This window comes from Gorilla gorilla, chromosome 1 (assembly GCF_029281585.2).
Source record: "Gorilla gorilla gorilla isolate KB3781 chromosome 1, NHGRI_mGorGor1-v2.1_pri, whole genome shotgun sequence".
Taxonomy (NCBI): Eukaryota; Metazoa; Chordata; class Mammalia; order Primates; family Hominidae; genus Gorilla; species Gorilla gorilla.
In genome coordinates, this window is record NC_073224.2 from 115,196,428 (window position 1) to 115,340,606 (window position 144,179).

At 42.4% G+C, this 144,179-nt stretch overlaps 3 protein-coding genes and 1 pseudogene across 3 annotated transcripts; 1 reads left to right on the forward strand and 3 right to left on the reverse strand.

Annotated features, from left to right (window-relative positions):
- Positions 1–18,806: 18,806 nt before the first annotated feature.
- On the reverse strand, positions 18,807–104,415 carry LOC101126097 (myomegalin). The gene is given in 35 exon segments (XM_063695375.1): positions 18,807–19,607; positions 19,610–19,822; positions 21,883–22,021; positions 23,108–23,251; positions 24,194–24,420; positions 24,989–25,105; positions 27,139–27,378; positions 30,274–30,398; positions 31,092–31,281; positions 32,777–32,896; positions 33,559–33,690; positions 34,888–35,139; positions 41,449–41,478; positions 41,481–41,600; positions 42,247–42,470; positions 43,557–43,608; positions 44,604–44,839; positions 46,627–47,083; positions 47,086–47,148; positions 48,334–48,450; positions 49,027–49,219; positions 50,055–50,367; positions 50,369–50,488; positions 56,380–56,612; positions 62,624–62,709; positions 70,816–70,899; positions 70,902–70,939; positions 72,362–72,474; positions 73,800–73,938; positions 74,164–74,279; positions 77,623–77,717; positions 84,828–84,909; positions 85,933–86,127; positions 98,219–98,434; positions 99,230–104,415. Coding segments are annotated over 33 exon segments (5,070 nt in total). The 5' UTR covers positions 86,038–86,127; positions 98,219–98,434; positions 99,230–104,415; the 3' UTR covers positions 18,807–19,452.
- On the reverse strand, positions 36,497–37,032 carry LOC115932953 (small ribosomal subunit protein uS12-like). Its single transcript, XM_055357038.2, has one exon. It carries the CDS (start codon positions 36,985–36,987, stop codon positions 36,556–36,558), a length of 432 nt encoding a protein of 143 aa, XP_055213013.1. The 5' UTR covers positions 36,988–37,032; the 3' UTR covers positions 36,497–36,555.
- On the forward strand, positions 80,253–82,000 carry LOC115932952 (insulin-like growth factor 2 mRNA-binding protein 2; annotated as a pseudogene).
- A 25,459-nt stretch (positions 104,416–129,874) lies between the features above and the next one.
- Positions 129,875–141,575, reverse strand: GJA8 (gap junction protein alpha 8). Its single transcript, XM_004026509.4, has 2 exons — positions 141,509–141,575; positions 129,875–136,412 (listed from the first exon to the last, which is right to left on the reverse strand). Exon 2 carries the CDS (start codon positions 136,399–136,401, stop codon positions 135,100–135,102), a length of 1,302 nt encoding a protein of 433 aa, XP_004026558.2. The 5' UTR covers positions 136,402–136,412; positions 141,509–141,575; the 3' UTR covers positions 129,875–135,099.
- Between the last annotated feature and the right edge of the window lie 2,604 nt (positions 141,576–144,179).

Consider the following 144,179-nt stretch of genomic DNA (forward strand, 5'->3'; position numbering starts at 1 on the left):
TCTACTAAATACAAAAAAATTAGCCAGGCATGATGGTGCATGCCTGTAATCTGAGCTACTTGGGAGGCTGAGACAGGAGAATCGCTTGTGTACCTGGGAGGTGGAGGTTGCAGTGAGCTGAGATCACACCATTGCACTCCAGCCTGCGCAACGAGAGCAAAACTCTATCCCCCCGCAAAAAAATTAAATAAAAATAAAAGAATATCAAGCAGCCAAAGAAGCAGGAAAACATGACACAGAATGAAGAATCTAATAATCTAGTTGAAATTGACAGACATGTTGGAAATAGAAGAAAAGGACATTAGAGCAGTTAGTATAATTGTATTTTAATTAAATTGGGAGGTTGAAGATTTTTTAAATATCAAATTCTGTAGATAAGAACTCTGATTTACAGTCTGCAATGGAAGAAGGTAGTTGATTAAACATTGCAGAAGAGAAGATTATTGAACTAGAAGGAATAGAAGTTGAAACTAACATAAATGAAACACACAGTAACAAATGACTTGAAAACAGAAAAAGACCATCGGCATCGAAACTTTAAACCCCCCAGTATAGGGCTAAATGGAATCCCTGAAGGGCGTGTAGTGGAGAAGAGAGACAAAGATATTTAAAACATACTGGATGAAAGATTTAGAAGCTCCATGGAAACCATAAACTTCAAATATTACAGAAATATGATTATTCTAAGAACAAGAAACATGAAGAAAACTTCACCAAGGAACGCCTTAATCAAATCCATCAAAACCAGTGATAAAAAGGAAACCTAAAAGGAATAAAAAGGGAAAGAACATGTTACATACAGAGCACTAAATATAAGGATGGCATAAGATTTCTCATACAAACAAGAAGTTTGCAATAAAGAACTTAAAAAAAAGAAAAACTGTCACCTACAATTCTACACCTGGCCAAATTATCTTTTAAAAATAAACATGAGAAAAAGTATTTTTGAACAGAAAACAAAATGATCTCAATTTGCAGATGGTGTGATCCTATGCATAGAAAATCCCAAATAATACCTACAGAGGCAAACACACATACATGCACACAGAGGCCAGACACACACACACACACACTCACATACACACACTACTAGAGTTAATAAGCAAATTCAGCAATCTTTCAGCAAACAATCAGTTGTGTTAGCAATGAACAATCTGAGAAGAAAATTGACACAATGATTTCATTTATAATAGCACTTGTAAGAATAATATGCCTGGGAATAAATTTGTTCAGGAAGATGCAGTACTTGTACACAGACAACTACAGAACATTGCTCGAGGACATTCAGGAAGACCTAAATCAATGGACAGACATCTTGTGTCCACGGGTTGGAAGTTGTAACATGGTTAAGATAAAAATACAACTCAAAGCAACCCACAGATTCAATACAATCCTATCAAAAAGTGGCCTTTTTTACAGGAATGCCTAAGAACTTCATATTCCTAAAAAAGTAGTGTGTCCCCCCAAAACAAAAGCAATCTTGAAATGCAAGAAGAAACATTTTCTATTCCAAAGGTCTTTAACTGCTCTAAGCAGTACTTGGTAGTCTTCAATATATAGGCTTTCACATCTCTTTTTTTCTTCTTTTGTTTCTGCACAGGATCTCACTCACCCAGGCTGGAGTACAGTGGCACAATCACAGCTCACTGCAGCATGGAATTCTCAGGCCTATGACATCCTAGGGCCTCATCCACTGATTCCTGGGACTACAGGCTCACACCACCACACCCGGATAATTTTTCTGATTTTCAGTAGAGATGAGGGCTCACTATGTTGCCTAGGCTAGTTTCAAGCTTCTGAGATCAAGCAACCCTCCTGCCACAGCCTTCCAAATTGGTGGGATTTGAAGCCAAGCCTGGCTGGCTTTCACATCTTTTCTATGTAGTTTATATTTCTTGATGCCATTGAGAGTCTGGCTGGCTTTCACATCTTTTCTATGTAGTTTATATTTCTTGATGCCATTGAGAATCTGGCTGGCTTTCACATCTTTTCTATGTAGTTTATATTTCTTGATGCCATTGAGAGTCTGGCTGGCTTTCACATCTTTTCTATGTAGTTTATATTTCTTGATGCCATTGAGACTCTGACTGGCTTTCACATGTTTGCTATGTCGTTTATATTTCTTTTATTTTATTTTATTTTATTTTTATTTTTATTTTTTTATTGATCATTCTTGGGTGTTTCTTGCAGAGGGCGATTTAGCAGGGTCACAGGACAATAGTGGAGGGAAGGTCAGCAGATAAACAAGTGAACAAAGTTCTCTGGTTTTCCTAGGCAGAGGACCTTGCGGCCTTCCGTAGTGTTTGTGTCCCTGGGTACTTAAGATTAGGGAGTGGTGATGACTCTTAACGAGCATGCTGCCTTCAAACATCTGGTCAACAAAGCACATCTTGCACCGCCCTTAATCCATTCAACCCTGAGTGGATACAGCACATGTTTCAGAGAGCACAGGGTTGGGGGTAAGGTCACAGATCAACAGGATCCCAAGGCAGAAGAATTTTTCTTAGTACAGAACAAAATGAAGTCTCCCATGTCCACCTCTTTCTACACAGACACGGCAACCATCCGATTTCTCAATCTTTTCTCCACCTTTCTCCCCTTTCTATTCCACAAAACCTCCATTGTCCTCATGGCCCGCTCTCAATGAGCTGCTGGGTACACCTCCCAGACGGGGTGGTGGCCGGGCAGAGGGGCTCCTCACCTCCCAGCAGGGGTGGCCGGGCAGAGGCGCCCCTCACCTCCCGGACGGGGCGGCCGGCCGGGCGGGGGGCTGACCACCCCCACCTCCCTCCCGGACGGGGCGGCTGGCCGGGCAGGGGGCTGACCCCCCCACCTCCCTCCCGGACGGAACGGCTGGCCGGGCAGAGGGGCTCCTCACTTCCCAGTAGGGGCGGCCGGGCAGAGGCGCCCCTCACCTCCCGGACAGGGCGGCTGGCCGGGCGAGGGGCTGACCCCCCCACCTCCCTCCCAGATGGGGTGGTGGCCGGGCAGAGGGGCTCCTCACCTCCCAGCAGGGGTGGCCGGGCAGAGGCGCCCCTCACCTCCCGGACGGGGCGGCCGGCCGGGTGGGGGGCTGACCCCCACACCTCCCTCCCGGACGGGGCGGCTGGCCGGGCGGGGGGCTGACCCCCACCACCTCCCTCCCGGACGGGGCGGCTGGCCGGGCAGAGGGGCTCCTCACTTCCCAGTAGGGGCGGCTGGGTAGAGGTGCCCCTCACCTCCCGGACGGGGCGGCTGGCCGGGCAGAGGGGCTCCTCACTTCCCAGTAGGGGCGGCCGGGCAGAGGCGCCCCTCACCTCCCGGACGGGGGGCTGACCCCCCACCTCCCTCCCGGACGGGGCGGCTGGCCGGGCAGGGGGCTGACCCCCCCACCTCCCTCCCGGACGGAGTGGCTGGCCGGGCAGAGGGGCTCCTCACTTCCCAGTAGGGGCGGCCGGGCAGAGGCGCCCCTCACCTCCCGGACGGGGGGCTGACCCCCCACCTCCCTCCCGGACGGGGCGGCTGGCCGGGCAGGGGGCTGACCCCCCCCACCTCCCTCCCAGACGGAACGGCTGGCCGGGCAGAGGGGCTCCTCACTTCCCAGTAGGGGCGGCCGGGCAGAGGCGCCCCTCACCTCCCGGACGGGGGGCTGACCCCCCCACCTCCCTCCCGGACGGGGCGGCTGGCCGGGCAGGGGGCTGACCCCCCCCACCTCCCTCCCGGACGGAACGGCTGGCCGGGCAGAGGGGCTCCTCACTTCCCAGTAGTGGCGGCCGGGCAGAGGCGCCCCTCCCCTCCCGGATGAGGCGGCTGGCTGGGCGGGGGACTGACCCCCACACCTCCCTCCCGGACGAGGTGGCTGCCGGGCGGAGACGCTCCTCACTTCCCAGACGGGGTGGCTGCTGGGCGGAGGGGCTCCTCACTTCTCAGATGGGGCGGCTGCCGGGCGGAGGGGCTGCTCACTTCTCAGACGGGGCGGTTGCCAGGCAGAGGGTCTCCTCACTTCTCAGACGGGGCGGCCGGGCAGAGACGCTCCTCACATCCCGGACGGGGCGGCAGGGCAGAGGTGCTCCCCACATCTCAGACGATGGGCGGCCAGGCAGAGATGCTCCTCACTTCCCAGATGTGATGGCGGCCGGGAAGAGGCGCTCCTCACTTCCTAGATGGGATGGCTGCCGGGCAGAGACGCTCCTCACTTTCCAGACTGGGCAGCCAGGCAGAGGGGCTCCTCACATCCCAGACGATGGGCGGCCAGGCGGAGACGCTCCTCACTTCCCAGACGGGGTGGCGGCCGGGCAGAGGCTACAATCTCGGCACTTTGGGAGGCCAAGGCAGGCGGCTGGGAGGTGGTTGTAGCGAGCCGAGATCACGCCACTGCACTCCAGCCTGGGCGCCATTGAGCACTGAGTTAACGAGACTCCATCTGCAATCCCGGCACCTCGGGAGGCCGAGGCTGGCAGATCACTCATGGTTACGAGCTGGAGACCAGCCCGGCCGACACAGCAAAACCCCGTCTCCACCAAAAAAATACGAAAACCAGTCAGGCGTGGCGGCGCGCGCCTGCAATAGCAGGCACTCGGCAGGCTGAGGCAGGAGAATCAGGCAGGGAGGTTGCAGTGAGCTGAGATGGCAGCAGTACCGTCCAGCTTCGGCTCGGCATCAGAGGGAGACCGTGGAAAGGGGAGAGGGAGAGGGAGAGGGAGAGGGAGAGGGAGAGGGAGAGGGAGAGGGAGAGGGAGAGGGAGAGCTGTCGTTTATATTTCTTGATGTTATTGTAAATGTTTATTAAAGGAATCTTTTAAAAACTTTGTTTTGGCCAGGCGTGGTGGTCCACGCCTGTAATCCTAGCACTTTGGGAGGCCGAGGTGGGTGGATCATGAGGTCAGAAGATCGAGACCATCCTGGCTAACATGGTGAAACCCCATTTCTACTAAAAATACAAAAAAAAATTAGCCTGGCGTGGTGGCGGGCGCCTGTAGTCCTAGGTACTTGGGAGGCTGAGGCAGGAGAACGGTGTGAACCTGGGAGGTGGAGCTTGCAGTGAGCCAAGATGGTGCCACTGCACTCCAGTCTGGGAGACAGAGTGAGACTCTGTCTCAAAAAAAAAAATGTATTAAAATTATATATTTAAGGAATTACATATATATTTATATATATATAATACATATCCTTAAACTATATATATTTAAGGAATACAATCTGAGGACTACATATACATATACATAATGAACTAACGCCTACTAGGTGAGGGGCTGCCTTGTGAGCAAACCCAAGGTCCCTGGCTTATGATGCCTTTGTCTAGAAGGATGGAGGGATCAGCAAGGTGGGCACATGGCAGGTTCTGTCTTTGGTGCGGGCATCTGCCCACTCGGGTCTCTGGCAATAGTAACCAGGCTTCACAATGGGTGAGGTGAGCTAGGAATGGGAAAGTGGATGACCTCAGATCCAGAGACTTCAGTTGTCACCTGGGGACCTGGCGCAGGCATGGAGGAGTCTCCCACTGACTTGGCCCTGGGTCAATGCCCAGACATGCACAAGGATGGGACTCTCGGCCTCAATGTTTTAGGAGCCCCCAGTCTTCTAAAGAGGGTTTGTGGTGGGGAAGAATGTTCAACAAAACAGAAGAGTTATGGGTACTCGAGCTTGGCAACAGAGAATACTTCCTTGTGCTACTAAATGGCAATATTTGACAATTATGGATGACACAATTGAGCAACAGCTTTCACTGTTTAACAAGCAGTGTCTCTGGAACACTGGGTTAGTGCTGTCAGATGTTGACTGAAAAGTCAGTGGTTTGAGCCCATCCAGTCATATTAATGTTTCTAGCTGACGTGACCTTCCATCTGAAGAGTCTCTTCCTTGGACCAAATATCTCTTAAAGCTTCTCTTCCTCTTGTCTCTTGTCTATTTTCTAAGGTGCCTTTTTGTTGCTTGGGGCAAAAAAAGTCCATTTTTAATCCACACCCAACAAACATCTACCCTTATGTATCCTGGTTTTTAGGGTTTTGAGTTTGTTGTTTGTTTTCTCAGCTTCTCATATTTGGAATACTGGAAATTCCTAAAGTGGAGAATGACAGAACGTGAATCACATCTATGGTGAAGCCACAGGCTCTGGATGAAAAACCTAATCTGCCAGGGTTTGAAGTTAAACACATTAATCTTCTGTGCCTCCATTTCTATCTGTCCAATGGGCTAAATCAGAACACTTAGGTTGTCCAGTGTTTAAATGAGCAGTGCAGGAAAAGCCTGGAGCCAATGCCTGTCACGTAGTAATTGTTCAACACGCATGAGCTCCTATCAGCACCATGGTCTCCAGCATTTCCATCAGGTTTTGATCTTTGAAATGTCCTTCTTGATATGAATGGATCATTCCTCAAATATTCTCTAACCGATGGCCATGAAATTGCTCCAATGTGTATTATTACAAATACAACTGCAGGGACCAGACTGACACATGTATCTGTCGTGCATCTCTTGTCTATTTCTCCGTAGACACCTGGAGATGGAATTGTCAGACCAAAGTATTTATACATGTTTGATTTTGCTAATTTCTGTCTAAATTACTGTGAAAAGAAAATATAACATGTCATACTTTTAACATTTTTTGAGAATTCTTTTTTTCTCCATCTTCTGGCCAAAACTGGGAAGTACTTGCCTACCATTTCCTCTGAACTCACTTTTGCCAACACTTGTGTAGTCATACAGTGGGATCACATTGTATGCAAGACATCAAACTCAAATCCTTAAATGAAAAGAGTGATTAACATGACTGTATAAAAATTTATCTTCAAAATACAATGAATGCAAAATATATGTGTATATAATTATATATATACACACATACATATATGGGAAAGGAATTATTTTATTTGGATACTTTATCAAAGTTATATATACTTGAAAATTTGTTTAGTAAAATAGCAGTCCCCTTGTGTACTCCCAGAGTTTCATCACATAGAAGCAATTATTTCGTTATTTATCTCCTTATGTCAAAATAGATATTATTACTTTTTGATTTTCAAGTTTAGGCACTACCTCTCCTTCACATACTTGCTCATCACCACCACCCCCAAACACGCCTCTCACCACCTTACCCTCCAACACGTTTGTGTCCTCGTTTGCTGGGTCAATTGCTACATTGTTATAACTTGTATATTTTATTCAGAGTTCAGTCACATTGGATATACATAGCAGGAATGAGAGGCCAGTATCTTCAGGGACTCTCTCTCAAGTAGATAAGCTTCAGAGATTTTTGTAATCTTTGGTCACTCTCCACATCTTTTTCCTATTCCAGGTAAGTACTGGATCTGATGGGCCCAGCTCAGGTCAGGCACTCTCTCCTTGAGCAAGGGAGAGCGGGACATCTTCATGTGTAGTACCAGGAAGACACTGTCCAAAGAGGGACAGGTAGTTCTAAGACAGAAAAGTCTGTCTGGGGTACAGGTAGGCAAAACAAGGACACACACACAAAAATTAGTCTGTTCTGTGAGGGGAGCATGCAGTAGAGGGTGGATTCAGAGTGGGAGGGGAGAGTTTTGAGAGATATGGGCCATGGATATCACTCTGTGGGCTGGAGCCACACAAGACGGTTGGGGTCTCTCAGGGGCAGGGAGCTGAGGAGGATCTGCCCTCCCCAACCTGGGAGACTGGTGAGGGGACTGTCCTGGTCACCAGACAGAAATGGGGTCTGGGCCAGGGAAGTTCTGGTGGGAAAGAAAGAACAGGACATCTCCTTAAGGAAAGGTCCTGAGTCAGGTCTTGGTAGGGAGCGAGGTTACCTTGGGCATTGGCAGCTGAAGATGGTTGGCCATATGAGGGCACTGAAATCCATGTCCTATAAACTTGTAGTTCTAGTAAAAGAATGACAGCAGTAAAGGGTCTTTAGGAAGAGGAGGTGGAAGACCTGATTTGGGTTGGGGGCTCCAAGAAGAATGTCTGCCTTGCTGTGCAGAAGCCTGCTACACAACCTCCCTGGTCCCCTTGCTCAGTCTCCTGGACAGACCCCTGTGAGCCCTGGAAGTGCACAGTCAGCTCAGCAAAGGCATCTCCAGCCGGGACTCATCCCTGGGCATTTCTGTGGCCTTGGGTTCCCTGGCCTCCTCCAGGCCCTGTCTTGCAGGCAATCATCCTGCAAGGGAAGGGGGAAAGGAGGCTACCTGACAGTTAACTCTGAGTGGCTTCACAAGGTCCTGACTTAGCTCCTAGTCACTTGCAAACCTATATACCCCCATCTTATCCCCCAAACGATGACAAGAAACTTTGCAGGACTCATGCCAGACAAATAGAGTGGGACCGTTCTGTAGAGCCAAGTTCTCAGGACACCAATAAGAGATGGAAACCACCTGCTGGAAGGTGCCACAGTGGGAACCTTGGGGTCAGGGAGCAGTCACTGAACTGTCAGGGTGAATCCTGGCTCCTGGCCCTCACACACCCTTTCTCCCCCTCCCTCCTTCTCTCCTCCTGTCTGCTCTTTCCCCTCTCTCCCCTGCATCCCTCAGGTACCTTCCATGGGCCCTGACCCCTCCTTTTCAGAGGCTCCAAAGTGAGCCCTCAAAACACTTGGTAACCTTGGGCATTTCCAAAACTGGAGAGACTTGACCACAGCATTTTTATGAGCTAGGAAGGTCCTCCAGAGCTCTTGCCTAAATTTTTCTGCTGATGAGAAGAGAACAAGAGTTTCCATCTGATCTGGTCCTAAGGCAACTTCTCCTTGGAGCAGAGTCTGGGCAGGAAGAAGGGAGTTGCCCAGGGCCCTGGACTTGCCCCTCCCAGCTGCTCTGCTCCTCTCCCCTTCACTGCGGGAGGCTGGCCAGGGATCAGGAACCTCTGCTCTCCACAGATGCTGGGATTCCAGGCTCAAATCTAAATATTGGTTGATTTAAGAGGCTAAGGGAGGCAATTCCCTGGAGGGAGGTGTCAGGATTTGGGACAAGAGCAGCATCTAGTTACCATCCACAGAGACCCCAAGGACAGGAATCCACTGGTAGCTGGTTGGAGGGGATCCCATGAAAACAAGATGAAATGCACGCATTAGTACTGGACCCAAGATCAGGAGATGAAAAACTGCACTGTCCTAAGGGATGAATGAATTAGGGAATCCTGGAAGTAAAGTTTTTCATATAGGTCATTTCTTCCAAAGAGACACAGGGCAATGGCCCAATGATGTGAACAAAAGAAAACTCAGGGTCCAGGATTGAGGGGAGGCAGCCTTTTTAGTGGAGACCTGTGACCTGGAGGCCCAGGGTCACCCTGAGAGGGGAGTGATCTTGCTGGTCGCTGGGTCTGGGACTCCAATTGCACACAGCCAGTGGCATGAAGGGTCTGTGACCACGACTGGGGCAATTTCCCCCATTCTGCTTATGGAGCAATGGAGAGGAACCTCACTGGAATTATACAGAAAGGTCCCAGTGAGACTTGAACTCTGATCACTGTATTCAGAGTCCAAAGTGTTCACCATTACACCATGGAACCTCACACTAGCTTATAACTGGAGGTAACTGAGTTCATACTTAGCAGCCATAGTTCCCACACACCTATGTTAAGGCATTTCTTCTGATCCCTCAAGCAACACCAAGGAAGGTGGACCTGCAAGAGAGGAGTCATCTTCTTTCTCTCTGCCCTCTCCTTTAATCAACTTTTATCATTTCATTTGCACCTCAGAAAATGAGGCAAAATCCAGTTTGGGCTTAGGGCCAGAGAAGAGCCCTTGAGGCCTCCCTCATGGAAAACATACTCTCTCAGTTTACCAGAGTTTCCTGTACCAAGGGGAAATTTCTGCAAACAGTAGTGTTATATTCTTTTTGCCTTCCCTCTTTTCCCTTTGCCCAGGGAGGCCAGATGATTGTGAGAACAGGACTTGGGACTTCCTGGGTGCCTTGCCCCCTTCCTCCATGTAATAAATAATGGCTGACACCAAGCAAGTGGGATGGGGAGGCAGTGAATCTTTCATTTTCTTCTTCATATACTTCTATGCATTTGTTTGGTTGGTTTTGGCAAGATTTTCTCACCAGAAATGGAGATTTGTTGAATTTAAAATAAAAAGTAATCAGCCATGTTTTACATTTCTATAAAACACTCAAACCAGGCCATACTCCCCTGCTGTGCCTCAAAATCAACCATAAACTGTCGAGGTCAGGAGGCAGGGCCCTGACACTTAAGCACAGTGTGTTTTCTCAGAATTGGCCAAGTTGATGCCATTCCAAATTCTCAATATACCACAATCCATTAATTGCAGTTTTTAAAAGTGTACATGTATTTTTACCAAAACCCCAGGGCTTCAGTGTTCTCAGCACACAGAAAGCCAATCATTGAGACATTGAGTATTGCTGAGGAAGAAGGCTTTAATCGGGTGCTGCAGCTGAGTAGACGGGAGATGAGTCTCAAATCTGTCTCCCTGATTGACTAAAGTTAGGGGTTTATATAGCGCAGAAGAAACGTAACTGTGTGTGGGAAAAGAGGAACTAGGGAGGGGTGAGGAAGCACTCATGATGAGTGAGGGGACTGGCATCTCATTGTCTGGATGCTGTGATTAGCTGAGTTTCAGGTCTCTGATGCTTTTTGAGAGGCCTGAGAGTCCTTTCCTGAGGAAGGAACTCAGATAAAATAAATATAAGTTTGTTTCATAGAATGGCTTGACCTCAGGAGTTTGAAACCAGCCTGGGCAATATGGTGAAACCCTGTCTCTATCAAAATACAAAAAACAAAAGAGGGTTACTTCCAAGATGGCTGAATAGGAACAGCTCCGGTCTACAGCTTCCAGTGAGATAGAAACAGAAGACAGGTGATTTCTGCATTTCCAACTGAGGTATCTGGTTCATCTCACTGGGACTCGTTGGACAGTGGGTGCAGCCCATGGAGGATGAGCCAAAGCAGGGTGGGGTGTTGCCTCACCCGGGAAGTGCAGGGGTTGGGGGATTTCTTTTTCCTAGCCAAGGGAAGCTGTGAGTGACTGTACCTGGAGGAGCAGTACACTCCTGCCCAAATACTGTGCTTTTTTCCACTGTCTTTGCAACCGACAGACCAGGAGATTCCCTCTTGTGCCTAGCTTAGCAGGTTCCATGCCCATGGAGCCTTGCCTGCTGCTAGCACAGCAGTCTGAGATCAACCTGGGACACTGAAGCATGGCAGGGGGAGGAGGTTCTGCCACTGCCGAGGCTTGAGTAGGTGGTTCTGTCGTCACAGTGTAAACAAAGTGGTAGGGAAGCTCGAACTGGGCGGGGCCCACTGCAGCTCAGCAAGGCCTACTGCCTCTAGATTCCACCTCTAGGGGCAGGGCATATCTCAATAAAAGGTAGCAGACAGCTTCTGCAGACTTAAACTCCCTGCCTGACAGCCCTAAAGACAGAAGTAGTTCTCCCAGCATGGCATTTGAGCTCTGATAATGGACAGACAGCCTCCTCAAGTGGGTCTCTGACCACCATGTAGCCTAACTGGGAGACATCTCCCAGTAGGGGCTGACGGACCCCTCATACAGGTGGGTGCCCCTCTGGGACAAAGCTTCCAGAGGAAGGATCAGGCAGAAATATTTGCTATTCTGCAGCCTCTGCTGGTGATATCCAGGCAAACAGGGTCTGGAGTGGACCTCCAGCAAACTCCAACAGACCTGCAGCTGAGAAGCCTTCCTGGTTAGAAGGATTAACAAACAGAAAGGAATAGCATCAACATCAACAAAAAGGACATCCACACTAAAACCCCATCTGTAGGTCACCAACATCAAAGACCAAAGTAGTACATAAAACCACAAAGATGGGGAGAAACCAGAGCAGAAAGACTGAAAATTCCAAAAACCAGAAAGCCTCTTCTCCTCCAAAGGAACACAACTCCTCACCAGCAAGGGAACAAAACTGGATGGAGAATTAGTTTGATGAGGTGACAGAAGCAGGCTTCAGAAGGTCAGTAATAACAAACTTCTCCGGGCTAAAGGAGCATGTTCTAACCCATCACAAGGAAGCTGAAAACCTTGAAAAAAGGTTAGATGAATGGCTAACTAGAATAAACAGTGTAGAGAAGAGCTTAAGTGACCTGAAGGAGCTGAAAACCACAGTATGAGAACCTCGTGAAGCATAAACAAGATTCAATAGCCAATTCAATCAAGCAGAATAAAGGATATCAGTGATCAAAGATCAAATTAATGAAATAGTGAGAAGACAAGATTAGAGAAAAAAGCTTAAAAAGAAATGAACAAAGCCTCCAAGAGATGTGGGACTATGTGAAAAGACCAAATCTACATTTCATTGGTGTACCTGAAAGTGACGGGGAGAATAGAACCAAGTTAGAAAACACTCTCCAGGATATTATCCAGGAGAACTTCCCCAATCTAGCAAGGCAGGCCAACACTCAAATTCAGGAAAGACAGAGAACGCCACAAAGACACTCCTCGAGAAGAGCAACTCCAAGACACATAATTGTCAGATTCACCAAGGTTGAAATGAAGGAAAAAATGTTAAGGGCAGCCAGACAGAAAGGTCGGGTTACCCACAAAGGGAAGCCCATCAGACTAACAGCAGATCTCTCTGCAGAAACCCTACAAGCCAGAAGAGAGTGGGGACCAATATTCAACATTCTTAAAGAAAAGAATTTTCAACCCAGAATTTCATATCCAGCCAAACTAAGCTTCATAAGTGAAGGAGAAATAAAATACTTTACAGACAAGCAAATGCTGAGATTTTGTCACCACCAGGCCTGCCTTACAAGAGGTCCTGAAGGAAGCACTAAACATGGAAAGGAACAACTGGTACCAGCCACTGCAAAAACATGCCAAATTGTAAAGACCTTCTACGCTATGAAGAAACTGCATCAATTAACGTGTGAAATAACCAGCTAGTATCATAATGACAGGATCAAATTCACACATAACAATATTAACCTGAAATGTAAATGGGCTAAATGCCCCAATTAAAAGACACAGACTGGAAAATCGGATAAAGAGTCAAGACCCAACAGTATGCTGTATTCAGGAGACCCATTTCATGTGCAGAGACACACATAGGCTCAAAATAAAGGGATGGAGGAAGATCTACCAAGCAAATGGAAAGCAAAAAAAAGCAGGGATTGCAATCCCGGTCTCTGATAAAATAGACTTTAAACCAACAAAGATCAAAAGAGACAGAGAAGGCCATTACATAATGGTAAAGGGATGAATTCAACAAGAAGAGCTAACTATCCTAAATAAATATGCACCCAATACAGGAGCACCCTGATTCATAAAGCAAGTCCTGAGAGACCTAAAAAGAGACTTAGACTCCCACACAATCATAATGGGAGACTTTAACATCCCACTGTCAATATTAGACAGATCAATGAGACAGAAACTTAACAAGGATATTCGGACTTGAACTCAGCTCTGGACCAAGCGGACCTAAAAGACATCTACAGAACTCTCCACCCCAAATCAACAGAATATACATTCTTCTCAGCACCACATAACACTTATTCTAAATTTGACCACATATTTGGAAGTAAAACACTCCTCAGCAAATGTAAAAGAATGGAAATCACAACAAACTGTCTCTCAGACCACAGTGCAATCAAATTAGAACTCAGGATTAAGAAACTCACTCAAAACTGCACAGCTACATGGAAACTGAACAACCTGCTCCTAAATGACTACTGGGTAAATAATGAAATGAAAGCAGAAATAAAGATGTTCTTTTGAACCAACGAGAAGAAAGACACAACATACCAGAATCTCTGGGACACATTTAAAGCAGTGTGTAGAGGCAAATTTATAGCACTAAATGCCCAGAAGAGAAAGCAGGAAAGATCTAAAATTGATACCCTAACATCACAATTAAAGGAACTAAAGAAGCAAGAGCAAACAGATTCAAAAGCTAGCAGAAGACAAGAAATAACTAAGATCAGAGCAAAACTGAAGGAGATAGAGACACAAAAACCCCTTCAAAAAAATCAGTGAATCCAGGAGCTGGTTTTTTGAAAAAAATCAACAAAATAGATAGACTACTAGCAAGACTTATAAAGAAGAAAAGAGAGAAGAATCAAACAGATGCAATAAAAAATGAAAATGGGGATATCACTACCAATCCCACAGAAATACAAACTACCATCAGAGAATACTATAAACACCTCTACACAAATAAAACTAGAAAATCTAGAAGAAATGGATAAATTCCTGGATACATACAGCCTCCCAAGACTAAACCAGGAAGAACTCAAATCTCGGAATAGACTAATAACAGGTTCTGTAATTGAGGCAATAATAGCCTACCAAGCAAAAAACTTCCAGGACTAGACAGATTCACAGCCAAATTCTACCAGAGGTATGAAGAGGTGCTGGTACCATTCCTTCTGAAATTATTCCAATCAATAGAAAAAGAGGGAATCCTCCCTAGCTCATTTTATGAGGCCAGCATCATCCTGATACCAAAGCCTGGCAGAGACAAAACAAAAAAAGATAATTTTAGGCCAATATCCCTAATGAACATTGATGCGAAAATCCTCAGTAAAATACTGGCAAACCAAATCCAGCAGCACATCCAAAAGTTTATCCCCCATGATCAAGTCAGCTTCATCCCTAGGATCCAAGGCTGGTTCAACATACACAAATCAATAAATGTAATCCATCACATAAACAGAACCAACAACAAAAACCACAATTATCTCAACAGATGCAGAAAAGGCCTTTGACAAAATTCAACAGCCTTTCATGCTAAAAACTCTCAATAAATTAGGTATTGATTGAATGTATCTCAAAATAATAAGAGCTATTTATGACAAACCCAAGCCAATATCATACTGAATGGGCATTCCCTTTGAAAACTGGTACAAGACAATGATGCCCTCTCTCACCACCCCTATTCAACATAGTATTGGAAGTTCTAGCCAGGCCAATCAGGCAAGAGAAAGAAATAAAGGGTATTCAATTAGGAAAAGAGGAAGTCAAATTGTCCCTGTTTGCAGATGACATGATTGTATATTTAGAAAACCCCATTGTCTCAGCCCAAAATCTCCTTAAGCTGATAAGCAACTTCAGCAAAATCTCAGGATACAAAATCAATGTGCAAAAATTACGAGCATTCCTATACACCAAGAACAGACAAACAGAGAGCCAAATCATGAGTGAACTCCCATTCACAATTACTACAAAGAGAATAAAATATCTAGGAATCCAACTTACAGAGGATGTGAAGGACCTCTTCAAGGAGAACTACAAACCACTGCTCAATGAAATAAAAGAGGACACAAACAAATGGAAGAACATTCCATGCTCATGGATAGGAAGTATCTTGTGAAAATGGCCATACTACCCAAGGTAATTTATAGATTCAATGGTATCCCCATCAAGCTACCACTGACTTTCTTCACAAAATTGGAATAAACACTTTAAACTTCATATAGAACCAAAAAAGAGCCCACATAGCCAAGACAATCCTAAGCAAAAAGAACAAAGCTGGAGGCATCACGCTACCTGACTTCAAACTATACTACAAGGCTACAGTAACCAAAACAGCATGTTACCAGTACCAAAACAGAGATACAGACCAACAGAAGAGAACAGAGCCCTCAGAAAAAACACCACACATATAAAACCATCGGATCTTTGACAAACCTGACAAAAACAAGAAATGGGGAAAGGATTCCCTATTTAATAAATGGTGCTGGGAAAACTGGCTAGCCATATGTAGAAAGCTGAAACTGGATCCATTCCTTACACCTTACACAAAAATTAACTCAAGATGGATTAAAGACTTAAATGTAAGACGTAACACCATAAAAACCCTAGAAGAAAACCTAGGCAATACCATTCAGGACACAGGCATGGGCAAAGACTTCATGATTAAAACACCAAAAGCAATGGCAACAAAAGCCAAAATAGACAAATGGGATCTAATTAAACTAAAGAACTTCTGCACAGCAAAAGAAACTCTCATCAGAGTGAACAGGGAACCTAAGGAATGGGAGAAAATTTTTGCAATGTATCCACCTGACAAAGGGCAAATATCCAGAATCTACAAATAACTTAAACAAATTTTCAAGAAAAAACCAAACCCATCAAAAAGTGGGCAAAGGATATGAACAGACACTTCTCAAAAGAAGACATTTATGCTGCCAACAGACATGAAAAAAATGCTCATTATCATTGGTCATCAGAGAAATGCAAATCAAAACCACAATGAGATACCACTCACACCAGTTAGAACGGCAATCATTAAAAAGTCAGGAAACAACAGATGCTGGAGAGGATGTGGAGAAATAGGAATGGTTTTACACTGTTGGTGGGAGTATAAATTAGTTCAACCATTGTGGAAGACAGTGTGGCAATTTCTCAAGGATCTAGAACTAGAAATACCATGTGACCCAGCAATCTCATTACTGGGTATATACCCAAAGGATTATAAATCATTCTACTATAAAGACACATGCACAGCTATGTTTATTGTGGCACTATTCACAATAGCAAAGACTTGGAACCAATCCAAATGTCCATCAATAATAGACTAGATAAAGAAAATGTGGCACATATACACCAAGGAATACTATGCAGCCATAAAGAGGGATGAGTTCATGTCCTTTGCAGGGACATGGATGAAGGTGGAAACCATCATTCTCAGCAAAATATCACAAGGTCAGAAAACCAAACTCCGCATGTTCTCACTCTTAAGTGGGAGTTGACCAATGAGAACACATGGACACAGGGATGGGAACAACCCCCTCTTGTGGGGTTGGCGGCCGGGGGAGGGATAGCGTTAGGAGAAATACCTAATGTAAATGATGAGTTGATGGGTGCAGCAAACCAACATGGCACATGCATACCTATGTAACAAACCTGCACGTTGTGCACATATACCCTAGAACTTAAAGTATTAAAAAAAAAGATTATTTCTTTGAATAAGCGTTCTGTTCTTTGCTCCTTCTCAATCCCCTCTTTAAGGCCAATAAATCTTTGATTTTCTCTTTTGAGGCCCTCTTCTAGATCTCTTAAGCATTCTGTGTTCCTTCTCATTCTTCTTTTTCTCCTCTGACTGTATTTTCAAATAGCTTGTTTGCATGCTCACTAATTCTTTCTTCTGCTTGATCAAGTCTACTGAGACCAAGTCTACTGAGACCCACTAATGCATTTTCCAGCTCCAGGATTTGATTTTTTTCTCTTACTTCAGTAATCTTGTTAAATTTCGGATATATTTCTGAATTGTTTCTGTGTTTTCTTGAAGTTCATTCAGCTTTCTCAAAATAGCTATTCTGAATTCCCTGAGAGGTTACACATCTCCATCTCTCCAGGGTTGATCACTGGGTGCCTTACGTGGTCCATTTGTTGAGGTCATATTGACTTCAATGTTATTGATACTGTCGATGTTTGTCAGTATCTGGGCATTGAAGGATAAGGTATTTATTCCAGCGTTTGCAGTCAGGTCTTGTTTGTACCTGTCTTTCAGAGGACCTTCCAGGAATTCAAAGTGGGCTGATGAGTTCCCTAAGCCAGTGAATCACTGCAGCCAGTGATTTTGTACTACAGGGCACCCTAGGCCCAGGTACACTGCAATTCTTACAGATTCCTAGGTCCCCAGCCCTGTGGACTTGGGGAAGATCAGGGATTGTTCTCTGCATTCCCAGGTAAAGCCCCTAGCTTACTTCCTTTTCTTTCCCCCAAGCAAAAGGAATCTTTCTTCAGGCTGCACTGCCTGAAGTGTGGGGAGGGGTGATACAGGCATTCCCCATAGCTGCTGCAGCTGCTGCCGTCATACTGGCTCACACCTCAAGTCCAGGGTCTTCCAGACCTATGCAGCATCAGGGCTTGCCCAAGGACTGTGGTCACTACAGCCTGCCTGCCACTGAAATTTATTTGAAGCCCAAGAAATCTCCAGTGATAAAGCCGGCCAGAACTTTGGTGGGTTCTTCCTGCTGGGGCAGCTGATTCCCTTGTGGCCCAGGGTGGATCTAAATGCTTCTTCTGTGGGCACCAGCCTGGAATCAAGTGCTGTGGGGTTCTGTCCAGTGCCGTGTGTCACTATGGCAAGACAGGTACTAAGTTTCATAAAGTCCCACACTTTCCCCCTTGTCCCCAAGCCATTAGATTCTCTCTCGCAGATGCATTTCCTGTGGTTGGGGGAGAGGTGTCATAGGCAATGCAAGACTGTCCTTCCTCCCTTCAATGCATCTTTTCTTGTTAGCATGTTAAAAGCGGGTGCTATGATCTCTCACCTGGTTAGCCCTTGTGAAAGTGTTTTCTTACATAGATAGTTGTTCAATTTGATGTTCCTTCAGAGAGACCATTGCTGGAGAATTCTATTCTACCATCTTACTCCACCTCCTACCTGTTTTTATTTTTTAAATGTTTCTAGTACATAATTGTGAAGTGATAGCTTTATTTTAATCTTGGGGATCAAAAGCATGTAGCTAAGAACTTTTCCCAAGGAATATTTTAAAATTTTTATATCAATGTTTATGGAATGACATACTTTTTGATTCAAGGTTCTTAAATGTAGTTTTAGTTTTGATTCAATGTTATAGAACACTGTTTTTTTAAACTGTGATCTGCAGCCCACATGTAATGGAATCACCTGGGGTGCTTATATTAAAAAAATGCAGATTCTAGGGCTCACACCAACTAAATCTCCTGGGATTGGAGACCAGGAGGTAGCTCCTATAATCTCCACAGTTGCTTCTAAGGTACACTAAGTTTAAGAACCATTCTTTCATATTTTCAGATTGGGGATTCTTACAAAATGACAAAGAAGGAAAACCTTAATCTTTTAAAGTTAGAGTTCAAGCATTAGACTGTGCACTTCTTAAACACAGTTTGTCTTTCCCATTTTCTCTTTCCAGTTCTTTACACTGTCAAGGGATTGGTGCAGAAATGGGAAACAAAGCAGTGAAAGAAAAACTATTTATTTCTTTATACACATTTTGCTTTAATAATCACAAAAGACTTTCATTTTCTGTCACCCACCCTGTCCACCAGTTATGTTGGCCTTCAATATATGGCGATAGCAACATATATAAATCTATATCATACATTTATACACACAAACACATTCTACCACCATTGTGAAGACACAGACTAGGCTTTACCATGGCTGGGGGCCTCTCCCATGCCACTTAAAAATGAGCACAGGTTTGCTCTATGCAAGAATTTCAACAGAGTTGGTCTGGCCATCAGTCTCCAATTTCCCCAAGGTAAGATAGGATGACAAAATGGGAAAGCATCTCTGAAGTGAGGTCAGTTCAATTTGGATATCATAGAAGAAAAGAAATACGATGTGCTAGGTTAAGTCTGAGATGGTATCTGGGAAGTCACCACATTCATGATGTGAACTCAAAGAACGCAGGTGCTACAGTGCAGACCAAAGCCCAGCCTGACTCAACCCAACAGGGTCAGGTGTGGATCTGTGAGTAGTGCTCACTGAGCCCCCGCCAGCAGTGTCCGGCAGGGCACCGCTGCTCAGTAGTGTGCTTTTAGAACCTGTCAGAGGAGCTCCAGCATTGGGACCACGTGCCCCATTCATCAGAATCAGGGTCCTATATCCACTGAGTTTTCCATCTCAGGACAGCTGATGAGGCAAGAAATGTGCTCTTGCTAGTTCCCAAGCTGCTGGGGCTGTTGAGAGGCAGTATCACAAAACCTTCTATGCAAACTACGCATCTTTTGCTTAGTGCTGGGCCAAGTGGACCTTGGCTAACGGTATTCCATAGCTGTCAGAAAGGCTTTCTGCCTTTCTCCCAGCTCCACCAGGATACATCTCTGACTCCCTTTTCTGGACCCTCCAGTGGACTTGGAGGAATGAGGCCCATATGCTCCTCAGCAGATAGGTAGCTGCACAAAAGGGGGACAGGCCAGCCTTTCCTGCTGTTTTAAGGACTTCTGGTGGCTGCGCTTCTTGCATGGTTCCTGGAAGGCAAGGGTCACAAGGCTGGAGTACACGGCAGAGCCCTTAGGGATTTCACCTGCAGACAAACATAAAACAAACCAAATCAGTGTATATTGCCAGGCCCTACTGATGGCTACCTGAAGCAGGAGTGAGAGCTACATGGTGACCAAAGCCAGGAGCACGGTGAGAGCCAGTTAAGAGGATGAGCTAAGAGCATGCGCTGCAGTCTGGAGGAGCAACAGGTGCCCGAGGTTAGGGGGAGCCTCCCACCTCCCTGTGTGCTGAGATCCCTGCTCCAATTCACTGCACACTGGGTGGCTGGATCCTACCACTCCCTCTTCAGGGGCCAGGTGACTATCCATATCACTTTGTCTCAGCAGAAAGAGGCCTTTGCCATCTCCACCCAAGAAAGAAGTGCTTAGCATGAAACATGCACATATAGAAATAGCCTGTTGTAGGAAGAAGAGGACATTCTGCAGGGAAGTCCTCTGTTAAGTTTATGTCCAGTCACCATAATGAGGGTGTGGAGGGGCCAAGTCCACAGGGACCTCAGAGCTCAACTAAGTCCAGTTCCATCTTTGACAGATGAGGGTGCAGCAGTCTCACAGAGACTAAGAGACAAGCCAAAGCCACACAGCAGTTAGTGATAAGCCAGGGATTAGAACCGAGGCCTCAGGTCCTTCCCAGTGATCTACGGGAGGTGGAGGGGAAAGCTTCCACACTGGAGAAAGCCAGTGGATACTAGAGACTTTTGGGTTACCTTTTAGTGGATACTAGAGACTTTTTGGGTTACCTTTTCTGGGACAGGAATAAGGCTTTACAGAGGCAATCCTGTAAGTGCTGCTCTAAAGAGGCTCAGGAAAGAGAAGAATTATCAGAGAAAAATAAAAGGGAATTAGTGAAAAAATTAAAAAAAAAGAGCAAGTTAAACTGGCCCAAGTCATTTTCACACTATGGAGATCAACATTCTCTCAGGTTATGGATTAGAAACATTTCTAGGAATATGCTCAATTGCTTATGGCAAAGCTTTGAAGTTCACGTTAAAAGGTTTAGTTTCTGATTTTTAACCATTTCATATACCTCAAGTTTTTCTTCAAAGCACTTCCTAGGGAATGATTAACACTTAGTGTTTTAAGTAAATGTAGATAATGTCTGGTACATATGTAATATTTTTCCCGTGAAGGTTCAGTTGTTATTTAACAAATTCGCTTTTAGACCAATGAGACCCAACAGATCTCTTTTGTCATGTTACTTAAAGATACAGCAAAATCAAATTGCTGTTCTTAACCCAGGAGTGTGCAGTGAAATCAGTTTATTAGGTTGCAAATTGCTTTTACTTTTTCATGAAGAGAAGAACACATAACTGGCCTCAAGATCCCTCTACCAAAAGCTCATTCAGAGGCAGACTCCTGAATATCTAATGACTTCAAGAGTGAGCTGAATTGCATTTCTCCAGTCTCCTGACCTGGCATCAAAGAAGAAAAATTGGAGTAAAAAGGAGAGATGAGGACAATGTGAGAGTGAACCAAGATACAGGGGCAGGAGCTGACGGGGTGGGAGGGTGATGGGAACAGAAACTATCAGGAAGCTCACTGAGGACTTGTGATCTTGCAAGTGGACTGAAAATCTTCTCCTGGGAGGCCAAAGCAGGCCAAGTGTCGCCTACAAGATCTGCTAACGGATGGTGATGGGTGGGGGACAGGCTTGGTGCCTCTGACTGGTGCAGTAGTTTCCTTACCTCTAAGTTAGTCCTTGCCTTCTTTAAAACATCTTGTGTTCTGGCTACCGAAACAACAAAAGAGCACCACAGAGTAGAAATCACCAGCAGAAATTAACCCTATTTGCTTAGCGTGAGAATTCTAAAGCATTTATTCCTTTCTAGCTATTCAGTTTGGAGTCTCCTTCTATCCACCCCGTCCTCCCCTCCCTCTGCATCCACAATTGCTCGTGGCACAGGAGGTTTGGGGACATCAAATCAGTCTCCACTCCCAACACCTCCAAGCCACTGCTCATCAGCAGCACAAGTGCGGCATTGGGAAGACTGCCTGTTTCTTCCCCCATTCCCTCTCAGGGAACCTACGCTGGCTGACGATGAACTGCTCCATGCTCTCCTTCTGTTGGTTGGCGGTCTTCAGACGCTCAGCTGTGCTCTGAAGGAGCCGCTCCTGTTTGGATACTTTGGTTCTCAGTTCCAGAAGTTCCCTTTCTGTTGATTCTCCCTGGATAAGAGGAACAGACTCTTACTGACCAGGCAGAAGGCCTAAAGCACCCTGTGCTCTGTGGCTCTTTCCAGTTCAAATAAGGATTCTACAATCTTCTCAACCCTCCTGAACTGGATTTCCTCCTTCACAGCCTCGGATACCTCCAGCTGAGGACAGTTTAGGATGAGGCCATTAGGCAGGAATAATGAGACTCTGGAATTCCCCATGCAGACTAGCACAGGCCTACACACTTGCAGCTTAAGAGAACCTCGCCTCAGGCTGGTATCAAACTCCCAACTCTGAAGAGGACCTTGCTTTAGTCCTGATATCAGTTCTGTCACTCTCCCTTCACAGGTAAGATTGAGAGTTCAGAAGTGTTATGCTGGGGAGAGAGATCTGGACTCAGGAAAGTTTGCAAGTTTGTAAATATTTGTGCCAACATGAAGATGGCACAACACCCTCTCCCTGGAATTAGCATAGTTGGATCCAAAAGGTATTGGTGACATTGACCTGGAGCTAGAATCCCTGGGGAGGAGATCCTGAAACCTGCCTACACAAGGGTCTGCCAATCAGAGTTAGCCTGAGCTCTGAGCAGATCCTGAGGGGAGGCTGACTTTCCCCAGGCCTGGTCCAGCGATGCCAGCTTAAGTTGTATGTTGGGATTCCAGGCAGTGGCTAAAAAGGCTCAGTCTCATGGGGCATTCTGTGATCATTTGACCACGGGACCTGTGGGGTGGGAGATGGGTGCTGAAGCTTTAACTGAATTTCAGCTCATCCAAACTTCAGAAAGGTAAAGAAACTGAATATTTATGGATTGCCAGGGTTATGATGTCTCCGCCTTCTCCACACTCCTTCCTCTTCTTCTTTGATTTCTTATCCAGGGGTCAGGGGGCTGGTGGGGAATGGGATGTATTTAGAGCTGCAATGAAAGCAGCCACCAAGGGTCAGAGATGTCCCTCCAGGGACACTTCTCTAAATTCCTGTCTATCCCATTTCACAATGTGGCTCCTGATTTTCTGGAAAAGCTGTGACATTGAGGAGACAGAACAGTATTGGAGGGCAGGAGAACTGGGTTTGAACCAAGAAAGGACACTGGCATCTTACCACTTTGCCAGGCAGCACAGGGATGTGGGTGCTTGGCAGGGCCACTCTCCAGAACATGGTGAGGAGGGAAGCCGACTCCTCTAGGGCATGGTGCAGGGCACTGGTGCTGCTCCGAAGCTCATGAATACCTTTGCTGCCTAGCACCTGGGGAAAGGTAACACCACAGGAGCGGAGAGATTACTTTCCTCCCCCTGCATGGGCTCAAGCTTCCTTTGTGAGTGAGGCACAGAACATGGGCCTGCTTGAATCTGTGAAGCCCTTGCACAACCATTTGCAGCTCTCAGAACTAAGGTGCTGCTCCCTTTACCAGGAATGCCTTCCTCCACCTGCAGAACCCATAAGGCTTTCAAAACTCACCCCCCTTGCTATGTCCTCTATGAACCTGTTACCTTCCTTGCCTGAGATAAATGACCACATTTGCATTGGCGCTCTCACAGCACAAAGGATGACTTCTCATACTGTGCCTGTAGCCCCGTACTGTGCTTATCTACTTGGGTGTGTGTCTTGCCCTCTAGTGTGGGGGCTCCGTGGAGGCAGGGCTGTCCCTATGCATCCATGGGTCTCCAACAGCTCAGACAGCACAGCCACTGGTGCCTGGTCTCTCTCACTGGAAAGGTGCTCTGAGAAGCTTTGCTGACTACCTTCCCTCCCCGTATGCAGTCTGCACAAGGAAATGCCGTGGCTGTCAGGCTTCTCACCCCTTCCACATGTGGGGGCCATACACCTGCAAATCCTTCAGTTTCTGTCCATCCCATTGAGTCGACTCTGCCCACAGATGGTCATGTGCCTGCATGACTGTGGTAGATAATAAGCTACCAAAGGCTGCTAGGCAATGCCACGTGTTTCTGTGGGGCTGAGGGGAAATATCCAGTCAGCTATATATGGAACAGAGCAGAACTCACAGTGAAAATAGGAGATAGAGAAGAAAGGGCCTGGCTGCTACGCATGGAAGAGGAAGCCTCAGCTGTTGAGAGATGCAAAGCATGGAAAAAAAACAAAAAAACAAAAATGGTGGGAGAAGGAGTTAACATCAAAGGAAGAAAGGGCACAAGGAAAGAGTGCACCTAAAGCTTCAGGTGTGATTACCCCTGTGCCTTGGGCTTCAAGGCCAGGGAAGCTGCATGCTGATCTCACAAGAGACACTATCTTTTTGACCAGCAGCTTGCCCTCTGCAATCTGCTGTCTTAGGGCACTGTAGTCATCAATGTGGCCAATGACATGGCGGCCATGCTTATTGGCAAAGGAGCCATCAGTAGCATCACCCTCCAGCTTGCGAGGGGTCTTCAATACTGGAGAAGTATCCAAACCCAAGCCTAAAAAAGAAAATGACAACACAACAGAATCTTCTGTTATTCATAATGATATCCTCAGTTTACTCCAACTCAAAAGAGGTAGGGAACAAGAAAAGGACGAGGCTGGGAACAAGAAAGGAAGCCTTGGAATTTACAAGAGTGGGGCAAAGTCCATAGAGATCTTCTGGCTTCTATATTTTTATAATCTTTCTTACATTATCTCTTAATGATAAATTTGCCAGGAGACAATTTTTTCCTTATTGGCAAATGAAATAGGATGAATCATAATAAATAATAAGCTTCTGGGTAGAGAAGACACAGACAAGGAAATCAAGCTGGATACAGAGAACATTTTCAAGAATGGAGAGATTATGGTGCAATGAAGCAAGAACAGCAGTAGGAAAACTACAGGAGGATGAACAATGGCAAGAAAGGCAGCCACAGAAGGTGCAGGGAGTAGGGCTAAAGGCCTTGGGGCATGCAGAGAAAACTCTCTAAATACAGATAATATGTTTACAGACAAGAAAAGGTTGTTTGCATTAATCTCTTTCCATCATCAATCCCTGGGCCCTTTAGTTGCCATATTTACCATTTGCTCTGTTGATTATGGCCGTTTCTGAGCCAGGAGTAGAGGAAGCAGAGTTGGGGAGGACCAGAGCTGGGGAATTCATACCAACATCCCGGACTGGAGGGGACACAGCTGAATCTAGGGGGTAAAGGCAACCACAGTTTTCAGGAGCCCTGGAACACACTGCACGTGAAGCACATGCACACCTAGCCGTCCCCACTGAGACCTAAGGTGGCAGGACTCTCCTCTTACAGAATTATCCATACCCCACAAGCCAAAGCAAAAGCCCATGAGTCACTGAGTTCAGAATGTGTCCATTCTTCAGAACAAAAAGGTATTCCTTTAACTGAGGGGTGTTCCATGAGAAAGAACCTCTAGTTTGAAAAATTATTAGGTATATTTTTATAAACCGAGTCTTGAGTATAATTTGTGTGTGGTATCTAATAAGATGCCCTGTAACTAAATGTAATATGTATAAATATACATAGTACATATTAAAATCTAGAATCAAGGAATGAAGGAATGAATGGATTCATGGGGTACTAAACTCAACATTCTAGTCATCATTCTGATGAGGCAATACTGAAAAAAATTGACTTGTATGAGAAGAATGGAGAGAGAGGGCTTGGTGGGTTAACATTGTCTTGCTGGAGACTAAAAAGCAACCCTATGGTGGAGGAATTGGAAAATATCACAAAGAAGGTAGAAAAGGTCCTGCTCAGGCAAGTGTGGCCCAGTGCCTGCTTTCCAGCTCAGGCCTCGGGGGTGCTAGAGAAAGAGGGGCAGGGACTGCACCAGTGGGGCTGAGTCTTGGCTGCTGTGTGGGAAGCCAGTGAGAGGGGAAGGCCTGGTTAGAAGGAAGAGTTGGAGACATAACTGAACACCACAACCATCAGGGCAGTCCAGAGGAGGGCAAGGTGTCCAACTAATGTAAGCTGAGCAGTTCCTGGTGGTCAGGTGGTTTGCTTGGTGGCCCACGTGTGTTTTTTTATTGAATTGCTAAAACAGCATAATCATGTTATTGTCACCTTCATTTGACAAATAAGGTTACTGTCAGATAAATAAGCATCTACAAGAACCAGAGAAAAATAAAGATTAACATGACCCAGAAATAGCTGGTAGGAGAGTTTGAAAGCTCAGCTTTAGAGAAACTGAACAGAAGTGGTTCCTGATTTGAATAAAATTGAAGGTATGGCCATGGAGGTGAGTGGAGATGGTGTACTAAATGGTGTATCAAAAGGAGAAAAGGACAGAGGAAGTAGAAATTGAATGATTTAAGAGACTAGGGGGACACCACTGACACTTCAATGAAAACGGGGAGAAGTGAGATTGATGGGGGATATTGAGAAGAGAAGGGGGACCTGGTCAAACACACCTATCTGAAAAGGCAGGCAAGGGGTGGGGTAGAGAAAGCGAATGATGACCGCCCGAAATAAATCACCCACCATCCAGGACTTCCCCAGAGCCCTGTTTCCTTAGGGGCAGGAACATTTTGCCACACAGTTGAGTTCCCCACCTGTGAGGGAAAGGGGGACTAGAGAATCTGGGAAGGTCGGCAATACTGAGACAGGGCACAGTGAGCTGGAAGGAACACAGACTGAAAATCACAACATCTGGTTCTGATCCTGGCTTTGTCTATAACTTCTCTAAACCCTCGCTTGTCTGTTAATGTCTCAAGACCTAAGTTTTCTTATGTGAAATACAGAGACAGCAAAACCTGCTTTACTTCAGACAAAATTATATATGTGAAAACACTTGGCTAAAACTAAAGCACCAAGCAAATCCAAGAAAAAGATATGAACATATACAGCTGCTAATTATTGAGCAATTCTTAGTGTGCCAAGCACTTGTAAATGATCTCATTTAATGCTCAAAATCATATAAGGTATATATTGTTATTATTCTCATCTTAAATATGAGGAAACTAAGGCTTAAACCACTGAGACTTAAGATACCTTGCCCAAATCAAACGACCTATAAGCGGTAAACTCAGAATCTGGAGCCCGGTCTGACCTAAATCCCATGCTTTCACTCAGGCTGCTAGACTAGAGCATCTCTGATTTCAACCTGACCCTAAGGAGCATGGACCAGGCCGATTGCACCTTCTGCCGCAGACATCCTGGTGATCTCCCCGCTGGCGGAGGGTTTTCTAAGTCCCTTTTCCTTCCTACCTTGGAGGAGCAGCTGCTTGTTTCCAGAGTCAGCGCTGGCTGGGAAGTTCTGGTTAATGGAGGAGGGGCTGAGGCTGGCTTTGCCAGCACCGCTATCCAGCTGCTGTTGCAGCTGCAGTCGCAGACAATTGTTCCCCTGAATGCTCTGCTCCAGCTGCCCTCTCAGAGCTCGTACCTCTGCCACCAGGTGGCTCAGGTCACTGCTCAAAAGGATTTGGTGACAGGCATCCAGGCTGTAAGCTAAGAGAGAAGAGGAGTCTGGTAACATTGACCCAAGTATTTCCATGCACTTGTCAGAAGCCTCCTCTGTGACATTCTTTTCTGCCAAGGACCCCACTATCATGTGAGTCTCATGTAACCCATCTATGATGGAGATGTCATCATTTCTGTGTGTGGCCTGGGGATGGCACTGAGCTAGCACACATCCAGTCTGAAACTTCCCTGCGGCTTAAGTTACACACATGCACCTATAGAGCATTTGATTGGCAGATGAGGATAAGTCCATAGTAATCTTAGTCCTGCAGGCTAAAGTATAGGATCCTCCAAGGTAGAAGGTCAGCACTGAGCTAGAGAAGGGTAGGGGATGAGGGAGAAAGAGATTTCGCGGTCTCCACTCTCAAAAATGAAAGAGGAGAAGGAGGCCTTTTGGTAGCATGTGAGAATGTGAGTTGGGCACCTTAGATGAGGGATTATAGATAAATGAGTTTTTCAACGTCTTTCTCTTTCTCTCTTTCTATATATATATGTGTGTGTGTGTGTGTACATATATATACAACTATATATAGTGTGTGTATATATATGTCGCGTGTGTATATACATGTGTATATATACACACACACATATATAAATATATATATGTACATATATTTACCTCCATTCACCACATGTAGTCTATTTCTTTGTACTGGGGATGAAGAGATCTAAGAAATATTCTATAACGCCACAATCCCTTATCTGAAAACCTTAAGGCCAAACAAATGTATTTCGAAAGGTAAAATTTATTTTAGTTTTTAGCAAGGCAACAGGGTGCATATATCATATATAACATGTACCCAGTTGCATGTGAGCCACAATCCTTAATCAAACATGTAACTATTTCTGCAATGAGCTATGTGAATATTCTAAGTAGATAAATAAAGACTTATGAATATCCTCTTGTCAGATCATCTAGATTTTGTCACTAAATGAGTATTTGAAAAATTTAATTTGGAGATCTTACTGAATTTTGAAATTACAGGTAACAGATTATGGAGCTTTAGTGGTTAGCTTTGAAATGAGTCCTAAAAGGCAGGGAGAAAAGCATGAAAGGAAAGGGAGCTCAGGATGAAGTAGTTTTAGAGATGTTTTAAAATCTATCTATATGCTTTCATCTTCCCAATAGCACCTTATATTGGACTGTCATCTCTTAATGTACCAGAATATCACTAGACCCCTCCAATAGTTTCCCAGATTCTAATGTCTCCCAACTCCAGGACATCCCCTGAAACTTAGCATCCTAAAGTTCTGTTTTCATCATATGCTTATCTTCTTTGAAAAAGAACAGACTTAGTTTCATTATCTACTATACAGAATGTCAACTTTCACCCTGACCTGTGAGCTTTCACGGTTTGGTGGCTCTACTCCACCATCCTGACTTCTCACTCCCCCAACCCCAAGCTTCTCCTGTGGGCAGGCTGGTCCCACTGACCCAACACTCACCATGACTGTGTACTTAAGCTATTCTCCCAGCCTGGTGAGCCCCCTGTATTTCTTCAAGTTCCAGTTCACCTTCTCTTTAGAAAATCAGGAAACTAAATCAGGATTTATGATAATTCCAATCTAAATTCCACTGCCCTTCACTCTTTGTTTAGCCCTCTGGAGGGACATAAAATAGAGTTCTTTTTCACCTGACTGTTCTTCAAATATCCGAAGCCAGTTCTCACGTCCTCAAGATCTTTTGAAAGCCTACATTTCTTTAGTTTCTTTGACGAGTTGGAGATTTCTGGTCCACACCATTGTGCGCCCTGTCTTCATTATGTTCCCTAGTGTGTCAATGCCCTTTTCAAAGATAGTGCCCCTTAATCTAACAATATTTTAGACATGGTCTCCACAGGCGAACATCACACTTACACTACTGTAGTGTCAGTTTCAGCTGGCATTTCTAGCAATCTTTGGCCTATGCCTTACTTGTGTGAACATGTTTCTACCAAACCCCAAACCCTCAAGTCCATGAATGGCTGCCTGTCCTATATTTCTACCCTCATCCGTTATTTCTACCACTGATATTTTTAATTGAGCTCAGGATTTTGCTTTTTAACTTTGCTAAATTTCATGACATTGATGTCAGTCCTCTGTCCCAGCCTGCTGTGACTGATTCACATTACGTTTTGAGTACCCTTCTCCATTTAAAGAATGAAGAAATGTATCAAAATTCTCAAATATTAGATTATTATTTCAGCAGGCAGCAAAGTCTTCAATAAATGTCCTTAATATTTAAATCCAGGATTGAAATTTAGGTCCTTTTAGTGGTATTTCTATAAGGGTTTTTTGTTTTTGTGTCTTTTAATTTTCTCCTGTGGGCAGGCTGGTCCCCACTGACTCAACACTCACCATGACTTTGTACTTAAGCTATTCGCCCAGCCTGGTAAGCCCCTGTATTTCTTCAAATTCCAGTTCACCTTCTCTTTAGAAAATCGGGAAACTAAATCAGAATTTATGAAAATTAAATGAAAGGGCAATAAGCTGAGAGACAGATGTGACTAGGGAAAGGGTCACGGCGGGAGCAGACTGCCTGCTGCATTGGGCTGAATGGGTTGTCAGTATGTATTACCGACAATATTAAAGGCCTTTTCAAATGATGATATCATTAGGACAGTTCTTTTGCTTTAAAAAATGTTACAATCTAGACATTGTTAGGAATGTCTAGATTTTCTTAAAGTAATTAGGAATGATCAGGCTGGATCTTGCTCGTGCCACAACCTGTCCCCTTGGGCTTTGTGTATGAGAGTTCCTACTGGGAGCCCCAGGCTCGGGTGGCGGTTTCTGAGACAGAACTCTGTAGCTCCTCATGATCTCCACAACTCCCAAAGGAATGACCTCACTAGCATCCTATGCAAGGGCAAAAAGCTCATGGGGTGAGGGGAGAAGAACACATACCTTTCAGCCCCTTCTTGGAATTGCCATAAAGTGCCTCGTAGATTTGTAGCTCTGACTGGAGGGACTCAAAGAGCTGCTGTTTCTCTTCACACTGTTGCTGCAGGAGAACCAGCTTGTGCTGCAGTCTGACCAGGGAGAGGCAAGGCCCACTGAGATGGCAGAGCTACTCAGCCACACCAGAGCAATAAGCTGAGAGCCAGATGTCAACTCAGGGGGTCATAAAGGGTTTTGGTTAGGGTTACATCTGAGCCCCAGATGTCAACTCAGGGGGTCATGAAGACCATTACTTATTTTGCAGATGTGGAAATGGTGGCTGAGGGAGGTCAAGTAACTTTGCTTGAAAACACACCATTACCTACATTAGTTCAGAGCAGAACAGACACACCAGCACAGTCTCCTTACTGCTCCTACAGTGCTCTTTGCATCCTGACAAGCAGTTACAGGGCTTATGCTGGGACCAGGCATCACAGCCAGTATAGAAGCTTCCTAGGTGATGGTGAGACTAATGTCCTATATGTAATTGGAAGCATAGGAACCCTTCTTTTTCATGTCTCTGATATACTGAAGACTTCTATAACAGAGTTTTACTCTCTCAACTTGAGAGGGACAAGGCATTCCCAGAGAAGTCCTTTCTTCTGCTCAAAGTGCCCCACCCCCGTCCACGCCCCGACTGACACACAAAACTCAGGAATAGCAGAGGGAACATTGAGGTTTCCAAAAGAGGACACCAATTGTCTTGCCAATATCCCTTCTTATAATGTAAGAACGAATGTAAGAATGAAGAATGCTGCCTTCTCTGTCAATGGGTCCCCTCTTACCTGGAGTCGTTTTCCTGGAGGGAAAGACGTTCCTCCCTGAAATGCAAGACCTCTTGCTGCTTCTCCCTCAAGTCTTCCAAAAGCTGCTGGCTTTCTACCCTCTGGTGCTCCAGCTCCTTTTCCAGCTCTTGAAGATGGGATCGAGAGGACAGCAGAGCCTCCCTCAGGCTTTCCGTTTCTTGGGAGTGCTCTGGTGAGAACAACACAGGAAGACTGATTTATTATGATGGGGCCAGAGCTCAGCAGGAAGATGACCCCAAGCACATCCGCCCTGACAAACAGAGCTAAGGAGCAGGGAAGGAAGGCCCTATGTTGGTGGGAAGAGCATGCTGGCTCAACAACCCCCGCAGTCTGGAGAATGGTGCCTCTCTCTCCTTGCAAAACCCTTCATTCCACTTATTTAATCTGTCCTACCTTGCTCTTAGAGAAATTCTGCTTTCTAATGCTCACCACTTTCCAAGTGCTCACATACCATCTGTTCAATAATCCATTCTTGAATTTTGACAAAGATCAACGTCAAGATTTTTTTGGAATGTATCACTTTCATTATTTTGAAAACTGGGATATTTGCTCTTTTTTGAACTTGCAGCACTTCTCTGATCTTCACCAGTTGTCAAAGATTATTGAAGGGACTCTAAAAATACAGCTGCAGGCTCAGTAAGTCCTCTGGGGAAAGAGTCACCTGAGCCTGGCAAATTGTACTCGTTTAAATCTTTTACTGTCTTCTCACCTGTGAGGTCTGTTCTATTCTCTCCCAGCATGCAACGGTAGCTCAGTAGTTCTGCCCTCTTTCTTATCTGTTAACTTTTGTTATCGTCCCCCAGCAGTGACCTTTCCTCTCAAATCTTCTTGCTAATACAGAAATCAATTAATTAAATTAATTAATTAATTTAGGTGCTAATTTAGAAGTATCTCTTGGTGGCTTTTTCCTTTTCCACAAGCATTCCTTCATTCTGAGCTTAATCCTTTTGGATACTACTCTCAGTCTTTTTATGGCTGTTCAATAAATATTTGTGAATAAAAATACTTTGTTATTGATAATATATTGATCTGATCAAGTAGACCAACACCAAAGTCAGCTGCCTCCCAGCCACACGAGAAATGATGCCCACCTGTGAGCGCCCCCTGGCTAGGGCTGGGAAAGTGCTGGGGGGCATTTGCTAGTACCACTCGGCATGGAGTCATAGGAGTACTGACCAGAGAGGGGCCCTGAGTCTATGAGTGAGGGATGTGGTGAGGAGGCAGAGGTATAGCAGAGCAGGGCCAGGAGCGACACATGCTGCTGCAGTAAAGTCTGTAGAAACTTGAGAGGGAAGATAGGCATTCGCACTCCCTCCTTTATTGGTTCCAAGTCAGTTGTGAGTGAAGGGAGGTAGAACAGATACCAGACTGGTATCCAGGTTGATAGCTCGTGACTCTGGATATATGCAGGTGGGCTTGTACAGAAATGATGGATTTCTTAGAGCTCTTCGCTCCCGGGGACGAGGAGTCTGAGGGGCCCATAGTTGGCACATCTTAGAAAGCAGCCTTCTCTAGACTGAGAATAGCTGTGAGTTTGGGTTGGTGGATCTGAGTAGCTCTGTTACCTCTACCTTCTTTTGTTTGCTTCTCCAGTTGGTGGTTAGTGTGGCCAGGGAAGAAAGAAACTTAAGAGTGACCACAATTTGTGGGTTTTGACCACGTACCTCTGGAAACATGACTCAGTTGAGCCTGAAGTCTTCGATTTTCTTCCCTGAAGACTCTGTTCTCATTGCAGAGCTGAGGTATGGACTCCAGACCCTGACTGTAGAACTTAGAGGTGGATCCTGTCCCAGAAAGTATACATTTGGGTAACAGAAGCTTCCAAAAGTTTCCCATTCTTTATCTCTGAAAGATACTGCCCCAACCCAGCAGAAAACCCCAAGGACTGAAGGCCTGGCCCTGAATGAAGCATGGGGGGCTGGGTACATGTTTTCTGTGTGCCTCTTCTCAGTGGATTCTTTGGGTGCATCATCACATGCCGTAACTGCAATGGTGCAGGAGGCTCGATCTCCCTAAACAGCTGCTGCTGTGGTATAGGCAGGACAACAACATATGGAAAGACTGGCCTCCACGTGACAGCAGCTTGGAAGGAGAGTGTAAGGAGAAAGGCCACCTTGGTAAAGAGGCAAGGGTAGAGGTGGGAGGACCCTTACAGACCTGGTTCCACCACTTATCAATCACACAACAAAGGCACAGACATCAGCAGTATATAAGCAGATTAAGTATGGGGTGAGAAGTCAGGTGACTCTGGGCATCAGACGTAGTTCTGCCTTAAAGAAAGTTACTCTCTAAACTCAGATATATTCAGAAAGTAGGGATGACAGTACTTGCCCACCTCCCTTGCTGGACTGTTCATAAGGAGCAAGTGAAGTAAAGAATATCTGTGAAGCTCTGCCTAAAGGTCCCTAAATAGAGCCAGAAACAGGAAGGTCTGGGCCTCTCCTACCGCTTCCACATGCAGTAGAGGTCAGCCGGTGTTCCACTTGCTCCCATAGGCGGTCATTGATGCAGATGGACTCCTCCAGGCGCTGGTGCAGGTTCGGGATTTCACCAAGATGCTCTTCCAGCAGGTCAGCCCCTGCAGCCAAACCACCAGGACATGAAGAAAGGTGGGAGATGGAGAATCCTGGTTACTGATGGGGGTGGGGCTCAGCCAGGGGCCTTGCAGCAAGACCTGTAAATATCACTAGCCTTCTGCCAACTGTGTCCTCTCACACAGACACCCAAAAGAATGGTAGTTTTGTTTAAATAGTAAATGTGCTTTCAAACACATAACAGTCACTGCTAAAAAATCTCCATGGGCCTCCTCCCACACAGGGGTCTTGTGAGAGTTCCACATGTTTTAGAAAAATAACTGAGGGCTCTGGACAAGGCCTGCCTAGCATCTGGCAAGGTATGGCCACCTCCTGGGTGTGACTATGAGGATGATAGGTGAGATCTCACTCTACCTTTCTTCTTACTGACACGTGAGCGAGCATTCTTTAGCAAGGGACAAAGCCCTTCCTCCCACCCTTAGAAAGAAGGCCTAAAGTAAAAGTATGTGATCTTACACTCACCCTATGCAGTTAATGACTGACACTGAATGCTTCCCTGAAATCACTTTTAATATGGAAGATGAAAGAATAGCCTGGAAGGATCTAGAGATCTGAAGGCAGATTAGAGAGAGGACAACACCCCCCCCACCCTGCCAAACAAAGGAAAAAGATGCAGAAAAGTCAGAGGGATGCTTACACCGGACATTAACTGCACCATTTTGCTTTGGGCTCAGTCTTTTCCTGAAAATTACGATTGTCTTACTGTTGGAACTGAGCGGCATCCCAGCATTTATGAGCTTAGCTATACCTCTCCACTTGCTGTGACTGAGTTTTGTGCACAGGATATATGTGCAGGGTTGGGGAGCTGCACCCTTGCACCCTTTCCTGTGACAACTCCTGACTGATGGAAGAAAGTCCCGTCTATGCCTGGCATTCTGGAGGGGTCTAAGAGAGTGGGCTGCAAAGAGGCCAGGCTGCAGAGAGACGGAACGATATGAGTGTGAGAACACAAGAGATGGGTCCCTGACTTTCCCATATCCCTACAGAGCACTGAGGCCCTGGGCAGGAGAATGAAGAAATGAACTCGGAAAGGACTGAGCCCTGACACAGCTCTTCCATTTTCTACCCCTCACTCTGTGAGCCAGGGATGGAGGAATGAAACAGTCCAGCCTGGGTAGGAAAAGAGTAGACTCCGAATGAGACTTCTTTTCAAAGGCTGCCGTCTCTAGTTTGTGCTTTACCTGTGGGTTTGGAGTTAAGCTGGTACACAGAGGAGCCTGAGGATAGGTCCCCAGATACACTCCCTTTCTGAGGCCTCATCATGTCCCACTGGCCACTGCTGCCCAGGTACCCAGGCTCCAGGATTCTTCCTAGTTCTATGGTGTCCCTAGGAGGAGAGTGAGGCTGGGCAGAGTTGAGGTAGTGGGAAGAGTCGGCTTCCAAGTCGTTGCTCGGCAATGTAGCTGTGGAAGCAGAAGGAAGAGTGCTGGCACCTGGGCAGAAAGAAACATGAGTAAGAAGCAAATGGGGTGTCAGAAGGGAAGGATTTGCAAGGAAGTGTGTGATTGCTAAGAATAGAGACTAAAAGGAGACCTGTGGAATGTCAGAGATCCCAGTTCACTGTGGTATACCAATTAGACTAAGGCTCGTAACCTAGAGGTTGTAACTCTCACCCTTTGCATTTCCTAGCAGGAGACACAAGAGGTAGAGAATAAAGTATCTTAAAGTCATCAGTATACACAATGGAAAAGTCCAGTGGCCCTGCTCCTGGCTCCTACTAGAATCCTTCATGACAGACTCCAAGGAAAGTTCTAAAAGTAGGATTCACTCCCACAGTTAGAAGTTGTGAGTGCAACGGAATACAGGATTGAGCTTACCTGTGAACACGAACATCTGTTTTTCTACATGTACTTGCCTTTCCCTGAAACTAACCGGTCAATATGTCCGTTCCACCTTGGAGTTTTTCAGAAGAGAAAGGGGACATGAAATCAAGTTGGATATGGTGGCCCTAGTTCCTCCAGACGGAAGAACTCTTTGCTGAGGCTGGGGAAGGGTCTATGTAAGGCAAGTATTTATTTGGATCCCATCCAACATGACTCAATGAGCTGCAAAATGTCATCACTCCTGTCTAAAGAATCATTGAATACTATTCCACAGAGGCAGGTAGGACCTTTCATTTCATAGGCTGACACTTTCATAGACCCTTTGAAATCACAGGCCTTTCCCTTGAGCCCCATCATCTCCACTTCTTTGTAAAAAGAAGCCCAGCATGGGGAAGATGGGGAAAGAGGTGGGCAGAGACACAGTTTAGAAGAAAATTCAGAAGCCTGCTTTCTTTCAGGGATTATGAACATGGGCAGCAGAATAGACAGGTAGCTTCTCCTAAGCGACAGGAGTGAGGTCATTGTTTCTTCCAACCAAGCCAAACTCCTCAGAGGGGTTAGTGTAATTGCCACTTGCCAGTTTTTAGCCCCACTTGTAGCTGGTTCTCAAATTTGGGTACATATTGGAATCAGCTGAGAAAGTATGGAAACATATACTGATTCCTGGATTCCAGAGATTTTGACTTAATCAATATGGGATACATCTTGAACAATGGATGTTTTAAATTCATTCTAGGTGATTCTAATAGGCAGAAGTTTGGGAAGTCTTGTCATGAGTCTCTCCTCCAATTTGCAAAATACTAGATGTTCATTAGGATCACTTAGCTAAGGAAGAAGATTAAAAATTTAAGCACCTACATTTTAGAAGGGAGGCAACAAATACATGATTTCCTACCTCTTTCAAACTGCCTTCAACCCCATCCGAACACAAGGCAAAGGGGGAAATCAGTGGTTGTAGATAGCTTACTTTTTTTTTTTTTTTTGGCATATGAAAATTTATTACTACAATGTTTTCACCATTAATATTTATGATCTTGGTCTTTCCTTCTTGCCTTTGTGTAGGGCCAAAAGAGAAACATTGGCTACTTTGACAACCTTAAAGCGGACTCCAGGAATATCACCAACAGCATGACCTTTGCGACCAAATCCAGCAACCAGAACTTCATCATTTTGCTCAATAAAGTTCAAGCAACCGTCGTTGGGTACAAAGGCTGTGATTTTCTTGCCATTCTTGATCAGCTGGACCCTTACACACTTCCTAATGGCAGAATTTGGCTGTTTGGCTTCAACTCCTACTTTTTCCAACACGATTCCTTTTGCATGAGAAGCACCTCCAAAAGGGTTGGCCTTTAGGGCTGTGCCCAAATGAGCTTTCTTATACTGTTTATCATGCCACTTCTGGTCTCGTCGGTGACTACGGAGCTTCCTAGCAGTACGAAGTCCACGACACTTGCCCATCCTGTCGGCGCCATGGGCCTGAGCGAAAGAGTCAGCTTACTTTTTAATCAAGGCCATGTGAGGTTTTAAGTCTATCAGTAACAATGATCAGTATTCTCATGCTCCAGTTCCTTGGCCACACAATACACAGCACATACTCTAAACCATGCAAAGACACCATACAGACTCTTGCACAAGACTTTAACCCAGGGACCTGAGAGGCCACCATGCACCACTGTCCACATGGAAAATTGGCTCAAAGCAAACAATGAGCTTGGATAAGCAATGGTCCCTTGGAGAGGACCTTAACTTCAGGTGGAGAAAGAAAGGGCTACAATCTTCCTCATCTAGGCTGGGACCATTCGAATTCCAGTCAATGGCTTCAGACTTGATGTAATTCCAATTTAACGCAAAACGACAGACCCTTTTTCAGGGACAGTGTTCTCCTTCCATCCTTCCCTTTGGGCAAAGACAAATGTGGAAAGATAAAAGGAGGCAAGGGGAAGAAATGGAAGCTAGAAAATACTCCTGCCATCTGTCATGGGGCACATTTGTTGCCCATCCATTGTTGGTGCCAGAACTGCTAAAGTAACAAGTTTTAGGTCAGAAACACCAGCAGCTCCTACTGGTCTCTAAAGAGACAGAAAAAATTGTTGCAAGGAGTCCCCAGAGTTTGATCAGCTGAGCTCGGCCCCATACTCTAAGCAGGATGGTGACAAAGCCTAAAATTAAGCTGGATATGGTGGCCCTAGTTCCTCCAGACTGAAGAACTCTTTGCTGAGGCTGGGGAAAGGTCTAAGTAAGACAAGTATAAGTAGAAAAGGTATAACAGAAATGTGAAACCTGGAGCAGAAGACCAGATTCGAGCCCATCTCTCCCACTTATTAGTGACCTTGAACAAGTAACTTCACTTCTTTGAGTTTTTTTTTTTTTTTTCTCTCTCAGCTTTAGAGTTCCCTGCACTAGACAAAGTATCCATTTCCTGGGTTGACAAAATAAATAGCCTAGGCCAGGTGCAGTGGCTCATGCCTGTAATCCCAGCACTTTCGGAAACCGAGGTGGGCTGATCACTTGAGCTTAGGAGCTCTAGACCAGTCTTGGCAACATGGCGAAACCCCGTCTCTACAAAAAATACAAAAATTAGCCAGGTGTAGTGACACACACCTGTAATCCCAGCTACTTGGGGGGCTGAGGTGGGAGAGTCGCTTGAGCCCAGGAGGTCGAGGCTGCAGTGAGCCGAGATTGTGCCACTGCACTTCAGTCTGGGTGACAAAGTGAGACCCTATTGAAAAAAAAAAGAGGAAGAAGGAAAGAAACAGGCTGGTCCACATGACATTTGGGGCTACAGGGAGGGGGATGCAAATTCTTGGCTATTGTCTTGCATCACTGGAAACTGTTGGCATGGTGATCCTATCAGTCTCTGGCTCACCTAAGCTTATTTACAGGCACAGAAAGTGCCTGACAAATAAGTTAAAGTTCATTCAAACTGCTTTCTAACTGTTGTGCTTAAGGTGCTATGAGAGAGCAAATTCATGTGAAGGTTTGTCATTTTTTTCTAAGCTATCAGTGACCACCAGCACACTAAATTTATGATGAGCATCCAGCCTACAAATACATCAAAGCACTTTCTAAAAGGTGACTGTCCACGGTCTACATAACTACACGAGATCAATTATCTTTGGGAATCAGAGGATGGGATTCACAGTCAGATGCCATAGCTGGTGCTGTGGTTCTAAGCTGCCTACGTGTCACCTGTCCCAGGGCAGGGATGAACCCTGTGCAGTAGGAAAAGGGGCTCATCATTTCCTCTTCTGAATCCCTCTACTATTACCCTTTTTGCTCCAACCTAATGATGTCACGAACTGAACTTGATTAACAGCATGTCACAGCAGAAAAATATAATAGCCACACAAAGGAGTCCACTGAATGTGGCCAACTTTTTCTTGGCCACTTCATCCTGCATAGGCAAAGCATAACATCTCTCTCCCACCCCTACCAATGAGCAGTCCACCAGTCTGTCAGGGATTCAGCATACTTGGTGGTATCCAACACTGTCTACAGTGTGAGAGCACCAGGTCTAGAGCCTCGTGAACATATCTACCTGTTAACTGATGAGACACACACACCACAGAAATAACAATAAATACATTTCCAAAAAATAAGCAAGCAGAGCTTTCCCTCACTCTTCCATTTGTAATGTGTACCCGTGTTGTTTTTTTAAACTCTGCCATCCAGCCCGAGCCATGCACAACAACACAGTGTGGGGCTGCCATTCACAAGCACACAAATGCAGAAGTGCTCAGTTTCTCCCAACTGCTTCTGCAGCATCTGCAGCTCCTGCTGAGCCTCAGCCAAGGAGACCACTGGTGTCTCACAGCAGCCAAGGAGGGGAGGGCCAGTGGGGCTGAAAGGCAGGAAGCTGGATGGAGCTGAGGGCAATGGTGCCTGAGGAAGGCTAGCCAGCTTGGATATGGAGTGAAAATGAAAGCCTAGGAACAGAAAGTTAGGGGGAAAAGAGACATATCATCAAGAGAAAATGAGAGAAAAGAATGGGTAAAAGATTGAGAAGGTAAAACCATTCCCTGACCAGATATCACCCTGTGGAGTGGCTATCACCTAGTGTGGTACAGGATGAGACAGCCAAGGGTGACCATTGCTACCAGAGGCTGGCCTGGCTGACCTTCCCTCTTTTCCCCTGCCAGGGCTATCCTGCATATATCCTCTGTTCATCTTGAAAGCAATTGGCTAAAGAAGGTAAGGTGGCATTATTGAGCCCCACCCCAGCAATCCTGGACATGGACAAGTCAGAGAGCCTGAATGCTCTCAGGGGCCCCTGGGGCTCTGCTCCCAGCATGTATCAGTCCTTGGCCCTGGGACAAGACTCTTTCTCCACCTAGAACTCCTGACAGCATCAGGTCCCATCCTGAGTAGGAGAGATGTGAACAAAGGCTGTGGGGAAATTTTCATTACTAGTGCATGCAGTTCAGGACTCTGATGGAAACAAACTTCAGAATTCTAAATCAACGTGTTCATTCACCAAATTAAAAATAGATGCTTTGGTAGAGTGGCTTAGACAAAATGGCTTGCAAATCCTTCTGGGCATTTAAATCACATAGCAAAAACTCTTAATATATGTAGATTCTTTAGGCCTTCTTGATTCTGTCTAGGCCTTAATGTAGACTTACAGAATTATAAATTCTTGGAACAGGAAATTTGCATAAAAAAAGTCTTCCCTGGTGATCTTTAGGCAGCCCATCTACAGATAGGTTTTTAGAAACCCTGGCAAGGTTCAATGTTTAAAATTGTTTCCTCTTCCCTAAAAGAATTTAAAGGGCAGGTAGCCAATGGAGAGGGAGCAGAAACCAAGGCTGACCCATAGAGAATGTCTAATGTAGAAGACAATGATTACATCCTAAAACACATCCCAATGGTGCTGGCACCATTTCAGATCAATACTGCAAATATACTCAAATTGCCAGGAAACACAGCCCAGGCATTCTTTGAGGAGGCATTCGGATTTTTTAAATCCTCTGTTCTTCATCTTCTGCTCTGTTTGAACCCAAAACATTTAAGCAGATGTCTACAAGTCTGGAAGCACAGCTTTTCCTCATGATTCTGGTCCAGCTGCTGCCCACTCTGGTCTAGAAACTTTGAAACCAGGCTCAGGAAGCATTGGAACACTTCCTCTTCCTTAAGATTTTCGTTGAACTGCCTTCAGGGAAATGAGGGCAGCAGAATAAAGCACTGTGCTTTCTGGGAGCACCTCTACTCAAGTCAAACCTTACAACAAACCACACTGAAGGCAGCCAGCCAGCTATGTTGGGAGGTAGGAGGGGAAGACAAGGTTTGCCTTTTCCTTGCCATTCCTGGTACAGGGCTGTGAATGAGCAGTGTACCCTCCGGCAACTAAGCTGGACTTGTAAATGAAATGCACTCCTTTAACTGCCCCCAAGATATGCATTATGTACATATCAAGGACTGCCAATCCATTCATACATCCATTAATGGTAACGTACTATGAACAGAACCTTGTCTGAGGCTGTTCTCACCATCCTTGGCTATGAAATAAGTAGCACCACCTCTTGCAGAGGATATCCATGCAGATTTAATGGGTAACACACAGTGGATCGGCAGATGTGAATTTCTTTTCATCCTATGGCTGTTGGAATCCTGGGAGAAACATTTTGCCTTTTTGCTCCCAGGATAAAATGAGAGAAAAACCAATAAAGATATTTATTTTTAAATGATTAGCCAACTACTGGTCAAAGCTGATATGCAGATCAAAACCTGATGTGGATTACTTATTTTCTAAAATATTTTCTTAAATCAGACACAATTGGCAAATGAGGGTAGTTTCTCGATTCTGTCTAGGTTTTGATGCATTTAGGCCCCTAGCAGTCCAAACCTCTGTTGTTGAAGAAAAGTCAAACAGGCAGCAGAGAAAGAGGAGATTAAGCGTTTGCCCCATTGGCTGCTGCATACCTGAATGGGCCTGGTTGGCCTCCTTTGGGGATTCTGGGGAGTTGGCAAGCTGATGGGGTTGCTGTTGGATTCGGCCTTAACCCCCTGAGATGCACTGGTTGATGATGGTTTAGAAGACAACACAGCAGAATGACTCGAATGATGGATGGAATCTATAAAATCCATGAATGAAAGAAAACGTATGATGTTCTACAGAGAACTGGAATCCTGGCCTTATATTTACCCAGGGGTACCAGGGCTAGAGTCTTGCTTTCAGGGAAAGAACCAAGCACAAGCACTGTTAGCAGTGTTCATTTTCTTGCTTGCAGACAGCTCCTATAGTGAGGCAAACCACCTTAGGGATGATAGTGGTGCTCTGAGCTCTGAAACATGAAAATGGCAACTCCAAAAATATCAGGCAAGACTAGCAGCATCTGTGGACACCCACATATACTTACGGAACACTGCTCAGGAATAAGTAGCAAGATCATTGTAGCAGAGATGAAGGAGGTTTTCCATCTTAAAGATCTATCCGACAGAGTCACTGAGGAAGAAGAGTCTGCCGTGATCTTCTCACTCTCCCCACAATGGCTCACCTTGTGCCCAACAGCAAGCACATGCCCATGGAGGCCACAGTGACAGAGGTAACTTGTAGAGTTAGGAGCAGAGCAAAGATCCTGATCCACTGGTGCCTGTGCATGGCACTTGGCCCCACAGCCATGTTCAGCCTGATACACACCATGGTGGAGCTATAAGGCCTGTTTCCTCAGGTCTCCACTCAGTCTAGACAAAGACAGTACCACCCAGAAAGGAGGCTACCTGAGTGACCGGGAGAAGCTTTCTTCTCTTCATAGTGTGTGTACTCGCTGGCTATGTCCATGTCAGAGCAGGCTTCCAGCTCATCAGACAGTAAAGAGGTGTTGCTGGGAGAGCGGTGGGAGTCAGACAAGGCATGGCTGCTGGAGGGTGTGAGGGACCGAGCATCCAGCTTGGCCTGCAGGACTTCAATCACTTTCTCCTTCTCCTGCAGCTCCCTGCTGAGCCTGGTGGAGAGAAGGGGGACAACAGGTAAAACCAAGGTCACCCAAACCAACCTGTCCTGACCATGGCTCATAGGAAAAGCCAAGTGAGCCAAGGGGACCATGCCTGCAGAGAATAATAGAAATAACCCACCTCTGCTTAGGGATGGAGCATAGGTGGGGTGTAGATGGAGAGAGAATAGCTACCCAGTGCTCTGACCACATAATATGCTGAAGACAAACAAAGACATAGCTAGCCCTCCTTTTAAGGCACTGCTGCTTAATGTATGATCCCTGGAACAGTTGCAGCCTGCGAACCGTTTGTTACCACCTCCAACAAGACAAGTATAAAAATTGAAAGCAAGCATTGAGAAATGCAGAGCAAACCATTGTCCCAACATCCAAAAGCATGGGAGGTGGAGTCATGTAGTTAACTGAATTCAGACCATGTATGTTTCTATGATGAATTAGAAATAAAAACAAAACAAAACAAAAAACAACACTGCGTCCTTCGCTACCGATATTTTCAGAAGCATTTATGTAGTCTGAGACACAAGCATGACACAAAGAACCCCAACTAGTGGCTACAATGGACTCTGAGCCCATATTTCATTGATCATTATATGAAGCAACTCACTGAGAACTGGGTCCTGAGGCACTGCAGCCTCCTGGTGATCTACACCATCTAGGCCTCTTTCACCAGGTCCTGTTCTATGATTCCTTTTTTCCCCCAGGGCAATTGAGTGACTATTAAACTAGCTGTCAACCCAGCTTGGGGCAGGTCAACTTTGCAAAAACTCATCCTACTTATAAAACACAGAGCAGGAAAGCAGGACGCTTAGTGGGGCAGAAGACTCTTGAAACCTAGTTAGTTCACTTTCAGCTCAGACTGTTTCTAGGTTACTAAGCCTGGAGAATTAATGTGCCAATGTAATTAAACCAAAAGAGAAGAAAGAATTTAGTTTAAAACAACAGTGAGGTGTTCAATGAATGCCTGAATTCAATACATTCAGCACTTTCCTTTATTCCCCTTGATTTGTGGAGCTGCTGCCACCCTTCACCCTTTGGGCCTCGGTCCCAATCTCTTTCCCAGATTCTCCTCTGAATTACCTGAGGGCCAGTGGCTCAAGTCCAGCTTGATCTTTCTCACTTTTATGATCCTCTGTAAACCAAATTTAGAAAGAAACAATAAGAAATTAGGCTGGTCCCACTTCCCGCATTACAAATGCAGGAGCCTATCTGGAGACAGAGTAGTGAGCATTTCATGTGTGCATCCAGAACAGTTATTCTGGGAGACCTCAGCTTGTGTCTCTAGAGAAGTGACCCCACTGTCCCTGACCTGCCAGTCACCATGATGACTTCCTCTGCCCTAAATCAGGGTAAAACATTTATAATGTCTTTTGTTCCATTAATCATGAGGCCCTTGCCCAGCTGCCCTGCGGGACACTCCAGCCTCCATGTCCTGCTGCAGACTAGCTCCCCAATGCATAAGCCCCACCACAGCTTTCATGCAGAACCTGCACTGGTCTCTGAGGAGATGACAAGAAGCCCTGCCCCACCTCTGCATCTGCCACCAGGAGGTGGGCTGGGTGGCTCCCAAGTCTGATCTGATCCTACTTTACTCCCTTGGATAGTCTCTAGAAATTCTGAGTAGAGGACCCCAATAATAACCAATGTAGCCCTTGAACTACTGCAGCCAGTGCCTAAACCATGTATAAAAGAACATGGCGCTTTATCCATATGTGGAGTACCTGCATGCACATTACCATGCCATAAATGGAGACACCACAAGGATAAGGCATTTAGTGAGTTGGTGGCAGCATCCAGGCTAGAGCTTGGGTCTTGAAATTCTTGGTTCAGGGCTCTTCCTCCTATAACAAGGCCCTTCCATCTCATGTCTCCTACTCCCTCTTAGCATCAGATAGATGCTGCCCCTGCCCCACAGGTCACATTCCATCAGTGATGAAGTTTCTATAGTTGTAACCATGGCATCTCCAGCCCTGTGTGTTCCTCTCCATGCTCCCCACTGAGCAGTCTTGATCCTGTATTAGCTCCAGGAAATGAAATAGAAACAGGACCCTAGGAGATGTGGTGGCCACCAGGGGCTGGAACTGTGGGGGTGACTGAGAGTATTCCAAAGCCCTGTGGCCAACTTACTGGTGCTGAGTTTGCTGGTGAGCCTCTCTGTCAGCTGGCTTCCCTGGGTGAGTTGCTCCCAGAAGCTTTGTCTCAGGTAGTAGTCAATGTCATTGCTCCTTAGGAGATCCTCAGAAGATTTTACTGTATCTTTTGCATGCTGGGTGATAAGATAACAAATACCTCTCCCTTCTCGTATTTTTTGCCGTAGGTAAGACAGTTTCCGGGCCTGATCCTAAATCAGGAAATCACAGTTCCTAATGCAGGACAGAAGAGGAAAGAATAAGTATGGAAAGTGGATGATAAGTTATGGAGTTATGGGGGCTTCTGTAGAGATTTCTATGAGAACATTTCTAAGGAACTCCCCCAAGCTGAATATGGTACATAAGCCATAGGAGGTATTTAAGAGTAAATTCTACCCTGATAAAGTATTGCATTAAAAAACTTAGTATGGGCCGGACATGGTGGCTCACTCCTGTAATCCCAGCACTTTGGGAGGCCGAGGCAGGCAGATCACAAGGTCAGGAGTTTGAGACCAGTCTGGCCAATATGGTGAAACCCTGCCTCTACTAAAAATACAAAAAAAATTAGCTGGGCATAGTGGCGCATGCCTGTAATCCCAGCTATTCGGGAGGCTGAGGCAGGAGAATTGCTTGAACCTAGGAGGTGGAGGTTGTAGTTAGCCAAGACGGCACCATTGCACTCCAGCCTGGGTGACAGAGTGAGACTCCGTATCAAAAAAAAAAAAAAAAATTTAGTATGCCACTGTTCTTCAACTGTTATACATGTGTTAATTATATGTCCCTAGATAAATCATAAGGTCTGTGAGAATAAACATAGTTCTGCATTTTACATCCCTTACAGCACCAGTATCACATAGATTCACAGCAGTTACTCAATGAATAATTAGCATCATTTCATCCTAAGTCTAGATAGGACCTTTCATGCCTTCTGTTTTAACCACCACCTGATGCCTGAATTTCTTCTATGTTATGATACTGTGGCTGACTGTATTTTGCAATGATGGCCATCACATAAACGCTCATACCATCAACTGATGGGACCCAAAACAAGAGACCCTAAGTGAGAACCACCCAGCTGAGCCCAGTCAAACCACAGAACCATGAAGCATAATAAAGTGTTGTTTGAAGTCACTAAGTTTTACAGTGGTTATTACTTAGCAATAGATAACCAGGACACACCAAGATGAATGTCTGTGTTTTCAACACTAAGTATCAATAACACTTATAACTATGGCAAATAGCATTGAGAGCTTAACATATGCTAGGCACTATTCTACGCACTTGCATTAATTCTTTTTTTTTTTTTTTTTTTTTGGAGACACAGTCTTGCTCTGTCACCCAGGCTGGAGTGCAGTGGTGCCATCTCGGCTTACTGCAACCTCTACCTCCCAGGTTCAAGCAATTCTCCTGCCTCAGCCTCCCGAGTAGCTGGGATTACAGGCGTGCACCACCATGCCCAGCTAATTTTTGTATTTTTAGTAGAGACGGGGTTTCACCATGTTGGGTAAGCTGGTCTCGAACTCCTGACCTCAGGTGTTCTGGCTGCCTCGGCCTCCCAAAGTGCTGGGATTACAGGCATGAGCCACCACGCCTGGCCAGCACTTGTATTAATTCATTTAAACCTAATATCTACCCTTTGAGATGGGTTCTCTTATCATCCTCATTTAATAGGTAAGGACAAAGGCTCAGAAAGGTTAAGAAGTCTGCATGGGTAGTAAGCATCAGAGCTAGGCAGACTGATTCCAGTATTACTACTATACTATACCATATATACTATTACTTTACTAATATATCCCTAAGAGGAAATCCCTGAGACCCGGTTTCTCCCAGATACTGGGACATCATCCTGTGCCCTCCTGGTTGCCTACCTGTCTTTTCCGCAGATCTATATCTACCATTTAAATCAGTGTCTTTGTGAATACCCAGACATGTTCTTTCTTCCAACTGCCTGAGCTACCCTACAGCAAGCACAAACTTACACATTTTCAATCCAGGAAGTGCCCAAATAGTGCCATCCTTACCCAGGCCAAGAGGCTGATTTCAGCTCCTCAGCCAGCTTCCTTTCTAGTCCACTTTTTGGGTGCTGGGCCTCCAGCTGGGATACTCTCTGGATGAGACTCTCCAGGTCCTTTTTGGCCTAAAGCCCTGGCGAGTAGAAAGCCCCAGTGCCATCAGACAGCCACACCTCATCCTCATCAGGGACACTATGAGGTGAAGACCCCTCCAAGGTGCCAACAGCTCTCAGCTTCCGGGGTCTTTCCAGACTAGACGAATAATCACTTGTAACTGAGAGGGACCAGACCTGGCTCTTGAGGTTCTGAATGACCTTGTTGGCATTCTGCAGCTGGGCCTTCAGATCTTTGATGTCCTTTCGTAGGACTGAGATGTTTTCTGACTTTCCATATACCCGGAACTCTTCCTGCTTCCCTAGCTGGTTCTCCAAGGGCTTCCTCTCAGACGAACTAGCCAGCCCCAGCACCCCTGCTCAGAGCACAGCCCCTCCATCAGGATCACTTCCTTGAGGCTGTTGTGCTCCTCACACTCTGAAAAAAACCAAAGATGTCTTCCTAAATAAAAGTTGGATGTGCTGTTGTGGCCACTGCCTTTGAGAGGAGGCAGGTTTGGTCATGAGGACAATAATTACTAGGGAAAAAGTTGAATTAGTACTTTACTCAACCCTGACACTGTACTAGGCATTCAAATACAATATTTCTTATCCTCCTTATACCTACAAGTTAGGTTTCATCACTTTCTATTTTACTGACTGGGGAAACCAAAACTTAAAGAGAGGTGGTAAACTAGCTTGTTCTAGATCACTCAAACTAGCACATGGCAGAACCAGAATTCAAATCCCCCAATGTCCTGTCTTCATTCCACACACGCTGATGTTTCTTAAGACATTAACATGGCCTTATCTATTTAGAATGGCCACAAGAACATAGGACAAGATATTCCTGCATGCTGAAAGTTTAATCCTTTCTAAATTTTACTATAATTTAAAAGTTTATTGGGTTACAACTGTGTGAAAAATAGGCATAGGAAAATAAGACTTCAAATAAATATAACAGCATGTTAACATCAGTGTATTAGGGCAGTGGTAGTCGGAATGAGAACTAATCCATGGCATTTTACCAGATGCCAGGCACTGTTCTAAAGCATTTTATAAGAATTTACTCATTTAATTGACCTTAGTACCCGATGGGGTAGGTAGTTCCTTTATTACTATTTTAACATATAAAGAAACTGGGACATAGGAAAGTTTTCAAACTGGGATTTGAACCAACCAGTCTGGCCCCAGGATCTTGTCTCTTAACTGCCACACTACACTGCCTCAAGAATGAGAGAGATTCTGTTTTTCTTCTCTTCTGGTTTTCAGTGTGGTGGGTGGCCCTATAGTTGTAGTCTTTTTATAATGCAAAACAAAATTATGTTTAACTTATGGTTTGCATGTTTCCAAAACCTCATCTGGTCTCTAAGTAAGTCTTAGTATTTCTATAATAATCAGTTGGATAGAACTTTATATTATTATTAGTAGTAGTAGTAGTAGTATGTCAAAAACTAATTGTAGAAATTCAAACTTATACTTAGCCTCATTTTGGGTTAGAGTTCTCCTATTAACCTCCTGTCCTCCTCTTTCCCACTACTTGTTAGGTGTGGAATTGGCCAACAGCATCCAAACGTGACAGCTGACTCCAGGGAGGGGTGAGCCCCACACCCTGTGCTCTTACCAGGACTGGTGGTTTCCTCCTGTTCAGCCTGATTCTCGCTTCAGCCACAAGTCTCATAGCCCAAATCCTGGAGGTTCACCTGGACCTGCTTGCTGTCCTGCTTCACCAAGGATTCACCTGCTTGGGAAGAGACAGCAGGTGTTAGACAGTGTCTGAATTTCCCACATATGCCCTCAGCCTCAATGGCACATACCCTAACCTTTTGGGGCAGGGAGGGCAGATCCACAGTGCGAGAGAAGCTTCTCTGAACTGGTGGGAGAAGAGACCACCAGCTCCAGGAAGCAGAATTTCTTTCCACAGGAGGAGTCTGCATTTTCCATTGATTATCTCCCCTTCAGAAAACCCAGGCTTTAGTTGGGACCAGATATCCTTAAGTCAGCGATTATACACTACCATCTTTAGCAGCCCCACTGAAGCTGGCAAGTGCTTTATCCACAGGGGTTCAATAAATGTTGAACGGAGCTGAACTAATTTAGAGTCCCAAGACCCTAGACCTGTACTGTCCAATAAGGTAGTTAGCAGCCACATACGGCCACTTTATACTACATTAACTAAAATTAAATAAAACCAAATGTCCAAGTTGCACTAGCCACACTTCATGTGTTCAATAACCACATTATGTAGGTATGGAACATACAGAACTTATAAGACACACAAGCTAGTTTTCTTTACTAGTAAGTCATAGTTACTTACTAAGCATAACTCTGTATTTCTGCAGCTCGTTAGCCTGAGCAAAGACAGTGGCTTCTGATAGCAGCAGCTTCTCCTGGAGATCTTGATAGCGTTGTTTGCATTGTGACAGCTGGGAGCGCAGGTGCTGGGTGGACCCTGGTAGGCTAAACGCTGACTGAGGCCCAGGGTCATGAGGCTGGGACTGGTTATCCAACTGTGAAAGGGGCCAATACAGGGATCGGGACAGTCTGAGGTCACCCCCATGCAGTGACGACCACCGCCCCTTCTGAACCCTGTGGACTTTACTCAAGTCTGTCACAGCACTTCTCATGCCTTTTGGCAGTGACTTGCTTTCCAGATGGAGCTCCTGGAGCGCTGGGATAATGTTTTCTTCATATCTGTATCCACAGCACACAGCACAGCACCAATCAAGTCTACAGAGGAGCTCTCAGGAAATGTTTTCTCAGTGGTCAAAAAGAGAAGGGGTGGAACCCTCCACTCATCTCCCCTTGCATTCTGTCCCATTGATTCTCTCAGAATCCCTGTATTCTCCGTTTCACTGAATCTTCAGCACGGCTCCTTCCCTAAAGAGGATCCCAGTAACCCATCTGAGGTCCAGGAACAGACACCTGTGATGAGCTGTGACAAAAAAATGGCAGTGATAAGGGATGTCATTACATACCACTTGTCTGGGCTGCCTCATAACCTGATGCATCCCTATGTTACAGCAATTACCACATCCTGTTAAAATTACCTGTTTGTGTGCCATCTTTCCTGACTATATTAAGTATCTCAAGGGCAGCCATTGGTTTTATTGCCCCATGCCGATGCTTAGTATGTTATCTGAAAAATTAAGTACTCAAGAAATATTTATGTTATAAAAGCCTTTCTAAAGGCTGAATGTAGGCAGATTATTATTACCATTGTTTGTGGTACAGAGACCCTTCTCTTGGTACCTCCTGATTCATATGGGAGAACGTTTTAAGGTAAACACCGTCATCTCAAGCCCTTCTCCAATTGTTTTTCACTCAATCTAAGCCCACACTTACTAGGTGGGCATCCACTGTGAAGGTAGCCCCAAGGTCAAGGCTCTGGGGTCTGGGGAAAGGCCTCACAGTCACATTCCCCTCCTCTTGGTGTTGGTGCTTCCCAGGAGAACCAACCAGTTCTGTGTTTATTCCGTCGATGGTGCTGGTCAGATGCACAAGGAGCTCTGGAGTAAGTTTACTATTCCCTTCCTTGCTACTCAGCACAAGTTGTTCTTTGAGGAGGTTGATGATATTGTGGGCATTCTTCAGTTTTCCCTGGAGCTTTCTGAACTCAGCCTGAAGGCTACTCTCACTCAGACCCTCTTTGGCTACCAGTCTCAACCATCAACTCGCCCTTCTCCTTGTCTTCCTCGATCTCCCATCCATCAGACATTGCTTCTCCCATCTGCTCTTTCAGCTCTGCATTCTCGAGGCAAAGGCTCAGCACGGTATTCCTGCAGGAAACACACAATTGAGGGCTAGGTCTGGTCCTGACAACAGTTCCTAACAGTACCTCTTACCCACATCTCAGCCCACGATAAACTCAGACATACCCCAGAGCATGAAGCAACCTGAGACCTACCACAAGGTCTTTTATATACAAGAAAGCCAAGGCTCAGGAAGAGTAAGAGACTTGCCCAAACTTCCACAGCTTCTTAGTGGCAGCACCATCACTAGAAACCTTGGACTCATGACATGCAGGCTAGTTTTCTTTTCTATATATATACATATATATTTATTATACTTTAAGTTCTAGGGTACATGTGCACAATGTGCAGGTTTGTTACATATGTATACATGTGCCATGTTGGTGTGCTGCACCCATTAACTCATTATTTACATTAGGTATATCTCCTAATGCTATCCCTCCCCCCTCCCCCCACCCCACAACAGGCCCTGGTGTGTGATGTTCCCCTTCCTGTGTCCAAGTGTTCTCATTGTTCAATTCCCACCTATGAGTGAGAACATGAGGTGTTTGGTTTTTTTGTCCTTACGATAGTTTGCTAAGCATGGTTTCCAGCTTCATCCATGTCCCTACAAAGGACATGAATTCATCATTTTTTATGACTGCATAGTATTCCATGGTGTATATGTGCCACATTTTCTTAATCCAGTCTATCATTGATGGACATTTGGGTTGGTTCCAAGTCTTTGCTATTGTGAGTAGTGCCACAATAAACATACATGTGCATGTGTCTTTATACTACCATGGTTTATATTCCTTTGGGTATATACCCAGTAATGGGATGGCTGGGTCAAATGGCATTTCTAGTTCTAGATCATTGAGGAATCGCCACACTGTCTTCCACAATGGCTGAACTAGTTTACAGTCCCAACAACAGTGTAGAATGTTCCTATTTCTCCACATCCTCTCCAGCACCTGTGGTTTCCTGACTTTTTAATGATCGCCATTCTAACTGGTGTGAGATGATATCTCATTGTGGTTTTGAATTGCATTCCTCTGATGGCCAGTGATGATGAGCATTTTTTCATGTGTCTGTTGACTGCATAAATGTCTTCTTTTGAGAAGTGTCTGTTCATATCCCTCACCCACTTTTTGATGGGGTTGTTTTTTTCTTGTAAATTTGTTTGAGTTCTTTGTAGATTTGGGGTATTAGCCCTTTGTCAGATGAGAAGATTGCAAAAACTTTCTCCCATTCTGTAGGCTGCCTGTTCACTCTGATGGTAGTTTCTTTTGCTGTGCAGAAGCTCTTTAGTTTAATTGGATCCCATTTGTCTATTTTGGCTTTTGTTGTTTTAGACATGAAGTCCTTGCCCATGCCTATGTCCTGAATGGTATTTCCTAGGTTTTCTTCTAGGGTTTTTATGGTTTTAGGTCTAACATTTAAGTCTTTAATCCATCTTGAATTAATTTTTGTATAAGATGTAAAGAAGGGATCCAGTTTCAGCTTTCTACATGTGGCTAGCCAGTTTTCCCAGCACCATTTGTTAAATAGGGAATCCTTTCCCCATTTCTTGTTTTTGTCAGGTTTGTCAAAGATCAGATAGTTGTAGATGTGTGGTATTATTTCTGAGGGCTCTGTTCTGTTCCATTGGTCTATATCTCTGTTTTGGTACCAGTACCATGCTGTTTTGGTTACTGTAGCCTTGTAGTATAGTCTGAAGTCAGCTAGCGTGATGCCTCCAGCTTTGTTCTTTTGGCTTAGGATTGACTTGGCGATGCGGGCTCTTTTTTGGTTCCATATGAACTTTAAAGCAGTTTTTTCCAATTCTGCAAAGACATTGGTAGCTTGATGGGGATGGCATTGAATCTATAAATTACCTTGGGCAGTATGGCCATTTTCACGATATTGATTCTTCCTATCCATGAGCATGGAATGTTCTTCCATTTGTTTGTGTCCTCTTTTATTTTGTTGAGGAGTGGTTTGTAGTTCTCCTTGAAGAGGTCCTTCACATCCCTTGTAAATTGGATTCCTAGATATTTTACTCTCTTTGAAGCAATTGTGAATGGGAGTTCACTCATGATTTGGCTCTCTGTTTGTCTGTTATTGGTGTATAAGAATGCTCGTGATTTTCGCACATTGATTTTGTATCCTGAGACTTTGCTGAAGTTGCTTAACAGCTGAAGGAGATTTTGGGCTGAGACAATGGGGTTTTCTAGATATACAATCATGTCATCTGCAAACAGGGACAATTTGACTTCATCTTTTGCTAATTGAATACTCTTTATTTCTTTCTCCTGCCTGATTACCCTGGCCAGAACTTCCAACACTATGTTGAACAGGAGTGGTGAGAGAGGGCATCCCTGTCTTGTGCCAGTTTTCAAAGGGAATGCTTCCAGTTTTTGCCCATTCAGTATGATATCGGCTGTGGGTTTGCCATAAATAGCTCTTATTATTTTTAGATACGTCCCATCAATACCTAATTTATTGAGTTTTTAGCATGAAGGGCTGTTGAATTTTGTTGAAGGCCTTTTCTGCATCTATTGAGATAATCATGTGGTTTTTGTCTTTGGTTCTGTTTATGTGCTGGATTATGTTTATTGATTTGCATATGTTGGAACCAGCCTTGCATCCCAGGGATGAAGCCCACTTGATCCTGGTGGATAAGCTTTTTGATGTGCTGCTGGATTCGGTTTGCCCGTATTTTATTGAGGATTTTTGCATCGATGTTCATCAGGGATATTGGTCTAAAATTCTCTTTTTTTGTTGTGTCTCTGCCAGGCTTTGGTATCAGGATGATGCTGGTCTCATAAAATGAGTTAGGGAGGATTGTCTCTTTTTCTATTGATTGGAATAGTTTCAGAAGGAATGGTACCAGCTCCTCCTTGTACCTCTGGTAGAATTTGGCTGTGAATCTGTCTGGTCCTGGAGTTTTTTTGGTTGGTAAGCTATTAATTACTGCCTCAATTTCAGAGCCCATGCAGGCTAGTTTTCTTTACTTGTGCCACATAGCCTCATATGTTCTAATTTTTAGTAGCTTCTGGAATAAACAAGAGTACTTACGCTGCTAAAAAATAAGACCTTTTCTGTAACAAATTTATTGTTATGAATTCTACAGTTCTATTTATCATTAGTCAGTTTCAAACCACTGGGACTTAGGAACACAGAATAAATAAATAACACTAATCAGAACCATTAATACAATCAAAATGTACTTAGATAATTGTTTGCTTTATGTCTGGCTCACATGATAGAGACAACCTTCTTGAGAGCAGGGACTGTGTCTATCCTATTCACCCCATATCCCCAGTGCTTACACAAGTGCCTGCTACAAAAATCATTCATATCTGTTGAAGAAAGAAAATTGACCAAAACAGCTAATTTGCACCAAGACATTCCAGATAAATTCTTTCCACAACAACAAACTCATACTAGGGTTGAGTGGAAGCAAACATGGCTGTAACAAGTCTATTCACTTAACTTCTTTGAGCCTCAGTTTCCTTTTATATAAAATAAGGATGATAACACTTACCTAGTGGAGTTAGCAGATGCTTAAATGAAATTGCATATACGGTATGGCTAGCTCAGGGTCTAACTGGGAAGTCATTCAATCCCTGCTGTACTAGCTGCAGACCTGAGAAATACCAACAGCAGAATCCCATAAGGTGCTTGTTAAAAAAGTTGTAGAGCTAAGGCCTATGAATCCATATTTTACTTAAGTTCCACAGGTGATTTTTAAATTTTTATTTATTTTTTGAGACAGAGTCTCACTCTGTCGCCCAGGCTGGAGTGCAGTGGCGAGATCTCAGCTCACTGCAAGCTCCACCTCCTGGGTTCAAGCAATTTTGCTGCCTCAGCCTCCCAAGTAGCTGGGCTACAGGCATGCGCCACCACGCCCAGCTAATTTTTGTATTTTTAGCAGCGAAGGGGTTTCACCATGTTGGCCAGGCTGGTCTCGAACTCCTGATCGCAGGTGATCCGCCCGCCTTGGCCTCCCAAAGTGTTGGGATTACAGGCTTGAGCCACCACGCCCGGCCCACGGGTGATTCTTAAGCATGCTAAACTGAGAACCCCTGAGCTAGAGGATGCACAGGAAATGGGTAATTCACAACTTGAAGGATCAGCAATGGCCTATGTACCTAGATTGATTTTCTCAGAATCCAGGAGTCTTGGAATCTAGAGAAGAGCTTGTCTGGTGTGTTTCTGGGAGGAAAATAGGACTAGGATACAGACAGACAATCTATGAGATAGTTTCTCAATAAAGAAAAAGGGGATAAGTATTTTACCAAAACTGGGATGTGGAAAGGGGATAAAGAGGGCACAGGTGTATATGGAAAAGAATATTTAATATTATGTTCTAACTTCATGTTTAAAAATTAACTGATGTTTTAAAATACTAACAAAAAAACAACAAAACCTTCTTGAAAGGAAGAACAATGCATTAGATTCTAGCTTCTACAGTATAAGTGATTCTGTAGGTTGGGTGGAGGGTTGAACAAATCAGAGTTTCAGGTTAGTAACTCTGAGGACAAAGGAAAATAATCCACAGGGATATCTACAGAGGGTTTGATTGTAGGTTCAACAATAGAATCAAAAGAGATGTACTGTTTTTACCCATGACAACTCAATTAAGTTTACACATACAAAATTTTAAGTAAAATAATATGCTATTATTTTACTTAATAATAATATAATAATATGCTACATATAAATAATATGTAGAAGTTAAGGAAAAAGTTATGATAATTCAGAGCAAAAGAATCAGCACTTAGAACAATCACAAGAATTTTTAAAAAATTGTTTGACAAAGTATATAGTATAGAAGCAAGGTTTAGATGTTAGAAATTGGGAGCCACAGACTATTATGCAACCTTGAGCAAGTCACTTGAAACCTTCTAGGCCTGAGTTTCCTCAGCTATGAAACAAGGACATGAGGCTAGATGTGTAGGTCCTTTTCAAAGTGCTAACATTATTCAGGGAAGTTTAAGTGGCGTGTAATATGCAGGGAAACAATAGGGCATGATTTAGAAGTTGTACAGCTGTACTTTAAACAGACAGTGATGATTATAGTCCTGGGAGTGAATGAATAAATGGATCAGCCCTACAGTATCAGCATGTTCTCCAAGTATCTTTTGACAAAAAGCCATCAAAGACAGAGTGGCCAATCTAACCAATGAATGAGCTATCTGCTATTTTTGTAAAATTACTAAAGCAGCAGAGATGATTAAAATTGATATTCTATGATTCAAGGACTTATGAGCGAGAGCTGAGAGGAGAGGGAGGGGCCTCTATAGAACCCCTCTGGCCGGGCGCGGTGGCTCATGCCTGTAATCCCAGCACTCTGGGAGGCCGAGGCACGGGGATCACGAGGTGAAACCCTGCCTCTACTAAAAAAACAAATAAACCAAAAATTAGCTGGGCATGGTGGCGGGTGCCTGTAGTCCCAGCTACTCAGGAGGCTGAGGCACGAGAATGGCATGAACCCAAGAGGCGGAGCTTGAAGTGAGCCGAGATCGCGCCACTGCACTCCAGCCTGGGCGACAGAGGGAGACTCCATCTCAAAAAAAAAAAACAAAACAAAAAATTCCTCCTCCTTCGTGAACTGTTCTGGTTCTGTATACAGCAGTGAGACATATTAGGTAGCTGGGATTCCTTATATGTTTCAGTCAATTAAAAACTGTAATACAGGTCATGTAATAAGGAGGTTTCCACCATGACTGTCATATGTATGACTGGCAGATGCACAATAATGGTGGGCACTGTTATGCTGAATTAAGACCAGGATTATTTGAATAACAGAAAGTGATTACCATTAGCCAATATTACTTACTTCTATCTAAAGAATTTGTAGAAATATTAATGCATGGAGCCTTGGATAGGCACCCCTTGGCTGTGGTGCCTCATGACCCTCAAGCTCCCCTTCCCTGGGAAGAATGTCCTACCTGATGTGGGACACTGAGGAGAATCCTGCTTCCTCAGTTTGAGCCTTTAGCTCCTTCAGTTCCTCCTCAGCTTTCCTCTTCTCTTCTAAGTGCTGGTGGATCTCAGCCCTCAGGTGGAGCATTTCTTCCTGAAGACATCTGTTACTGTCCCCTCCCATCGGAGAAGGAGGGGAAAAAGATGGGTTCTGGGTCTCCACAATTGCCAGGCTTTTCTCCAAAGCCACCTTGATGAGCTAAAAGAAAATCATGGTTTGAAGAAGTTAGGCCATTAAAGAGGACCCAGGAGAAACATGAGATTGCAAAGGCAGTTTTCAATGAGAACAAAAACAAACAAAAAAAGCAGATCTAAAATAAACTCCCTAACCAGAACCTCCTTACTCAGGCATAAGGGCCCTGGGGACTAGTCTGGGTGGGAAGGACACACAAAATTAGCAGGAGGAATTTCCCCATGGAGAAGAGGAGAATCCAGAGATGGTGAGGGAGAAAAGCACATAAGAAATTAAAACAAATGCAAACAAACGAGGTTGAAACAGGACTGGAGGGTGTGAATACGGTGATTCTTTCTCTTCCTGAGGAGACAGAGTCCTGCGAGTTTTCTCACAAGTCAGGAAGCTTCATCAGCTCTGCAACACCTGAGTCCTGGATGGCGGGAGATGATGGCTTAAGATATCAGGGCGCAAAGCCTAAGGCCCTGCCTGTAACTCCAACTCCCTCAAGGACAGCTGAGACGGGGGACTCGGCACTGGGGAAACAGTCGGCAGACACAGTTATAGAATTAGAATAACGTGGAGCTACAGGGAAGACACCACCAACTATTTCATTGGCAGCAGAATCACACTCTGCAGCTACTGGGAGGTGGAGGTGAAGCCATCCTGCCTAGCAGCCAACCTCACTTTTTGGTTATTATCCTTGTGCTGATGCTGCCAGACAAACTCTCTCTACAAATCTCAGAATGTGGAAGAAACACAGGCAGGAACAACTGCCCAGCACCTTTCTATTTCTCGAGGACACTCTTGAAGTTACTCATCAATGTTTTAATTAGAGCAGATCTTATGGCTTTTCCTCAAATGGGAATTTGTTAGCTTTTAGACTTTGTTATTGTTCATTTTGGGCTTATCTTTGGTCTTTTCCCATGCTTTTAAAAGTGTAGAAATCAAAATCTGAGTATGATAATCTACTTAGCATACGACTAATTACTTTAGTTCAAAGAGTTCCTGCCTGTCTGTCCAATATTAATCTTAATACGTCCCAATGTCACATTGGCTTCTTTTTCTTCTCAGTGGCAGCATTTGGAGCTTTTACTTAACTTCGGGTCAATTTTGACCTCTGAATTTTCCACCCCTCCCCCACAGCTGTTGCTGAGTCATGTTGTTTTCTTTTCTCTCTATAAATATTGTGACTTGTAATTGTCACTTATAAATTCATTCTGGCTATACTGCATCATTCTCAATTATTCAAGTCATCCAAATATTTGATGTGCATTTCCACAAATCATGTAGTGGCCCCCTGATTGGGGATAACTTGTAGAATTAATTATATGCTTTATATCTCCATTCAGGTCACCAATACATTGAAGAGAGCAGGGCCCAGAACAGCTTATATGGATCAACGATTGACAGAGCTGCTGGGGTTGGTGCAAAGCCACTGACTTTTGCTATTCCCCATAACAAAGTTATGTTCAAATGTAGGTCACAGGTTTGTGGTAGGGTCGATTCACAGTACGCATGTGCAATGGTGTTCAGTAGCATAGCAGTTGAGGTTGTGAAGACATGTGCACCCAGGTCAAAGAAGAAAGATCCTTAGACAAAGCCACTCAATTCCCAGGCACCCAATCTTACTTGGACTTTGTGAGCCTGAGATTTGGCAGGCTCCTGGGAATGTCTGTCTCTAAGACTCTGCTGACAGGCTTAATCAGGCTGGTGGCCATCTCCATATGTGCCCCCCAGCATTTTTGACAAAACAAAGGAATGGGGACCAAATAAAACCACTTCTGAAAGCTTATGATCCCATCCCTCATTTAAACTACGTGATGTTCTCATTCTATATAAACTCTTTCCAAGTAACTTAACTAAAACACACTTTGCCATTAGTCTTGAATGTGGGCACAGCATTATTCTTTTCTAGGCCTTAAGGGTTCCTTCTGCTTAAAAATAATGTCTAACTTTAATGAAGTTTACCCATTATTAAAGTGCCTTCTGGATATATGTTATCTTGTTCTATTAGTTTCAATATACCTATTTTCTTTAAAAAGAAAAAATTATGAACCATGAATGTTAACACCAGAAAAACCTTAAGGTACATCTGATCTAATTTCCCACTTTAAAGTGAGAAAATCAAACATTGCCTAGGGATCTGATTTTTCCCCAGGCTAATTTGGGTTTTCATATTTCCATCTCAACGTGGACTTTCTTTGGCTAACTTTAAGTTTTAAATGTAAATGCCTGAAAAGTAACTCAGGATCTAGCCTTTTCATTAGTTTTGATCATGTATGAAAGCAAATATTTCTTTCCCCCAAATGAAACCCCAGGGCTTCCAGTATTTGTAGTGGTAGTGTGAATCCATTAGGTCTATTTTTAATTATATCTCTCTTACTGGTTTTTTTTTCAGATTTCCTACTCACTTGTGATATTGCTTCATATAATTCAACTTTTTGTGTGCTGGGTTCCCATTTGCCCCACAAAGGCCTCTGTGCAAATCTGATATCCTGTTTGAATGACATTGTTTTGTTTTTACCCTATTGCTTCATATCTGTCACAAAGTAAATTAGCTTTTCTCAAACGCTCAGCATCACTAATCATTAGGGAAAGGCAAATTAAAACCATAATGAGATATCATCTCACACTTGTTAGAGTGGCATTTATCAAAAAGGCAAATGACATGTTAGAAATAATGCAGAGAAAAGGGAATACACACATTGTGAATAGGTATGTAAATTACTACATTGTGTGGAAAACAGTATGGAGTTTCCTCAAAAGACTAAAAATAGAATCTACCCTATGATCTGGTAATCCCATTTCTGGGTATATATCCAAGGGAACTGAAATGAATATGTTAAAGGTATATCTGCACTCTCGTGTTAATTACAGCATTATTCATTAATAGTCAAGATGTAGAACCAGCCTAGGTCCATCAGTAGATAAATGGGTAAAGAAAATGTGGCAGATAATACACAATGGGATACTATTTAACCTTAAAATGTTGGGGGAGAGCTCTTTTCATTTGTGACAACATGAATGAATCTGAAGGTCATTATGCTTAGTGAAATAAGCCAGGCACACATACCACATAAGCTCACCTATATGTGGAATCTAATAAAGTTGAACTCATAGAAGCAGAGAGTAGAATGGTGGTTACTAGAGGCTGGTAGAGTGGGAAGGGAGAGTAGGGGGAATTATTGATCAAAGGTATCAAAAAAAGAATAGGTCTTAAGATATATTCATACTAGGGTGACTATAGCCAATAATAATGTATATTTCAAAATAAGAGTAAATTTCCAATATCTCACCATCAAAAATGATAGGTAGGCAAGTTGATGAATATGTAATTAGCTTGGTTTACTCATTCCATATTGTTTGTGTGTATGTATACATGTGTGTGTGTATACATATGTGTGTGTGTATATATATAATCATATCATACCCCATAAATGTATATAATTACAATTTGTCAATCAAAAATAACTTTTTAAAATAGCTTTTTTCAAGTTTATCACACTTTGTCTACTAACGTCTGTTCGTTGTATTTGAATCTTGATTTTTTTTCTTTAAGAGGTGGGGGGTCTCATTATGTTGCCCAGGCTGGCCCCGAACTCGTGGGCTCGAGAGATTCTCTTGCCTCAGCCTCCTGAGTAGCTGCAACTATAGATGCACACTACCTGGGCTTGAATCTTTATTCTTGATTAACTTTTTCTCCATTACAAAACTTCACATAAAAAAAGCAACGGTTGATACTCTAGTTTCTCTCACAGCAATTTCATAGGTATTTATTATAGATCTTATATCTGCTTGAGAATAGAATTTTGTGGGAGATAATCTAGGGAAAATTACTATCATGGCCAGACTTGAGGCTTCCTGAGGTGGCTGAGTCCAAAACATAAGGAGCAAGCAACTTGTATTGGCCAAAAGGTGATTCTCACCTTGGAAGAAAGACAAGGTGGGATGTGTCTGTTAGGAAAAGCATATAAATGCTTGGAGTAGGAAGGGAGCTTGGTGTCAAGCAAAAGTTTACCTTCCAAGGACATAACAAGGAGAAGCTCAAAATCTATCTTAAGGGACCATTTTCCTGGAAACAAGCAAACAAATTTTGAGAATCTGGACACAAAACACTTATGGCAAAGTAAGCTTTATTTAATTGGTAGCAGGAGAGTCACAACCTCAAACTCCAGAAAAGATGAAGTAAATTTGCAATAATTTCATACACCAAGATTCCTCCTACCCAAAACTGAAGATGTATTTTCAAGGAAAGGTGATAGAAAGAAAAATGGTGCTTACCCAAGAGATTCTTCCATCCAGCAGGAAATATATTTTTTCTAACATGAGTCAAGCCCTGATCCAAAGGCTTGTTAACTCATAATTACACTAAGCATCTCTCCTATGCCAAGTAATGTGGCAAGTATTGTGAGGGAAATACAAATGCCCTAATGTAAAAAGTTCATTCCAGTGTAGGCTGACCTCCTCAAAATGGGCTCTGGTCCGATTCTCCATGCTAGGCTACAGGAAAGAAGGCTGAAGAAGAAGCAACTTTACAAATCAGTTTGCCTACAGTTCAGAATTAGAGCAAATGACTTGCAATACCAGGAGTACTTCAGACCACATCAATTAGAATCTGACTGTCTTCATATCTGTGTCTCCTGTTCATTTATTCTGAAGTTAATCCTGTCCCACAGTCATCATAACCATCAGTGACCAGCCAACCTCCCAATCTAGCTGTCTCAGAGTAGACATTTGTTCATCCTGCAGGTCCCTCTCTCTCACCCAAGATCCTCAATGAAATCAGAGAGTGAGGGCAGAGGGATCTGTCTGGAGGGACAGAGATGTATATAATTAAAGTCACAACCATCAGTAAGGAGGACTCAGGAGAAGCTGTTCAAGCAAAAGGAAAAGTGGAGCTCATGCAAGCACTCAAGGGAGAAGGGAAGGTCGGATACAGCTATAGCAACAAGAGGGTGATCCTATTATAAGAAGGTGATCCTACTACTATAAAGAAACTGTTGAGAACATGACATATCCCAGACAACTACTCATGTCCCCAAGTGCCAAATCCCAAAAGATTTGAGGACGCTCACTTGGGCTTTTCTTATTGGTTGATTTGATGTCTCCTCTTTTTCTTATGCAGAAGACATACAGGCAGACCCAGAAAGCCTCATTTCTTGTTTAGTTTTCCTAATAGCCCCAAGAAAGCTATCACTGGAAAGTCCAGCTGCTTGTGTGGGATATCTACCAATGATTCACTTTCTCCTTAAGAATCATAGGCACAGTCCATCTAGGAGATGAGATTGCTAAATGGCCTGGACAAAGTGGAGACATTATAGGAGTTCCAGTGAGTGCTTGTGGGATCACTATTGGTGACTTAATCTCTGAAGTCCAGATTATTCACTCTTGTAACATGCTAGTTACATCTTCACTGATGGTGGGTGGAAGCAATGTTTCAGCTCAAGTTCTGAGGTTTAACAGGGGATTGCTGTTGAAGTACCATCTGCTGATCACTGAGTCACCATGACCTCAGTGGTTTGTCAGGTTGCATAAGGTTCTCTTTGTATAATGAGATTTCACTGAGAAAGATCCTTGCTTTGGAAGCATTCCAATCTTCTTGGAGTTTCTTCCCAAGCAGGTCCTCCGCCCTGCCACCTCCCCGAGCAGCCCTTCGATGACTCCCTGTCTTCTGTGGTGCGTTTCAATTACAAAAAGCCCAAGAAGAATGTGTCCATTGTCTTGCAAGTAAAAATTATTCTGAAGCTATAGCTACAGAAAATAAACAGAGACTAATGTGGGTAGGAGGGGGCAGGAAGCAGAAGAAAGAGATACAACACAAACCAAAGGGTGGATTGGAGAGAAAAATGGGAGTGAAAACATGGGTTGGAAAGGCAGCTGGGAAGCTCAAGGAGAACAGGAAGATGACTGAGAAGTGGTTTATATAAAAAGATACCTTCTCACTCTAAGTCCACAGGGGCTGCAGGAGACCATCAGACCTCAGAAGGGCTGTGTGTCATCCACCCTGGAAGCCCCAGACCCTGACACTGACTTACTTGCTGGTGACTACGGTGTGCGGCCTCCTCAATACTGTCAGTGAACTCAGTGCTTGCATCTTTGGTGTCATCCCCTGCAGCTGCACCTGGAAACAAGTCCAGTAAAGAAAAGTGATTCCCTTCACAGATGGCTTCCAGACAGCAGGTTAAATTATACTCTTTTTGCCACCTGCCTCTCATTTCTTCCTCTCTCCATATACATGGGGAAGAAATTCTCCCTAGCCAGCAGGGCTGGAAAGAAAAATATAACTTTTTGTATCACAGACACTTTCTTACTCATACTCAAGCCTGAGCCTCACAACATAAGCTGACTTTGCCTGCACAGACCCATTTCTCAGGAGCCAACTGTCAGATGCACTGGTTACCCCACTCGAATGTCAAGAAAGCCTGAATTATTCCCCACTGCCTGGCTACATAAAAACTTTCTCTTCCATAACGTGAGTCCAACATGCCTAACCCTTTCCTCACCACTGAGTGCCTGGAGATTAGAGCTGCCCTGAATCTCTAGGAGGTATCTATTGTTGGGATCAGTTGTGCATAGGGTGACAATCTCTCTGAGGAACTTCCCTCTGGGGGTCCTGTGTCCTAGTAAGGTTCAGGTCTAGTCAAGATTCAAGACACCCAACGATTCAGTTGTTCCCTAATTTCTTCCTCTAACCTCCCTTCCTCCTCACCTCTCTCAAACTCTTATTCTATGCAGACACCCTTTGCCTGAAGGGTTTCTTGCACTGCTTTATCCCCGTGGGATTTAACCCATCCTTTCATTCTCCAAAGATGGACACAGCTACTCTAGGGCCCAAACATCTACACCTTGCTCTAAGGTACAAGTAGCTGCAGTTTGTGGTATGGGCAAAGGTCTAAGGCAGCACTGACCAAGAGAACTTTCTGCAATGACAGCAATGTTCTGTGCCAGTGTTGCCCAGTACAGTGGACACAGTCATATATGGCTATTGAGCTTTGAAATGTGAGTAGTATGGCCCACATTTCAAAGCACTGAATTTTAAATTTTATTTTATTTAAGTTAACATATTTAAATGACTACATGTATCTAGTGGCTATCCTATCGGACAGCACAAATCTAGGGTATTTCTTCCTTCTTATATTGAAATTAAGACTGTTCATACATTTTAAGACCAAGAACTATGTTTTACATTATTGTCTTTTTCGGGAAGTGTAGAAATTTATTATGGTTAATTTATCAAAGAAAATCTATTGTGACACTCACTGTGTCTTATAGAACCTCCCCAACTTAAAGAATCTTGAAATCTTGTTCTGATCCTAGCCTCGGCAACCAACCAGTTACAACTCCACTTCTGACCACTGATTAACCTGGACCTCTAAGAGATCAGGTGGTGAGTCCAAGGTTACACAACTAGCCTTCACTAGAGCTCTGCCAATAAGTCAAGACTGTGGACTCTTAGACAGAAGCCACTCACTCTTTCTTCTGGTGACAAATCAGATCTTTATCTTTGCTTCTTCCTCCAAGACCAAAGAACCTTCTGTTGAGTTCAGACATCCAGGCATGAAAGGTTCTGCCTGAATCATGAGCATTCACTACCCAATGCAGATAAGGTAAGCAGGGGCAGTTCACATCTATATATTTGCAATGGCCCAGGCTGATCTCATGGAAGTGCTAAGAGGTAGTAAGTATGCTGGTAATAACAGCTTAGGTTTCCTCATCTACACCATGAACTTTGTGTTAACTTTGGATCAAGGAAGGGTCCTGTTCAGTGTAGCCTCTACCACCTCTACCACTCAGCATCTTTAGAGGTCTGTGGCAGACAGTGTACAAGAGGAATTTCCAATACTTACTCATTCAAACCAACCCCAGAAACCATCTCACTCAGGATGCTGAGTAGAGGTGTATGGACACATTCCCTAATCTTTTGCTGCTTTAAAAACTTACCGAACCCAGGATACTAATTTACCTAGGACACCCATATCATGTTATGCTTACTTTGGAAAATCTTTCCCTGTACAACAGTAGCGATCACAATCTTTTATGTTTTTCCAGCAAAGGAAATGAATTGTCTCACTCAGTGATAGAAAACAGACTGTTCACATTATTTCTCTTTTGAACATGGGGCTAGAGAAGGATCCTGTAGTTGAAGAAAGCTCAGCTCTATGAGGTCAGGATCCTCATCCCCTACCATTGTTGCTGGGTTGTGGAGTCAAGCTGGGCCCACATCCCAGGACCATTCCTGCCAGGTTCCAGAAGCAAGAATTGGAAAGGGTGACTGTCACTGGTCTTGAAGGTTTTTATCTGACACTTTCTGCCCTCCACTTATCTTGACAGCCTTTCTGGTGCCATGTCTGCATTCTTGGATAATGCTCCATCTTACTTCACTTAAGAGCAGGATGCTATGGTTCTGGCTTCATAAGGAATTCGACAGAGACAAATAAATGCTCATCTCATCTCAACACTCTACTACACAGGGGTTTTGTTTCTTCTCCTTCATTCTCTCTTTTTTAAGCTAGCTCACAGTCTTCTTCCATTATGGCAGCTTTAAGGGTTGCTCAGCCTTTTACCAATTTGAATTAAAATGCTGAAACTTCTTCTCCCATGTTTGAGGGGTAAAGCTAAAAAATTTATAGAAAATATGGAAATAAAAGAGTAAGTTATCTCATACAAGGTCCTGAACATAAGTTTACATTAGACATCTTTTACCATTTTCCATTTTTTATTTTTATTTTTTTAATTTTAATTTTTTTTTTTTTTTTGAGATGGAGTCTCACTCTGTCGCCCAGGCTGGAGTGCAGTGGCGCGATCTCGGCTCACTGCAAGCTCCGCCTCCGGGGTTCACGCCATTCTCCTGCTTCAGCCTCCCGAGTAGCTGGGACTACAGGCGCCCGCCACCACGCCTGGCTAATTTTTTGTATTTTTAGTAGAGGCGGGGTTTCACTGTGTTAGCCAGGATGGTCTCGATCTCCTGACCTCATGATCCACCCGCCTTTGCCTCCCAAAGTGCTGGGATTACAGGCGTGAGCCACCGCGCCCGGCCCATTTTTTAAATAAATGAGAGAATTTCTCTTGTGTGGGTGATACCCTTTTCTAAACTTTCATAGCACAACGAAACACTATCTTCAGAACTAACTTCGAATACTTTGAATATCTAATTTAAAGGTACCTATGCTTTTATATTGATGACTCTTGTGCTTACTTTTTGATAAAATATAAAATAGTCTGCCACCTTTAGATTCTCTGAAAGCTAAGAATCTGTTCATTTAACTTGCTTCTTCGAGATTAAGTTTTACATGTTAGACTGCCAATTTCATCAAAAACTTTTGAGACTTCAATAAAAGTTCTCAACTTGTGGTTCTTGGAAGTTTCTAGGCTCTGAACAACACAAAATGGAGGTGATACCAAGATGTCTCTTACTTAGACTTAGAAGATTATTTTCTATCAGCTATCTAATTCTACAAAGCACACAACAATAAGCCTCTAAAACATAAGAACATAAAATCCTTGGGTGAAAATGTAAGCGTTATGCAAATATAAGGTATTCTTATCACTGAGGCAAAAATTCATACCATTGTAGAACTTTTTAAATTGAGTATGGCATAATAATTAAGAACATGAACTATGGAGATAGACTGTCTACATTTTACTTGTGCTTTTTTCGTTAGTTATGTCACTTTAGGCAAGTCATCACCTTTCCTAAGTTTCTTCATTTAATAACTAGGGGTAAGAGTATTATCCGCTCCATACTGTTGTGAACTTTAAAGGGTTTGCTGATTTTGAAGTGCTTAGAACAGCGCTTGGTACACAGTGTGTACTCAATAAATACCATCCTTAAACAATATTATTATTATTGTTATTGTAGGTAAACGGAAGTGGTCCATGGGCTTGTAAGTTAAAGGCTGAGAAAGTTGAAGGCCATAGAACCTAAATAGCATCAGCAGAAGGAAGTTGTATACTTGATGTTATTATCTGAATGATCTTGATTGATTCTACCTGCACTTCTTCATTTCTGAATACTTGTTTCTCCGGCAGGAGGCTTGAAATGACACTCTTTGCTCTCTGCCTCAAAGGACATTGCAAAAGTAAGGATTTGCCAGTAAAGTAGGTTGAACTCTTTGGACTAGGTGCCTTACAAAAAGGATTAATCATCATTAAATGATAACTGTCTTAAAACTCCAACATGCATAAATAAGCCTTAGGGGAAACCTCATGACCTCCTTTTTTGTTTTGATTTTGCTTTAGAGATGAGGTCTCATTAAGTTGCCCAGGCTGGTCTTGAACTGCTGGGCCCAAGAGATCCTCCCGCCTCAGCCTCCAAGTAACTGTGACCACAGGTGCATGCCACCACACCTGGCTCATGACATGTTCTTTAGTAATGAGTCCAAACTGGGTGGAGTCAAGACCATTTCCCCCAAATTCTACTCTGTAGTCATTATTATCTTCCTTTAAGCCATTAATATCAGATCAACAGAAAAGGAGTGATGTTTTTCCATATAGTTACTTAGAACATAGCAAGAGATCATATTTTATTCATTTTAAAAGGTGATCTGAAGAACTAAAACTTTAAGCATGAATAAGTTGGCAGTGCCAAGTGTTCTTTCCTTCGGTACCGGGCCCTTGTGTCTAATACTCTCAGCCCCATTTCACTCTGACTCCCAGGTACACTGCCATGCGTTCATTACAAGAACGCTCACATTTTCATGTCATGAACCAACTATTGCTGACTTTAATGTTATGGTGCTGTAATGTTATGGAGAGAATCAAGGAAAAGAGGCCTCCTATCAAACTACAATTTCACCTGCACATGTTCCCTTCAGGATCATAAGAAAACGATTAAGATTCCATATAGTCCTCCATAGTTTCTGCTAAGAAATAAAATTCTCTATCTAGACAGATTCTGATCATGGAACAGAAGTGGTAGAAAACTGCTGTCTGCAGTCAAACTCCTTTATGGTGTATCTTTGTCTTTAAATTGTAACATCTCTTAAGTAGCCTTAGGGCTTTCCAGCTCACATGTTTCAGAAAGTAGCTGTTTCAAGTGACTTGAGAAGGCCAAATCATAATCTAAAACACTTTTGGGGGTATGAAATCCCACTAAAATTCTGGAAAGAGTTTCTACTTCTCCAAAAGGATAATGATTCAATACAACTACAGTCTTCTATCCTTAGGCTAACCAAGGCACATGTAAATTAGGACTCCTGGGCAGACCAGGAGATAAGACCACTGCACTTATTAGTACTAGGTACTAATAATCATCAAATTTTCAATACTATAAATCAATAGAAAAGAGTTTAGGGACAATATCTATCTAAGGACATTTATTTCACTCATTAAATAAGTCCTCTTAGAGGTTCTTTTCCACTCTATAGTTCTAAAACCTACAGACTTCATCTACCCTGAACTCTTACAACCATTACTCTGCATTATTTACTATTATTTTAAAAGGAAACATGAGAAAAACAAAATCTATCATATGGATTTTTTTTCTCAATTTAAGTTCTATGCTTCCAATTAAGCATGGCCTAAGTAAAAATTTACTTCATTATTTTTATTTGAAGATTATTTTTACTCAAGCACAAGGTTCTATAAGCACAGGATGCTTTATCTAAAATTACTGTCGTGTTGAAAAATGACTGTGAAAGGTAGAATAATCCAGTATGAGAAAGAGTCTGTGCTCCTGAAGAGAAAATGGAATATTATATCACGCTAAATATTATTAAATGATGTGTCCAACCACAGCATGATCTATGTGTGGTTTATAAAATTTATCAGACTCATGTTCTCTAACCAAATGCCAAATTATCACACAAAGTTGTTAGACCAGCAAGCTCTCTCCAGACAACACTGTTTGCAAGCCTCATTCCAGCTATCTAGACCAGAAAGTTAGTACCATATTTTAGTCATATTTATGACATTAAGATCAGACTTTTAATTTATCCTGCTATCAATCTACTCTTGCTGCAGGTTGACAGAAGTAGGAGTGATTATTAACATAAACTGTAATCACTATGAGCCATTAGAAACCAAGAATCACCCAGAACTGAATCTTACTAGCGGACTCAGAAGGCTTCCTTGGTCTATTAGTAAAATTAAGGAAAGATGTTCCCTAAATGCCTTGTTGTAACGACACGACAAACTAGTCTTTGATGGGTTGATATTTCTACAGCTCCATTACCTTCTTCTTTACTTCTGGAAAGTTACAAAAAATTTTGTGCAAGAAAAGGTCTCTTAAAATTGGGAAACTAAGAAAAGTGGATGGATCGGCCTACACTTCCTATCTCCTTCCTTAAATGACTCCTTTTTCCTCAAAAGCCATTGAAACTGAAATGGCAGATTCATTAAGAGTAAGGCTTATGGCTATCAATCTTTTGCAAATGACTTAATCAGAAGATTCCAGAGTGCTTCCCCAGAAAACATTTTCTCCCTGTCCACTCTAGTTTGACTGATGCTCTATCTGTTATAGACACAGCTAAAGTTACAGAAACAGATGAAATTTAGAATGTAATACAAGCCATGTCAACATGTGAAAGAAATAAAGTGTCACGCAAAAAAAAAATATGGAAGGAAAAAAAGCTGTGCCCTACTTAGTTTAGAAAGGGTATTCAGTCACATTTATTGTACTAGAAAGCCTCAATCCCTGTTCCCAAATTCCATGTTTAAAGTAATTGGAACCTTGGCTTCTGACCTAGGAAACTTAAAACCAGAGGAAATAAATACAAATTCATGATGTTGAACCCACAAAGCTGCAAAGCAATTTTGGTTACTTTTCACACTATGGACATTCAAGACATCAGAAATACAATCTCTGGTGTCCCTCTCCTTATACCTGTCGTGTTGCCACAAGAAAGCATTGAGACAATGATTAAAACTATAAACATACATCTGTAACATTTCTTTCTAAACTATTCAAGCACTTCAAAGCCTGAAGCCTATTACTGTTATATGGAGAAAAGTATACGTACTAAATAGTGAAAAACATAGGATCCTATCTAGTGCCACAAATGGAAGAAGCAATACCCTCTTCTGGCTATAGTTATTTGGTGAAACACTGAATATAAAGAGGGATACTATATTTGAAATTATCTTTGTAAACAGAGAATTCTGACTCTGGAAGACCATTCTAGAAGTCATGTTCTGACTAAATAGCATGACCTTGGTTTAAAGAAACCTAAAGGAATCAATAAAGAACAAATTTTAAGTAGAATTGAATCTGTACTTAATCTAATTTCACTTGTGTACAACAGTCAACTCTGAGACAGTATTGGAGATAAAAGTTGACTATGATCACTTTCATAGTTTTTGCCTCTGTTCTTTAACTTGGCCTTCCCAATACTTGCAGTCTACTATTACAAGACTACTCTCCTGGTTTTGATTACCTTCTGATAAGGATTATACCACTTTTGCGAAGTCATTCTTATAGACTCTCCATCTCTTTCCTGCTCTCTCATCTTAAAACTTGTATTCTTTTGATTTAAAAAATGCTTGGCTGGGCACGGTGGCTCATGCCTGTAATCAAGGCACTTTGGGAGGCTGAGGTGGGCAGATCACGAGGTCAGGAGATCGAGACCATCCTGGCTAACACAGTGAAACCCCGTCTCTACTAAAAATACAAAAAAATTAGCCGGGCATGTTGGCCAGAATCTGTAGTCCCGGTTACTTAGGAGGCTGAGGCAGGAGAATGGCATGAACCCAGGAGGCAGAGCTTGCAGTGAGCCGAGATTGCACCACTGCACTCCAGCCTGGGCAACAGAGCGAGACTCCATCTCAAAAAAAAAAAAAAAAAAAATGCTCTCAGAGGAGTTGACTGAATGGCAAAAATAATACACACACATGCATTTATGATATGATATGGAACATATGAAATGGATTGTAAAAGTGGGGGAACAATAAACTTTATTGGCTCACAGAAGGGATGAGGCAATGAGAAGGGGCTAGGGATAAGAATGAATAAAAGTGGAAAAACTAATACACTTTGCAACCTCCACCATTCAATTTAGGGATTGATATGTATGTACAGTGAGATCCATGTAGGCTAAAGTGAGTTTCACTTTGTAGTTGATGCTACTTGTACCAGTTCTATCATTAGTAAGTCACCGTTTAATTCTGCCAAAGTCAGACAAGGATCTTTCTGGTTAGTGCAAACAAGGTTTTCCATCCTGGGCTGCAGTCTGACCCGCCAGTGCTCAGTAGGCAAGCTTGTGATGAATTTGCACACTTTCCAGTTCCCTACCTCCAGTGGTGGCCAGGGTCTCCGGCCTGTTTAAGCGCTCCAAGCTTCTTCCAAGAACTTCTAGCCGACTGCGTAACACCTGAGCCCTTCCAGTTCCACCTGCAGAGTTCGGTCTCTCTCAGAGCTGATTAAACATGCCACATGGAAGGAAAATGGATTAGCCATCAACTGTAGTGAGTCCACATTTGCTTCCAAAGAACCAACAATGCCACTTTGAGCCACACGACTTTGTAAAGTAATTATTCTCCAGGACACAATAAATGAATGTAGTCTTTGTGTGGCATTTGTGTTCACTGTTGATAGATTAGTAAGGACTGTTGCTTTTTTTAAAAGCTTGCCCCTTATGCTAGATTCTGGGCCAATTTCACATAAAATTATAGCTCCTAAGACTTATTTCACACCCCTGTAGCCCAAACAAGAGAAATTTCATTATTTGACTAAAAGCTTTTGTTTCTGAAAAACTAAAACCCAGGACAAACTAAATATAAACTGGAGCAAGACTGAGCCAAGTAGAACCACTACTGAAGATATTTGTTTTCTCATTTGTTATCAAACTTAACGGTGGGATGGTGTGCTGAAAAGGAATCTGGTTCATAAAAACTAAAGCTGCAGAGGTTCTTTAAAAACTAACGCAATCAACTGGTCCTATCATACCTTTCCTCTGCCTTCATTTTCCTGGTAGAAAGAAAACATTTTTAAAGCCCAACAATAAATTACAAGAAACTGAATAGCAAAAATAATAATAATAATAAAAATTGAAAAAGAGTAAAAGGGGCTAGTAGGGAAGGCAAAACGAGGGGGAAAAAAATGAAGAGAATAGAAAATGATCCAGAGAGGTATCATATATGTGACCAAAAATCAAGAGGTAGAAGAAACTATATTCATCATGATAGTTATCGGTGGTCCCAGGATGATATTAGCCATCCCAATTAATATATTTTCTTTGATGATATTAAATGAATATCAGTCCCCATTGTAGCCTTACCTTTTTTTTTTTTTGAGACAGAGTCTTGCTCTGTCGCCCAGGATGGAGTGCAGTGGTGTGATCTCGGCTCACTGCAACCTCTGCCTCCTAGGTTCAAGTGATTCTCCTGCCTCAGCCTCCTGAGTAGCTGGGACTATAGGCGTGCACTACCTCACCCAGCTAATTTTTCTATTTTTAGTAGAGACAGGGTATAGCCTTATGTTTATAATAGAACAGGCTTTAACAGGACATGGATCACAGAAAAGAAATGAACATACATTGAGTGCTTACTACATGCAAGGCATTGTTTTAGACACCAAAGCTGTCTTCTTATTTAATCTCTGCAATAGCTGTGTGAAACAGGCGCTATTCCCGACTTAAGATTTTGACACTGAGGCTCAGAGCAATCCATAAAACAAATGACAAAGTGGGTAGCCCCGGTAATTGTCCCTCTTTTTTCTCCCCTCTTCAGTATCATAAGCATCTGCACTTAATGAAGAATAAAAGGCATAAAAATAATACAATAGTAAAAGAAATAAAAATTTCAATAAAGAATAAAAGAAAAAACAGCCACTCTCTTACCTCTCTGGATGGGCATGGAACTTCACCAGACTGCTATAGAACTGTCTCTCTGCTTGTAAGGCCTCATTGAGCCGACTCCGTTCATCTACTAGTCCTTCTAGCATCAGCAGCAACTGAGAAAAGAAGAGAGAAGAAGCAATACGCAAATGGCACAGTGAGACATGAAACCACAGTTAATCCTGAGAAACAAGAAAATGCATTAGCATGTACTATGATTTAAAAAGCCCACTATCTTAGTACTTAAGCTTTTGATACTATTTTATAATTTTCAAATCAATGTCATATTACCTTTTTTTTTATCTTTAAAACCTGTAAGGTAGAATTCAAACATGGGAGCAAAAAGAAGAAAAAGGAGAGAAGCCAGAAGCACAGGAAAGCAGCCAAGAGAAAGGAGTAAGAGGGAAACAGGACAGGCAAGAGGGAAATGTATATAATAGGACTTACTAGTATTCTTCATTCATTCAATTAATATTTACTGAGCACCTTCTATGGGACAGACTCTGTTCTAGGTTCTAGGGGAAAGCTTACTATCTAGTGGAGGAAAAAGACAATCATTAATCATAGATGTGTGTCACTGTGAGTGTAATAAATGCTATAAAGATAATGAGCTATGATAATGTATAACCAACAGAGTTGTTTAAGGTAGAGTTAAAAGCCAGAAAGGAGTGAGGTGAGTAGTTAGTGAGACAGATGATAATGGAGACAGGGAGCACAGGCAAGTAAGTCTTTTGGAAAAGTCTGGCATTGAAGAAAGGTTAAACGGGGCTGTAGCTACAAAGAAATCGGGGCAAATGTAGGGGTTTCTTTCTCTTTTTTTTTTTTTAAGTGGGAGAGATCTGAACATGGTTAAATGCAGACAAAAGAGAAAGATTCAGTTGAGGGAGGTGACTTAGGTATGAGTGTGAGAGATAACTATTGGTATGTGTCCAAAAGAATTGCTGCTCTTTTCAGAACTACAAATGTCAGAAAGGGGCATCTATAGCTGCTACCGACCAAAGTAGAAAACTTTAGAGCACAGTTTCTCTATGAAATACCATCAACTAACCCTCCACAAATAGCTGAGATTGACAGCTTTACCATGGTTTATTTCACAGTAGAAAAATAAGGTTTGAGCCAGGCGTGGTGGTGTGCATCTGCAGCTCCAGCTACTCAGGAGGCTGAGGCAGGAAGATTCCTTGAGCCCCAGAGTTTGAGGCTGCAGTGAGCCGTGATCATACCACTGCACTCCAGCCTGGGTGACACAGTAAGACCCTGTCTCAATGTGGTGACTCATGCCTGTACGTAATTCCAGCACTTTGAGGGGCTGAGGAGGATGGATCACTTGCAGTCAGTAGTTCAAGACTAGCCTGACCAACATGGTGAAACTCCATCTCTACTAAAAAAAATACAAAAAAAAAAAAGTAAATAAATAAATAAGGTTTATATTCCAATAACTTACCTGTTGTCTTCGGTTTCCTGAAATTTCTTGACCCTGGGATTCTACTGAAGCAGCTTTTTCCCGAAGAAGTAAGACTTCCTGGGTCAGGCGTTCCATAGCTGGTATGTCTTCAAGATCAACCAGTTGCATTTGCAGGTCCCAGAAGTCAAAAAATAAGTGTGGATGTGAAAATAGTAATAAAAGGATTACTCAGCAGAGGAGCACAGGAACAAATGTTCTTGAAATGTTCTGCCTATACTTTCAACTGGGATATTGATAATCACTGGCCAAGGGATTCTATGTGTGCAAACATTGTCTGAAGATGCCCTACAGGTATTCTGAGCTGTGAACATTTCCAATGGTCTTTAAAAAGTTTTGAAAGACCTTTATGAGATCTTCTTTAATCTGTATGTTCCTGGTCAGAGACTCCATATCAGCAGCCTGCACCTGCGGCTCTTCTTCCTGCACAGCCATCATGGACTGTAGAGCAGAAAGTTCCATCTGTGAAAAGAGGAAACAATGTCTGCCATGTTTACATTTTAACACTGAGGCAAATGCTTTTGCATATCTATCACTATCAGCCAGTAATGGAAAAGAAAATGAGAACATGAATAGGGCTCTACAGCATCAAATCAATAATCCATGCAGTATGGTAACAAAGGATGTTTTATGGGAAGATGTCATAGTCGTTCTTAATGATGTCTTCCACTTTAGCTGGCACTATAAAACACATCAAATTCATTTAACAAGCTTATTATGATACTGAAAAAGAATGGTCACCATTAGCAGAAGCAAGAAGAGATGAAGTTTTTATGTATTTCACCTAACACGAAAAAAATGATAGCATTAGGATATCTCCATTTTGCAACTCTTAATGAATTAATGGATAAGGCATCAAACAGCAACAGCTGCTAACATCATGAGAGATCACCAAACATTACATGCCTCCTGATGGAAGAACACGCCACCACCTATGAAGAAATATTGCCAAAAGCTGGCACTACATGCCCTAAACTTTCAGTGTTCTCACCAGAAAATGACAAGTACTTGCTTACGACAAAGTTCATTAAAAATCATGATAATAGGCAGAGTGCGGTGGCTCACGCCTGTAATCCCAGCACTTTGGGAGACTGAGGTGGGCGGATCACGAGGTCAGGAGTTCGAGACAAGCCTGACCAACATGGTGAAACCCATCTCTACTAAAAATACAAAAATTAGCCAGGTGTGTTGGTGTGTGTCTGTAATCCCAGCTACTCAGGAGGCTGAGGCAGAAGAATCGCTTGAACCCGGGAGGCGGAGGTTGCAGTGAGCCGAGATCACGCCACTGCACTCCAGCCTGGCAACAGAGCGAGACTCCGTCTCAAAAAAAAAAAAAAAAAAAAAAACTTCATAATAACAATAGCTGCTAATGCTTACTATGCCCCGGGTGCTCTAATAAATGCTCTGTGTATATTTAATCCTTTTAACAAACCTAGTGATCTGGCTCCTGCCTACTTTTCCTACTTTAATATCTGCCATTTCACTGCTCACTCATGACTCTGTAGGCACACTAGACTTTTTCTGTTCCAGGAACACCAGACTTTCTCTTGACTCGGCCTTTACAACTACTACTCCCTTTGCCTGAAATATCTTTCCCAGGGCTGCCTCCTTTTCATCCTTAGGTCCCAGCTTAAGTGCCATCTGCTCAGAGAAGCCTTCTTTGGCCACCCTATTTAAGATGGTCTCCATCCATGTTGCTTTCTACCATTTCCCTCATTATCACTTACTATATAATTATAATGTTTATTTATTTATTGTCTGTATCTCCCCAGGAGAAATTAACTACATAGAGCCAGAGACCTTACTGATTTCATTCACTACCTCATTCCCAGCACTAGCCCAAGCTTAGAGAAGGTCCCCATATAGCTAATGAATGAATGAGTGAATCCTCACAACAATCCTATGAGATAACTACTCTTTGATTTATATACAAGGTGACTTCTTCTACTCTTCAATTTACAGACAAGGTGATTGAGTCTCAGAGAAATTAAGGAACTTGTTCAAAAATCACAGGGCTTGCTAGTAAGTGGTAAACCCAGAACGTGAACTCAGGGAAGCTGACTCAGAGCCACTAGGTTATAATGTCTTTCCTGTAGATACCACATATCCATACAATCTTTATGGTAAGGACCAGTTATTTTAAATAAACCCTTTAAAGGAATTTAGCAATAGCTAAATATCACTCACTCAAAATATCTATTCATAGGCATTACAATTTCATGATCCTGAAAACAGGACAGAATCAAAAAGTAACATCACTCTGGATTTGATAAATGTGACAAAAACAGGAAGAGGATGTGGAAACTAAAATATCTGATATGAATACTCAGATAACGGCTAAGGTAGAACCACAAAAAGGAAAGAAGACTAGGGGATTTTTAAAACTGGTATTTCTTAAATGCCACACATTCTCATATCCTGAAAACTAATTGAGTCATAAAACATGAGTCTGTAAGCAGAAATATGGTAATGAAATCAAAAGATAAAATATGATAATTCTGTCACAAATACAAACACAGGTTTTATATTATATATCTAGCTATGGCAAAAGGTAGAAAAAAACTAAGAGCTATTTGGACTAGCTAGCTAAACTGAATTTAAGAAGCCATGACATTGAGTGATCTTCTAAAAGAGATGCCAACATAGTAACAAACAAGCTTTTAGTTTCAGTCTGTAACTCTGCGCTGTGGTCCTAGTATTTCTTCAACATCATAGTTGAATATGCAACTAGCTGTGGAGGAAAGGCAGGGGGAAGGGAATCTCTAAGGTTTAAAGGTCTCTTCTAAAAAAATTGAAGAGAACTCTATGCTAGAGAGAGTTAAAGCATAAGGTGGGAAAAATGTGCTCTAGGAAATGAATCTTCTTAGGAAGTATGTGAAGTCACAAAAGGCTTGAGTTTGAATCACAGCTCTGGCATTTATTGGTTACATGACTATTCTCCATTCCCATTTTAAAAGAGAAATCAGTGTTTCAGCTTCTTTGTCTATAATAATTGGGCCGACACCACTTACTTTGTGTAGAGTTGTGAGCATTAGTGTTAATTTAAATTAACACTAGCACAGTACATTGCACATGAATACTCGATAAACATTGGTTATACTCAAATTTCTCTTGTTTAATGTTTCTAAAACTAATTTCATGGGTCTAATGTCATAACTCTAAGCAGCAATCACACAACACTTCCTTTTTTCACTAGTGCTTTACAATTATTATTATTATTATTATTATTATTATTATTATTATTATTATCTTGGAGGCGGAGTTTTGCTCTTGTTGCCCAGGCTGGAGTGTGATGGCACGATCTCAGCTCACTGCAACCTCCGCCTCCCAGGTTCAAGCGATTCTCCTGCCTGAGGCTCCCAAGTAGCTGGGATTACAGGTACCCGCCACTACACCCGGCTAATTTTTGTATTTTTAGTAGAGACGGGGTTTCGTCATATTGGCCAGGCTGGTCTTGAACCCCTGACCTCAAGTGATCCGCCCACCTCGGCCTCCCAAAGTGCTGGGATTACAGGCATGAGCCACTGCACCCAGCCTTTACAATTATTTTATTCCAGTTAGCAATGGGGAGAGAGGGTTATGTTTTTCCAGCACTTAATAAGTTTTAATGGTCCCAATCTAAAAACAGGAGCATCTTTTTGACATAATGTATATATAAAATAACTTATCTCCAAAAAGAAAAAAGTCATACCTAGCATTTGGACTCAGATATTATACTTGGAGAATTATATGCTTTTAAATATAAACTATTTTGAAAGAAAAAATAATAGGGATTTAGAAATTAAAACTTGACTAGAAAACTCACCTGACTTTCTCTTTCTTTTTTAGCCATGAGTTCAAGTTCCTCTTTGGCAGTACTCAGTTCTTTTTCCACCAGCCCTTTAACTGTGTCCAACTCTCCTAAAATGAAAATATAGCACTAGTTTTAATTGCTATTAACATAATGTGGTAGCTGCTGCCTCCTTTGAGTAATTTACAGAGGACACATTCCAATAATAAGAAAAAAGAAAACATACACACAGATTGTTCTTTGTAGCATTATTTATCATAGCAAAATACTGCAATCATCCTAGATGTGATAAAGATTGAATAAACTATAGTATATTCACAGATGGCACTATATACTGATGTAAAAAATGAATAAGGATGATCTTTACGAACTTTCATGGAGTGATTTTGAGATTTGAAGAATATGTTAAGTAAAACAAGCTATATGCTTAAGAATACATCTAAGGTAGTAGGTTTTATATTAGGAAAGAGGGGAAATAATGTACAGATATACATCACATATACACAAATGATTCATTTGCTTATTTTTGCAAAAAGATATACAGGAAGAATAACCCAGAAATGAAACTGATTACCTGAAGGAGATGAGTGGAAACAGGAGAGAAGGGATAGGGAAATATGGGACATCTGAGTATATTGTTTTATATACCGGAGTTTTAAACTGTGTAAATGTTTAATTTTTAAGTGTAAGTCAGCTTGACAATGAATGGGAGAGAAAACATCTAAAACTGAATACTAATATAAATAAATAAATCTATATAGCAAATAGATAATAAAACTACCCAGAAGATAATAAAAAAATTAATCCAAATAATTTTTGAACTCACTACTCTAACTGAACACTGTCAGTGCAAAATATCCTAAGGATAAAAAGAATTACAAAAAAATCTTAAATATTACTTAATACATTTATTGTTGATGGTAGTATTTATGTAGCAATTCTGAAACTACTTTTGCATATTATAGTATTCTGCAAATGTGTAAATATTTTGAAACATATTGATGCTATAAGTAACTAGGGCTCTCAAGGAGATATAAATATGAAATGAGGGAAAAAAGAACCTATATTGTTAAACTGGAATTACAGAAGTCAGTATCAAATCTTCAAATCTTCATTATGTATACAAATACACACATACATACTTAAAAATATTCATTGCTAGCTCTGTTCTCTTAAAAGGGCCTAGAAGCAAAAGGCATTCATGTAGCAATGGACACATCTTGTGTCCACATCATAGTTTCTGAATGCCATTACCCACCAAAAGGAACCAGGGAGCTCTTCAGGATAATGGCTGATTCTGGGACTGAGGCAGGTAAAGCAAAAGGTAATCACAGAACATCTTATTGTGCCAGAAACTATGAAACTATGCTAAAAAAAAACAAAACAAAACTGATGGGCATATGGCAAAGGGTCAGAGAAACAGCTTGATGAGGCTCCCACTGACCAAATGTGGGTTAATTTGAGCATTAAAGGAAATAATGACCAAAATCAATAATATAATGATCTTTAAAACTCCACATTGATAAAAACAAATGGGGTATAGAGATAAGGAAAGGACAGCTCTTCTTTATAAATAACACCCACAAATAAACAAAGAAGAAATTTTACAAACAAAATCGTAATTTTTTTTTTTTTTTTTTTTTTGAGACTGAGTCTTGCTCTGTCCTCCAGGCTGTAGTGCAGTGGGGCAATCTCTCCGCTTTCCAGGTTCAAGCAATTCTCCTGCCTCAGTCTCCTGAGTAGCTGGGATTATAGGCATGCACCACCAAGCCTGACTAATTTTTGTATTTTTTAGTAAAGACAGGGTTTCACCATGTTGGCCAGGCTGGTCTCAAACTCCTGAGCTCAAGTGATCTGCCTGCCTCAGCCTCCCAAAGTACTGGGATACAGGCATGAGCCACCGTGCCCAACCCTGAAAATCACTATTTTTAAACTACCAACGTAGTTTACATTCAGCCAGCAGATCACTTATATACTAAGGGGGAAATAAACCTTTTACAATGGAGAGATTTGGCAGCGACAACTTTAACCAAATGATTAAATTTAATATCACCAGGGATAATACAAACTGATTATCACGCACTGATGTGATGCACTAAAAAAGATATCATCCAGGCCATGGGCGGTGGCTCACGCTTGTAATCCTAGCACTTTAGGAGGCCGAGGTAGGTGGATCACTTGTGGCTAGGAGTTCTAGACCAGCCTGGCCAACATGGCAAAACCCTGTCTCTAAGAAAAAAATACAAAAAAACTAGCCAGGCATGGTAGTGCATGCCTGTAGCTCCAGCTACTTGGGAGGCTGAGGCGGGTCCCGATCGCTTGAAACTGGGAGGCAGGCAGGCAGCCAGGCAGGATGGACGGAAGGAAAGAAGGAAGGAAGGAAGAAAGGGAGGAAAGATAGATGTCATCCATATGGTATTCCTGCCAAAAATGTTTAACTCTAATCTAACCATGAGGAAACAATCACAGCTAAATTGAGGAATATTATCTGGCCTGGATTCTTCAAAAATGCCAATCTCGGTTTCTGCCCCCAGGCAGGGCCGGGCGACCTCGGTGGGGGAAGCCAGGCAGAGAATGCGGGTGGGTAGCGGGAGGGCGGAGGGTGGGAAGGGCTGGCGGAGGAGGAGGAGGAGGAGAGACGAGGGCAGCGGAGGAGAGGAGGGCAGAGGAGGAGGCGAGGAGCGCCGGGTACCAGGCCGGGGGAGCCGCGGGCTCTCGGGGAAGAGACGGATGATGAACAAGCTTTACATTGGGAACCTTAGCCCTGCAGTCACCGCCGACGACCTCTGGCAGCTCTTTGGGGACAGGGAGCTGCCCCCCGCAGGACAGGTCCTGCTCAAGCCCGGCTATGCCTTCGTGGACTATCCCGACCAGAACTGGGCCATCCGCGCCATCGAGACTCTCCCCGGTCAAGTGGAATTGTATGGGAAAATCATGGAAGTTGATTACTCAGTCTCTAAAAAGCTAAGGAGCAGGAAAATTCAGATTCGAAACATCCCTCCTCACCTCCAGTGGGAGGTGTTGGATGGACTTTTGGCTCAATATGGAGCAATGGAGAATGTGGAACAAGTCAACACAGACACAGAAACTGCTGTTGTCAATGTCACGTATGCAACAAGAGAAGAAAATAGCCATGCAGAAGCTAAGCGGGCATCAGTTTGAGAACTAGCCCTTTAAGATTTCCTACATCCTGGATGAAGAGGTGAGCTCCCCTTCGCCCCCTCAGCGAGCCCAGCGTGGGGACCACTCTTCCCAGGGAGCAAGGCCACGCCCCTGGGGGCGTTTCTCAGGCCAGACAGATTGATTTCCTGCTGCGGATCCTGGTCCCCACCCAGTTTGTTGGTGCCATCATCAAAAAGGAGGGCTTGACCATAAAGAATATCACTAAGCAGACCCAGTCCCAGGTAGACATCCATAGAAAAGAGAACTCTGGAGCTGCAGAGAAGCCTGTCACCATCCATGCCACCCCAGGTGGAATTTCTGAAGCATGCCGCATGATTCTTGAAATCATGCAGAAAGAGGCAGATGAGACCAAACTAGCCGAAGAGATTCCTCTGAAAATCTTGGCCCACAATGGCTTGGTTGAAAGACTGACTGGAAAAGAAGGCAGAAATTTGAAGAAAATTGAACATGAGACAGGGACCAAGCTAGCAATCTCATCTTTGCAGGATTTGAGCATATACAACCAGGAAAGAACCATCACTGTGAAGGGCACAGTTGAGGCCTGTGCCAGTGCTGAGATAGAGATTATGAGGAAGCTGCGTAAGACCTTTGAAAATGATATGTTGGCTGTTAATATGCACTCCGGATACTTCTCCAGCCTGTACCCCAATCACCGGTTTGGCCTGTTCCCGTATCATCACTCATCCAGAGCAAGAGATTGTGAATCTCTTCATCCCAACCCAGGCTGTGGGCACCATTATCGGGAAGAAGGGGGCACACATCAAACAGCTGGTGAGATTCGCCACAGCCTCCATCAAGATCGCCCCTGAGGAAGGCCCAGACGTCAACAAAAGGATGGTCATCATCACCTGGCCACCGGAAGCCCAGTTCAAGGCCCAGGTACGAATCTTTGGGAAACTGAAAGAAGAAAACTTCTTTAACCCCAAAGAAGAAGTGAAGCTGGAAGCCCATATCAGAGTGCCCTCTTCCACAACTGGCAGGGTGATTGGCAAAGGTGGCAAGACCGTGAATGAACTGCAGAACTTAACCAGTGCAGAAGTCATCGTGCCTCGTGACCAAACGCCAGATGAAAATGAGGAAATGATCGTCAGAATTATTGGACACTTCTTTGCTAGCCCGACTGCACAGCACAAGATCAGGGAAACTACAACAGGTGAAGCAGCAAGAGCAGAAATACCCTTAGGGAGTCGCCTCACAGCACAGCAAGTGAGGCTCCCACAGGCACCAGCAAAATAACGGATGAATGGAGCCCTTCCAACACCTGACAGAATGAGACCAAACACAGCCAGCCAGATCGGGAGCAAACCAAAGACCATCTGAGGAATGAGAAGTTTGCGGAGGCTGCCACGGACTCTGAAGAGGCCCTGAGAATTCCAGGGGCCAAGGAGGGGTGGGGAAGGTCAGCCAGGTTTGCCAGAACCACCGGACCCACCTCCCGCCCCCCAGGTCTTCTGCAGGCTTCAGCCATCCACTTCACCATCCACGCAGATCTCTCCTTAACTCCCACAACGCTATCCCTTTTAGTTGAACTAACGTAGGTGAATGTGTTCAAAGCCAAGCAAAATGCACACCCTTTTTTTGTGGTAAATCATCTCTGTACATGTGTGTACACATTAGAAGGAGAAGATGTTAAGATATGTGGCCTGTGGGTTACACAGGGTGCCTGCAGCAGTAACATATTTTAGAAATAATATATCAAATAACTCAACTGACTTCAATTTTTAGTCAATCATTAATTTTTTTTTCTTTTTAAAGAGAAAGCAGGCTTTTCTAGACTTTAAAGTCTTTCTTTGGGAGGTCTCATGGTATAGAGAGGAGCTTTGAGGCCACCCACACAAAATTCACCCAGAGGGAAATCTCCTGGGAAGGACACTCACAGCAATTCTGGATCACCTGTGTATGTCAACAGAAGGGATACCATCTCCTTCAAGAGGAAACTCTGTCACTCCTCATGCCTGTCTAGTTCATACACCCATTTCTCTTTGCTTCACAGGTTTTAAACTGGATTTTTGCATACTGCTATATAATTCTCCGTCTCTCTCTGTTTATCTCTCCCCTCCCTCCCCTCCTCTTCTTCTCTATCTCCATTCTTTTGAATTCCCTCATCCCTCCACCTCAATCCCGTATCTACGCAGCCCACCCCCCTCCCAGGCAAAGCAGTGCTCTGAGTATCACATCACACAAAAGGAACAAAAGTGAAACACACAAACCAGCCTCAACTTACACTTGGTTACTCAAAAGAACAAGAGTCAATGGTACATGTCCTAGCGTTTTGGAAGAGGAAAACAGGAACCCATCAAACCAACCAATCAACCAAACAAAGAAAAAATTCCACAATGAAAGAATGTATTTTGTCTTTTTGCATTTTGATGTATAAGCCATCAATATTCAGCAAAATGATTTCTTTCTTTAAGGAAAAATGTGGAGGAAAGTAGAAATTTACCAAGGTTGCTGGTCCAGGGCATTAAATTTACAGATATTTTAAATGAGAAAAACACACAGAAAAAGCTACCTCAGGTGTTTTTTACCTCAGCACCTTGCTCTTGTGTTTCTCTTAGAGATTTTGTAAAACTGATAGTTGGAACATTTAAAAAATTTTTTTAATAAAAATGAGTTGGAAAAAATGTAAGATATCAACTGCCAGCCTGGAGAAGGTGACAGTCCGAGTGTGCAACAGCTGTTCTGAATTGTCTTCTGCTAGCCAAGAACCTATATGGCCTTCTTTTGGACAAACCTTGAAAATGTTTATTTAAAAAAAAAAGATGACAAAGAAAAACAGACAGAGATAATATTGGAGATGTCCTGAATTTTAATAGGGTATGCGCCATTAGGACTTTTTGTGCTAAAGGATGAACATGTAATGTTTTATGTGAATAAGCCATTATACCACCAGACTGCAATGCCAGTTTCCTCTACTGCAAACAGTGTTCTGTGACAAAAAAAGAAAAGAAAAGAAAACAAATATATCCAGCTAACAAGAGAGAAAAAAAAAATGCCAATCTCACTAAAGAAAAAAAAAAAGCTAGACAATTGTTCTAGATTAGAGACTAAGAGACATGACAACTAAGCACAATGCATAACCCCTGGGTTGGGGGAAACCAAAGTAGCTATACAGAACATTATGGGGACAACAGGAACTCTGAATGTGGACTGTATATTAGATACTAAGCCTACATCAAGATTAAGTTTTCTGAGTGTGATAATTATATTGTAGCTATGTAGGAGAATGCCCTTCTTCTTAGGCAATACTTACTGAAGTATTCAGGAATAAAGTGTCATGATTTCTGTAAGAAATTCTCCAATGGTTCAGAAAATACATTACAACTACATATGTGTGTGTAATAGAAAGAAAAAAGGCAAATGTGGCAGAATGTTAATAACTGGTAAGTCTGAATAAAAATGTCTAGGAGTATTCACTATACTATTTTTGCCACTTTCCTGTAGGTTTGAAATTTCCAAAATAAAAAACTTTAGGGAAAAGTATACTTTTTTAAAAAGGCAAATAAAGAATAAATAAAACAAATTCAACATTCTTTTACTCTTTGATTAGTGTAAAGCTTTCCTACTAGAGAATGACTACTTGTAAGACTTTTCTAAACCGTTCCCTGAATGGGGCTAGGCTTGGCAAATAACTCAATGTACATTGCCTACCCTTCCTAACGGTTTAATGTAGGTGATGTCAAGTTACAGTGAGTGGCCCCAGACTTGAAAGATACCCGGAAAAAGGTGTCAGCTCATGGCCCTGCTGTGCAGGATTGGAACAACTACCTCCTGCATTTCTGAATCCCTGCAAAGCTATCTGAAAAGGAGAATAAGGATAGAGTTTCTCTGGGCCAAACTGTGAACCCAGAGCAATGACCTCAACTCAACATAAGGTGAGGACAGTTCTTCAGCCTTTCAGCGGAATTCCAAACTTAATTGTTCCATTAAGGTAGGAAGAGAAAAGAGTCTTGGCCAAACCTATAGATACGGAGATTACTAGAAGGAAAAACAATAGTAAAACAAAGTCCGTTAATGAAATGAAATTTGATACTTACCTAATGTGGATCTGGGTATGCTGGCATCCTCTTTGGCAGTCGATGAAGTGCTATCATCTCTGGAAGGTATCTGCATTGAACCCTAAAAAATTGGAAAAGTTGGGGGACTTAGGAAGATACAGGAACTATATCCACAATGATAGTACTGAGAATATTCTCAGAATTTGGTATTAAAATTATCAAACTTACACCTCGAATGTAAAAAGGAAATGGAATCAGTATGAATTATCTAAGTCTATAGTTCTTATTTGATGAGTCTGTTCTCCAAGAGGGGAAGCCAATGGAGGTAACTTCAGCTTGTTGATTAGAGATGGGTGCTTGGGACATCAGGGAGTCTCTCCCTCCTAAATATTGGTGCAGGGCCTGTAATTCTGAATTTCTTTCCATTAAGGCTTGCACCATCTTCTCTCTTCTCAAAAAAAAAATTTTACTTCTTAAATATTGTGAAATTAATATACCCCATATTATTATGAGATTGTTTATTCTCACCATGACCTCTGAAAAATGCAATCTTTTTTTCTTCTTAAGACAACTCAGATTTTACAAAAACTAAAAGTAAACATGTTGAGTGTAAATTTTCCCATACCTTGACTGGAAATGCAAAATATCACTCAAGTATTAATAATTTAGATTCAAAATCAAAACACTCACAACCCCTACTCCTTTCTCTCAAAATGATCATATTATTAAGGAAAAGAAAATGTATGTAATGAAGTTAATGGATACATGTATTGTTTAGGCACCCTTCCAAATGCAAGGTTTTCAAGAAATGTGTCATACTTTGATGATTAATGTAAAACTGTGGTCTAAGGCCAGGTGCAGCGGCTCACACCTATAATCCCAGCACTTTGGGAAAACAAGGCAGGATGATTGCTTGAGCCCAGGAGTTTGAGACCAGCCTGCGCAACACAGTGAGACCCCCCACCTCTAAATAAGTAAATAAATAAATAAAACTGTGGTCTAGGTAATAAATAGAAGGAAAGAAACTAACAGAGTTGACTGAAAAATATATAAATATACACACATCTATATCTGCAAATGCTTCCTATTTGCAGACTATAAATGCACTACATGACACTTGTCTGATCTGTGCATTAATCCTTACTTGGCTTTCCTGCTCCCTGGTGCTCATAGACCGAAGCAGGCCTTGAATCTCCATTTCATGTTCCACCACTTGTTTGTTTCGATCACTTAGAAGGTCTTGCAGCATCCTTTCCTTTCACTGTAGATGCTGGCACAGCTCTTCTGCTATCTCACTCTGCCCTGGTTCAAGTTTGCAGAGCAATGTTGCACTAAGATCCTAATGCAGAAGGGACACTGTAAGTTTCTGGAGGAAAGAACTGCCTCTACTAAATATCAAAGGGCTTATAAGAATCTATCATAGAAGAAGGAGGTGTGAGATTCTTAAGTATCACGTTTTACTCATTTTTGTTTTACCAGATCTAGCACAGGCCTGGAACACAGAAATCTCTAAATACATGTCCCAGGAATGAATACAAACAATACAGAAAACTATCTCTGGTGGCCACTTACATACATATTGTTTCCTGAAATAAGTCTTTTTCCTATTTGTTCAGGGCATGTAACAATTAATGTTAGATGAGGATAAATGGACACTCAGTTCATTTATTTGTTTTCTCCCCAGTGTAACTTTATAGGGGGAAGCATAAAACGATAAGCTGAAAGGAATACTAAACACTATATTTGCTATCATAGCGATGGTTTCTATTTCTGTACTAACCGACGGCACATGGTGGAGGAATGGAGCCATACTGCCTAGGTTGATACTGGATCTGCTACTTATTAGCTATGTTAGCTTGGACAAGTTACTTAGCTTCAGAAATCTGTTTCCTCCTCTATAAAACAGGGATAATAGAATGTGCCTCATTGACTTGTGAGGATTCAATGAGTTAATATCCATTAAGATTTTAAAACAGTACCTGACCCAGCATGAACACTATAACTAATAAAGGTTAGCTATCATATTAAAGATGCAATTTTTAGGTTTCATTAATTCTCACATAACTTCTTTGAGAAAGTTAATTGCCAACTTAAGTTTCTAAATGTGGAAAAAAAAAAAAAATCCCAGTGAAAGTCAATTACTTGCCCAGGCACAGAATCACTTGTACCTGCAGAATCGCTTGTACCCGGGAGGCGGAGGTTGCAGTGAGCTGAGATCACACCATTGCACTCCAGCCTGGGCAACAAGAGTGAAACTCCATCCCAAAAATAAAATAAAATAAAAGAATATCAAGCAGCCAAAGAAGCAGGAAAACATGACACATAATGAAGAATCTAATAATCTAGTTGAAATTGACACACAGGTTGGAAATAGCAGAAAAGGACATTAGAGCAGTTATAATTGTATTTTAATTAAATGGAGAGGTTAAAGATTTTTTAAATATCAGATTCTGTAGATAAAAATTATGATTTACAGTCTGAAATGGAAGAAGGCACTGGATTAAACATTGCAGAAGAGAAGATTATTGAGCTAGAAGGAATAGAAGTTGAAACTAACATAAACGAAACACACAGTAACAAATGACTGGAAAACTTAAAAGGACTATCAGCATAAAAACTTTAAACACCCTAGTATAGGCCTAAATGGAATCCCTGAAGGGTGTGTAGTGGAGAAGAGAGACAAAAATATTTAAAACCTACTGGATGAAAGATTAAGGAGCTTCATGGAAACCATAAACTTCAAATATTACAGAAATATGATTATCCTAAAAACAAGAAACATGAAGAAAACTTCACCAAGGAACATCTTAATCAAATCCATCAAAACCAGTGATAAGGAGGAAATCCTAAAAGGAATAAAAGGGGAAAGAACATGTTACATACGGAGGACTAAATATAAGGATGGCATAAGATTTCTCATAGGAAACTTTACAAACAAGAAGTTTGCAATAGTTTTAAAGTACTTAAAAAAAGAAAAACTGTTACCTACAATTCTACACCTAGCCAGATTAGCTTTCAAAAATAAACATGAGAAAAAATATTTTTGAAAAGAAAACAAAATTATCTCCATTTGCAGATGGCGTGATCCTATATATAGAAAATCCCAAATAATACAAATGCAAACACACATATATGCACATATGCACACAGACACCAGACACACACACACACACACACACACACACACACTACTAGAGTTAGTAAGCTAATTCAGCAAACTTTCAGCAAATAATCAGTTGTGTTAGCAATGAACAATCTGAGAAGAAAATTGACACAATGATTTCATTTATAATAGCACCGGTAAGAATAATATGCCTGGGAATAAATTTGTTCAAGAAGGTGCAGTACTTGTACACAGACAACTACAGAACATTGCTCATGGAGATTAAGAAAGACCTAAATAAATGGAAAGACATCTTGTGTTCATGGGTTGGAAGCTGTAACATGGTTAAGATAAAAAATACAACTCAAAGCAATTCACAGATTCAATACAATCCTATCAAAATGCGGTCTTTTTTACAGGAATGGCTAAGAACTTCATATTCCTAAAAAATAGCAAGTGTCCCCCCAAAACAAAAGCAATCTTGAAATGCAAGAAGGAACACTCTCTATCCCAAAGGTCTTTAACTGCTCTCAGCAATACTTGGTAGTCTTCAATATACAGGCTTTCACATTTTTTTTTTCTTTTGTTTCTAGACAGGATCTCACTCTTTCACCCAGGCTGGAGTACAGTGGCACGATCACAGCTCACTGCAGCATGGAATTCTCAGGCCTATGACATCCTAGGGCCTCATCCACTGAGTTCCTGGGACTACAGACTCACACCACCACACCTGGATAATTTTTCTGATTTTCAGTAGACATGAGTTCTCACTATGTTGTCTAGGCTAGTTTCAAGCATCTGAGCTCAAGCGACTCTCCTGCCACAGCCTTCCAAAGTGCTGGGATTTGAAGCCGAGCCTCGCTGGCTTTCACATCTTTTCTATGTAGTTTATATTTCTTGATGCTATTGTGAGCCTGGCTGGCTTTTACATCTTTGCTATGTAGTGAAACCCTGTCTCTACCAAAAACACAAAAAAAGAAAAAAAAAGAAAGAAAAGAAAGAAAGAAGGAAAGAAAAGAAAGGAAAGAAAGGGAACATTAAAGAAGAGAAAATCTCTGAACTAAACTTATTCCTCAAACTCCGACCTTACAAATCTCATGTGTCCATCTCTTCTGCCTAGATGAAGAGGGGGGCATGAGGCAGAAGGGAGGTGCATGTGGGATTGTTGGGCCTAGATGGATTGAATGGTTTCAATTTCTGCTTTTGTGTCTCATGAAAGCAGTTCATTTTGGTTGTGATCTCCAGGGTCTGAACACAAGGCACTGATTGGCATCAATGTTCAAGATTTAGCAGAGTAGGTGCCTTTTTTCAGACCCAGGAGTCAAAGCCCCATAAGCTAAAAGCACAGGGATTAGTTAATAGGACGTTGGTACTGCAGGAAGTCCTATTTCTCTCTTACATGTCACAAATGAAAACACTGTGATTTGGTGTCCAGTAGTTACTGCCTGCAGCACTTCAAACCACTGTATTAAATTGGTTAGGATACTCCCTGCATGTACCTAATTGCCAGCATTCTAATCACAGAACCATGACCAAAAGCACAAAACATATGACAGGGCCTATGCCAAATTTATAAAAGTAAGACAATTAACATTTCTCTCCATCATTTAACAAAACAGTAAATGCAAAGAACAGTTTTGGAAATTTAGTATGGGGATAAATAATCTCCTTTTCTTTAAACACCATACAACAAAACAAGGACAAAGTGAGAGTAAACACATAATTTTTTCAGCTATGTTATTTATTTATTTATTTTGAGACAAAGTCTCCCTCTGTTGTCCAGGCTGGAGTGCAGTAGCAGGATCTTGGCTCACTGCAACCTCTACCCCCACCTACCAGGTTCAAGTGATTCTCATGCTTCAGCCTCCCAAGTAGCTGGGATTACAGGCACGCACCGCCACCCCCAGCTAATTTTTGTATTTTTAGTAGAGATGGCGTTTGGCGGTGTTGGCCAGGCTGGTCTTAAACTCCTGGCCTCAGGTGATCTGCCCGCCTTGGCCGCCCAAAATGCTGGGATTACAGGCATGAGCCACCACACCGGGCCCTCTTTTCAGCTATTTTAAAAGAGCATAACCACATATTTCCAAGATTGGTTTCTACTGATTACTGATTAGGTCACTTTCACCACTAAAATCTTCAAACCAGTGCAATATTTGTACATGTTTTGTTTTCAAGTACACACATGAAGGCCTAACAGTGATACAAGGCTTGGGTTCAAAAATCACTAGAAAGTCTCACATCATTTTTTTCATAACCACTTAATCCAAGTGAATGTCGCTTAATTTTAATAATGGTGAAAACAACTAGGTTGAGAGAAATCCCAATTCATATAATTTCCTAAAGGACAAGGCCAATCTGTCCTGAACATGGAAACTTTGTACCCATATCAGAGCTTTTCTTCATTAAAGGAAAGGATCCGCAACCAATTCAAATGATTGGTCAAAACCAACTGAAGTTACTGATTGTATTGAATGTGTACCAAACCTCAGGCCATGGGTGCCTGAGTCCTAGTGTTCCTGTGACATCCCCTTGGGGTGGTGGAACTCTACCTTTCAATGATGGGAAGTCTTGGGAAAGAGCAACTCTACTCTCCTTGTCTAGTATAGGCAGCTTTTGTGTCTAACTCTACTCAGCAGGTGACCTATACCTGGGACCAAAGGTAAGAACGGTTCCTTCCTCCAACATCAGTGGCAAATGCCTTTTGTTTCATGTGAGAGAAGCAACAAGGTTTTGTGCCTGTACTCTTGTGGTGGCCGATCATGACCTATATGCCTACACCACTGTGGCAAGCTCAAGAAATTCTCTTTCCCTGCCACGTTTCTTGTCAGCACTCAGGAAATGTGGGAGGAAAAGACTTGGCAAATGGGCAAAAACATGCTATGTATCGGGGACTCGCATAGATTCTAAGCTGTCACAATAGTTCACATTTGGCCTTTAAGAAATGATGAAAACTTCAGTGATTTTCTCCAACCAACATTTATGGCTGCCATCTTTTTCTTCCATTATCTGGAAGGAAACTGCTTCATCTGTTTGTCCTTCTTTAGTGGGGGTTCTCATGCTTTGGACTTCAGTTGATCTAGTGGCCTTGCAAATTCAGCTCTCTGGTGGGATCAAAACACATAAGATTTTGCAGACCATACAGCTTTCTCTTGTCATTAGAGTGGAACAACTGTCTCTTGCAGCTTTCTACATCTTAAACAACTGTAGAATCTATTTTATAAATTCTTTATCTTCTCTAGTTCTACACTAATTTCTCCTCAGGATAGTACACAAATTCTGTTAGCTGATCACTTCTTTTGAGGCTATGAGATAGAAATAATGAGCACCTTGAAGATCCCTGCAATGGAGCATATTCATTTGGTGCTCAAGGGAAACCTGGGCCCAGACCTGTACTGAAACTCACAACTGTCACCCGCAGCTCTAGTTAAACTTTTTTTTTTTTTTTTTTTGAGACGGAGTCTCACTCTGTCACCCAGGCTGGAGTACAGTGGCGTGATCTAGGCTCACTGCAAGCTCCACCTCCCGAGTTCACGCCAGCTCTAGTTAAATTTTTACAATGAGGCTACTTTTTCTCAATCAGCATACTAGTCTTAAAACAAGTTTGAGATGGGGACTATCTTAAAATAGGCTTCCCGGAGGGTGGAGCCAAGATGGCCGAATAGGAACAGCTCCGGTCTACAGCTCCCAGCGTGAGCGACACAGAAGATGGGTGATTTCTGCATTTCCATCTGAGGTACCGGGTTCATCTCACTAGGGAGTGCCAGACAGTGGGTGTGACGCACTGTGCATGAGCCGAAGCAGGGCGAGGCATTGCCTCACTCGGGAAGTGCAAGAGGTCAGGGAGTTCCCTTTCCTAGTCAAAGAAAGGGGTGACAGACGGCACCTGGAAAATCGGGTCACTCCCACCCTAATACTGAGCATTTCCAATGGGCTTAAAAAACGGCACACCAGGAGATTATATCCTGCACATGGCTCAGTCGGTCCTAGGCCCACGGAGTCTCACTGATTGCTAGCACAGCAGTCTGAGATCAAACTGCAATGCGGCAGCAAGGCTAGGGGAGGGGTGCCTGCCATTGCCCAGGCTTGATTAGGTAAACAAAGCAACCAGGAAGCTTGAACTAGATGGAGCCCACCACAGCTCAAGGAGGCCTGCCTGCCTCTGTAGGAACCACCTCTGGGGGCAGGGCACAGACAAACAGACAGCAGTAACCTCTGCAGACTTAAATGTCCCTGTCTGACAGCTTTGAAGAGAGCAGTGGTTCTCCCAGCACGCAACTGGAGATCTGAGAATGGACAGACTGCCTCCTCAAGTGGGTCCCTGACCCCCGAGCAGCCTAACTGGGAGGCACCCCCCAGTAGGGGCAGACTGACACCTCACATGGCCGGGTACTCCTCTGAGACAAAAATTCCAGAGGAACGATCAGGCAGCAGCATTTGCAGTTCACCAAGATCCGCTGTTCTATAGCCACCGCTGTTCTACAGCCATGGCTGCTGATACCCAGGCAAACAGGTCTGGAGTGGACCTCTAGCAAGCTCCAACAGACCTGCAGCTGAGAGTCCTGTCTGTTAAAAGGAAAACTAACAAACAGAAAGGACATCCACACCAAAAACCCTTCTGTATGTCACCATCTTCAAAGACCAAAAGTAGATAAAACCACAAAGATGGGGAAAAAACAGAACAGAAAAACTGGAAACTCTAAAAAGCAGAGTGCCTCTCCTCCTCCAAAGGAATGCAGCTCCTCATCAGCAACGGAACAAAGCTGGATGGAGAATGACTTTGAAAAGTTGAGAGAAGAAGGTTCCAAATGATCAAACTACTCTGAGCTACAGGAGGAAATTCAAACCAATGGCAAAGAAGTTAAAAACTGAAAAAAAATTAGAAGAATGGATAACTAGAATAACCAACGCAGAGAAGTCCTTAAAGGAGCTGATGGAGCTGAAAGCCAAGGCTCGAGAACTACGTGAAGAATGCAGAAGCCACAGGAGCTGATGCGATCAACTGGAAGAAAGGGTATCAGTGATGGAAGACGAAATGAATGAAATGAAGCGAGAAGGGAAGTTTAGAGAAAAAAGAATAAAAAGAAATGAACAAAGCCTCCAAGAAATATGGGACTATGTGAAAAGACCAAATCTATGTCTGATGGGTGTACCTGAAAGTGACGGGCAGAATGGAACCAATTTGGAAAACACTCTGCAGGATATTATCCAGGAGAACTTCCCCAATCTAGCAAGGCAGGCCAACATTCAGATTCAGGAAATACAGAGAACGCCACAAAGATACTCCTCGAGAAGAGCAACTCCAAGACACATAATTGTCAGATTCACCAAAGTTGAAATGAAGGAAAAAATGTTAAGGGCAGCCAGAGAGAAAGGTCAGGTTACCCACAAAGGGAAGCCCATCAGACTAACAGCAGATCTCTCGGCAGAAACTCTACAAGCCAGAGAGAGTGGGGTCCAATATTCAACATTCTTCAAGAAAAGAATTTTCAACCCAGAATTTCATATCCAGCCAAACTAAGCTTCATAAGTGAAGGACAAATAAAATACTTTACAGACAAGCAAATGCTGAGAGATTTTGTCACCACCAGGCCTGCCCTAGAAGAGCTCCTGAAGGAAGCACTAAACATGGAAAGGAACAACCGGTATCAGCCACTGCAAAAACATGCCAAAATGTAAAGACCATCAAGGCTAGGAAGAAACTGCATCAACTAACGAGCAAAATAACCAGCTAACATCATAATGACAGGACCAAATTCACACATAACAATATTAACTTTAAATGTAAATGGGCTAAATGCTCCAATTAAAAGACACAGACTGGAAAATTGGATAAAGAGTCAAGACCCATCAGTGTGCTGTATTCAGGAAACCCATCTCGTGTGCAGAGACACACAGGCTCAAAATAAAGGGATGGAGGAAGATCTACCAAGCAAATGGAAAACAAAAAAAGGCAGGGGTTGCAATCCTAGTCTCTGATAAAACAGACTTTAAACCAACAAAGATCAAAAGAGACAAAGAAGGCCATTACATAATGGTAAAGGGATCAATTCAACAAGAAGAGCTAACTATCCTAAATATACATGCACCCAATACAGGAGCACCCACTTTCATAAAGCAAGTCCTTAGTGACCTACAAAGAGACTTAGACTCCCACACAATAATAATGGGAGACTTTAACACCCCACTGTCAACATTAGACACATCAATGAGACAGAAAGTTAACAAGGATACACAGGAATTGAACTCAGCTCTGCACCAAGCAGACCTAATAGACATCTACAGAACTCTCCACCCCATATCAACAGAATATACATTTTTTTCAGCACCACACCACACCTGTTCCAAAACTGACCACATAGTAGGAAGTAAAGCACTGCTCAGCAATGTAAAAGAACAGAAATTATAACAAACTGTTTCTCAGACCACAGTGCAATCAAACTAGAACTCAGGATTAAGAAACTCATTCAAAACCGCTCAACTACATGGAAACTGAACAACCTGCTCCTGAATGACTACTGGGTACATAACGAAATGAAGGCAGAAATAAAGATGTTCTTTGAAACCAACGAGAACAAAGACACAACATACCAGAATCTCTGGGACACCTTCAAAGCAGTGTGTAGAGGGAAATTTATAGCACTAAATGCCCACAAAAGAAAGCAGGAAAGATCCAAAATTGACACCCTAACATCACAAATAAAAGAACTAGAAAAGCAAGAGCAAACACATTCAAAAGCTAGCAGAAGGCAAGAAATAACTAAAATCAGAGCAGAACTGAAGGAAATAGAGACACAAAAAACCCTTCAAAAAATTAATGAATCCAGGAGCTGTTTTTTTGAAAAGATCAACAAAATCGATAGACTGCTAGCAAGACTAATAAAGAAAAGAGAGAGGAATCAAATAGACGCAATAAAAAATGATAAAGGGGATATCACCACCCATCCCACAGAAATACAAACTACCATCAGAGAATACTACAAACACCTCTATGTAAATAAACTAGAAAATCTAGAAAAAATGGATAAATTCCTAAACACATGCACCCTCCCAAGACTAAACCAGGAAGAAGTCGAATCTCTGAATAGACCGATAACAGGCTCTGAAATTGTGGCAATAATCAATAGCTTACCAACCAAAAAAAGGCCAGGACCAGATGGATTCACAGCCGAATTCTACTAGAGGTACAAGGAGGAGCTGGTACCATTCCTTCTGAAACTATTCCAATCAATAGAAAAAGAGGGAATCCTCCCTAACTCATTTTATCAGGCCAGCATCATCCTGATACCAAAGCCTGGCAGAGACACAACAAAAAAAGAGAATTTTAGACCAATATCCCTGATGAACATTGATGCAAAAAACCTCAATAAAATACTGGCAGACCAAATCCAGCAGCACATCAAAAAGCTTATCCACCACGAACAAGTGGGCTTCATCCCTGGGATGCAAGGCTGGTTCAACATATGGAAATCAATTAATGTAATCCAGCATATAAACAGAACCAAAGACAAAAACCACATGATTATCTCAACAGATGCAGAAAGGCCTTTGCAAAATCCAACAACGCTTCATGCTAAAAACTCTCAATAAATTAGGTATTGATGGGATGTATCTCAAAATAATAAGAGCGATCTGTGACAAACCCACAGCCAATATCATACTGAATGGGCAAAAACTGGAAGCATTCCCTTTGAAAACTGGCACAAGACAGCGATGCCCTCTCTCACCACCCCTATTCAACATAGTGTTGGAAGTTCTGGCCAGGGCAATTAGGCAGGAGAAGGAAATAAAGGGTATTCAATTAGGAAAAGAGGAAGTAAAATTGTCCCTGTTTGCAGATGACATGATTGTATATCTAGAAAACCCCATCATCTCAGCCCAAAATCTCCGTAAGCTGATAAGCAACTTCAGCAAAGTCTTAGGATACAAAATCAATGTACAAAAATCAGAAGCATTCTTATACACCAATAACAGACAAACAGAGAGCCAAATCATGAGTGAACTCCCCATTCACAACTGCTTCAAAGACAATAAAATGCCTAGGAATCCAACTTACAAGGGATGTGAAGGACCTCTTCAAGAAGAACTACAAACCACTGCTCAATGAAATAAAAGAGGATACAAAGAAATGGAAGAACATTCCATGCTCATGGGTAGGAAGAATCAATATCGTGAAAATGGCCATACTGCCCAAGGTAATTTATAGATTCAATGCCATCCCCATCAAGCTACCAATGACTTTCTTCACAGAATTGGAAAAAAATACTTTAAAGTTCATATGGAACCAAAAAAGAGCCCACATTGCCAAGTCAATCCTAAGCCAAAAGAACAAAGCTGGAGACATCACGCTACCTGACTTCAAACTATACTACAAGGCTACAGTAACCAAAACAGCATGGTACTGGTACCAAAACAGAGATATAGACCAATGGAACAGAACAGAGCCCTCAGAAATAATGCCGCATATCTACAACCATCTGATCTTTGACAAACCTGGCCAAAATAAGCAATGGGGAAAGGATTCCCTATTTAACAAATGGTGCTGGGAAAACTGGCTAGCCATATGTAGAAAGCTGAAACTGGGTCCTTTCCTTACACCTTATACAAAAATTAACTCAAGATGGATTAAAGACTTACATGTTAGACCTAAAACCATAAAAACCCCAGAAGAAAGCCTAGGCAATACCATTCAGGACACAGGCATGGGCAAGGACTTCATGTCTAAAACACCAAAAGCAATGGCAACAAAAGCCAAAATTGACAAATGGGATCTAATTAAACTAAAGAGCTTCTGCACAGCAAAAGAAACTACCATCAGAGTGAACAGGCAACCTACAGAATGGGAGAAAATCTTTGCAACCTACTCATCTGACAAAGGGCTAATATCCAGAATCTACAATGAACTCAAACAAATTTACAAGACAAAAACAAACAACCCCATCAAAAAGTGGGTGAAGGATATGAACAGACACTTCTCAAAAGAAGACATGTATGCAGCCAAAAAACACATGAAAAAATGCTCATCATCACTGGCTATCAGAGAAATGCAAATCAAAACCACAATGAGATACCATCTCACACCAGTTAGGATGGCAATCATTAAAAAGTCAGGAAACAACAGGTGCTGGAGAGGAAGTGGAGAAATAGGATCACTTTTACACTGTTGGTGGGACTGTAAACTAGTTGAACCATTGTGGAAGTCAGTGTGGCGATTCCTCAGGGATCTAGAACTAGAAATACCATTTGACCCAGCCATCCCATTACTGGGTATATACCCAAAGGATTATAAATCATGCTGCTATGAAGACACATGCACACAGATGTTTATTGTGGCACTATTCACAATAGCAAAGACTTGGAACCTACCCAAATGTCCAACAACGATAGACTGGATTAAGAAAGTGTGGCATATATACACCATGGAATACTATGCAGCCATAAAAAGTGAAGAGTTCATGTCCTTTGTAGGGACATGGATGAAACTGGAAACCATCATTCTCAGCAAACTATCACAAGGAGAAAAAACCAAACACCGCATGTTCTCACTCATAGGTGGGAATTGAACAATGAGAACACATGGACACAGGAAGGGGAACATCACACTCTGGGGACTGTTGTGGGGTGGAGGGAGGGGGGAGGGATAGCATTAGGAGATATACCTAATGCTAAATGACGAGTTAATGGGTGCAGCACACCAACATGGCACATGTATACATATGTAACAAACCTGCACATTGTGCACAGGTACCCTAAAACTTAAAGTATAATAATAATAAAATTTAAAAAAAAATAGGCTTCCCAAGAGGCTAAGATTTGCTGCCACTCCAGTTTGTGGTCAAATGCAGACCAGCAGAGTACAGACGGCATTGTTGGCCCAGGAGAAGGCAACAATACAGGGAGATGCCACATTTTTTATCAACCTCTGAACAGTTATCTCAATGAATATTCAAATTGGTGATTGAAGTACTTGTTTCTCCAAGCAGGTGATAGGCAAAATTGGAAAAGTTGCCGTGCTTGTATAAATAATTGTGTGCTCAGATTGAATCTGAGGGTACACAGGTGCAGCCTCCAGTGGAAAAGATTCTAAGAACAGGATGTGGGTAGAGGATGCAATTATGGAACTTCATATCTTCACCACCTTTCTCTTCTTTCTTCCTATTTTGACTATTCTTGTAATCCTAGCCTCATGCATCAATATACATACAACTAAGAGAGGCAATATCAATGCAAAAGACACAATATCTATACAACGAAATTAGATGGTGCCTACTGCTAAAGGTACTTTAACTTCACATCATATAGCCCAATTAGGTGAGTGCTGCCCACCTACCAAGGGTATTAGTCAGCTCAGGCTGCCATAGAAAGATAACAAAGTTTGGGTGGCTTAACAATAGACATTTTCTCAAAGTTCTGGAGGCCAGAAGTTCTCCTTGAGTCTTTTGTGAGGTTGGATATGCTAGCAGGGTTGGTTTCTGGGGAGGCCTCTCTTCCTGGCTTGCAGAAAGCAACTTTCTTGCTGTGTCCTCCCATAGTCTTTCCTCTGTGCCTGCGTGGAGAAAGAGAGAGATTCTTTGATGCTCTTCCTCCTCCTATATAGACACCATTCCCACCAGATTAGGGGCCCACTTGTATGACCTCATTAACATTAATTACCGCATTAAAAACCCTATCTCAAAATACAGTCAACTTGGGGGTTAAGCTTTCAACATATGAATTCACAGGGAAACACTTCAGTCTATAACATCAAGATATATAGATGATCCTAAGATCCTCTACCTATTAAGTCCTGTGACATTTGCCTGGTGGTGCGGCCAGAAATAAGTTGTTACCAAGGGTGCTATTATTGCTAATTCTATGATTAGGAAAGCACACCTGAACTGGTTTGCCTGCCATATAGGAAAGAGTGCAGATCAAACAGGTATGAAATAAAAATAGGGGAAAATGGTAGCAAACAAAACAATGCTCTTAAGTGAGTCATGAATCTAGGAAGGGCTGAAATCATGCAATTTCAAGGAAATCCTATTGTCTTTACCAGGGGAAATGACTTGCCAAGTTTCCTAAACTAGGGAGAAAAGGGTGGTGTGGATTAAGGTCCACACCTGACAGTTCAAGATAACTTGAGTTCTTGGCTAATCAGCTATATGGGGTGAGAGACAGATCAGCGGTCAATGAAAATTCTAAGATTTCTGGATTGAGTGTATGTTAAGGATGGAGTTTCCATCAACTGAGGTGAGAAAACTGCAGGTGCGGTAGGTTGCAGGAGGAAGAAGAGAGATCAGTACCAGGCCTCAAAGCCTTGCTTGAAAGAGGTTTCCATTCCCCCATCTCCATTTCTGCATACCCTTGAGTCTTTTGTGAGGTTGGACGCAGAGGTGTCAGTGCTTGGCCACTTCTCCCCCTGGGCATCTCTCCTCTCACCTCCTCCAACAGCCGCATCCATGGCCTTATGTCTGATGACCATCTCCCAGCAAGATGTCATTTTACAAAGGTGATCTCAAAATCAGCTGGGTGAGGTCACCCACTTCTTGATTTGTGTGGCCGTGGTGGGCCCCAGGACCACTTCACTGCTTCTCAGGGGAGTAGGTCTTTTGTATGGAACTCTTCATCTGAGGGAAGCAGGGAGGAAATGGCCTGTGGGGAGGGAAGGGAGGGCTGTACCAGGGAGCCTAGGTGAGCAGATCTAGGCTCTCAATGCAAAGAACATTTAACACCTGAGAGGTTCTACTCAGTTACTATTGTTAACTTAGGATCTCATCGACGAAAATGGTATAGAAATTTGTTTTCTCCTTGGTTACATGTGCACCTACATAATACCATGGTTTCTGCCTCTTGGCTTAGAAACCTACAATATTTAATATCTCTCTAGCCCTTTACGGAAAAACGTTTGCTGAACTCTGCAGAGAACAATGCTGGATGCTTTACAGAAAGGGACACTCAGGAATCTCCTTTGCTAATTTTTTTGTGTTGGATGTTTTTTCTGGCAAACAATAAATTCCCTTTCTTGGCTTGTAATGATTAGTCTCCGGATGGTTGTCATCTGCAATGAAACACTACATACAGAAACCTCGAAGTAGAAAAATCCTAGAAGAAAACCTAGGAAATACCATTCTTAACATCACCCTTGGCAAAGAATTTATGGCCAAACCCTCAAAAGCAGCTGTAACAAAATAAAAAATTGACAACTGGAACCTAAATCAACTAAAGAGGTTCTGCACAGCAAAAGAAACCATCAACAGAGTAAACAGACCACATACAGAATCGAGAAAATATTCACAATCTGTGCATCTGACAGACGTCTAATGTCCAGAATCTACAAGAAACTTTGAAAAAGCAACAATAAGACAAACCCCGAATAATCTCACTAAAAAGTGGGCAAAGAGACATCAACAGGCACTTCACAAAAGAAGACACACAAGCAGCCAGCAAATATAGGAAAAAATGCTCATCATCACTAATCATCAGAGAAATGCAGATAGAAACTCCAGTGAGATACCATCTCACACCAGTCAGAATGGCCATTATTAAAAAGTCAAAAACCAACAGATGCTGATGAGGCTGTGGAGAAAAGGCTTATACACCTTTGCAGTGAATGTAAATTAGTTCAGTCACTGTGGAAAAGCAGTTTGGAGTTTTCTCATAGAACTTACAACAGAGCTGCTATTCAACCAGTAATCTCATTACTGGGTATATACCCAAAGGAGTATAGATCATGATAACAAAAAGACACGAGCACTAGTATGTTCATCACCAGGCTACTGACAATAGCAAAGGCATGCAATCAATCTAGGTGCCCATCAACGGTGGATTAAAGAAAGAAAATGTGGTACATACACAATATGGAATGCTACACACCCATAAAAAAGAATGAAATCACATCCTTTGCAACAACGCGGATAGAGCAGGAGGCTACAATCCAGAGGAAACTAACGCAGGAACAGAAAACAAAATACCGAATGTTCTCACTCAGAAGTGGCAGCTAAATAGTGAGCTCACACAGACATAAACAGAGGAACAGGAGACACTGTGGACTACCAGGAGGGGGAGAGGAAGGAAGAGGGAGTGGGTTGAAAAACTAGCTATTGGGTACTATGCCCACTAATACCTGGGTCCAATACAACCATGTAACAATCCTACACATGTGCCCCTGGTATCTAAAATAATGGTGAAATTTAAACAAGAACAAAATCATATTTTACTAAAAATAATTAATACACAGAAAGTATGATAGACATGGATTTAAATGTTTTAAATATTACAAATAAATAAAAGATAATATTGAGATAGAAAATTGTACTAAATCTGAGCTTGGAAACAACTTTTGTGATCTGCAGTGATCACCAACCACTTCTGGGAGTACAGCAGCATTCCTGATACAATGTTGATAGACTACCATAAATGTGAAAATTCCTCTGGGAATCCTAAGATGTTTTTCCATTTTCAATGAAGCCAAATAACCTTAAATCATTTTCATAAGAAATTGATTGTCTGTACCCAGACATTAACCTTTTGTATTCAGTTGAACAAATGATTATCAATGACTCTTTATGGTTTCTACCAAGACAGAAATATGTGAATTTGCCTACATAAGAACTTCTTTTCTGGAAAGGACTGGATTTGATTATAGGCTTATAGGATTGAACTAAACCTTTGATGAAGTTTTCATGAAGAAATTGGGGTGAGACTTTTTGAGGCTTTGACTACATGAAAATGAAAAATGAGTCTGTGCACACATAAAATTGGGCATCAGATTAAGGGAAAGCACGAAATTGAAGAAAGTACATGTAACATGGGAAAACCTGATTAGTATCTAGAATAAGTATTTCAAACTCCAACAAATCAATAAAACCCAAGGTTATGTCCAACCAAGCTGAATTTTAATAGTTAGAGATGCTGGGTGACCTGATTCACTGGTGAAGCAATTTTGTCTTGACATATGCAGAGGCTCCAGAAGCCAGAGAATCCCACGTTGTTTTACTGTTCCTCTGCTGGTGTTAATTCCTAAAGGCAAACAGATTCAGGGCTGATTTTCATCGGGGGAGGCAGTGACATCACAGATTCCATAAGCACAATGTGCACTGATGGATGTGGCCTTGAAAACTCCTGAGACCTCTTCCACATCTCCTGAAAGACAGGAATGCATCTCACTTACCCCTGCCTGCAGAAGTATACTGATTCCAGCAAGTTCCAAAGACTCAAGAGCATGAGAAGAACCTGAAACCTGTTATCCAAAACCTAATATGACAATTCTCTTTCTTTTAGCAGAGTTTTAGGATTGCTAGCATTTCTGGCACTAACCATTAGAAAAGTATAGAGACTTGGTGAGGGTATGAATGAGCTTCTCTTGGGATCTTTCTTTTGACATCTTTTCAGGGTTCAGGATGTAACCGTGTTTGCTTTGTAATTTGGTACCTGGCAATAATTTCCACATGACATCAAGTAAGTATTTCTCTCTTACACACACACACACACACACACACCAGTTTGCTATGAAAAGGGCAAAATAAATCACTACTAATTGAAACAATTTCTCTCACCTGCAGAGAAAACAAAGGGGAGGAAAATATCAAATAATCATTATGAGAAAATATCCTGGGCCTTAAAGACATACAGTGTCCTAATGAATGGCTTGACGAAATGCTTAACCCATGGAAGCAAAAAATGAAGCACACTGCGGTACATCATCCTGGAATGCCAGAACTCTAGGCATGAGCAAAAGATCCCAAGAGCTTCTAGAGGGGTGGGGGGAAAACTCCATAGAAAAGGTTAGGTCTCAGAATGTCACTGAAATACTTCATAACATTAAAACTAGAAAAAACAATCTGAGCACACTACTGTTAGGATAAATTTTTTTCCACCATGAAACTGGCAAATGTGTGACGCATGTTATGCACAAGTACTTACATTAAAATGAAAGAGAAAACCACTAGGAAAACCTGATATCTGAGAAACTGGAGATCCAGAATGATAGAGGAGGCAAGGGAAGCCCCAGGATGGCAGCCACGCAGTTGGCCTTGTGAACAATCAGAAGTAGGGTGAGCAGAGGGATGCAGGACCTCATGTGGGGAGCGTCCAGAGAACAACTAACAGTACAATGGAGGATTTATATGACATTTATTGATGGCTTGAAGAAAAAATCAGAAATTACAACCAGACTTGTAAAGTGCTTAAAAGCCATCACTCCCACTCTCACCAGAAAAAAGCTGAACAAACCGAACATCAATAACTCTACTTATATGCAACAGAAAATGGAGGTCCTAAGACATGCCAACCCTATGGAACCTGGAGCCATGGGCAAATACAGAGAATCACAACTTACCTGGATCAGAAACCACCACTGGAGCCAGCATTGGGTAGACATACTTCAAAGGGAATTGGCTAATTGCTGGAGCTGACAGCAGCCTAGCCTGAGAGGTAAAAACTCCTGGGGGCCTAACTAGTGGGAGCCTCCCATACCTTCATGAGTTTTGTCTCCAGAAGACTTAGGGTGAGAATTGGAGAAAACTCCTTACATGCTTCTGGAGGGGAAGGAGAGGTAACTGTTGAAAAACATGCCCGGTGCAGAACAGCAAAAATTGCAGAACAGCAAATGTTGCTGCCTGATCCTTTCTCTGGAAGCTTCATCTCAGAGGGGCGCCCGGCTGTATGAGGTGTTAGTTGGCCCCTACTGGGAGGTGTCTCCCAGTTAGGCTACTCGGGGGTCATGGACCCACTTGAGGAGGCAGTCTGTCCATTCTCAGATCTCAAACTCTGTGCTGGGAGAACCACTGCTCTCTTCAAAGCTGTCAGACAGGGACGTTTAAGTCTGCACAAGTTTCTGCTGCCTTTTGTTCAGCTATGCCCTGCCCCTAGAGGTGGAGTCTACAAAGGCAGGCAAGCCTAGGTGAGCTGCAGTGGGCTCCACCCAGTTCGAGCTTCATAAAGAAGAAAATGCAAAGGCAATTAACAGTGTCATCAACAACATCCTTTCAAGAGAAATATCAGTTTCAGAGGGCTGTTTCTTACTGTTCCTTCCTTAGTACAGATGGCAGACATCATGAAACAAAGAGCCATTCAGTAAAAGCTACCCTACAGGGAATGAATACCATTCAGACTAGATACATTGACAACTTTTCGCTCCTCTAGGTTAACCTACTTTAGAGCATTTAGAGAAGGAAACAAGCTGGACATCCTCCAGGCAATACGACATAGTATTTCAGCTAAGCTTCTGAAAGATTTTGGGAGGCAGTGGGTTTGAAATAACAAGTATAACTTTACTTGGCAGTAGGGACTGCCTATTAAAAGTGAATCACATGTTTTAACTAGTCTTTTGAGCTGAGAGTAAAGTGATATTCTCTCAGAAAAATTAAGGATCCCAACAAGATTACACAGTTGAATAGGAAGTCATACAAGAGGCGAGTCAAAGGAATATTCTGGGCAAGATTCTCTTTTCAAAACGATTCTGAGTCCAGTCCAATGGACAGTTATACTACATCATCAAGGTTCACATTTGTGTTCCATAAGTGGATGAAACACTAGCATGAAAAAACAGGTATAACTGAAGACATGTCTCAGACTGAACAAACCCAATCCTCTATATAGCACACAAAGAAGAACCAGATTTTAGCAATGCTACTTCTTATCCTCTTTAATTAATTAAGAAATTTAAGAAATATATACCAAAGTATAACTGATGTTTCTTACTATATGGGTTATTAACTATAAGTTAAAAGTTGGGGGACATCATCTACCAAAAACAGTAACTATAGCTTTGGAATATCTGAATCCTCTGTATCAATATTTAGATGAGTAGTTGGCAGACTATAGCCTGGCAGCCACCTGCTTTTACAAATTAAGTTTATTGGAGCATGGCCATGCTCGTTTGTTTATATATTGCCTATGACTGCTTTCACTCTACAGCAGCAGAGCTGAGTACTTGCGATAGAAAACTTCTGGTCCACAGAAGCCTAAAATATTTACTATCTGGCCCTTTACAGAAGAAAGTCTGCCAACCCCTGCTTAAATAGCAGTGAAAGATGCAGGTTGTGATAATAAAATTTAATAACCATTATGTAAAATAATACTTGTCTATTCTCTATAGTTATAGGATCTATATCTAGCTCATCTAAAAAAAGGTTTGGATTATTAAAGTTTAAAAGTAGGAGAATCAGAAAACACTTCTATTTTACCATAATACATGTTATTCATTGTTCTGTCAAGAGACCATTATTACCAACTCTGATTCTCCCTCTCTCTCTTTTTTTTTTAAAGAGATGGGATCTCACTGTCTTGTCCAATGATCACAGCTCACTGCACATCCTCAAACTCCTGGGCTCAAGGGATCCTCCTGCTTCAGGCTCTAGGGTAGCTGGGACTACAGGCGTGTACTAGCACACTCTGCTAATTTTTCTTATTTTTTTGTAGAGACAGGTTCTCACTTTGTTGCCCAGGCTGGTCTTGAACCCCTGCACTTAAGTGATCCTCCTGCCTCAGCCTCCCAAAGTGCTGGGATTATAGGCGTGAGCCACTGTGTCTGGCCCCTCTCTCTTTTTTTAACCTTTCAATGTTTTGTGATTAACCATTTGTACAGTAAGTTTTTCTTTTTAATTTAAATTTTGTTTTCAACTCTGATTATCAAAGGATTTGAGAGTATAGTCTCTCTACAAGTCTCAAGTGCCAGGGGTCTATAATGAACTCACCTTGGCACTGGGTCCTAACTTTAGAGTGAAAGACTACTTTACTCTTAAAAGGTTTTTCCAGGTGGTGATAAAAAAAGTACAACAAAAGTCTGCATAGTATAGCTGATGAACCCTACATATAAATGCTGGCCTAAAAAAGTACTCAAGCTTGCAGATTAAGAAGCAAGAAATATTTTGGATAGGCTGTCTAATAAACTAACAGGTCTATTATTTAGAGAGCAGTAAAGAGTTACTTTAAAAAAGTGTTTTAAGAAACACTTTAAATTCAACCAAACTTGACCATGACTGTAAAATCAGTAAAAGTAACTAAGTTAAGTAAGAACTGGAGTTCAGCCTTCAGAGAGATCATTAAGTAGCTCTGAGGAATTCTAATCTTTTCAGGTAGAGATTTTCAATCAGTAGAACAATGTGAAGGGCTGTTACTGGGATTCAGTCAGTGAGCAGTCCCAGAAAAATAAAGTTTCTAGGAGCAAAGCAGCTTCACAGCCTCACTCCAAAGAGTTCTTCAGAGTTAATGGTCAGATCTTTTGTTTCCTGGTATCTCATAATCTTTGTCAAACCAGCTATTAGGTGGCTGTGACCCATATCTGCTGTGATCATTGCAGTTACTGAGACTAAACTATTAACACAGTGTTTTTTTTTTTTTTCAGTTATGAGATCCAGGTAGATTTTCCACCGTAAAGAATGTACACAGAACTCTTCAAGAGGAATTTTCAGTACTCTTACTCACCCGCAATTCAATACTCCTAAGATTTCAAAGATGATGAGCTCAAACATGGTGCAAGAAAATGCAAACGTCATGGAGAAGATCACCTGTACAACATACTGACGTTACCTGTTAAAAGCCAAATAGAGACTAGAAGTTATTTCCTTGTTTAAAAACTGAACTGATAACCTCCTTCTGGTTACAAGTCAGAAACTTATTTTGAGAAAATTCTCAACTCACTGGAAGTAGGGCCACAACAACAACTTGCCTGGAGCTGAAGAAAAAGATCAAAGTAGGTGGCACTTCTGAATCCTGAGTCACTATTACCAGCATCCTCTTGTGGAAGAATAATTTTGAGGACAAGAAGATGAAGTGACAGGGTCATAGGTAGCACTTAGAATTCCTGATGCACACTGACAAAAAACTGACAGATTCGTATATAATGGTCAATGTTTAAAGGGGTTCTTCAACACTCTGAAGATCCTGGATCAGCTCTGGAACCTCCTCTGGGAGGCCTTAAAGTACTGGGCAGAAGAAAATCTCCAGAATCCCAGGCTCTTTCAGACAATAAACTCCCTGGGAAAGTTTAATGGAGAACATCCTAGAAATGACCCAAATGTAGACTATAACAACTGATCTTATTACTAATTAGGATAACTAATTAGGAAATGTCGAGTCTAGGGTGGTGATCTTCTGAATCCAAAGCTTAAGATAAAAACAACACCAGCCTTGGGATTTTGGTTTTAACTTAAAATATAAGACTGGCAATTCAGGGCCAGACAGACAAATGAAAGGGAACATTTGTGAGACATTATGAATTAAATTCTCTCCTACAGAATAACTATTTGCTATTGGTGCATATCCTGATATGACTAAGGCATGACATTCCTTGCTCCTAACTTCTGGGCTATATTTGACTTGCCTTTTCCCCACTTTTAAATCAAATAAGCCTAATTATATTCTCCAATCTAATAGTTATATAGTACTTATTTGGTAAAAGCTTCCTATCTTGGAAATGAACATAATGTTTCTTTAATGGAGGCATTTTTCTTGTCCCATTTTAAAACAATCTAAATTCATATAGTGTAAGTACGACAAAATGATTTATTCTCATCTCATAGCCTGAAATAATTGGCGCATGAAGAAAAGCCACCCAAATCCAAAAAAAAAACAGTATCTGGGGGAGAAAGAAAATAGAATGTCAATATATATTTTCTTTTGAGAAATGTTTTATAGAAACTCTTTTATGATAAAAAGGTCTGCTAACTAGACGGTTAACTTGTTTCAGGGATTAAAGACAAGATCCACTCTTATAAGACCTACTTATTAAAGCTCAGAACATTGGAAATAAATGTTTAAATACTCTTGGATTTTTGAAGTTATCCATGTTACAGAGTGTGCTTTAAGTAAGACAAAAATGGAAGTATGTATTTTCCCATAATCTTAACGGTAATCATTATATGAGCCAGAGAAGTTCGCAAACAGAAAAGGAGTCAGTGGCCAGACGTGGTGGCTCACACTTGTAATCCCAGCACTTTGGCAGGACAAGGTGGGCAGATCACCTGAGGCCAGGAGTTCGAGACCAGTCTGGCCACCATGGCGAAGCCCCCTCTCTACTGAAAATACAAAAATTAGCTGGGTATGGGCACCTGTAATCCCAGCTACTCCAGAGGCTGAGGCATGAGAATCGCTTGAATCTGGGAGGCGGAGGTTGCAGAAAGCCAATATCGCGCCACTGCATTCCAGCCTGGGTGATAAGAGTGAGATTCGGTCTCAAAAAAAAAGTAGGCAGAGTGAGACTTGCTTCTTATGGATGATCCCTGACTGCAAGTATTTAAAAAAAATACCAGCCTGGCCAACATGGCAAAAACCCATCTCTACAAAACACACACACACACACACACATAAAAATTAGCTGGGGGTGGTGGGGCATGCCTGTAGTCCCAGCCACCTGGGAGTCTGAGGTGGGAAGATCACCTGAGCCTAGGAAGTTGAGGCTGCAGTGAGCCATGATTGCACCACTGTGCTCCAGCCTGGGCAACAGAGTGAGACCCTGTCTCAAAAAATAAATAAAAATAAATTAATTTTAAAAATAAAAACTTCAGGGGAGAGGAGTTGAGACCAAAATTAGAAGAGTAGTAGAAAGCCTAATATTTTTTATATCTGTTTCTTTCAGAGAGTTTTCTTAGCTTCTCCACCATCCTGCCTAATCTACATAAAGTGGTTTTTATCTCACTGTAAAGCCAAGAGATTGCAGGATCCCTCTTTCGTCAGTTTTGTTTCAAACTGGCAGAGACCGTAGCCACATGACAGCTGACAAAGCTGGTCTGTAGTAAACAGAACTTTCTATACATAGACACACACTGACACAACTACTCTTTTCTTCTTAAACTGGCTAGGACCTTTATGAATAAAATGATTTTATGTCTTTCTAGGGACTACTTTACTGAGCAAGTGTAAACTCAGTAGTTTAGCACAGACTACTTTAGCTTCTTATGCCCCTGCTGCCTAGCAAACTCATGTGTTCAGCCCCCTGGAACTTCCTTTGGTTCTTTAGACCCATATTCTTTCACATTGAGACCTGTGTAGATGTCCTCTGACAGGAACTTCTTTCCAGCCCTCTCCAGTTATGCTATTTACTCCTTCTGGAAGGCCCTCTCTGCCCTCCCAAATGCAGATAAATTGCTCTTTTTATATAATCCTATTTTACATTGTACTTCCCTCATCAAAGTGCTTACCATACAGTTTTGTAATGCCTGATTTAAATATTTTTTGACATTAGATTATAAGCTCTATGAGGGCAAAAACCATGTTTGTCTTGTAATTTTTGTATCCTTGGCATCTAGCACAAAGCCTGGTACGTAGCAGGCTCTCCATAAGTGCTTGCTGAATGGCTAAGTGGTCTACATAAAAGATGGTTTATTCTTCAGCATTCAATCTTAAATTTTCTGTAATAACTACTATGTGCTATGCTAAGTGCTGAGGATACAAAGATGAATAGGATGGTTACTACCTCTAGGAGATCACAATATAGTGAAGACAAAACATAAATAACATAATAGGGATATGCAATGATAGAAATACATACATGATATTGTAAAACAATATGAAAGAGGGGGTTAGGACAGATTTTCTGGAGAAGATAATGCCTGAGCTGAAGGAAGTTTTAATTTGGGGTTAAAACCTGATATTGTGTGCAAATTTTGGGATTATGTGCATTTTTCTAGAATACATTTTCAAGGTATTCATCACACAGTCAAAGGTTTCCACCACCCCTAACATATTAAAAACCACCCTCTCAAAGGATGAATAAACACCGCATGTTCTCACTCATAGGTGGGAATTGAACATTGAGAACACATGGACACAGGAAGGGGAACATCACACTCGGGGGACTGTTGTGGGGTGGGGGGAGGGGGGAGGGATAGCATTAGGAGATATACCTAATGCTAAATGATAAGTTAATGGGTGCAGCACACCAGCACGGCACATATATACATATGTAACTAACCTGCACATTGTGCACATGTACCCTAAAACTTAAAGTATAATAATAAAATAAAATTAAAAATAAATAAATTAATTAAAAAAAAAAAAAAGAATCAAGTAGGGAGGCTGGACACGGTGGCTCATGCCTGTAATCCCAGCACTTTGGGAGGCCAAGGCAGGTGGATCACTTGAGTCCAGGAGTTCGAGAACAGCTTGGGCAACGTGGTAAAACCCCATCTCTACAAAAAATACAAAAATTAGCTAGGTGTGGTGGTGCGCGCCTGTAGTTCCAGCTTATGGGGAGGCTGAGGTGGAAGGGCCACTTGAGCCTGGCAGGTGGAGGCTACAGTGAGCCGTGTGCACGTCACTGCATTTCAGCCTGGGTGACAGAGCAAAACCCTGTCTCAAAACAAAACAAATGAACAAAAAAACGAATTAGGTAGGGTAAAAATAGGTGGTAGGGGTAGGAGGACAGGGCTTTCCAGATAGCAAAGGGCATGAGTAAAGGCACAGAGTGAATAGCATGCTATATGCCAGGAACTGCACTTGGTGCCGCTAGAAGATGAAATTCAAAAAAGGAAGAGGTTAAAAATGAGGCTAGACAGGAGGAGTGGATGTCCAATCACTGAGAGCTTTGAAGGCCACCCTAAGGAGCTTAGATTATAGTCTGTACGTGGTGAGGGTTATTTAAGCAGGGAAATGGCATGGTCTGATTTGTTTTATATTATATAGAGCAGTATGGTGGCTGTGTGGAAGACACACTTGAAGGAAACAACAGTGTAGAAAGAGAAACATTATAGAAATGTGTTATGGGAATTCAGATGAAAGATGATAAAGCCCTGAATTAAGACATTTGGTGACAGAAGAGGAGACAACAGATTTGAGAACTACTTAGAAGGTAAAATCAGCAGGGAGAAGTCAAGGATGACTAGTTTGGAATACAGGATGAAGAGTGAAGCTACCCAATTTATATAAAGAATACTGGAGAAAGAAGAGGTTTAGGAAAGGGGGCAGAGGATGGGGAAAATGATGAGCTCATTTTTGAACACACTAAGGGCCTGAGGGACAGCCAGCAAGATGGGTCAAGATACCCAGCAAGCATCTGAATAAAAGATAGACTGCGAAGACACGTCTAAGATATACCTATAAGTTGAAACCACCAAAGTACATGAGATCACCTGGGAATAATATCTAGAGTAAGGAGAGCAATGTGCCAAGAAGAAAACACTAGAGGATAAGGAAAACAATTTTGAATGGTGAGGTAGAGGCAGGAACCAGAGTGTAGCAGGTCAGAATGAATGGGAGCTAAAGCAGTGGGGATAGTAAATGCAAATTACTCTAGGGAGAGCCAGGAATGAGAAAAAAAGAAAACATTAGCTAATAGGCTAGAGAAGAATGTGGAATAAAGGGAAAGTTTATTGGCCAAGGGGAAAGAAAGCAGTGAAATAAGGAGAAAAAGATGAGAAGGATGATGGAATGCTAGAGGATGAACCGATAATACTATTAATTAATTATTATTATTAGATAACTTTTATTGAGCATTTACTATATTCCAGGCTCTCTAAGTAGTACTTAGCATTATAATCTTATAAAAATCATTAAAAACCCAGTAAGGTAGGTTTGATTGTCCTATTTTCACAGAGAAAGATGAGGTTTACAGAAGTTAATCAATTTATAGTAAGTGTCAGAATCAAGATTGAACGCAAGCTTGACTCCAAAATCTTTTTTTGTTTTTATTTTTTTAATATTATTTTTTCAGCTCTTATTGAGTCTGTCTGTCTAGAAAACCTGTGCTTTTAACCACTTCAAAATAAGCTACTCTAAGATCAAAGGCAAGTAAAATGGCCTTAAACCAGAGTAGCGGAACCCCATTTTCTGAAATGGAAGGGAAGGAGGTGAGAATGGTTGTGAACACAGAAAACTTTTTAGATTAAAATGCAGAAAGTATTCATAGTAGGAGATCATACCTTTTGGCTTCACTTTTGTTGAGTAAGTACGAGGCAAGGTTATCTGCTAAGAGTAAGAGAGGTGAGTATAGAAAAGGGATCTTTGAGGAGAGTGACAAAGATTCAGAAAAACTTTGAGGGGAATGAAACAAGTAGCTGATTAAGGTCAAGAAAAGGAATAATTCAGTGAGCTGAGGGTTAAACTCATGGCGTTGGCAAACTACACAGTTGTGTGATTTTCTACAGTAGCCTTCAGGCCTCTGTATTAGTAATAAACAAACTATAGCAGTGATCCAAATGTGGACTTATATATAGGAAGGTAAACGAACAAGAGGGTGTAAGAAAGTAAGTTGGATCCAAGCATCTAGATCAAGCAGAAAAGGAAAGGGTCAAATAGATTAGGAGAAAATGTCCAGGATACCCTTTGGCTATTATAAATAGTCACCAGTGGAGACAGATGTAAATTGAGAGTTTAGAGACCATATTTATATGACTTATGAAGCCACGACTGAAGACAGAGAAGTTGGGCAGTTAGGACTGAGGGTGGTATGTATAGTGGAAATGGATGATTAAAAAAAAAAAATCACCAAGATTGCTGTGAAATGGAACTTTAGACAAGGAAAAGAAGCAAAAATTTTAAGTTTATATGGTGGGGAAGGGAATGGAAGAAAAGAGAAACAGATATATACCTTTAATATTTCATTGTGGCCTCCTTTCACATTGACAAAGAAAGCTTAAAAAGACTTTCAGAACAAAATTATGTCCTTTGCAGCAACATAGATGCATCTAGAGGCCATCATCCTAAGCAAATTAACGCAAGAACAGAAAACCAAATACCACATGTTCTCACTTCTAAGTGGGAGCTAAATATTGGGTACTCACCAACATAAAGATGGCAAAAACAGAAACTGGAGACTACTTGGGGGCAGGGGAGGGGAGAAGGGGGAAGGGTTGAAAAACTAATTATTGAGTACTACGCTCAGTACCTGGGTGACCGGATCATTTGTACCCCAAACCTCAGCTCCCACAATATACCCAGCACAAGGACCAAATCTAAAATAAAATAAAAGTTGAAAAAAAAAAAAGACTTTTAAACTACACACATACACAAAAGTAGCTGGAGAATTCATTACATCTAAGATAAATACAAATTCTGGCAAGATTATAGAGGATCCAAAAAGAATGCAAAAGCAAAATGCAATTTCAAATAGCTTTGCAAATAAAATGGAAGGCGCATAGCTTCTTATTAAAAACGAGACAATACCTTCAGAATTGTACACAGTAGAGTCTTGACGTTAGGACTTAAGAGTGTACTCTGGAACTGATAAGTCTTATGACGGTATAGAGGACTCAAAACACGAGTTAGATAACAGTTGCTTTTATAAAAGTGACTTCTGGGTTGAAAATTAGCTACTGTTAAAAAAAAAAAAAAGATGGCCATCAGCAGGATAGTTATTAAAGAATTAACTATAAAAGACACCTTTCTTGGATCATTTATTCACCCTTTTAATCATTTAACAAATATTTATTGTGCCTAATATGTGCCAGGTCGAAGGGATAGAATGGCAAACAAGAGAGCATGAATGCTACTCTCAAGGAGTTTATAATCTACGGAGGAGATAAACAAGTAATTACAAAACAATGTGGTAGTGTTGTTACAGGGGAAGTAGGTGAAGGGTACTATGGCAGTAGGTATAGGGACATCTAGTCCAGTCTAGGGGAAGCTTCTTGGATGTTCAAGTTGAGATCTGAAGGCTGAAAGAAGGGGAGGGATATGAGGAAAAGGCCCAGAAAGAGAAAACACACTGGAAATCTGGAGGCACCATAGCATGGCCAGGTTAGGGAACTAAAAGAAGTTCAGGAAGCCTAAAGAATAAAATGGTGAAAGCCACAGCTGAAGAGAGAAGAGCCAGGGTCCCATCAATACGGGACCTGATAAGAGCGAGGGTCCCATCAATAATGGACCTGAAAAGCCATGTAAAGGAGTTTGAACTTCATCCTGTGCCGTGGTGAGCAAGATTCAATATGTGACCTCTGATTTCAGATTTCACTTCAAATAAACCTTTCAATTTATACAAAACAGAAAAAATGAGGGGGAAGGGGCGCAGGGGGCAATGGTGGTGTTTCCAAGGTAACCACACCTCTCTAGAGAGGTGCTTTTTATTAAACAAATATTCACTACAACTCTACTATGTGCCCGCAACTGATCTAGATGCTGGTGAATACAGGAGAGAACAAGAACGACAGTATCTTGGACTTCATGGACAGATAACAAACACATAAACATACAAATGAACTATAGTAATAAATGCCAAGAAGAAAATAAAACATGGAAATGAGGAAGAAGGCAGCCGAAATGGAAAGCTACTTTGGCTGTGGGCAGGGTGTCAGGTAAAACCTTCCTAAAGTGACATTTTTACTAATACCGAAATGATGATAAAGTAGCCACATAAATATTTGAACAGAGAACATTCCATGCAAAGGAGTCTTTGGGTCTTTCTTCCACATTTGTAAAGAGTAGGTTTAACAATTAATTACTGCATGTGGATGCATCTGTGAAGTGAAAGTCTATGATTATAAGGCATACAAAATTAGAAAGCCACTTCCTTGGTTCAACGTTATCAATTATATCCATGCTAAAAATCTTAAAGGCTGCAATGCAAAGCCAATTTTCTACTGACATTCTTATCTTTATTCTAAGTGAAAAAAAAAGCTAATTAAATATTGTTATCCTTCTTAAATTGGCAATAGGGCTAAAAATAACCCTGAGTTGTCACCAAGGGCACTGGGTAGTCTTAGAAAGGTTTTAAGCAGAAGAGTTACATGCCCAGGTTTTTTTACATTAATACATTTGAATACTATGCAGCCAATAAAAACAATACTTATGAAAACTAGAGAAAAGGTGGTAAATTTTAAAAATGAAAAAACTATTGCATTAGAGTGGTAGGATTATGGATGGCTTTTCCTTCTTTCTTATTTTCTTAAATATTGTAAACAAGTTTTTGAAGAGAAAAGGACAATGCTCCGCTCTACGGAGACGAGTATTAGGATGAAGCAATACAAAAACTGAATCAAAGAACACAAATTTAGTTCACTTTAAGCCCCAAAAGGTAACTGTTTCTGTTATTTGTCATTTGAGAGAAAGAACAAGTAAAAACAACCACAAAAAAAACCATCGTTAAATTATTGGAAAGTCGAGGAGAAAAAGGTCAATAGGTAGTCTGAGCTTCACAAATATTAACAGTTGGCCAACAATTATTTATTGAATGCCTGCACTTGGAAGTGGGGATACAGCTATGAACAAAGCAGGATTTCAAAAAACAAAATCATAAACACATACATAAATGATGCCAGTGCTATGATAAATGCTAGGAAGAAACAATAATTAACAATGGATTACATGGTAAAAGCAAGAGGTTCACTAGACAAAGCTTCTACCGAGCAGAGACAGTGTCTTACATGCTTGTACGCTCAGAGCTTTATATAATGGTCGATAAATGTTGACTGTACAAACAAATGAAAGTGGCCAATGGAAAAGAAATGAGGGTCAGAAAAACATCCGAAAAGGGTGGGTAAGTAAGCAGAGGATAAAGGATGAGGTGTCAGTGCAAAAACGAAATCTTAACTTTAAAGCACAGGTATAACCTTATATTGATACTTTGAAGCAGCAAATTTCTCCACACCCGGATGCAGGACTTGACATCTAACAGCAAAGCCTGCACCGACGTGTCCTTAGTATCCAGCCCTGATTGGCGGGTCGCACACCCCGCGCCCGCAACCACACAGGCTTCCCCAGTTCAGGGTCAGCGGCACAGCTCAGAAGCTTCGAGGAGCTCCGAGGACCGTCGCCTTAGCTGGCGGCGCCGGCTCTTAGCGTGGAGGCCGGCGGACCCCTTCCAAAAGTGGACTGAAATTCCGGGGATGGATGCCAGGTGGGGCCGCGGACGGCTGCAGGCCAGCCTCCAGACGGCCGGGGCTGAGGGAACCGGACGCAGCAAATTGCACACCCTCTTCGCGCTCTGGGTCCGAGAGTGAGTGGCCAGGCCGCGTACGAGAGGAGCGAGACCCCCGACCAGCCCGCACCGCGGAGGACCCGAGAGGGCGATTCGGGAAAGGGAGGCCGACGGGTGTCGGGGCCGGAGGCGGTGACTCACCTGCGAGGTAATCATGATGCTGGAGTCGATCAGGAAACTCATGGCGAAGTGTAAGGAGGGCTCCTGCCTCCACTTCCCACTCCCCGAGGCCACGGCACGCTGGGGACATCGGACCCTCACACAGGCTGCCTTCTCCCAGGTGCCGCAGCCGGGACTGCGGCTCTCCAGCCCGACGCCATCAAGGTGCGCCCCAGCCAGCCAGTCAGCGGCTACATCCAGAGCCCCGCCTCGGGCTCGGCGTGGGTGGGGCGGACTCTAGGCTCCAGCCGCGGAGGCCCCAGGGGCGGGGCTTATTAGGGGCGATGCTAAAAGCAACAATGCAAGGTAGCGTTAACATTTCTGAGGCTGAAGTAGGTAGGGCTTGAGAGCTAGGTTGTAATTCTGTTTTGTAATGATCATAGCTAATAAGATAATAATGGTAATTATAGTAAGTCAGGCATTGTGTCCTAAATGTTATAACTTACTTGACTTGGCAAATATGACTGCACAAAGTGAGGGAAGACTGGAAAGTCAGATGAGACATTAACAAATATAACCAAATACATTTCTGTGACAACAACGAAAAGCGCACCGTCTGTAGCAATTTAGTGATAATATTGTACTGCATGTCAGTTAGGCCACAGGTGGAGTACTGCACTCTGTGTACCACACTTTTAAGAGATTTTACAGGCCGGGCGCAGTGGCTCACGCTCGTAATCCCAGCACTTGGGGAGGCCGAGGCGGGCGGATCACCTGAGGTCGGAAGTTTGAGACCAGCCTGACCAACTGAAAATACAAAATTAGCCGGGCCTGGTGGCGCATCCCTGTAATCCCAGCTACTAGGGAGGCTGAGGCAGGAGAATCGCTTGAACCCGGGAGGAGAGGTTGCGGTGAGCCGAGATCGCGCCATTGCCCTCCAGCCTGGGCAACAAGAGCGAAACTCCGTCTCAAAAAAAAAAAAAAAAAAAAAAAGAAAAGAAAAAAGAAAAAAAGCGAGAGATTATACAAAGACATATTGGAGCTCACTCAAATGTGAGCCACCAGATAAGGGCTGGTGGAAGGAGGTGAACAAAGATGACTTAGAACATGACATCTGTCTTCATGTGAAAGAATGGGTAGAACCAATGTGGCGCTACGAGTTATCTGTAGGGAAAAGGATTGGAAGTTAAATGAAGATAGATTTTAATTCAAACAAGGATCAGTTCTTTAAGAGTCTGAAGAAGGGTTATTTTAGGAAGTAGCTCCCTCTGCCCCCTTCCCACCTTTTGCAGTGGATCAAATATACACTGAATCACTACCTCATTCACTCAACACTCATTTCATGAAGGCTTAATGCATTGCTGTGGGGCTTACTCTGCCGCCGACCTGGGGCCTAGCTAGGCTTTGTAGTCTATATAGTCTCATAGTCCTGCAAACTGGCTCCAGCCCAGGAAATCACCCTGTGTAGGAGTGGCTGCAGTCAAGCCAGGAAGACAATCCTGAGGGGACCTGACATCCAGCATCTGAGTTCAGACTACTACAGTTTGAATAAGTGACCTGCAGATTCATTACACACAAGGGAACATGTCTTCCTTTTGTTGGATTGAACTCTGTCATACTAAGCAGTCAAAACTACCTGTCAAATGTCCGATCCCTGATCCAGAATTTCAAGGAGCTGTAGAGGCAGCTCTACTACGGGAGTGTCATAAACCAGAGAACTGTGTGTCCTGGCTATATCTATTAGGTAAGCAGGTAGATTCCCACACAACAGCACCTAACTGACAATCAAAAGTGTGTAGAGTGCAGAGTGCTGAAAGAGACTATCAAGGCAAGCAGTTTACCTTGGTGGCTTACTGGGGTGCACAGTGGGGATCAGAATATCAGTAACGAGGAATAGCAGAGAAAGGTGTGCAATACCTGCTGGCCTAAGGCCTATGCAAAGCTTTGGGTGACACTATTCAGAATTCTCCCTACTGTACCACTTGTGTCCAGGTAAAGGACAGGCCTAGGTGATTCAGGCGACTGCTTTATCCCCTGATTTTGATTGAGGAATGTCTTTAGAAACCTTCGCACTGCATTTAGTATCCAATTGACTCTCCTTTCAAAGCAAGTCTCTACTGCTGGTGGTGGACTCTGACACTAAAATGGCTTGTCCTCCCATCTCTACCGCTGGTAATATTCTCCCGATCCACTCTAGCTGCTGCCATCCTCTTAGAATAGTGGGATCTTTTGGTTCTGCCTCCATGGACAGTCACACCATCTGGGCTCTGAGTCCCCAGTTTGTGCTATTTTTCCAAGGGAGGTTTTCAAAATATGTCATGTTCATAACTAGTAGCCATGGTTTGCCACTCATCCAGAGATTGACAGCCAGTCCCATAGATGTGCTATGAAGAGTGGATTGACAAGATGATCAGTCTGTGTCCTTTGGATGAGTGTTTGCTCACACCACTTTACTGTCCTTTTTCATAGCAACTGCAGTGTTCATACCTACGGTACTCTCACACTTCCCAGCACCATCCACATACTGACAGCTAACTACTTCACCCCCTTCCTCCAAATTAATGCAAAGGACTGGGCCCAGGAGTTGACACTAACACTAGATCCCTGGGAGACACCCTAGTACCTCTTCTCCATGCACATATATAGCACCTGCTCATGCCAGTGGCTGGATGATCTCTGTTAGGGATTTTCTTTTGAAACTTTTTACTTATTGTGACATAGTTGTAGATTCACATGCAGTTGTAAGTCTGGGATCTTTTGAGACATATGATATCACCAATTCTGTGGCATCCTACTCCAGCTGTCTCCCTTCATGGATAGACATCCTATCTTGTAGTTTTGCCCACTGTGCCAGGTTCACTGAGTCTCTGAACTCCCCTGTGTGCCCCACTAAGTCACCAGTGTAAGCTGGACAGGAAACCCCAAGTATTCGGAGGAAAAGTGTTTATTTCCCAATGGTCCCATGGACAGTATCTATACTTGATACCTAGAAAATATATAAGTGCAGTTTTCTCCAAGTGTGGTTCTCTAACGACTTGGGGGGCTTATTTAAAATGTAGATTCATAAGCCCTAATGTAGACCAGTGGACCTGGGATTTCTGAAAGTGACTCTGAGGAGGAATCTGGGAGTCATAATATATAAAAATTATATACATTTATCATGCACAAAATGATGTCTTGAAATATGTATACATTGTGGGATGGCTAAATCAAGGTAATTAGCATATGTATTACTTCAGATACTTATTTTTTGTGGTGAGAATACTTAAAATCTACTCTCTTAGAGATTTTCAAAAATGGATACATTGTTATTAACTATAGTCACCATATTGTACAATAGATCTCTTGAACTTACTCCTGTTATCTAACTGAAATTTCCTTTGACCAACATCTCCCCTACCCCACCCGACTATCCGCCCCCAGCCCCTGGTAATCTCCACTCTACTCTCTGCTTCTGTGCATTCAATTTTTTTTTTAGAAGGAATCTGCATTTTTAACAGCTTCCCAGGAGATTCTTATGCACACTGACTGGGGATTGGTTGTGAGACTCTGCTCCCCACCTCAAAACTTTCCTAGAGTGAGTCAGCGCCTTCACACTAGGAAAATGCCAGTTCTGATTTGCCTAGAGAAAGGGGACTGAGGGCCAGAGTGGTGCTAGCTTTGCTCTTTGCTTTTTTCCACTCCCACCCCCCTTTCTCTAGATATGCTCACTCCACAGCCTCAGGAAGCCTAAAAATCTTTTCCAACCACTTGTGCTTTGGCTCAAGAATTCCCCTTCATCTTCCTTGAGTCTACTTTGAACCTCTTCCCTAGTTGATTCTCACTTTGCCAGACCTTCTTGGAGGTGCATTCCTGTCCTTTCCTCTTATACAATCTCATTTTGGATATATTGACCTTGGTGCTGACCTGGTGTGCACTGATTGGTTCATATGAGTTAGAGTTAACTTTGTATCAAGTGCTTGGTTGTTCTTGAGGCCGTGTTCCTGAGGAATAAAGAAGATTAAATAGTTGTGTGGTTTTATGCAAGTTACTAAACTCTCTGTACTTCAGTTTCCTCATCTAAAAAATAGAGATAGTAATAGTACCTTATCTCATAAGGCTATTATGAAGATTAATATACATAAAGCCCTCAGGAAAATAAGCACTTTATAGTAAGTATGCAATAATTTTTACCCATTATTATTATTATGAGTTTACATTCAGTTTTCCTTCATTGTTAATTCGTTTCAATGTATATTTATTTATTAATATTTATAAATGTTTATTTTAAAGTTTTGGTTGTCAGTTATTCAAATTATACTGAAAAGATTGATGATTGTAGAGCTCCCAAATTTGGAAAGATTCAGCGGCATTATTTGAAATATATAACACCAACTTTTTCCATTTATTAAAACTAATTTTGGGATTCTCTGTTAATATAATTATCATGCAGAATGAATTTGATCCATATATTTTGTGAACAAAGGGGAAGAATGTGTAGAGATTAAATTTTAAATGGAATATATTAGTTGAAGTTCAAAGTAAAGGATGTTCATATTCTTAATGTATGAACTGTTCCAAACTTCTGGTCCCCTGCTGTCTGTGCTCAGGCAGAGCAGAAAGCTCTCCCTACTGCCCCACCACTTCTTGCTCCAGGACTAACTTCTTCTTGGGATAACTACCAGCAGGGACATTTGCTTATTTTAAAGAAGTGCCCACTTTTACCACTGGATTGAGATTTGCCACCATGACATTAAGACGGTTGCAAAGGAGTACAACACTGGCATATTTCCAAAGTCTGGGATATTCATTCTTATTCTTGGTTAACGTGATGCATACCCACACCAATGCACATATACCTTTTGATTTTCCCAAAACTGGATCACAAGGAGTGCTATGGACTCCTTGTGATCCAATATTGAAAAAATGGATCCTGTTTGTGTACCCCCAAAATGCATATGTTGAAGCCCTGGTTTCCGATGTGATAGTATTTTGAGGAGGGGCCTTTGGGAGCTGATTAGGTTTAGATGAGGTAATGAGAGTGAAGCCCCATGATGGGATTTGTGCCCTTCCAAGGAGATGAAGGACCAGCACACTCTCTTTCTGACAGGTGAGTATATGGTGAAAAGGCAGCTGTCTGTGAACCAGAAGGAGGGCCCTCACCAAGAAGTGACCATGCTGGCACCCTGATCTTGGACTTCTGGCATCTGGAACTGTAAGAAATAAATGTTTGTTAAATATATACACCTACTATGCACCCAGAAAACTTAAGAATAAAAAATTTTTTAAAGTTTGTTGTTGAAGCCACCCAATGTATGGTATCTTCTTATAGTAGCTTGAACTAAGACAATGAGCATACTATGTTGTCACATAGTTTTCATTATATTTCATTTTAGAAATATATTATGGGGCTGGGCATGGTGGCTCACGCCCGTAGTCCCAGCACTTTGGGAGGCCGAGGTGGGTGGATCACTTCAGGTCAGGAGTTTGAGACCAGCCTGGCCAACATGGTGAAACCCCATCTCTACTAAAAATACAAAAATTAGCTGGGCATGGTGGCACATGCCTGTAATCCCACCTACTTGGGAGGCTGAGGCAGAAGAATTGCTTGAACCTGGGAGGCGGAGGTTGCAGTGAGCCGAGATTGTGCCACTGCACTCCAGGCTGGGTGACAGAGCAAGACTTTGTCTAAAAAACAAAAAACAAACAAACAAACAAACAAAAAACAACAAAAAAAAGAAATATATTATAGGCCAGGCATGGTGGCTAAAACTTGTAATCCCAGCACTTTGGGAGGCCGAAGTGAGAGGATTACTTGAGTCCAGGAGTTTGAGACCAACCTGGATAACATTGGGAGACCCTGTCTCTATAAAAAAAAAAAAAATTAGCCAGGCATGGTGGTGCACACCTGTAATCCCAGATACTCTGGAGGATGGAGTTTGGGGATTGCTTGAGCCTATGAGGTTGAGGCTGTAATAATCTGTGATTGCACCACTGCATTCCAGCCTGGGTGACAGGGTGAGACCCTGTCTCAAAAAAAATGTATATTATGAATATTTTCTTTTGCCAAAGACTTTATAGCATTTTTATTGACTCAGTAACATTCCATCATATGGTTATCTCATGAGTAACTTAACCAATCTACCTTTTGGATTTTTTTTTTTTGGTGGTGTTTACTATAATAAAATAATATGATGGTGAAGAATTTGGCCCACAAGAAACACTTATTCAAGCCTCCAATTTTCCCTGGGCAAGGGAAGGTCACTGTGTCTATGTTCCAGCAAATTCTGAGGACACACATCAAGGTCCTGCAAACTTGGCTACTGTGGTAGCCGGAGGTGAGCCTGTGAACTTCTGCAGACCAATAGGCCGCTAATGACTAGTGAGAAAGAGGTCAGGCCTCCCTCCCAGCAAGTGCTTCCCAAAAAGTCTCAGGGGTTTTCCTTGAGCCCCTCACTTGGAGGGGAGTGAGGGAAGGGGGTGAGAAACACCACAGCTCTTTCTTCTAGTCTGACAACTCTCTTCAAAGACTGCTCCTATCAGTTAACCCTTATCGTTCTCTTAAATAACCCAGAGGTGGATTGTGAGCTGGGAGTTGCAAGACTGTTTGGGGGCTACTTTTTTTTTTTTTTTTAAGCAATTCTAGATTGTGCTTTGTACCACTTTTTAGAGAGTATAGACATTGAGCATTTATTGTCCTTGGTTATGTAGCCTTACTGAAACTCCAAGACATAGGAAGTATTTTGTTTAACATTTCATTACATATCCATTAAATCAGACTTGTAAATTACATTTAGGTCCTCTCTATTTTTGTCTTCTATCAATTCGTCAAGGACTGAAGTCTTTTATCGCTATTATTTTTCTGTCCATATCTCCATGTATTTCTGAGAGCTTCATACAGTCCAATGCCTTATTTTTCAGTGCAAAATGATTCATAGTATGTCTTTGTTGCATATTATATTTTATATTAATAAAGATCAATATTTTGGTTTGATTTAATTATTCTGCTCTCGTATTTTGTGTGTTTGGTCTTTATTTTTGCCTTTTTTCTGTTTTTTCTTCTTTTTGCTCTATGGACTGTGTAGTCCTTGTTTCTTGTTTTGTTTCCTAGTAATCTGGAAGGCATGCATTTTGTTTTAAAATAACACACACAACTTTATATTTTTCTTATTACTAACATACAGAATAAGATAGTATCTTTGTACGTTGAGAATACCAGGACACTTCTACTTTCTCACATTTCTCCTTGCTACTCCCTTCACCCCACACAATACCCAAGTTTATATTGGTGTAATCTGGGATTTTAAACCTTACTTTAAAAATATTTTTTTGTTAGGGAATATTTATGATATTTGTCTTCTGTTTTGTAATTATACGTAAAATAGTTACATTTAATTCATTTTATGCTTAAATGTCTTCAGTATTCATCATCAGCCTCTTTCATACTTTGCCTTCTTGATTTCTTTCTTTTTTTTTTTTTTTCTGAGACAGCATCTCACTTTGTTGTTCAGGCTGGAGTGCAGTGGCATGATCACAGCTCACTGTAGTTCCTGGGCTCAAGTGATCCTCCCACCTCAGCTTCTCAAGTAGCTGGGACTATAGGCATGTGCCACCATGCCTGGCTAATTTTTAAATTTTTGTAGAGACAGGGTCTTACAATGTGCCCAGGCTAGTCTCAAACTCCTGGGCTCAAGCAGTCTTCCCACCTCAGCCTCTCAAAATGTTGGAATTACAGGTATGAGCCACTATTCTTGAGCCTTGAATTCTTTTAAAAAATATTTCTCTTGGGCGGGCGTGGTGGGTAATGCCTGTAATCCCAGCACTTTGGGAGGCTGAAACGGGTGGATCACCTGAGGTCAGGAGTTCGAGACCAGCCTGGCCAACATGGTGAAACCCTGTCTCTACTAATAATCCAAAAATTAGCCAGGTGTGGTGGCACACGCCTCTAATCCCAGCTACTCATGAGGCTGAGGCACGAGAATCTCTTGAACCCGGGAGGTGGAGGTTGAATGAGCCGAGATCATGCCATTGCACTCCAGCCTGGGAGACAAGAGTAAAACTCCGTCTCAAAAAAAAAAAAAATATATATATATATATATGTATATATATCTACATATATATATATCTAGGCTTATGAAATACATTTTTTCTTTAAAGAAGGGTTTGCAGGTATTTTGAGCTTTTGCATAATTGAGAGTGCCTTTCAATTGGCTTCATACATGAATGAAATTTGGCTTGTTGTGGAGTTTTCAGCTTAAGTTTTTCATCCACAATATTCTGTGGGTAATGTTCTCTTTTCTGAAATTTAATGTGTTGTGGAGAAGTATGATGCCAGCCTGATGTTTTTTTTCCTTTGTGAGTAACTTGATATATGCTCTGTTCATCCACAGTTGGCACTGGAAGGACTAGCGCAACGTTGAGAGGGTTGGCTGAAACTGAGAGCCATGAGTTTTTGGTTCCTTATGCTCACTCCAGCTTCACTTTTCCTTTTGAGCTATTACTCATCCCTATGAGCAACAGTGGCCTCTGAGGGAGAGGAGGAATCTCTCTCCTTTACCCTCCAGACCACATAAACCCTTTTTTTAAATCGCTATCAAAGCTGAGTCTAAGGTACATCATTTAATAATAAGACTAGGCCGGGCGCAGTGGCTCATCCTGTAACCCCAGCACTTTGGGAGGCTGAGGTGGGTAGATCACGAGGTCAGGAGTTTGAGACCAGCCTGGCCAACAGGGTGCAACCAAGTCTGTACTAAAAATACAAAAATTAGCCAGGCATGGTGGCATGCAGCTGCAGTCTCAGCTACTCTGGAGGCTGAGGCAGGAGAATTGCTTGAACTCGGGAGGTGGAGGTTGCAGTGAGCTGAGATTGTGCCACTGGACTCCAGCATGGGTGACAGAGCAAGACTGTCTCAATAATAATAATAAGGCTATGCTAAATTACAGTGATCATATCACATAGAATGATAATTATGAAGGTGATGATAGCTAACATTTGTGGAATGCTTACCATGTGCCAGGTACTGTTTTAAGATCTTGACTTGTATTAACTCATTAACTCTCCAACTTAGTTCCTAGCTTGCCTCCATCTGGCAGATGCCATTTTCCCTTCTTTTTTTGGAAGCAATAGCGAGCATATTATGACTCTTTGGATTGTAGGCTCAAGAGAATGAGGCTCAGAGAAAGGAATTCCCTTTTGTTCCTGTTTAAGGCCCACCTTCCAAATTCTCTTTTCTCATCTTAGAATCTTTCTCTTTTCAGCAGTTGACATTTGAAATATCTATTATCTTCAAGGAAGCCTCACCTCCTATTGAGAGAGGTATGACCCTACTCTCTGTTCACAAGCAGACAAGAATGTGAAAACATAGTTGTTAAACAGTGGTACAAAAACCATCACAGGGGTTGTTCCATTACATTTCTAAATTATAGAATTATGTCTTTATACTTGCAAATCAAAATTTATCTAGATTTTTTCCCTGGTGCATGATGAATCCCTTCCAATTTGCAATTTTAGGTCTTTTATTGGCTCAAGAAAATTTCCTTCTATTGTATCTTTAGAACTTACGGTTCACTTGTCCTGACTTTTCTTCAGGAGCATCGATATCCATGTGTTGGATTTTTATTGTCTTTCCTCCATATCTATTATTTCTTCTTTGATAATTTTCATCTCTTTGTCCTTTCTTTTGGCATTTGGGAGAATTTCTGATATTGATTCTTTACAAAATTGATTTGGTTTTATGTATTGCTAATTCTGCTCTTTATTCTTAAATTCTGCTGTGGCATTGTTTGCTAACTCTGCCAGCTCCTTTTACAATTCAATCTAGTACCTTATTATCTTGTTTCATGTATTGTTTTATAGAGTCCATGTTTTCTTTAACCCTTTTTTTTTTGAGAGTACAAACAGATTTTAAGTAAATTTTTACTTTTTTAAGTAAAGATTTTTTGAAATTATGCCATTCTTTTACTTTTGGTGTTTATTGTTTTCTTCTCATGTCTCTGAAACCTTCCACAGACTCCAGGTTATTCTCTGTCTAGTTGTTGTTATTTTCCCTGTCTATTACTTATCTATAAAACTGAGAATCTCATCCATCCCAGAATAGATATAGGACCTGACTAGACACAGTAAAATTAGGTCAACAGAATTAATAAAAATGTAAAGAAGAATCCTGTTTGACTATTGGATAAGTAAATTTCTAAAAAATATTTGGCCGGGCGCGGTGGCTCACGCCTGTAATCCCAGCACTTTGGGAGGCCAAGGCGGGCAGATCACGAGGTCAGGAAATCAAGACCATCCTGGCTAACACGGGAAACCCCGTCTCTACTAAAAAATACAAAAAATCAGCCGGGCATGGTGGCGGGCGCCTGTAGTCCCAGCTACTCGGGAGGCTGAGGCAGGAGAATGGCGTGAACCCGGGAGGCAGAGCTTGCAGTGAGCGAGCCGAGATTGAGCCACTGCACTCCAGCCTGGGTGACAGAGCGAGACTCCGTCTCAAAAAAAAAAAAAAAAAAAAATTTAAATGAAGACAAGTAAACTATAATTCAAGAAAAATATAGAGTTGTCCTAGAATTTAGTGCCATAGGCTGATACAATTATGAAAAAAAAAACTGAAGAAAGTTGACCTTCTGATCTGAGAGATCTTAGAGAGATGAACAATTGTTGTAATATCATCCCCGTCATAATATCTGCCCTATAGATATTAGTGAGTTTTTTTAATTGTTAAGTTATATTCCACTGGCTCAGGTCTCTTGTGTTTATCTAATCTCATCATTTTCTGTTGCTTACATTGATCTAACTCAATTTTAGAGGTACCTCATTTTTTCTTCCATCTACAGATCTAGCTAGTTTAAAGATGAAAACTGCAGCAGATGAGAAAGAAAAATACAACTGGAAAACTTGGATGAATTAGAAACACTAAACAGTTTTCAGGAAAGCTGAGTATCAGAGAAAAACAGATGCTGGAGGAAAAGAAAAAAAGAGGACACAAAAACTGTCCTGGCCAAAGGGGTCATGACCACACATTATCCTCGGATGAGGGCTTCCTTTATGGTGACAATTGAACAGAAGCATTTAGAGCAGATTACAATGCATATTATACGTACAATGAAATCATTGAAACAGAAAAAAGAGCCAAAATTGATGTCTTCGCCTTAAATCTTGCTTCTTTCTAGTTTATTCTCTCCACAGTGGTCGGGGCAGTCTGAGAGAAAATGACCAACAGAATACGGTGGAATCGATGGTATGCGACTTCCAAGGTTAGGTCATAAAAGACATTGAAGTTTCTGCTTTGTCTCTTGAATCACTTTCTCTGGGGGAAACCAGCTACTGGGTCATAAGGACACTCAAGCTGCCCCATGGAGGGGCCCAAGTGGAGAGAAACCAACTTGCCAGCATTAACTTGGTAGTTGTGCAGCCGTGTGAATGAGTGGATCCTACCATCCTAGTCAAACCTCTGATAACTGAAGGTCCCACCTATATTTGACTGCAGTCTTCCAACAGACCCCACCCAAGCTGCTCTAGGATTCCTGACCTACAGAAACTGTGAGGGATAAGATATGCTTGTTGTTTTAACCCACTAAGTTTTAGAGTGATTTGTTACACAGCAATATACAACAAATACACAAGTCATCACGGGTAATATTTTTATTAAATATTTGCATAGTACAAACCTGGGTCTCCATCTTTGTAGGCTTTGATTTTTGTTTTTTACCAATCACTGACTGTTAAGCCACATATTTTAGGTTTTTGTTATAATCACACCTAACCTCAATGTACCAATTTCTGTAAATAGATAATGCTAGGTACCATAACAGATAAATCTTGACATCTGAGTGGATTAATACAATAAAAGTTTATTTTTCATCTCATGTAAGGTCTAAAAGTCCAATTAATGGGAATTTGCAGGGTGGGAAGCCCTCTGATCGACAACTGTTCAAAAACTGACATCTTCATAACATGGCTTCCAAGGTTGCTCTGGGTGACAGCATCTTTAACATAAGGATGCTATCTTTAATATGTGGCTTCTGGGGTTGCTCTAGGTGACAACATCCAGTAATTCATATGAAAATATCTTTCTCTTCCTTTATTTTTATTTATGACAAAGAAAGTTTGCTTGCTTTCAAGCCTGGAACGCCTGGGACCTTCAGGGAACCTCTTCCTCAGATACATGCCTGCGTAGTGTCAACTTGCTCTATTGCTGGGAAGTGCTTGGCTGATTATCTTCTTCCTGCCCTGGGAGATGTCTCACTAATCATTCATTCATTCAGCAAACATTACAACGTTCCAGGCACTGTGCTAACTACTGAATATTCAGTGATATAGGATAAAATCTCTGTCCTAAAGTTGCTTGCAGTCAGATGGGAGAAAAGCAAGTAAATACAACAATTTGGTAAGTGCTATGATAGAAGGGCACAAAAGTACTGAGGGACCACAAAGCGGGGGGCAACTGACTTTTCTTGGGAAGTTTGTAAAATTTCATAAAGAGAAAGACAACTGAGCTGACTCTCATAGGATGAGAAGAAGCTGACAGTAGGAAAAAGGCAGGACAGAGCACAGAGTCCTGAAACAACATGACTTTCATCGTGGTCTGCCAGGACTGTCCATATTGGGGACTGGCCAATGGTTCTGTAAGGCTGGGGCACAGTTATGTGTAGACAAATGTGGGAGGTGAGGCTAGAAAGGTGGTGTACTAGTCGGGCTGTGCTGGCAAGCAATGGAGATGATTTTGGCTATGTTAAATTAAAAAAATAAAAAGGAACTCAGAGGTAGCTTAGGTAGCTTAGCAAATTGAAGGAAGGCTGAAGAACCATGATCTGAAAAATGTGGAGCCAAACATCTCCTGGAAATCTAGGTAAGCAGAAACTAATTGTGAATTTTTCTTCTGGAGCTTCTGCCAAGATAAATGAATTCCAACCAATTTTCAGTTTCTTTGTTACTCTTATTCAAGATTCACGTTCCAGGGAGAGAGTGACTGGCCCATTTGGGTCCAAAAACCTGACCCTTGACCAGGGGATGCTGGGTTAACATGACTAAGGGTTCACTAAGACTACATCTAATTGAGGAAGGATGTTTCCCATAGGTGAAATGGAGATTATAAAAGAAGGAAGAATAGATTCTGGTCAGGTAAAAACAGACGTAGTCTCTAGGTGAGTTGGAGTCAGTAATAAAGGGCTTCGAAAGTCATGTTAAAAAAATCTAGAATTTATTGGGTAGGCAATGAAGAGCTGTTGAAGGAATATGAGCAGAGAAGTGACATGATAAATCCCAGACAGAAGCTTTTGGCTAATTTTATTTTGTTATCAGTTTATTTTTACCTGTAATGAACAAAGTTAACTCTTTCTGTAGTTCTCATTGACATGGAAGAGAACAAATATCATTCTATCGCACCTTTCCATAGTCCAGACAAATATACCGTTTATTTTTTCCTCAGATTTGTGTAGTGAAAGAGAGGGGAAAAAAATGGACCAAATCTCAATTGATCAAGAAAGTTTTCATGCTCTTTCTGAATCAGATTCTCTTCCATCCCACCCAGTGGTGTGTTGGAGCTGGTTTGTACTGGCTGACAAGAGTCATTTGCTAAATTTTCAGGAATTCTGTGAGTCATTTGTTAAGAACAGTCATTATTAACAATTAAGTTATATACATTTAAACAAAAACAGATATGAAACGCAAAGGTAATAAATATTCAAAGCTGATCACTTCCTAATTATTTTACTATCGTCTATGTTCTTGAGGTTATTTATACCTACTCAATGGTACACATCCGTCGTATGGTGGAAACCCTTATCATGTTATGCTACTGCACGTCCTCCCAACTCTGCATTCAGTGACATTAGGTTGGTAGCTTGAAATTGGTGGCAGTGGGATAATTTAAACCAAGGAAATTGGCAAACACTACAAAGTCTGCCTTCTTTACCCTGGAGAGAGCTGGTGGTTGAACATTTACTAACATACCAACCTCACCACCTTTACCCCACTCGCCTTGTTTTCTAGGCCCTCAACTCCAAAGGAAAAATAACTAGAAACTGAGGCAGTCTCTTCACAGTCTAGTTCTGCTGACACGTAAAAAGAAAAAACAAAGATGGTGAAAAGTCAAGTTAATTTTATTTGCTTTGTAACAGTCTAACACACGACTATTAGCTCTGGCACAAGGATGTGGAAGGTTGGAGAATACAGGACCACCATCCCAATAACGTGTCTCTCTTTTGCCAGAGACTTCCCCGGGAAGTTTGTTATGAATGTGCTTCATAACAAACTGAGTCTTTACCACTTTGTTTTATAGATGAAAAAATTGCAGAAAAAGGCCATGGGGTCATCTACTTTTCCCTTCAGACAACCTTATGAATTCTTTTAGAATCTTCTTTGTCTGCTCTGTAGAACTTCCAGAAAGCAGTGGCGTTGGAGGCTATGGGATGTCCCACTGCAAGTTGGTGGCTACTTTTTTATGTGGTATTCGGTTCCTAGAGCTGAATACCACTTTTTCCTGGCTCTGGGAGCTGCAATGTCTAGGGCAGTGGAGAGTGAACTGTCTTTCATAAAAGTTTTTCTTTCCTCTTACCCAACTGCTGAACCGAGAATTTTTTTTCCTTTTTCTCCTCCCTTCCCCAAGTACATATTTAGTTATAATACAATAATTGCAAAAGGGGAAAGTCTCCTTGCCTATTTCACTATCACTTCTAGGTACACACTTACTAGTTTTACAGATTGTATTTACACTCAGAAGAGTTTTTCTTCCAACCAGGCAAACCTTTCTCATCTAAACTTTGCTAAGCTGGGTTGGGCAATCATTTGCACACAGTATGCATAGAGGGTAAATAATGGTCAGGGAAAGGAGAGAAGAGGAGGCTGGGGGAATGGAATGGGACATGCAGTTGGGGTGGTGTTCTCATTCTTACTTAGAGCATGCCTAATGACCCTTCTCGGGAACTGGAGAGGAGCAGTGGTTTGTACCAGTCTTGTCCTAGGCCTTCCACATGGCCTGGACTGAAGAGTTCCTGCATGCAGCTCTTTCCGTATCCATGGAGCCCCTTCTGCCATGAGTCAGAGATTATCTCAGGGGTTGACGCTTCTCCATATGTGAACTCTACTAAGCCGAGTACCTTTAGCACCTCTTTCGGCAACCAATTCTTGCGTGATTAAAGACATTCTTTTTTTTGTACCATAATTCTTAGGAATTCAAGACTACCTGCTGCCCCTCCAAATGTATTTCCCTTACTTTAGTTATTGGCTCACTTTTTATCAGTATCTTAGTTAACAATCTATGCAGTATTTGAAAGTGATGACTGTCACTGCTTCAGTATACATTTTACAATATGGTCTTACAAAATTTGATGATGGCTTCTTTCTTTTCCATTTATTTCCAAATTAGTGAGCTTTAAAAAAGACCTATAACATCTTGTGAAGGAGGGGCAGAACTTATCATCCTCAACTAACATAGAGAAAATTGTCTCATAGAGCAGGTAAGTGGCATCTTGGAATACCCAGAGTCAGGAGGGGCAATCAACACCCCTGACTTGAATGTCAGTGTTCTTTGTGGGTCCCCAGGTCACAAAGACCTTCAGGAATATCTGTCCAGTGCTGTACTTGATGCTTCCCTGTGTGGCAGGGGACAAAGACATGGTGAAAAGCAGACAGGCTTTTTTCTTTCTTTTCTTTCTTTTTTTTTTTTTTTTAAATAATGCCCAAAACACTAGGCCAGGGTTTACACAGCCAGGCTCAAAACTTTCTCACTGAACTTTGAGTACATCTATCCTTGGTCACAGATATCCCCTGATGGTGGTGTTAGAACTGCTATCAAGTGATTAGTCCTTTTCCTCTGGAGGGAGCTGTACTACTGATGTCCCGCTGTCTAATGCATCTTTTTATTGGTAGGTTCATGTGCCCTAGGGTTTTTATCTAACAAGGGACCGACTAGGAGTAGAAATGAAATCTGGACATAATGAAGCCCAGGGGGATTATAATCCTGACTCAGTCATAATTATTTGCCTCAAAACAGATGCTGAGTGGTGTAGCTGCCTAGAGTAAAGACCACCACAGACATGCAGCTGCTTCTAAATGGAAACTGGCTGTGTTTGTGTGGCCGCTTAAGATGGGACCTCTTTCTCAGAGGATGAAAGTAATTGGCAATCTGTCTCCAGTCATTTATTAAGGTCAATGAGCCTCAGGTTCCTACTAAACATATGGGGTTAAGATTCTGTTTTGAATCTCTTCTGAGAAAAGTGATCTCTGGAGTGTCTATTTCACATTGAAAAACTCACCAGGTAACTACGAGGCAGGTTGGAGGGACAGATGGAAACCATCCACCTGCCCTTCTTCCCAGTCTTACTGCTGTTGGAGGAATCTCTCAGGGAATGGTACCACTCAGCAGGCCTCATGCTTGGCAGCCAACTCAATCTTTAGGACACCCCTGGATGTAGGTAGGTGGCAAATGCCAGCTTTAGTTTGTAGACAGAAAACTGAAGTAAAGAGAGCTCAAGGCACAATAATGATACAGCTACTAAATGGCAGAAATAGAAAAAAAATGCAGCCTCTTGATGCCTGTGTCTGTTTCTTCCTGAATAGGCTTCTCCTTTTATTGAGAAGACTAAGAGGGAAAATGTGGGGACAGTGTGGATACGTTCATTGAAGCAGGATGCTGCCTCATCTGAGGAAAGACGCTCTATCACACACTTATGTCCCACCTGAGATAAGGAGACCAGTAGCCCTCATTTCTACAACTGGTACCAAACAGCAGTTTTATTTAGAACAGGATATCGTTTTTCTTTTTCTTTTTTGTATTAGGCTCTAGTTGAGATAGACACTTTATTCTGGTAATGATCAAACTATTCATAAGGCTCTTCCTAAAATGCATCTTCAGGAACAAAACTATGGGAGCAATAGTGCAGCCATTAGGGTCAAGGATGCACTCTCTGGTTCTCAGGCCTCGGATTGTGTTAATTCTCTCACCATATAGGAGAAAGTCTGTGTAGAATAATGTTGCTTGCTAGGGGTAAGATTAAGCAGTAGCCAGAAAATCACGTGCCTCCAAGATAAACATACCTCTTCTATTCAACATCCCTCCACTGAAGGTTTGTCACTTTGGGTTACCTAGGTAAAAATATATTTTAGTCTTTCTCTTTTAAATGCAGTTTTTTCCCCAGGAGTAGTTACCGAACAATCAAACCTTAGAATGAATTTAATTTTTAGACTACTTTGCTTTAGAATGGGTCACCAAGGAATGGAAATTTTGTCAAGGGGGAGGAATAGTTTTGGAAAAGGCCTGCTTTGGAAAGGTGTATCTTGAATGAATATCTTAAAAGGAAGGTGGTAACCAGAGGGCAGCAAAGGGGATTGATATACTTTGAGATGATGCTGATCGGGGTTGGGAAGATACAACAAACGCAGTTTTTCTAAGTATCCCTTTTGGGCCCCTTGCTGGTCTCCTGTCCAGGTCCCTGCTATGTCAACTTGGTTTCTATACCTCCTACCCTATCTTTGGCACTGCAGTCCATGAAGCATAGTGTTGCTTTAGGTGAACCATCTTAGTTTTCTCTCCTTGCTCTGGAAATCAATTGGCTGAGGGTAAAATTGCTCCTGGTATGAAATATGTACGTGTACATGAGGATTTCCCCTGAATAGACTCTGTGTTTGAGGAGGGTGAGTTGTGGGAATATGAGGACAGGAGCCCTTCAAGATTCTTCTTGTTCCCTTTAGCCTCTGTGTCCTTTTCAGGGATGAAGCTTGGCCTGAGACTCCACTTTGGGATCCTGGCTGTGTGAGCACCCACTTTGTGAGAGGCTCCCTCCGGTGCCACCCTGATGGCCCTTTGATCATGTCTGAGAGCTGCCTCTTCCCAGGACATGCCTGTGAGCAGATGTCCTCCAGCTCGAAACTGGGCTTGCTTCTAGTCACTAGTGAAAAAAGGTATAGATTTTAGGCTGAGCACTGATGCTGCAAGAGGGGAATAAAGAAAGGATCTTCTTTGCTTCAGGAAAAACAAACTACAACCAGGCCTCAAAGCCTTTTGATTTCACAGAGAGAGTTTTGGCAACTTGCTCTCTTTCTCTGATGGTACCCAGGGCAGAATTCCCACCAATACAAAGCATATCATTGCTTCAGAACCCAGGGGCTACAATGAGCCAAAAGAACGGTCAGTGAGAACTTTAGATATCTCCTGGACTGATGATTTAAACAAAACACTCCAAAGTAGTGAAATAAGGTTTAGGAGCCACAGAAACAAGTTGAGACCATAAATAATAAGACCAATTCCATAGGAAAGCTGGGCTAATTAGCATAAGCTGATATTGCAAATTGGTGCCTCACAGGTTAAATGTGGCTTGCACATATTTCATTTGGTCCACATGTTGTATTTAAAATTTAGTTGCCAACATTAACAATTTTGAAAATTTCAATTAAAATTTAGATTTCATGGGCCAGGCATGGTGGCATACACCTGTAATCCCAGCGTTATAGGAGGCTGAGGTGGGTGGATCACTTGAACCCAGGAGTTTGAGATCAGCCTAGGCAACATGGTGAAACCCCATCTCTACAAAAAATACAAAAATTAGCCAGGTGTGGTGGTGTGCGCCTATAGTCCCAGCTACTTGGGAGGCTAAGGTGAGAGGATCACTTGAGCCTGGGAGGTTGAGGCTGCAGTGAGCTGAGATTGTGCCACTGCACCCCAGCCTGGGCAAGAGAGAGCCTGTCTAAAAAAAAGGTTGGATTTCTGGCTTCCCTTGAAAAATCAGAAAGACCAGGTAACACTTCATGGTACTCATTGTCTGGAAGTGAGCAGCAGCTGCCCCTGCTTTCCAACTTTCACAGCCCCATTCTCTCCCTTGCATTAGAACAGGCCTGTCTTGCAACTTATGTCACCTCTCTGTATTCTGTAGGCTTTTGAGTCTGGATCCCTGAAATATGGTCACATGGTATCTGCTTCAGAAATGCTGGGATGATAGATTCTGGCTTAGTGAGCTTGAGACAAGATGGGTAAAAGGCTATGAGGCAACCCCAATTCCGATTTAAGGGTTTCTATGGAGAAATGGGGATGAAAGAAGAGTCACCCATAGCTGCTGGGGTTGGAGGAGCGGGGTAGTCCTATGAGACTGGGGAACTTTAGTGGGTTGATGGGTTTATCTTGGTAGCCCTTATGCTGGATGTGGGAAAGACTGTTTCCTAGAGTTGCCTGGAGTGCACTGCCCTGCTGCAGTGCCTGTCCAACCAGAGGCTGGTGGGAGGACAGGAGACAGAAGATTCAGATCATGTTGGCACCTTTTCCTTTCATCTTGCCCTGTGTAAGCTTGGGCGTTGTTTTTTTTTCTTTGGCGTCACTTCATACGGTTAGATCGTCTGACCTGGCTCGGCTGCTGGCTTTGCTTAGCCTGCTCAGGGGTCTGGCATCATCTGTTGTCAGCTCTGGACAGAGTGAAGGTGTCTTCTCAGCTGGCAGCCCTTGCTTTGACACCTTCTCCGACTGCAGCTCTTCTTTTTCACCCTCCTTATCCACTCCGGGGGTCTCTACTTTCTCCCCCTCTGGCACGGCCACCTTCTCCTGCTCCTCCGTGGTCAGCCTCTCTGCTTCCTCCTTCTTCTCTCCCACCTCGGGTTCGGCTCCCTCCTCTGCAGGCGGCCCCTCACCCTCCACTTCTTGTGCCCCCACCTGAGCGTAGGAAGGCAGTGTCTCTTGGTAGCCCCGGGACAAGTCTCCCAGGGGTCCTGTGCTGATCTTCTCCTCCAACTGATTGAAAGGCTTGGCAGGCAGTGGGCTGGTCTCCACCATCCCAACCTCGGTCAAGGGGAAATAGTGGGAAACGATTTTCTCTTCTTCTAGGAGCTGATAGCCCTTGGCTTTCTGGATGGAGGAGACAGCAATGGAGTGGAGGGATTTCTCAGGAATCTCCCCCAGGGGCTGCTCTACAGGCCTCTTCAAGGCAGACCGGATCCCCTTCAGGCCCAGGTGGCCCAACTCCATCACGTTGAGGAATAGGGACACAGAGGCCACAGACAACATGAACAGGATGAAGATGGTTTTCTCCGTGGGCCGGGACACGAAGCAGTCCACCACATTGGGGCAGGGCCACCGGCTGCAGCGGTACAGAGGCAGGATCCGGAACCCGTACAGGAAGTAGTGGCCCACGATGAAGCCCACTTCAAAGAGGGTCTTGAAGATGATGTGGCAGATGTAGGTCCTCAGCAGGATCCCCTCCAGCCGGAACTTCTTAGTGCCTTTGCTGCCGCTGCTCTTCTTGACGCTGCCCTGGTCCGGGCCGCCGTTAGTCCCCGCCTGCTGGCCCAGCTCCTCCGCCTCGCGGCTTTTGCGCTTCTCCTCCATGCGGACGTAGTGCACCGCGTGCCCCACGTACATCAGGGACGGGGTGGAGACGAAGATGATCTGCAGCACCCAGAGGCGAATGTGGGAGATGGGAAAGGCCTCGTCGTAGCAGACGTTCTCGCAGCCAGGCTGCTGGGTGTTGCACACGAAGTCGGATTGCTCATCCCCCCACACGAACTCTGCGGCCGTGCCAAGGATGAGGATCCGGAAGATGAAAAGCACGGTGAGCCAGACTCTGCCGATGACGGTGGAGTGCTCATTCACCTCCTCCAAGATGTTCCCCAGGAAACTCCAGTCGCCCATTTCTCACCCACCTGAAGAAATGAGGGAGAAGGCAAGAGCTGAGCGGCCGCAATGCAACCCTGAGTCAATATCTGTTTTTGCTAACGCGGGGTACCTCTCCTTTCCAAGTTGCCAGAACGGTCAATGTGCACACAGCATCTATCCAGTGCTTCCTTTGTGCAGACTAGGACTAGAGAACAAAGAAGGCCCCAAAGAACGTGCTTCCATCCGCTTCCTCGTCTGTAAAATGGGTTTAATAATAATAATACCTATTCTCATTCACTTCACAAATGGTCTGAAAGCATCAATGAGGCAATATTTGTATAATTCCTTAAAGTCCACCAAAAATAAGGATTCACTGTTGACCATAAATAGAAACCCTTGGTTACATGGATTTAAATCAAGACCACACACTGATCTAAGTTTCGTGAGACATAATGCTGAAGAGTCCCCTTATACTATGGGTGTCTGGGCTCCCAACACAATTCTTGTATGTATGAAATTGTCTGTGGCCATCTTATGTTTGAGTGTCAGAATATATAATGATCGTATATTTGAAGGGAAGTGGAAGGGGATTAGCATTTATTGAATACCAACTTTGGGAAAGAACTTTGACATTATATTATTTCATTTAACTTGATCCTGCTAGACTGTAATTTCCATGACGGTAGGAGCCATGCCTGTCTTATTTACAGCTATATACTCAATGCCTGACATACAGCCCAGCACACAGTGAGAACTTGATAAGTATTTGTTAACTAAGTTGATTCCAACAAATAAGAAAACTGAAGGCCAGGCACAGCGGCTCAAGCCTGTAATCCTAGAACTTTGGGAGGCCAGGGCAAGAGAATCACTTGAGCCCAGGAGACAGAGACTAGCCTGGGCAACACAGTGAGACCCCATCTCTACAAAAAACTTTAAAAACTAGCTGGGCTTGGTGGTGCATGCCTGTGTTCCCAGCTACTTGGAAGGCTGAGCCAGGAGGATTGCTTGAGCCTGGGAGGTTGAGGTTGCAGTGAACCCTGATATGTGCCACTATACTCCATCCTGGGCAACAGAGAAAGACCCTGTCTCAAAGGAAAAAGAAAAAAAAGAAAAAAAAAAGAAAAAAGAAATCTGAGGCTCAGAGAGGCTAAATATATTGTCCAAGATTAGACAGCTAAATAGCAGCAGTTCTGTTTGCTTGATCACAAAGGCTGGGTTCTTCCCACTACACCATTGAGATAAACTGCCTGCAATTAAAGCTACACAATTCTTTGACTTCTGTGCTCTTAATTTATGTTTCCTCTTCTCTAGGTTGAAATCTGGAAACCCTTATTAATAGCTTTACACATTGAGGGCCATATATTTTTATTATTACTCTTTTAAATCCAAAGAACAGAGAGAATGCTTTGGGAAGGAATCTTGTCACAGGATGAGGAAGGTCTTCTAGGACACTTTTAGTGTCCTACGGAATGAAAATGTTTCAGGGTCTGTAATATATGGCTGTTTTAATAGAGTCAAAAATTTGGTCTATAGAAAAAATATCGTTAAACATGATAGTATGTAATGCCTGTAGCACAGCAATGGCTAATGGAAATGGCATTGAGCTGACAAGGGGCTGCCTGCAACTGGGTCATTCATCCAGTGCAAACGTGTAACCTATAAAGAATGATGAGCAAAACTTCCACCTCAATGGAGAACAGTTGTTCCTGCAGCTTGAACATCTCTAGAGTTGTAAAGTTTACTCATCACTGCCCTCAGACCAGGGCAAGAGCCCATGTTAGAGGATCTTGCTCTGGGCTTCTTCTAGCCATGCCCCATGCTATAGGCCTAGGAACCTATGGGGCTAAAGGGATATGCCTATTGTTTTTTAATCACAGTGATATTTGTTAAACACAAAAGCCTATTTCCAACCTGTGATTTGGGGTCTGGCCAGACAGAACCTGGTGGCAGGATACTAATTGCAGGCATCTGCAATGTCCAGCCTGTGCTGTCAGGGCAGGCACAATAGCTGTTCGCTTCTTGTGGGAGAGCAGAGAGTGCTCCTCCTCTTGAGGCCTCATAAGCTCCCAGTCAGGCAGGGCATCCTGCAGCAGCTTCTCTTCTCCTGAAAAAGTGACAGCAGCTGTGGCATCCCCAGTCATGGGTCTGGCATTGGGAAGAGTTCCTTGTAGAAATGGGTAATGGAGAGGGGGAAGGAACCAGCAGCTCGGAATCAGAACCAGCAACTCAATCCCAGCCACATGTATCTATTTTTAACTCTTCAGACTATAGTTAAGTCTAGTACTTGCCCTGGTAAGAGTGGTAGCCATTCCCATTGCCTTTTGGAAAATAGGTGGGAAACATCACAATCAGGTAAGCAGCCCAAGCATAAAGCTCACCGGTGGCAGAGCCAGGAAAAAGTTCATTTCTTATCAAATAGTTCATTCTAAAATTTATGTTAAAACAGCAATTTGAATAACTGTACTTCTATAAGATTTGGCTAATATCTTACTATCTTACTAATATCTTACTTAATCTTAACTATCTTGCTAATACTTACCCTCATTGATATATCAGTTCATTTTTGACAGTGTATTTCACTCACATACCCACATGAATGTGTGTGATGAGCACATGCTCTCAGTCCTGTATGTTAACCAATCTTTTTTCCCCCCCCTTAGTATCAAAAGGTTTTGGAGGGCAGGAACCATTTTGGCCTCATCTTTTATGAACCATCACAACACAGAACAAAGCCCTTCACAGAGTGGGAGCTCCATAGACAGCAGTGCATGGTTCTAATAGTAATCCTTCTGAAATCTGAAATTCTCAATCCCCAAATTCCTGTAATATGAATACTAGAGACCAAGGAACTTCAGTCCTCTTGCTACAGCTAACAGCAGAAAAATTAAGAACTAGTAAAAAATGGTAAATAACAAAAAGGATAGTAAATTGATCCCCAACCAGCTGCTCTGAGACACAAAACTGCTTATTTTGTATGAGATCAAATATATAAACTGGAAGGCCAACAATTCTTGACAAGAGTGTCATGATACATGTTCATGACACAAGAAGTCGTTCCTGACCACTCATTAGTAATTTTGAAACCAAAGCCAAACAAGCCCATGTCTTTCTATACTCTAAGCCGCCATGCTAAGATTGTATTTTTTTTTAAATGTCTAGTTACAGTTTCTTGTGATAACTGAAGGAGAGAAACTGTAATTTAGGACACAATCTTTCCAACCCCATGATGTTGAAACAGGCCTACTGTGCTGTTAAGGAGAGACACTTTAGAGGTGCGAAGGGAAATGTATTGGTTTCCTGACTTCTAACAGTGAAAATTTAAAGGAAGTCAGATCAGAGAAGCAAAGCGTTCTGTGGGAGCAGGGAGAAATCTGAACCAAAGGAAGAATATTTCTCTTCTCTTTCTCAGAGATAATTCTCTGTTTTATTTTGCTTGTGAAAATTTAGTGAACAGACCTATTACAGATGGAAAATAAATGGATAGAGTTCAAGCCTCCAACCCCAGGGTGTCCATATATGGCCAGGAACATCCCACCAGAAAATGATGGCTAGAGGTAATGATTAAAATAACACCTTATGTTTGGGTATCCTTGATCTAAGTGATACATTTTCACGTATCTTATTTCAGTCCTCATAACAAGCTGTGAACTAGGCCAGTGGTTCTCAGACTTAGATTTCACAGACTAGTATAATAATAACAAACTAGTGTGACCAACATAAGGATACCAACTCCTTATTTTGCCAAACAAGGACATAAAAATAAGAGTTATTGGCTGGGCGTGGTGACTCATGCCTGTAATCCCAGCACTACGGGAGGCCGAGGTGGGAGGATCACTTGAGGTCAGGAGTTCAAGATCAGCCTGGCCAACAGGGTGAAACCCTGTCTCTACTAAAAATACAAAAATTAGCTGGGCACGGTGGTGGGGCACCTGTAATCCCAGCTACTTGGGAGGCTGAGGCAGGAGAATTGCTTGAGCCCGGGAGGTGGAGGCTGCAGTGAGCTGAGATCACACCACTGCACTCCAGCCTGGGCAACACAGCGAGACTCTGTCTCAAAAAAAAAAAAAAAAAAGTTATTAAATTACTAACTACAACTACAGTCTATTTTCATCATCATTTCATAAAAGGGGATTTTAACACCACAAAACTAGAGAGGACATAACTTCAGAATAAAAGACAAGCCTTTAAATTGAACACACTTAACTTGGTGAAACATTTACTACATTGTTAACTTTATCATTGTCACATTTTGGTCACAGGTTGTGGAAACCTTCATCTTGAGCTAGAACTGACAGATCCCCAGATGGATGTCTGAGAACCAGTGAACTTGGCATTATCAATCCCCATTACCAGACAAAAAGACAGGCTGGGAGGTGAAATGAGTCTCCAAGATGGGGGCTTAGCTAGTGAGGGCAGAGCTAGGATGTGAGCCCTGGTCTTCCAGATCTAAGCCCATTACAGCATAGCCCTCCTCCGGTTTTGAAGAGGCAGAATAACACATGTACATCCATTAATAAGTTCTCCAAAGCGTTCAATGGCCACTTGCCAGTCTGGTTGGTAACCGAGTGGAAAGTGCCTCTTTTCTAGTTTCTAGAACAGCCACTAGCCAGCAGTTCTCATAGACAGACAACAGAACCTGCTCCTAGGAGGAATTTTATGGTCCTTAGCCAGATCCATTCCTGTGCTCCATTAAATGCTCCAACATGGAAAATGCTGAGCACGAAGCCTCCGCCACCCCAACAGCATTCAGTAATTATGACTATTATTTCTATTGTAGAATTTGAGTGAAAAGCACACAAAACTTTTTCATAAATATCAAATACTTGGTTTAGGTCCCTGTGGATTCCTGTAGACATGAAAAGAGCTTAAGAAGTCAAATTGTAGTTTGAGTTTGGACATCTCTGTTTCCCCATCCTGCTGATTATTCCAGCATTCCTCTCCCTTCCAAACCTCTGCCAGTTCTTAGGTCAACTTGAAGAGGGTTTTCAGAGTTGGAGTGTAAGTCTAGCCATCCCAGCCCAAGACTGAATCTTATTGGCAACCTTTTTCCTTTTGGAGAAGCCTATATATGGCCCTTAGATTAGGCTGAGAAAGAACAATTGGGGGGAAGGTTACAAACTAATATCACCCAAGGAAAACTTGCCAATACAAGGAGTGTCCCACGGAGAAATATGTGCTCTTTCTCTCTTGGCGCTCAGCAGCAAAATGGCAACTTTCGTCTCTTTCCTTTGCTGCCTAAAAGCCCACCTCCCACTTCTCTACCCCGCCCCTACTGTGCTGCACGACTGAGCAGATATGACTGGATTGGCCCTGATGGGTAGGTTTTACTGTCCAGCAATATTTTAAGCTCCCAGCCAGACAGCTTTTATGAAGGGAGGGATGTTTGGGAAACAATGGGAGTGAGAGAATGGGAGAGCTGTGTTGGGCACTGAGGGGAGGAGGATGGGGAAAGCTGATGTGTGAAAGCTTAGCTGGGGCTTCTGTGCCTCCCAAAGTTTCTTTTAGCAGCAGACTGGGCCTGTACATCAGTAAACCTTTGGCGTCTCTCCAGAGCGCATGAGCCTAGGGGCATTTTCCCAAGGCCTTATCATCAGCTTGGAGAATCTTAATTATGTAGGGACAGTAAGTGGTCAGTTGTGTGAATCCCTCTGCCCTGAGTCACACCAAGAGTGGTTGGTCCTTTCCAAAGGACCATATTTCATTTTTTATTGGTGGTTTGCTCTTGTCTCTCAAAGCCTTCAGCAGAATTGTGGATATTAGAGGCTGGGAAGTGTAGTGGCAGAAGGAAGGATGGGGAGCATGTTGCTAATAGATACAAAAGCACAGCTAGATAGGGGGAATGGGTTCTGGTGGTCTGCAGTGCTGTAGGGTGAATATGGTTAACATTAATTAATTAATTATTTTAATTTTTATATTTTTGTGTGTGTGTGAGACAGAGTCTCACTCTGCCACCCAGGCTGGAGTGCAATGTCACGATCTTAGCTCACTGCAACCTCTGCCTCCCAGGTTCAAGTTATTCTCCTGCCTCAGCCTCCTGAGTAGCTGGGATAACAGACACCCACAACCATGCCCAGCTAATTTTTTTTTTTTTTTGTATTTTTAGTAGAGACGGGGTTTCACCATGTTGGCCAGGCTGGCCTCAAACTCCTGACCTCAGGCGATCTGCCCGCCTTGGCCTCCCCAAATGCTGGGATTACAAGCATGAGCCACCATGCCTGGCCGTTAACTATTTTACTGTATAGTCTCAAAAAGCTAGAGGAGAGGATTTTGATTGTTCCCAACAGAAAGAAATGATAAATGTTTGAGATGCTGAATATGCTAATTATCCTCATTTGATCATTACACATTGTATACATGTATTGACATATCACTCTGTATCACAAATATGTACAATTATTATGTGTCAACTAAACATAAAAGGAAAAAGCGTTCTAAAAAGATCAAAACAATAAAAAAGAAACACAAACAAACCTTCAGCAGGGTGGTCTCCCTCTTTGAAAGGAGCCTTAACACTCCAAAGAATTCTGGTGCCATTTGTCAAAGTAATAGCATTTCTCACCATGTTTCACTCATAATTACATATACTTTTGAGTGGCGGAAGTTCAATCAATGTCAGCTAACATTTTTAGACTTTAGTGCCTTCATCTGTTAAATGGGGATATGATGGTTTTGCTCACCAGGAGGCTCTTGGATTAAATTCTAATGTGGCTTAATGAGGAATGATGCTTGGAGGGCATGGACACATGCTCTCTGAGGCCCACTCCCTTCCCATCATCTGGGACTGACTATTGGTAGTATAAAAAATGGTTATTTTGACTACATTTCCAAACCAAAAATGGGGCATTTTATCCTACAAGTTTATTTGTGAAAACAATGGAGCAAAAATAGTTGAAACTTAGATTGTTTTATGAAATCTGCAATGTGTGATTACTAAATTGAAGACAACTTTGAGGGCAAACTAGACAAAAAAAATCTAAGCACTGGCTTCACCACCCCACCCCCCGCTTCCTGTCCTTTCTGGTGTCATGGACATATTGCATTTTGATGGGGGCAGTTTGAAGGAGGATGGTACCAATGTTGTGTGAGTCCCCAATTCCATTTTAAATAAAATGGTCACTAGCCCAAAACCTTGTTTACTTTAGACGTCTGATTTCTTTTGAACTCCCAAATTTGAGGGCCCACACTGACTGGGACAATGCCCTATAGCAAATCCTTCAGTTAAAAATAGATGGTCAAGGCTGATCCCTGCAATATCAATAAGATAAGAAGTGAGAGGATGAGGGGAAAAAATCCAATCATTCTTTCTTTGGGAATATTCAGTACATGCTGATTCCTGAAGCTTGCGCTCTCCCTGATATAGTCCTATGAAGAGAAAAGAATCTACAAAGCTTCTCTTCAAAATGAAGTTCTCCCTATCCAAGGCTTCCCAGTCCAACTTGGCTAATGTAGTGGGTGGTGTCATCGCTCATCATCATTTTGTGAGAGATGGTAGTAGAGGATGCATTTGAATCCAGAAAAATGGGGCTGTCAACAAGGCTCTGAACCAGTTATAGTCTCTTGGATTTAGACAAATCTAGCTTTTCAATTTAGCACTTTCTTTGTTTTCTTACTCTGTTAACAAAGAAGATACTCCTCTACTCGTAGTACCCAACTGATTAAGTTATCTTTGTTATTGGTTCTTCTGTTTGTAGCTGGGAAGTCCTTGAAAATATAAACACTCAGTCGTGTATATCTTGGGGAAAGTTTTGAAAGAGATCGGGAAAGAGGCTCACCTTAGCTACCATTGAGAGATGACTTGTCTATTCCTACCAAGA

What these genes read in the sequence shown, in the direction of transcription:
- LOC115932953 (XM_055357038.2), bottom strand. Translation starts at nt 36,987, where the DNA reads ATGGGCAAGTGTCGTGGACTTCGTACTGCTAGGAAGCTCCGTAGTCAC.
- GJA8 (XM_004026509.4), bottom strand. Translation starts at nt 136,401, where the DNA reads ATGGGCGACTGGAGTTTCCTGGGGAACATCTTGGAGGAGGTGAATGAG.